This window comes from Ochotona curzoniae, unplaced genomic scaffold (assembly GCF_017591425.1).
Source record: "Ochotona curzoniae isolate NIBS_2020 unplaced genomic scaffold, NIBS_Ocur_1.0 scaffold_3223, whole genome shotgun sequence".
NCBI classification, from domain to species: Eukaryota; Metazoa; Chordata; class Mammalia; order Lagomorpha; family Ochotonidae; genus Ochotona; species Ochotona curzoniae.
The window spans coordinates 5,869,675-6,011,015 of record NW_024467108.1 but is presented as its reverse complement, the minus strand read 5'-3'; the positions used below and the strand labels follow the sequence as shown (position 1 = coordinate 6,011,015).

General features: G+C 54.2%; 2 protein-coding genes across 2 annotated transcripts; both read left to right on the top strand.

Moving 5' to 3' along the window:
• Window positions 1–45,310: 45,310 nt before the first annotated feature.
• LOC121145311 (guanylate cyclase D-like) lies at window positions 45,311–70,122 on the top strand. The gene is made up of 18 exons (XM_040964041.1): window positions 45,311–46,019; window positions 46,873–47,144; window positions 48,956–49,310; window positions 50,864–50,948; window positions 51,558–51,651; window positions 51,731–51,859; window positions 52,701–52,781; window positions 54,797–54,973; window positions 55,197–55,353; window positions 55,532–55,681; window positions 56,783–56,931; window positions 59,580–59,743; window positions 60,133–60,325; window positions 65,278–65,452; window positions 66,219–66,317; window positions 66,833–66,927; window positions 68,024–68,109; window positions 70,014–70,122. The coding sequence occupies exons 1-18, from the start codon at window positions 45,311–45,313 to the stop codon at window positions 70,120–70,122; spliced, it is 3,279 nt and encodes a 1,092-aa protein (XP_040819975.1).
• An 11,674-nt stretch (window positions 70,123–81,796) lies between these two features.
• LRRC32 (leucine rich repeat containing 32) lies at window positions 81,797–92,385 on the top strand. The gene is made up of 3 exons (XM_040964347.1): window positions 81,797–81,818; window positions 85,527–85,617; window positions 88,918–92,385. The coding sequence occupies exons 2-3, from the start codon at window positions 85,531–85,533 to the stop codon at window positions 90,841–90,843; spliced, it is 2,013 nt and encodes a 670-aa protein (XP_040820281.1). The 5' UTR covers window positions 81,797–81,818; window positions 85,527–85,530; the 3' UTR covers window positions 90,844–92,385.
• Window positions 92,386–141,341: the final 48,956 nt, after the last annotated feature.

Sequence of the window (141,341 nt, the reverse complement as noted above, 5' to 3'; positions counted from 1 at the left end):
TTCCTGAAGGCCTTACACCCTCTCCAATACACATACCCATATGTCCTTATTTCCTTCTCTATCCCATGTCTCTCTCTCAGCCTTTCTGTCCTCGCTGGTCACCCAGATCCTTCCCTACTCCACCCACAGCCCGTCTTCCCACAAGCCATCGGACTGTGCCCAGCCATCATGCTCTACATGCCCAGAGTCCTGGACATGGCATGCCTTTCATTACCAACTACGACTCTGCCCCAGAAAGAGCACCCTGTGTAACCATAAGTGTACAAGGTCATTGTGAGCTAAGGAAGTCTGACTCCTGTGTCAACTGGCCTCTCTCTCCAGCACCTTCCTTATGGGTGCACCATCATCCCAAAGCTTCCTAACCAGTCTCGCATGTCTTTGAAGGTCAGTGAACTCAGGGAACCTTTTTATCGGGCCTGGGGCAGGTTATCGCATTATTGCATTATTGTGTGCAAAGGGCTGTGTGCTTTATTACCTTCTGTCCCAGGACAAACACAACTCCAGAATTTTCCCCTATGGGAGGTCATGCTCAGAAAACATCAGGAAATTTACACAAACAAGTTCTACCAAAATGTTTGCAGAGGTTTTTTTTTTTTTTTTTTTTTTTTTGAGACCGCCCAATAGTGAGAGATTCATGCGATGCCACCAGCTGGGACAGAAGATCGCCAGATATCAGAAACAAAGTTTGTACTTGCTTCTGTCAAATGCATCCTGCTTTGTTCTTCCCTGATAGGAGCAGCGATGGCGGTCACGGGCCCTGCAGGTTGATTTCACATCTCACTAGCACATCACGATGGGAACTGGAAAGCTTCTGTTTTAATCTCTCAGGTTAAAGCAAAAGGACTGAAGAACACTCCTCCAGCTTCACCCATCCCTACCGCCACCAGGAATTATTTAACTGAGTGTTTTCTGGGTTCCAATGCTGGGGTTTCCATTTCTCACCTACATCCATTCCCTCCAGGGAACCATATCTGGGCCTGTGCCACTGCCAAGTCATGGCCCCACCAGCCAGCGCCAGAGGCCCTTATCCTGCTGCTCCTGCTTGGTCTCCTTGGTCCCTGGCCTATTCTGGTCTTCTCTGCCGCCCTTCCCCCACACCCTCACTATCTCCAGTTGTGGCCTGGATGGCCACCTGGCCACTCAGCTCTGCACCTGGAGTCTGCTCCCATCCCAAATAGTCCCTCCATCCTTCCCAAGTCCTCTTGACGGTGAAAGGCGCTACCGCCCACCACTATGTATTAACCAGTGAGTCCAAGACTCACCCAAGACTCCTCATGACCAGGGTCAGTTCATCCATCCCCAAGCTTCTTGAGTCCTCCTGCCAGAGTCCCCACCCAGCACCCCATACTAGCTCAGGTGCCAGCATGCCCTCCTCTGCATTACAGATAGGAACTTCCTGCATCTGCCCTGTCTGTGGCTCCTAGCTTCTGGATCCAACTCAGTGCAGCAAGAAGAGGGTTTCTTCTAAAATGCAGGTGGAGTGGGGACAGAGCTCTGGCCTAGCAGTTAACTGGTACTGGGCTTGCTTCCCAGCTGTGGTTCCTGCCCCCACTTTCCTGCTAGTACAGACCCTGGGGGGCAGCAGGTGATGGCTCAAGTCCTTGGGTTCTTGCCACCCATGTGTGAGACCTGGATCAAGTTCCTAGCTCCTGGGACCTGGCTGGCTCAGCCTGACTGTTGATGGCATCTGGTGAGTGAACCAGCAGGGCAAGGTCTGGCTGGCATGCTGGCTCTGTCTCTTCCTTTCACTTTGCCTCTCAATTACATACATTAAAAAAATAATAATAAAGTGCATTTCTGCTCCTGTCTCTAGTTCAGAATCTCCCCATAATCTGCGATTTTTGGATGAGACTGCACTTTATTATCACAGAGTGGTCCGTGCCCACCTCCCTGCATCGCATCACCCTGGACACACACAGCAGCTTTAAGGTCCTTGGAGGAGGGACCCTCCCCCGAGCCTTTGCACTGTTCTGGCTCACCAGAACTCTGACTAAAGTCCCCTGCTTCCTCCAGCTCTGGCTAAGCAGGTGGCTATCAGTACGCAGGCAGCTATCCAGGAGCCCTCCCCTCCCTGCTCCACCTCCCACTGAGTGTGGGCTCTGGAATGCCCTGCACCCTCAAGGTGCTTTTCTTCACCCTGGCTCCTAACTGGCTCCCTGCCCCTTCTCTTCCTCCAGATATGCCCCTCCCTCCCTCTGAACCTGGAGACTGTTGTTCCTGTTCCCCACCCTGTTGCCATGACCCGTGCCTGAAGCTCAGAAACTGGTACATAGCAGATCCTTGCTGAGTGGACCTACAGAACACTGGAACCATAGAGGGAACTGCACCATGGGGCAGGATGGGGACTGGGTGTCCAGCAAGTTGACTGTGACAGCATTGTAGTGTATATGGCTTGTGGAAACACAACAGGGGCACTCACAGCGTGGTGTGGCCTGAGGGCAGAGAGGTCCCTGCTGGGAGCTCCCTGCTTACCAGTTTTATTTTTTTATGAAGTGCTGATAAGAGACCCCTCCCTGCCCAGCCTGGGAGTCATGGGCAATGAAATGGAGACAGCTGACCATGTGCACACACACACATCACTCTGTCTGCCATAGGGCTACGGGTGTGGTGTACAACTTGTCTTGGAACCAATACTAGGGGCAAAAACCCTTGGAGTGGAGGAGGAGGAGGAGTGGGAGTGGCATTCTCCACCATCAGGACAGGCCAAAATAAGCCTGGACTGGGCAGATGGGGAGAAACTGAGAGGGACTCAGAGAGTTCCACAGCCGGCTGGTATGAAGCCATAGCTGGAATCTCTGAGCTTCGTGCCTGGCTCTACCTTGCATGCCCCCTGCCCTCATGCTGGATTCCCTGGAGACATGTGCTTTGTTCTGGAGCAGGCACACTGCTTGGGATTCCTGAGAACACTGAAGGAGGAGCAGATCCATCCAACAGATGGTTCCAGATGGTTCCTCTCCAAGTCCATCAGCCACACAGAGTCCTAGCTAATGATTCCTCACATGACCACGGCAAGGTTGGGTCCACCAAACAATTCCTGCATCTCTGTGTTCGCTGAAGGGCAGACACTCACATCAGACCCTGGGTTGAGGCATGGGGAGGTAGCTCGCCAAAGGTCCCTCAGCTCATAGAAAAGGAGGTAAGGACTTGAACCCCACCAGCCCCAGCATCTCCTTGGCCTCAAGCTCTGAGAAGCAGGTGCTTCAGGGAGGCTGATGGGAAGAGAACATGGGGAGGTACTCAACTCTCATGCCACACAAACCAGGGTTAGATTCCTGGCTCTGACACTCCCTGGCACTGCCTATGCTTTAAAATGTAAGGTGGTTTCTCTCACCCACACACATTATCTGTTTAGAGCTCACTATGCTCAGAAACCACCATCTCTCACAGTAAAAATAATAGAGCTAGGGGACGGCACCCTGGCTCAACAGCCTAATTCTTCATTTTCAAACACAGGCACCTCATTTGGGCGCTATTTTGTGCCTTGGCTGCTCTACTTCTAATTCAGCTCCCTTCTTATGGCCTGGGAAAGCAGTAGAGGATGGATCAAAGTCTTGGAGCCCTGCACCTGTGTGGGAGACTCAGAAGAAACTCCTGGAACCTGGTTCCTGATCAGCTCAGCTCCAATCATTGAAGACATTTGGGAAGTAAACCAGCAGATGGAAGATCTTACCTTCTCTAGCTTTCCTTCTCTCTGTAAAACTGTCTTTCAAATAAAAATAAATTTAAAAACATTTTTTTTAAAATGATGGAGACAGGTACTCGACAGACCGTGCAGCGTAGTGGAAGTGGCTCATTTCACACAGCTGCTTGCAGAGCTGAGACTGAGGTAAGAGGCCAGGGAAGCTCCTGCTGCGGGCCAGGCCCTGGATGGCCCCAACCCCATGAGTGCTCATTCATGGTGAGTGGACACTCAGAGAGAGGCAATGCTCTGGCTGAGGTTGCATGGCTTGTGCATGCCTGTGATACCTGCACACCCCTGAACTCTCACACCCTCTGCTGAGAGGCCAGCTGTGCCAGGTCCCAGGGTTGGGTCACCCTGGACACCATTCTCCACCACCCCCTACAGTGGGCTCTGCCCCAAGAAACATATCTGAGCTCAGGGTGGGATTCTGTATGCCTCCAGTTAGAGGTCTAGGAGCTGGAGGTTGCGGTTTGTCAGAAGGGGAGGAAGGAAGATGGTCCAAGCCTGTGGGAGCAGCAGGGAGACTGGGTGCTGAAGGCAGAGGGAGGGAGTAGAAGGTGAGTGGTGCAAGGCCAGGGCTCGCTTATGTAAGGATGTGTGCCCAGGGGCCCTGCCAGACAGCAAATAGTTATCAGCCTCAGGCTTCGTGCCATCAGAACCCACATCCTGGGAGAATTTCACAATGGATTGCTGCTGCCGCCCATGACCAGCCACCAGGTCAGTGAGCTGCCTCGGGCAGCACAGGCTGGACCCTGAAACACCAGTCTCTTGCCCAAACTGGACGCACAGAGTTGGGCAGGGAGCAGCCTGGCTGTACAGGGAGAAAGAGGCCTGGGCGTGTGGCCTAGCTTCTGTGCTGTAGGTCCACAGGGCCAGTCACTAGGCTTAGTTAATAACTGTGGCTCTCAACAGGCGGGTTACAGGTCTTGTCTCAGCTCATCTTCCCAATTCCATGTGGGAGGTTCTACTATGGCCATTCCATTTCACAGAAAGGAGGACTGAGGCACAGAGACCTTGTTCGATTCACAGAGCCAGGGAATGGTAGAGCTAGGACTGGGATCTGCACCTGTGCTCCACTCCCTGGGGCTCAGCAGGAGGCACCTGTGGTCAGAAGCACAGCATAGGCAGCTGACCTGGCCCTGGACAGACAGGTGGGTGAAGCCTCCTCTGCTCTCCAGGACAGGGTCCAGCCTCACTCTGCTCAGCCCAGGTCATGCCAGGGGCACTTGGGAGAACTCTGGTGACCTGAGAGGCTGGGAGCTCATGTCCCCTGCTCATGGGTTGAGGCAATGTGCAGGGCAAGAGGTCAAGGCCCTCAGGTAGGTGAGTCGGATCACAGAGGCTGAGCTAGCAAAGGCCGAGCTCACAGTGCAATCCAGGCAAACCCTTGACCCCCCAGTTTAAGCCTTAGTAAATGTAACAGTGTGAAGCAGTTATGGTGCAGTTTTCCCATTGCAGCACTCTCTGCTCTAAGTTATTACCCTGATACACGGCTTCTCTCTGCAGAGGAAGGTGGACACCTCCTTCCAAGCCAGGGGAAGACTGTGGTAGTTTTCACGGCTGGCTTTCTGGATGACCTACTTGGGCACCTGGTAATGGGCGTGGGGTCCAGCCAGGACACACGTGAGCTGCACTAGTGGCTGTGCAAATACTGTCACACTCTTACTGGGCTGGTCTTCTTCTTCTTCTTCTTCTTTTTAAGATTTATTTAATGATTTATTTAAGATTTATTGGAGGAGGAGAGAGAAAGGAAGATCTTCCATCCAATGATTCACTCCCCAAGTGGCCACAACAACCGGTGCTAAGCCAATCCGACGCCAGGAGCCAAGAACTTCTCTCCAGGTCTCCCACATGGGTGCAGGGTCCCAAAGCTTTGGGACATCCTCGACTGCTTTCCCAGGCCACAAGCAGAGAGCTGTATGGGAAGTGGAGTTGCTGGGATTAGAACCAGTGCCCATATGGGATCCCGGTGTGTTCAAGGCAAGGACTTTAACCACTACTCTATCGCGCCAGTCCCCTACCTGGCTGTTCTTAACCTCCTGACCACCTTCTGCTTGAGCACCCTGGCAGTTCAGTGTGAGTGCCTGAAAGCCTTGTGCCCATCTGGCAAAGCCACCATGCACCTGGCCATGGTGTACTGCCATGCTGCCATGCTGTCATAGCCTGACCAGCTTAACATGGACTTCTCCAGGACAGGATTACCAGGGTGAGCCAGATGGCCAGCCATGGTGTGACCACAGCCGTGGCTCCCATATGGACAGGGACTATGTCCCCTCTTTAAACTTCTGTTTCTCATGGTGCCCACCCTACAGTGTTACAGTCAAAGTGAAATTAAAGTGTGAAGCCCCAGGCCTAGGGGAAACATTCAGACCATGTCAGAGCCCCTTGAGAGAGGGATGGAAACCATGAGAATACTTGGGCAGGCAAGAGAGATGCGACCTTCTGGGCTAGAAAGCCAAATTTGATGTATTTTATAGTTGAGTTACCCACCCTTCCCAGCCTTTAATCTGTTCAAGTGCTAACCCCAGTAACTCAGAGTGTGACTATATTTGCAGACAGGGTCTTCCTAGAGGTCACTAGGTTACGATGGTGTCAATAGGATGGTCCTAATCCAGTGTGTCTGTTGCTCTTCTGAGAAATCTGGACACAGAGGCACACAGAGGCCCGGGGATGTGAGAACACAGGACAACTGTCCACATGCCAGGGAGAGGTTTCAAGAAACCAATCCTGGTGACTTTAAAAAAAAAGTAGTTATGTTTATTTATTGCAACAGGCAGAGTGGGATTTACAGGGAGGACTAGAGAGAGACCTCCCATGTTCTGGTTTATTCCACAAACAGCTGCAACAGCTAGGAATGGTCCCTCCTGTAGCTGGGAGCCAAGAACTTCCTCTGGGTCTCCCACCTAGACAGCAGTACCCAAGCCCTTGAGCCATCACCTGCTGCCTCACAGGGTGCACAAAAGGAAGCTGGATCAGGAAGGGAGCAGGGAATTGGAGCCCAGACACTCGGATGTGGGGTGCCAGCATCGCCAGTAGTGGTTTTGCTCAAATGCCCAGCCTCCAGAAACGAGTATCTGATTTCAGATACTTGGTGTACAGGGGCTTGGCTATGTCAGCTCTGGCTAACAAATACACACATGCGATGCGCAGAAAGGGCCTTCCACTCTGCCTTCTGTGTAGCAGGTTAATGACATTATGCCTGAGAGAACACACACAGTAGGCCCTTAAGAAATGTGACCTTTGCCTCCTGTCCCAGCCTGGGCAGGGCAAGGGGAGGCAGGGAAGCTGATATTCCTGAGTCATCCTGTCTCAGCATGAATTCGAAACACCTGGCCCTCGGTCCCTCCCTCCTCTTTCCACAGATTTCCACCCTGCTCTAGCCTTCAACAAGCAAATCTGGTCCACAGGAACCTTGGCCTCCACCTGTCCTGAGCAGTTGAACAGCCTGGCATAGTTTCAGGGATCGGAGAGAAAAATGCAGGAGTGGCTGGGGGTGTTTTGGGGCTGGAGGGCCTGGGCCGTGTGGGTGGTGGTGCTTTCTCTAGTATGTGTCTTATCTGATGCTCTTAACAACCCTCTTCACACAGAGATAAACTGAGGCCTGGTAGGGTGAAAGGAACCCTGCTCAGCCCTCTGCAGACACAGGCCTAGGTGCTTCCCACTCCTCCCAGGCATGCTGGGCCAGGCAGGGACTGTGTGAGCCACCGAGATCAGGTAGTGAGAGGCTGGATAGAAGGGCAGGCTCCCTCCACCCGCCAGCCACCTCAGACCCTCCATACATGGCACCTATTGTGAGAGTTTCATAGCTCACTAACGGTTGCTAAATCCAATTCCTGGAGAGCTTGGAAGCACTTGTGAGTGGGAGAGACGTCTGGCACTTGCAAGGGGCCCAAGGCTGCTTGCCACTACCTCCCTCTTCCAGCGCCTGGCAGCTCTCAGACAGGAAAGGTAGAAGACCAGAAGGCCTGGAACTTAGCCCTGGCCCTGTCCCCTGGACTTGTCTGACCCCTCCTGCCTGCAGCTCCCAGCTCAACGAACATGGTTGGACTTGTTTTACACTACCTGTTGCCACCCATACATACGCGGGCCATGATATTTTCCAGCATGGTCTCTCTACTACACTTACCCTGCAGGACGCCAATCATGTAGCAGGTACGGTGTGTTGTCATCTGCTCTGCCTCCTGCAGCGCAGCCAGCACCTGGCACATAGGTGCTCAGGGAGTCTTTGTGGAAGAGTGGGCGGGAACCTGAGGATCTTTGGTGGTCATCCCTTTGGAGATGTTGCCCTCAGTCAGGGACAATTCTGCCTTCCAGAAGCTTCTACCCTGTACATGAGCTAGACAGACACAATGATAGTACCTCCTGTAGTGTCATGGAGTGGGGACTCACTTGGGCTGGGGAAGCCAGGGCAGGTGGCATCTGCTTCAGAAGGCCAGGCAAACCTTTCTGAGAGGACACAGCTGAAAGGTGAAAGGTGGGGGAAAGCTGGAGGGACCAGGGAGGGGCAGCCCATCAGGAGAGGCCAGCGGTGCAAAGACACAGGGGCGTTGCTCACCACAGAGTCTGTTTGAGATGTCAATGAGTACATGATTGAGAAATGGATATGGAGTGGGGCTCCGCAGGGAACACTGGGTGGACAGGAATTCAGCTGGTAGCAATGTGTCACCATTTCCCAAAGGCCTCCCACCCACCAGGAGCAGGGGCTACCTGGGACTTCAGCTGTTGGCCAGGGGGTTGCAGGGGCTCCCAGGTGGGCACGCTCTCCCCTCCAAGCCAGTATCCCTGTATCTGCCTCTCTCTGTCTTTGTACTCTCCTGGGACATTCAGGGCTTGAGGTCAGAGCTGGCCATTTCAGAGAGCCTGTGCTGCCCCAGGTAGCTCACTGACCCCGACGACTGGTTATGGCCTGCAGTGGCACTCCATTGTAAAATTGCTCCCGGAAGATGAGTCCGAATTGCACAAAACCTGAGGCTAAAGACTGTGGGGCAGACAGCCATGTGCTTCTGGCTCTCGGTGGTCAGTCCCTGGTGCCTTGTGGGGGTCTCCCTCCTGTGACTAGACAGGACAGGTAGGACATGGGGCCTCCTGGGCCCAGGAAGGGCCTCTGAGTGGCTGTCTGCCAGCTTCTTCTGTCTTCTTGAGTTTCTGTAACACTCCTGCCAAGTGGGCAACTGTCTCCCCTACCCCCACTGAGTGGTGGCAAAAACACAGATGCAGAATGATCTTCTGGCAGCTCCTACTCTCCTCCTGCTTGGAGCCTAGAGAAGGCTCCTCTGGCTCAGAGCCTCTCACCTGCTGTGCCACCTGTCTACCCACGTGATGAGGGAATGGCCAGGGTCGCTGGCAGCCCCTCCTAGAGCCCCTCCAGAAATGGCCCTGGCCACATGAACGAGGGAAACTAGGGCTCCAGGTGGGGACTTGAGCCTGGGGTCACCAGTGTCGCTTGTCATCCAAGACCTCTGTGCGGGCCTCACAGCAGCTGGAGGAGCTACGCAGCGCGAGGGTGGAGATGGGGCTCCTCCTAGCCTTCTTCACATTACCCTGTGGCTGGCCTAGCAGTGGGCAGGGCCTTCTGGGAGCCCCAACAGGCACCATGACCTTGGATAGGGCTTTTCCCTTTGGGACTTGGATGCATGATTCGAGATGGCAGTGGCAGCGAGACAAGATCTGTAAGCCAGATGCAGTCATCATGGCTGAGTCAAGGCCTGGCTGGATCAGACCTAAATGGCTCCGGATGCTCTCCCCTGGCTCCTCCCAAGGTCCTTCCTGGGATGTCTGAGTTGCTCCAGCCGGACCCACCCTACATTTGTAGCATTTAGGAAATAAGTTTCTAGCAGCCAGAGACAGGGCCAGCGTGGTCAGCTGCTTTCTAGTGTGAAGAGGAGAAATTCTTTCTCCTATGTGTGACCTTGGCAGGGGCTCCTAGCCTTCCTACACTTGAATTTCCACATTCAGGTCCTGGTCATAGCCGTAGTATCCCACTGCAGAGAGGATCTTGGGGGCAGGTGATAAGGAGCCTGGAGTTGAATCCCCAGGGATCAGGGAGGACATGAGGCCAGGGAGGACACGAAGCAGTAGAGTAGAGCTTCCCAGTGCACAGCTAACATCCCTGAGGGGCTTCCAGAACCCAGCCCCACTGTCAGGGGCACTGGTATGCTGCCCAGATCTCACGACCTCCTCATCTATGGCCATCCCATAACCAGAGATGGGTTCCCAGGGGGCTGTAAAGCCCCAAAGTGTGAAGCTAGTCCCTGCACATCCCAAGGTCCCCTGGGTGCTGGCTGAGGCCTTCCTGGGGTCACGGACCCATGCGTGCCACTGTGCAGCCCATACTGTTCTCAGGAACATTTCGCAATCAACCTTGCCAGCTTCAATCTCTGCCTGAACCCAAGCTATAACAGTTGTCTGTGACAGGTGCCAGTGGGAGGGGGCATGGGAGCCAGTGAGGAGGCCATCATTGCCACTGAGCAAAGACAAGCCAGGGGCGTAAGGCTGGAGGTAGCCTAGGGGAGGGACTGGGTCTAACAGGGATCTTGGGAGCCGCTCAGGCTCCTACCTGGGGCAACTGCACAAAGGGAATCACTTAAAGGGTGTGCTGAAGGTATCCAGGCCAGGAGCCATTTCAGGTAGAGGTCCAGGAGGCAAGAGTGGACATTCATGTACTGGAGTGGGGCTGGCTGGGAGCTGTGTGTCTGGGTTAACTGGCATCTTGCACCCTACATGGCATTTACTCATCCCTATCTGGTGCAGGGCACGGTTTCCACTCATCAGGAGGGTTCAGTGTCCCGCAGATCATTGCTGGGTGAGATGTTAATTCCTTGGTTCCTGGTTCCACAGTGGGAGTGGCACACAAGGGGCTTTGAGTAGCAACTGCTCCCCAAGTGATGAGTTCAAATCATGATGTGCTGCTGGCTCCTCGGGAATCCCAAGGACCTGTTAGGCAGATACTAGGACCCCCTCTGGAAAAGAGGAAATCAGGGCTCTGTAAGGTAACAGCGAGTTGGCAGGACTCACACAGCTCCCGGCATTGCAGCAGAAGGGCTGTCCATGTCAGAGTGCCCAGAGTCCTGCCTTCACCTTTCCATCCAGCTCCCTGCATATGCACCTGAAGGCAGCGGGGGAGGGCTGGAGCGCCTAGGTCCCCGGCACCCACAAGGGAGACCCCAATACAGTTCCTGATTTCTGGCTTCAGTCTGACCTAGCCCTGACTGTTGCACACTGGAGAAGTGAAATAGCAGATGAGAAACATGTGTGTGTGTGTGTGTGTGTGTGTGTAGCTATTGCTCTGCTTTTCAGGTAAGAAACCAGACAGCTCCTAAACAGCAGAGCTGGGGTTAAGCCAGGGCTACCCAGCTCTGCCTGGGAGCCTCCGAATCCAGAATTCTTATCTGTCTAATCAGAATTCCTTCCCCTCACTCCTCAGTCACTTCCTCTGGTGAATTCCAAAGCCTCTCTGATCAGGAGCCAGCGCCTCCTTTCAAGAAGCTGTGCTGGGAAAGACCAGCCCCGCAGGGGTGGGGTTGGGTGGGATAAGCCTGGCAGGAACTTCCAGGCCTGGAGATTCCCCAGCCCCTAGTTTGAAGCCCAGACATGATGGAAGAGTTCTGGGGTGGCAGTGACCTCACCAGTGGATGGCAAGCAGGCTGCCTTGCAAGAATGTGCAGCTCGTTCCAGCCCTGGCCCTTTGCAGCTCGCTGTTCGCTCCTCTGCACACATTTTCACTTTATCCTGACAGCGCTACAGTCCCCCTATCCACAGTTTCAGTGACCCATCACCAAGCTCAGTCTGAGATTCCAAATAGAAAATTCAGATAGAAATCATTCATGGAGCAGGTGTTTGGCACAGCAGATTCAGCTGTAGCTTGGGAAGCCTGCATCCCACTGCAGAGTGCCTGGGTTTTGATTCCACTTCAGATTTCATCTTCCTGCTAAAGCACCTGGGAGGAGGCTCAAGTACTTGGGGAAGTCTTTGCTATCTGTTATGGTATACCAGATGGAGTTCCTGGCTCCTAACTTTGATCTGGGCCAGACCTGGCTATATTTGCAAGCATTTGGGGAGTGAGCCAGCATATAGGAGAGCTCTGTATTTCTGCCTTACAAATAAAATAAAATACAGTCTAGAAAGAAACAAAGAACTCATACATTTTAAGCCACTTGCCACTCTGAGTAACATGCTAAACTGCACTGATGCTTTCTGCTCTGCCCAGGGTGTGAGTCACCCCTTTGATCAACTTTGCTGCCCTGTTAACTAACTTCCCATGAATCACTGAATAGTCTTCCCGGTGATTAGGTACATTGCCATGGTATCATTGTGCTGGGACCTCAGACGCCTGTTGGGGGTCCCATGGACTAGGGGCAGATAATTGTATGTGGAGAGCATGCCGCAGTTGCCACTGAGTTCAGCCTGACCCTGGTCCAGGCTAATGACGGAGTTGAGTACAAAGCAGGTGGTGATAATCCAGTGAGACAAACTGGGGAGTAGGAAGGGACTGTTCTGGGCACCCCTGTGTTCCTTCTGGGCTGGCTTAGGGGATGCCAAGGGGCTGTTGAGGCGGGGAACCCTGCAGGGATGCTTTGGGCTGGGGTCACAAGCCAAAGGTGATACACTGCAGGTTGTGGCAGCCACCCATCTGGCACAGGAGGCAGGACTCGGGTCCTGCAGCTGTCTTACCTCTGCCATCTTCTGCTTCACTGTGGCTCTGGGGGGCACTCGGTTTTCCCCAGAATGTTCTGGCTGTTTTTTCTGCTGTGAGCCAGGACACCCAGCACTGGCTTTCTCCTGGGTTTCACTCAGGGAATGTATACAGAGCACTGCAGGGCCAGAGCCAAGGGTTCAGCCCTGCCTGCAGCACCCAGCATGCTGGTAGTCTAGTGGCTTGGCCAGAGAACCTGGCTGCTTCTCCCTTCTAACCGTCAGCCCCAGGAAGTGGCGGGGAGGGGGGCAGGGGCAATTCTCGAAAACAGGTTCTTGCTGCTCTTCCCTCTCCTGTCACAGTCCTGTCTTCACGGCCACGGGGCTGTGGTCCTCGGAAAAGAAAACTGAGACCATCCAGGCCTGCTGAGGTCTTGGGCACACCTTCAGGTGGGCGGCACAAGCATTGCCCACTCATTTCCTAACTGATTAAGTGCCCAATAGGGAACATCTTATCTGTAGGTTCCCATCTAACCAGGAGAGGTGAGGGAATGCTTAAAAGCCCAAGATCCTTCCTCAAACCTTTGGTGCCTCTCTCTCCCGCCCTTTTCGAGAGGCACCCCACCTCCTGGCTTTCTCTCTGGAGGTGCTTTCCTTTTCCTTCCCCTTCCCTGCTCACCTGGTTCCTTCACAAATAAACTTTTATGTCTGCAAAAGATTCCTGGCTTTTTATTTCTATAATAAGCTGAGGAAAGAACCCACAGGGCTTTTCTGGTAACAAATACAACTTCCCTGAGGCATCTGTGGAACAAGAATCAGGGGCAAGAGAGAGACTGGGCTTTTGTGAGCACCCACTGTATGCCAAGCCTTGCACGCGATGCCCACCATTCCAGATGGAAAGGCTGAAAAAAGGAACAAAGCCAGGGAATGATGGTGATGATGATGATGATACTACCCCAAAAGGGAGACCCTCGTTAGGGGGAATCCTTATTGAAAACCTGCTACTCCTTCTGGCTCAAACCACATGACAGTGCCATGTCCTCTCTCTGTTTCCTTGGGAGCCATACGAGGAAGAGGAAGAAGTTGTTATTTTCATTTTAAAGCAGAGGAAATTGAGGCTGAGAGGAATCAGGTGACTTGTTAAGGGCTCCCAGCACACTGGTAGCGGGTTCAGACCTTGAACTCAGAATACTTGCAAAGGTCCTTCGATTTCTGGCCTTGGGCCATGGCCCACTTCAGCCTCTGGACTGTGCCCTCCTTTTCCATGACTCGTGATGACTCAGGACATGGGGAGATGCTGGCTGGTGGTTGGGAATGCTGGGCCAGAATAGGCTGTGCTGCAAAGTGCCAGGTGGCCTTGGCCAGCTCTCTCCATCTACACCTATTGTGTCCACCTCAGCGTACCTGGAAAGCTCCTGCTAATTGTGCCTCATCTGTTCTTTTGGGGTGGCCCTGGGATCTGAGGGGGACTTAGAGACCATCCATTGACTGTGGGCACAGGACCTGGCCTGTGTGGCTGGCCTGGAGGCTGGGGCAGCACAAGGGCACCATGTGGGCAGGCACCAGGCTGTCTCTAGGGTGGTGCAGGCATTCTCCCGGCAATGCTCTGCATCCTCCCTGCCCCAGTTTCAGACAGGCCTACCGGGGAACTCAGGGGGCCCATGGTCTAAATGCTTCTTAACTGAGACCTGTGGCCTCTTGACCTTCTGGATCTCCTGAAAGGTTAGGGGTTGCAGCTTGCTGGGGCTTCCCCTGGTTGGCAGTAGCCATCAGTCGCACAGGACAGAGCCCCATGGAACCTGAGATGGCCATGTTGGCCCCTCTCAGCTCAATGTCCCTTGTGAGTTGAGCACCAGCTCCTCCCAGGAAGGGAAGGGAGCGATTCCCAGCCCCAGGGAGAGGAGCTAGGCAGCCATAACAACATCATCCAAGTTGACCTTCTTGGTGAAGTTCAGGTGACTCAACCCAGGGGAGGAGTTGTGGGCCTTGTCCTGGTATCTGGTCAACCAGCTACAGAAGTAGTAACAATTTGGCCTACCATGTGCCAAATAAGAGGCTTAGCTCTGCATTCATTATCATGCTCAATTCCCATGACAGCTCTGGGAGTTACTATTCTAGCTCACATCTGACAGCTGAGAAAATGCAATCTTCGCAGCATTGTGAAATATATCTGGTTTATACATCAGAAAAGTAGTGGAGTGAGGATGTGATTCCAGGCAACGAATGTGGGCTCCTAACCAGCGCCCTGCATGGCTGCCGCTCAGCCCACCAGCTCTGCCACAGCAGACAGATGGCAGCAGAGAACAGACTGCGCTTAGGACAGTACAAGGTAGGCCTAATAAGGGGACCATCTGTAAAGGTGAAAGGGGGGGAAGCTGGAAAGGGGAAACCCCTCCACAGGTCCTGCCTGTTACTTGACTTAAGAACCCAGACCCATGTGACCTAGAGCCCAACGTGGTCAAGCGAGCCCCATCTACACAAACAAGGGTTGTGCCATAGCGAGAACCAGGAAAAGTACCCCAGGTGCTCCCTGCTTCCTGCCTGTGAGTTCCTCTGGGCTTGATCTAACCATAGCCAATGGGCACAGGAACTTGCTGGTGCCACCCTCTCAGCATGGGGCAGAATGGGGGAAGGGAGGGACGGAGGAAGCCACTCTACCCACCCTCCACCCATGCCTCATACCATCCACCTTCCTGCCTATCTCGCCTGGTGTGGGCCAGGCCAAGCCTCCATTACTGCAGGGATGTTGTTCTAGCATAATAGACACACGTGTTCCCTATTAAGCCTTCCTCCTTGAGGAGCAGGTGCGGGTGCTGGAGACCAGGAAGTACGTGGTCTAGCTCTACCTTCAAATTGTACAAAACCCTGTTTCTTTTTCTCTCTGCCTCTCAAATAAACAAATAAATCTTTTTTAAAAGAAAAATTTCCTGAAATTGCCATTTTTAAAATATGTATTTTATTTATTTGAAAAGCAGTGTTACACACAGGTCTATCTACTGGTCCACTCCCCAAGTGGCTGCAATGTCCAGAGCAGAGCTGGCCTGCAGCCAGGAGCTTCTGGGTCTCCCACATGGGTGCAGGGACCCAAGCACTTTGACCATCCTCTGCTGTTTTCCCAGGCCACAAGCAGGGAGCTGGATGTGAAGTGCCAGGGCTTGAACCAGTGCCCGTATGGAATGCCACCTGCTATGCCACAGTGCTGGTGCAGAAAATACTGATTTGATCAACTGTGTTTTTTTTCCCTAAAAAATTCAATTTATTTGAAAAGCAGAAAGAGAGCAAATACTTCTATTCACTGTTTTACTCACCTAGTTGATTGCAATAGCCAGGGCTGGACCAGGCTGAAGCCAGGAGTCAGGAATTCAATTGAAGTTTCCTACACGTGTGCAAGGGCCCAATCACTTAGCCATTATCTGCTGCTTCTAGAGGTGAGTGTGTTAGCAAGGACCTAGACACTTGGATTTGGGATATGGGTATCCCACTGGGTTACTAAACTTCTGTGCCAGATGCTCACCCTGGCCGATGATTCTTGAGACATTCCTATTTTGGGGTACAGAAGCAGTAGTTGTGGGGAGGAAGGGCCTGCTTGGACCTCAGTGACTTTGTCTTATCAAATTCATTATCTGCCATGCAGAAACAAAGCCGAGGGCATGTGGGAGCCAGTCTCAGCCTTTGAATCTCCAGGGCTCCTATGATGCACAGGGAGTGGGCAAAGCTCAGCTGTGCCTCCCTCTGGGAGCTAGAACTTCCAGTTCCTGGGTTGTGGGGGCCTGGGGAGAAGCCACAGCTGGGCACTCCTGCCCGCTAGGCCTGTGCCACCCCCCAGAGCTTTAGCCAGGCCCTGTGGAATGTGCCTGTACTTCTGTTTTCCTTGAGGACCCTGACTTTGCTCCCTCCCATCCCCACATGTGATCACGACCCGCTCCCCAAGAGGTTGCTTTGTTGCTGAGCCTGAATCCATCTGAGAACTCAGACTTGCTGTGAGCTAATGAGGATGCTGAACGGAGGGCACCAGGCCTGGCAGGAGCCATGAGAATGCACAAGGAGTTACGAGCTGAAGGAGGTCTGCTTCTCGTTCCTCCTGCATGTCCAATGACTCTTAGCTCTCAGCCTGCCTGCTGCCCAGCAGTGCTGGTTCCCCACACAGGGACATGCTGTCAGTCCCAGACCCTTTCATCTGGCAGAGAAGGGGACACTGGCCTTGGACCCTCCACCTCTAGTCATTTGTGCTTGCCCAGAAGGTGGACTTTCAGAAGACTCTATCCAGTTCCAGGCATTTGGATTTGGATTCTGTGATGTGTGGAGACTCTGTAATGCTCACAAAGCTCTAAAGCCCCTGACAGCCAGAGCTAAGAGTAAGTCTGGAGAGATGCTGGCAACAGGCTGGTGGGGGGTGGGGTAGAGGAGGGCATTGCAGCAGTGGAAGTGATTGCCATCACGGCCGGAGGTGACTGGGAAGGTGTCCTTGCACCCTGTGCTTCTGCCCGCCTCCAGACCTTAGATACAGCCCGGGCTGACTGGGCAAAGAAAAGTCCTGAGCTGCCAGTAGGGACCTGGAGGCAGCCAGAGCTCGGTCCACCAGTAGAAGGTAAACCTACAGGTATAGTATGTGCCCGCAAGGGCAGCCCATGTCCTATCTGCCATGAACAGTTGCCGTTCTGCTCTGGTGGGGAGAGCTGAAGGCTGGAGGGGGGATATCCTGCACTCTCCATCCCCAGCTGAATTGGTAGCAGGTCATTCCTCAGATGTTACACTCCTGGCTGGCTGTGTAGCCATGGGTTTGGCCTCCAGTGTGTGAACACACGTGTACATATTGGAGGAATCCAGTAGGGTAAGACTGAATGAAGGGTCATTAGGTGCCTGGGAGATCTCTGTCCCTCTGCCTCTCAGATGCAAGTAGGAAGCAAGGCATTGTTTTTGCATAATACACGTTTTCCATGAACTTTCTTAAGACCCCTGTTGTACAAGAGCTTCCATGGTTTCATATGTCACAGTCAAGGAAGGAAGACCCCCTAATGGCTGTTAGCAGTAGAGTGGCCATGCCTTCCTAGCCAGAGTGCTATGAGCCATTGCTCTAGGCAGTATCCAAGAATGTCACAGACCTACTGTGGAGCAATAACGAAGGGCAGCTCAGACCTCACGCCATGCAATTCTGTATCTGTAAAGGTCTGTCACGAGAGAACCCAGCAGTGATATGATTCATACTATAGTGCAAAGAGCTGACAATGTCTGCACGTTAAAGGCAGAGCCTGGAAAGGTCACAAGTCACTCTGTTGGGTGGAGGGGACGTGGGAGGAATTGCAGGCACTGTGACTTCTTAGCGAGATCCTCCTTTGGGAAGCACCAACTTCTGTGTCTCTGTGCACCTGCATGATCACCTTGGCTCAGGGCCAGGGGAGCCCTATTAGAAGGACGGAAATTCTTTCTCGACAGAAGTTACAAACAGACTTTTGTGGCTTTCCTGACAATGCATCTGCACCCCAGAGGCCCCCCGCCATCCCAGCAGAGTGAGCGTCCCTGGAGAAAGGGGTAGTGGCCCAGGGCTCTCGGGAGTTGCCGGCGTCTTGGGCTCTGGCATTCAGGGCCCAGGCTTTGAGGTATGGGGGCAGGAGGGAGCAAGACTGTGGGACATATGGCTACCCTTTGAAAGATATGGGCAGGGAGGCAAAGCCCCCAAGGAGGGGAGAGCTCTGTGCCAGGGGAGGGAGTGTGCTTACCATGCAATTACAGTGTTTTGTGAACTGAAAATAAAAGTGTTTGGACTCTGGGACCTACCCAGAGGAGCAAGGAGGGCTGCAGTCTTACCTGTAAGAACCTGGTGGTGCCAAGCTACCCCACCATCACCCATGGTCTTGGGCCAAACGAGCAGGACTGCCAGGCAAGGTGGCCAGATGCTGTGCAGAGAATCCAGAGAGGCCAATGGTGGCCTTGCAGAAGGCCTGCCTCACCTGCTGGGTCACAGGGAGCTGTGATAGTGACAAGGGTTGATGGGACATAGGTGCCAACCCACTGGCAGGAAAGGGTGGCTGGGGACAGGCAGTGAACTCTCTTCCTACAAGATAGGTTGCCAGATTGGAGACCTAGGCCAAATTCATCTGTACATTAGGGGAAAAAATACATGTAGACAGGGTGCCTGAAGGCTATTTTGCTGCTTGTGATCACATATGAGTTGGAAATTGCTATGTAGAAGGAAAAAGAATGATGTTAAAGGGCCCGATGCGGTAGTCTAACAACTAAATTCTTCATCCTGCATGTGCTGAGATCTCATACTGGCACTGCTTCATTTGCCATGCAGCTCCCTGCTTGTGGCCTGGAGAAACAGTCAAGGATGGCCCAAGGACTTGGGACCCTGCACCTATGTGGGAGACTCAAAGGGGGCTCCTGTCTTCAGATCAGCTAAGCTCCGGCCGTTGCAGCCACTTGGGGATTGAAACAGCAGATAGAATATCTTTCTCTGTTATATCCTTCTCTCTGTATATCTGAGTTTCCAATAAAAATAAATAAATCTGTTTTTTTAAAGATTTATTTTTATTATTTTTTTATTGGAAAGGCAGATATACAGAGAGGAGAGACAGAGGAAGATCTTCCGTCCGATGATTCACTCCCCAAGTGAGCGCAACGGCCGATGCTATGCCAATCTGAAGCCAGGAGACTCTTCCGGGTCTCCCACGCAGGTGCAGGGTCCCAAGGCTTTGGGCCGTCCTCGACTGCTTTCCCGGGCCACAGGCAGGGAGCTGGAAGGGAAGCGGGGCTGCCGGGATTAGAACCGGCACCCATATGGGATCCCGGGAGTGCAAGGCGAGGACCTTAACCACTTGTGCCACCGCGCCAGGCCCAATAAATCTGTTTTTAAAAAAGAATTATGTTAAAGCACTAATAATAACACAGGGAGGTACTCGTATTTGCCACTTTGTAGGAAGAAATTAGTGTCTGAGAGATAGAAGGAATTCTCATCAACCAATAAGAAAAGTTGATGACCCAATAGAGAACTGGGCAAAGAGTTTGAATAGTGAAGTGATGTAAGAAGCCACAGGGTTAGTATCATGGCATAGTGGGTTATGTACTGCCTGTGCACACCAGCATCCCGTGTGAATGTTGCTTCAAGTCCTAGGTGTTTCATTTTCCATCTAACTCCCTGCTAATGCACCCGGGAAAACCAGTGAGAATGGCTTAAGGGCTTGGGTCCTTTTCACTCATGTGGAAGACCCCAGTGGAGTTTCAAATTCCTTGGTCCTATTCCAACAGTTGCAGCTGTTTGGGGAGTGAATCCACAGATGGATAGATAGGTGCATACATACGTAGATCTCTCTCTCTTTCTGTCCCTTTCTATATATAATTTTATCTTTCAAATAAATAAAATAAATCTTGAAAGAAAGATATAAAAAAATTTGTATAGGTAAAGATGTTCTCCTTGGCCTTCAGGGAACTGAAAGCTTAAAAACAAGCATTAGTTTTTGCATATAGGATGGAACATACTGAAAAATACCAACGACACCCAGTGGTGAGAGGCTTTCTGGCCGTGAATGTTGGGGCAGCTTTTGTGAAGGTCGTAGACTGACCTTGCCAGATTTCAGCACAGGCATTTCTCCATGATTCTCCTCTCGGCAGCTATCCCAAAGAAACACCTGCATTTCTGCACCAGGAGGAAAGGACTGCCAAGTGAAAGTGACTCTGTTCGAGGTAGCGAAATGTACACAAATGGGGTGGCTAAAGACTCTGGGAATCCTGTGATGCATCCTGTGAGCTTGGACTTGGAGTGTGGTCCATGAGAGGGAGGCCCCAGCCTGTGCTTCCCTGGATTATTCAACACTCCAAGTGACCCAGAGTCTGTAGTGAAGGCCAGAGAACTAACAGGCCTGGAAGGGTAAAAGCAGCTGAGGGAAGACCACTGGGCAGATGCCTGGGTGGGGAGTAGGGCAGGGACTGTGGTTCAGCAGGTGCCAGGAGCCCAGATGGATCCAGATTAGCCAGGGTCAGCACTGCAGGCATGGCCTGGGCCCAAACAAGACCCCAGGTTCTCAGCTAGAGACCCCAGTTAGAAGCCCAGCAACAGGGCAGGGCTGAGTCATCTCAAAGTGACAGGTGGCATCCACGGCATCCTCTCCCTGCCTGGGTGCTCATGGTCAGTACCCCCTGACCTGCTGGAAGGCAGGTGGAAGTTACTTTTCTACTAGACAGACTGAACCCAGACGGTTTAAGTGCTCAGAGCCGGCCAAACTTGAAAGCAGAGGAGATGACATCATGTAATGTGTGCCTGCTGACCAAGGGTGGGGAGAGAGGCATTTGGGAAGCGGGTCAGATTAGGAACAAACAAAGTAATTATGCTTCCTGGGCATAGCCGGCTCAGGGAGTGGGCTCTGGGACCCCTCTGTGATGCCGGGCGTTGGCTTAGCTCCTCGGCCTGCCCCCTTGCCTGTTGGGTTCTGATTGCACTTTTCAGCTTAACTCTGAGGACTTTCCTGGGGAGCTATTCTGATTTTCACAGCCCCCAGGCCTCCCTTCAGCATATTGTATGGTCAGGCCTGCCTCCACCATCAGACTGAGTTGTGGACAGCAAAGGCCATTTGCTTGTCATAATAGGCTTAGCACACAATAGGTGCTCAGCATATTGTTGAATGACTGCATGGATGCAAGTGATGTGCCCTTGGTCCTGTGGCTTCCTCATTGGTGGTGGTGGGGAGAGGGCATGGATGAGCTGGACTCATCTCCAAAGACCCCACTCAACCTCACCCTCCCGCAGAGCCTGGGGCTATCTGGCTCTATCCTTTGGTCCTGGGAGAAAAAGTGGAGCGGAGAGCTTGGGCTACAGTCGCCCGCCTGCCCCCACTTGCCCACGCAGGCCTTGGCTAATCCTGCTGTTTCCTCTTGCTGGACAGGCTCAGGTCTGGCTTCCCCCACACCCTTATGCTTGTGGGATCCTGACAGCTTCCACAGGGATGTGGTCACCAAGGTCAGCAGGCATCAACCCAGCCCCATCTGCCCAAGGCCTTGTCCCACCCCTGAGGGAAACCCAGTTCCTCTTCCCTCCAACTCTCTCTTAAGTTAGGTTGCTCTGAGCCTGGGTCCGTTTTTCCTCCCCCTGTCTCCTTGTCTTCGTGCTTATGCCTTTCTCTCTCGCTTTGTTTTCTGTCTCCAGACTCCTGTCTGGGACTCCGCTTCCCATCCCCTAGTCTAGCTCAGCTCTTCCATGGTTCCAGCCAAGCCCGACTCCCTGCTCCCGTGCTCCCTCTCCAACCCCCTAGTTGTAGCTGCTCCAGGACAGAACTGGGGTAGGAGGTGGAGGGAGGCATGATGATCAGGGGCTGGGGAGTCAATACACTGATGGGGAGGAGGGGTGAGCAGATCCTAGCCACTGACACCGCACGTGCCACAGGCCTCAGTAGCTAAGGTAACTTGCAAGGTTGCTGGGAGATTGGCAGTAAGTAAGGAATGGCAAAATGAATGGCCAGGCCTCAACAAATACTAGCCCTTATTTAAATGATAGCAACTAGAGTGCACAAAATCCAGGACTCGAGGATCCTTTGGAACATAAAGGGCAGGAACAGCTATTCCTGTTTGAGCCCTAGCTGCTCAAGGAGCACTGAAGAGCGGCCTGGCATGCTTTACCAAAGAAGCCCTGGGTCCACAGCAGCTAGAGGAGAGGTGCCTGGAGGTACTCTTGGCAGGTTCTGACCTAAGTGACTGGGGTGGCTGCTGTGGAACCAGAGATCCAAACCCTGGGAAGCCATGGTCCGGAGCAGGCCTAGGGGCAGGACAGGGAGCCAGCCCTGCCAGCAGCAGGTGGGGGCAGGTTGGGATGGGGGAAAGACAAGGCTGTTTTCATGATTCCAGGCCTCACCTCCTACCTTGGCAGAGAGCCTGGGTACACCTGCACCTGGCCAAGGGGCATGCTAGGCAGTTAGCCCTGCCCTTTCCCAAGTCCAGCTATGTTTATGTCATCTGTGCCTTGGTGCCAGCTGTCCTCGTCCCTTGGGCTGTGTGGCCCAGACTTCCCCTGTCCATCTCGCTGCCATCCTTTCACTTGCTAAGAGCTCCCTAGGCTCCCTTGGCTTGCCAAGCCTCCATTTACCAGCTTTTACAGAGGACACTGTCTGTGGATCTTGCAAATATTTAATGAATAAACCTTATACGGAAGCATCCAGCAGCCTTAGATGGGCACGTCCATTCCCTCCCTGAGTTCACACATGTTTTTCCTCCAATCAAAACCATGTCCCGCTTCCCTCCTCAGGTTATAATTGGCATGCGGACTTCAGTAGCCTGGAGAACCCTGGAGGACCTGGCTGTTTCCACCCCTCGATACTGACCTATCACAATGCCCACAGAGAGGAGTGGCCCAACCCTGACCTTCAAGGGGCCACACCACAAGCCTGGGCGCATGGGAGGCATTCTCTATGTGTCTGTCACCCACAGGATAGCCCCTCGGTGAACATCCACTATGTGTCGACTTCTGCCGGTGCCACTTAGATGACATCAGTGGACAGGAGTCCCGCGATCTGTCCTTGCTGAGCTTGCCTTCTAGCACAGGGAGCCTGCAACAAATGCAGACTCAGGGAGTGACAAGTGCTATGAATAAAAATAGAACAATGGCCTGGGGAGGGTTGGGAAGAGGGGGGTTACAAGCTACTCTCAGGTGGTCAGTGGGCACCTCCTTGGAAGAGGTCATGTAGATGAGAGAGGAGTATGCTCTTGGCTAAGGAACAGTCAGGGCAAAGGCTGTAAGGTGGAGTCAAGCTGTGCCGACAGGGTGTGGCAGCAGGCACGGCAGGTCTAAGGGCATGGTGAGAAATCTAAGCAGCCTCCTGAGAAGAGGCCGGATTAGATTTGTTTCCCTGTTCTGTGGGTTCCCATCCCAGCTCCCTGGCCTGGGTGTCTGCATTCCTGGGCCACTTCTTTCACCATGCAGCCTCCCTCGCCTCTGGAAAAAGCAGATTAATGATACGTGTCTCCCAGAGCCTTGGCAGAAATTCCTGTCTGCTTTCAGGCCTAAGAATAGCCGTTCTTCTGAGCAGTTGGTCTGCTTCAGTCTCCTGCACCGGGGGCTGCATTTCTCACGCCTCCGGGCTGCAGGGAGGCTGGGAGCAAAGCGCTCCACTCACAGCCAACGTCTTGAGCCGTGCCAACTTTCTCCCTGTGCTGAGCTCTTTCACGCCTACTTAACAAACGTTATTTTAAATGGTATGCCCTTTCAAGAAGTCCCTTTAAAATAACCTTCCCTCTGTTATGAAAATAATACATGTTCATCTTAGCTGTTTGGTGGAGTATGCGAAACTCTGTATGTGACATAAAGAGGGCTATTTTCAATCTTTTCTGTAGTATTTCTTTCCAAAAATATGTGTGTTCACATATAAACCAAAAAAAAAAAAAAAACAACTACACCAAAAAAAACAAACAAAAAATCAAAACAAACGAACAAACAAAAAATGAGTTATTAAGTTTTCTCTCTTTCTTCCACAGTTCTTTGACCCCATGCCCGTGCTGTAGCAGGCTGCTGAGAACTGCACCTACCAGCCACTGACAGGGCTCTGACAACACGGGTGCCACACACTTGGCTCAGGAGATTCGAGTATAAGGAATGATCTTGGCAAAAGTGCCAAACTTAGGATGCTAGGCAGCACCAAAAATGTTCTGGTGGGGAGAAAAGAGACAAGGAGGAGTTGGAGGGATGCTTAAGGAACTGTGAGCCACAAAGCAGCCCTGTAGTGCCTGTGGCCCCCAGCCATGTCCTGGAAAGAGGGCATGTGCGGCTCCTGGAGAACCTGTGCCCAGCTTCTCGGCAGAGCCTGGGATAGGAGCAGGGGGCATTCACAGGCAGCCTAGGCCCCCCGCTGATGTCCTGGGAGTGGTGGGCAGTGAGCCTAGGAGACAGCACCCAGGCATAAGAGCTCCCCAGTGGCTATGGTTCACATCTTGATCCATCTGCTGCTCCCTGCTTCCTGTGGCTGCTGAAGCCAGTGACCTCAAACTCAGGGGCTGCAAGCAACCAAGGGATTCTCTGGCTGCTGGGTGGGGGAGAGGGAAGGGGAGATGTAGTGCGGGGGTGGATGTGTGGTGGAGACTGGGAAGGAGGGCACCCATTGAGTGGAGAAGCAGGGCATGCCAGATCCTGCTCTCTCTGCAGACCCTGGGTCCCTGCCTCAGGTGCTCCAGTGCCATACAGCTTTCTCAGTCCCACCTCTGTGGTCCTCTGTGTCTCCCACTCCTCTGCCCTGGCTCACAGACCCCCTCAGGATTGCCTGGAGGAGCCACAAGCTGCTCCTCTTCTCAGGGTCCTTGTCTTAATCACACGTTGGGCCTGTAGATCTTAATTTCACACCGTATAAGGCAACATTCTCAGATCTCTGCAAATCAGGAAGGCATTGTTTTCTGCAGACCACAGGGACCTGGCTGTCACCAAGACGGCTGGCTGGACCTTAAAGGCTATGTGACAGGAACCGGCCTGGCTGGACACTGATCAGTGTGAACTGACAGCCAGGGTGTGGATAAGCTGGTGGGGGTGGGGTGGTGGGGACCTGGGGAATGCCTTGACACTTGAGGTGACACTTGAGGACCTGCTTGTAGGAACAGGGAGAAGGAAGGTGAAATTGTTTCCATTTTCTCACAATGGCGGTTCCAGGAGAAATGAAATTCACTTAGAAAATGAAGCTGCCACGTGTTTGGTGCATCTGAGTGGCTGCAGTAGGAACCTGTGACCCACACCCCTGGGCATGCATGCCCCCCCAGATGGCTTCTCATCTGTAAATAGTATTTTGTACGCCTATTTTTTAGCTTAATAAAACATGGCGTGTATCTTTCCACTCCATTAGACATTCTCCACTCCACTGCTTCTGTGACCAGTTCCTGCCTTTAACATTTCTTGATGAACTATAACAGAGTATAGTAGCATCATCTTGCATTTTTACAGAATTGTGTCAATCGCCAGAAAATATGTTTTTCACTTTGAACATGATGAGAAATCCATATATGATGAAGAGTATAAACTATAACATAGCTCAAACATTTAAAATCGGAATCCATGAAAGGCTGCAGTAGGATTTTCTTTGCTGAATGGCCCTTCTATGGGTTCTTTTCTTTTTTTAGACTTTTAAATTTTTTATTGGAAAGGCAGATTTCCAAGACAGGAGATACCAAAAGTCTTCCATCCGCTGGTCCATTCCACAAGTGGCCACGATGGCCAGAGCTGAGCTGATTCGAAGCCAGGAGCCAGGAGCTTCTCCCAGGTTTCCCACATGGGTGCAGAGTCCCAAAGGTTTGGGCCATCCTCCGCTGCTTTCCCAGGCCACAAGCAGAGAACTGGGTTGGAAGTGAAGCAGCTGGGACATGAACCTGTGCCCATATGGGATCCAAGTGTTTGAAGGAGAGGATTAGCCAATTGAGCCACTGCATCGGTCCGCTCCAGGGGTTCTTCTCCCAGTGTAGGTGCTCCCATCAGAAGCCTGGAGCCCCCCTTGCCTCCTCCTTCTGTCTCACCTCAACCTCCAGAACCGGTCAACCCTGCCACTGCACCCAGCCACTTCTCAATCCACCTAGCTCTTGGCTATTCTGCCAAGGCTGCCCTCCCATGGGTTCCCCACAGAGCACATCCTGAGACAAGCTCCTGGGCCACGTGGTTGGCTCTAGGGGCTGATCAGGTCACAGGGAGAGAGGAGGAAAAGCAGCAAAGGATAAGTAGAAACAAAACTGCCCGCTGGGGACTCCCAAGCCAGCTCCCAGGCAAGCAGAGAGAGGCCAGTGCTGGAGGAGCTGTGGATGGCATGATGGGGTCCGGAAATCAGAATTGATGCTCGTCACTGGCCTCATGGACACCTGCAGGGCTTTATGAGGAAGGCGTGACCCTGCTGGAAGACAGCCAACACTGGAAAAGGAACAAGCGAGTGCCCCGTGCATATCATGAGATCAACTGAGCGAGCAGTTGTCTGCAGCCCATGACCTGCCCCAGCAACTCGTGACTCGCCTCGCTCACGGGACTCTGCTCCCTCTTTGCCAGGGCAGACTCCCTTGGTGCTCTTGAAGATGCCGATTTCTTTGCATGCTGATGGGTAAGGAGTTCTGATCCTGAGGCACAGACATGCTTCAGACAGTAGTTCTGCTTTCCGGAGCTGTGGCATAGTGAGGAAGGCCACTATCTACCATGCTGGCATCCCATACGGGCACCTGTTTGCGTTCCACAAGCTCCACTTCTGATCCAGCTCCCTGCTAATGCCCCTTGGAAAAGCAGCAGACGGTGGCTCAAGGTCTTGGGCACCTGCACCCGCATGGGAAACCTAGAAGATGCTCTCCTGTCTCCTGGTTCCTGGCTTTTGCCTGCCCCAGCACTGGTCACTGTGAACACCTGGAGAGTGAACCAGATGAAAGATCTCTGTCTCTTTCTCTGTACGTTTGACTTTTAAAATAGCAAAAAAAAAAAAAAAAAAAAAAAACTGATTTCTGCCATCAGAGGGCTCCCAGGCAGGGGTGGGTGGGTGGGGTGGGTGGGGTGAAGTGTTGGTGGTTAAGTCGGGAGGCAGAGGTCAGTGCTGTGAGAAAGGAAAGCATGAAGGCCCAGTAGGCCTGGGGACTCAAGAGAGACTTGCTGGAGGAGGTGAAAAGGGTAGAAGTTTGCTAGGCAAGTACAGTAGGGAGAGGAAGGGGAATGGGGCATTTCTATGACTTCACTTAGGGAGCACCTGCCCCACATATCAGCCCCCCATTGGGTACTAGATGTGTGAACATGAGAGATCTTGGTGCAGAGGCGGCTGAACAATGTGCCTGAGTCACACAGCTTGCCAGGGCAGAACAAGAACTGGAGCTCTCCAAGGACAAATCTTTTCCCCCTTACTGGGCTTGACCCTGGATGACAGAGACAGGCAGCTGGCAGGGAGCAGCGCAGCACCCTCCTTGAGTGTTTCCATGCAGATTTGCAACTGCAACAGGCCAGCCCTCGGCCCCTGGCTCCTCAGCTGGATTTGCCTCTGGTTGCCATGACCTGCACCTTCTGTCCCTCTCAGACTGAAGGTCTATCTGCATGTCTGCCCAGGAAGGCCCAGGCAGCTCTCCGGCCAGCTGCACTGGGGGCAATTTTGCTGAAAAACAGCACAAGTAAACCTTAACTGCTGAGATGGGGTGAAGCCGGTGTGAGTCAGCTAGCTGCTGTGTCACCTGCAGGCTGACAGGGGAAGGGGAGTAAGACCAGAGGCTCAGAGGCCGTGGTGAATGGCCCTCCTGTGGCTGGGCCTTGTAAGTCACACAGACTCACACTGGCTGCTGCTCAAGGCCGTTGCTGGCACCTGCTCAGGATCAAGGGTAAGGACCCAGACTCCACTTCCTGGTTGGGTGCAGCAAGGTTCCCAAAGACCAGATGATGGGTGGGTGTTGGGGCTTAGGATGCTGATTGGGATACCTGTGTCTGACAAAGCAGAGCCTGGGTTTCAAGGCAGCCTCTGGCTCCGATCCTGGCCTTTTAATGTGAGTAGTCCTTGGGAAACAGAAGTGATGGCTTACACGATTGGGTTTCTGTTATGGGGGACACTTGGATTGAGTTCTGGGCTCCTGGCTGTGATCCTGGCCCAACCCTGACTACTGAAGGCAAGTGGAGAGTGAACCAGCAGGTGGAAGATCTGTCTGCCTATCTCTCTATTGCTCAAGCATATAATGAAGTAAAGCAGCTTAAAAAAAACAAAAGCACATGGAATGGGAGTTACTCCCGTGGCTATTTTTGGGAAAACATCTCCTGCACCCAACTTGCACTTGGGTTTTCACTTCAGAGTGTCTTTGGATGAACAGAAGTTCTGAACTTCACCAGGGTCAAACTCCTTGCACTTTCCCTTTGTTTGCATTTTAAAATCTCTGGCTTAACCAGTTTCTCCCTGGCTTAAGTTCTTAAAACAATGTTATATCCTCTCCTAAAATGAACAAAGAAGTGGGCTCAGGAAACGCTGGCAGCCTGAGTCCATGATGTAAGGTGCGAGTCGCATTTTATTCTTTCCAAGGCAGGGGGCAGGAAGGGGCCAGCACCCCCGAATTGTTCTCTCTCCATTGGTCATGCAGCTGTCCTTGATCGGGCTTCCTTGTGTGTAGGGGCTAGTTCTGAGGTCTCCATTCTGTCACTCCATTCGTTTCCTACCCCAGTCATGACCATGCTCTATCAACTCCAACAGCTTTGTGGTAACACTCATAAAAAGCAACAGGCACACCTCATCAGTGTCTTGCCCCTTTGCACATTTGTTTAAAACAAGTCAAAATTAACAAAGTTCTGCTAGAATTGATTGGAATAATCTGGAGTCTCTATATTACTTATTCAGTTCTGAGAACAGAGCATTTTAAAATCTGTGAACCTGGGGCCAGTGCAATAGCTCAATTGACTAATACTGTATTGGCATTCACTATGGGTACTTGGTGTCGCAGCTGCTCTACTTCCCATCCAGCTCCCTGCTTGTGGCCTGGGAAAGCAGCAGAGGATGGTCCAAAGCCTTGGGACTCTGCACCCATGTGGGAGATCCAGAAGAGGCTCCTGGCTCAGTTTCAGCCATGGTGGACATTTAGAGAATAAACCAGTAGATGAAGGATATTTGTCTCTCCTTCTCTCTGTAACTCTACCTTTCCAATAAAAAAATAAAAATAAATCTTTTTAAAAAATCTGTGTGTCTAAAATGACTCCCATTTTGATTTATGATTCAGTAATTTATTTGGGAGTTAGGAGAGTGAGTGCCCTCTTGCTGGTTTACCCCTCAAAATGCCCCAGTGACGAGGCTGGCCCAGGTAGAAGCCCAAGACCAGGAGCTTAATTTAGGGCTCCAACGTCGGGGAGATGCGGGAGTGGGCAGAGCTCCAATCTCTTGAACTTCATCCAACCTCACTGTCCCCTCCAAGGCACTGCAGCAGCAGGAAGCTGGAGGCAGAAGTTGAAAGTGGGAACTGATGTGGGCATCTTGTGTGTGTGTGTGTGTGTGTGTGTGTGTGTGTGTGTGTGTGTGTGAGAGAGAAAGATCTTCCGTCCGATGATTCACTCCCCAAGTGAGCCTGAAGCCAGGATCCAGGAATTTCTCCCACATGGGTGCAAAGTCCCAAGGACTTGGGCAGTCCTCCACTGCTTTCCCAGGCCACATGCAGGGAGCTGGATGGGAAGTGGAGCTACTGGGATTAGAACCGGTGCCCATTTGGGATCCCAGCACGTTCAAGGCAAGGACTTTAGCCACTAGGCCATACCACTGGGCCCTGATGTGGGCATCTTAACTCATCTCTTAACTGCTAGGCTAAATACTCACTCCCTGTTTTTGAAAGGTGTTCTGTGATGCCTTTAAAAAATTAATAAAATTTAAAAGTTTTCTCTACCAAAGGGTTTGTCTGTTGCTAAATTTGTTTCATGGTGCTTTTTAATTTTTTCAGTATTGCAAGCACAGTTCTTAAAAATTATATTTTGGGAGCCGGCATGTGGCCAGTTCAAGTCTTGGCTCTTCCACTTCTGATCCAGCTCCCTGATAGGGTGCTTGGAAAAAGCAGTGAGAGATGGCTCAAGTGCTTGGGCTGCCCACTTGCCAGGCCTGCCACCCATGTGGGTGACCTGCAAGAAGCCCCTGGCTCTGGCTTTGGCTTGGCTCAGAGCTGGCTGTTGTAGCCATGTGAAGAGTGAACCAGAAGGTGGAAGTTTCTGTCTATCCCTCTCTCTGTAACTCTTTCAAATAAATAAATCTTCAAAAACAGTATTTTTGAACTTTGCTTCTAGCATGTACAAATGCAACTGCTTTGTGTGTGTTTATCTTACATTCACCCATCTTGCTAAGCTCTATTACTTTTATTATTTTGACCTGTGTGTAGATTCCGCGTAGATGATAGCACCGTGTACAAACAATGGGTTTTTGTTTACCCTTAAGTAACTGAACATTTTCATTTTTTCATCCTTATTTTATTGTGCTGTTGAGAAGTCCAGGACTGGAACTCAATAGAAGTCGTGGCAATAGGAATGCTTGTCTTGTTTGGGGTTTTAAAGTGGGTTGTTAAACTCCCCATTGAAGATGGCGCCTGCTGGTGAGGTTTCTATCCGTATTCCCTATTGACGTCAGGGAAGCTGATGTTTCTTCCAAGTTTGCTGAGAGATTTCAGAACCCATGAATGAACACTGACCTCCATCAAGTCTCCTTTCTTCCATCTATGGGGCTCTGCTTTTGAACGCTGGTGGGAGATTAAGTTCTGCTGAGAGGGACCAAAAAACCTGAAATCCCAGTGGGTAAAGAGTAAGAGGTTTGCATCTTTCTCACAGACGAACATACAGGAGGCTGCTCAGGGCTAGCTTAGCAGCTGCTCAGGCAGCTGCTCAGTGCCACAGGCTCCTTCTGGTGTGTTTACTGCCACTGTACAAGTGGGCTCACCGTATTGATGCATGATGGCACCACTGCTGGCACAACACGGGCTGTGGAGAGCCGAGCAAGTGCCGGTCAGGGCGCAAGACTCCTGGAGGCTGGTACCTGAGATTTAGCTTACATCTTTTTAAAATATGCGAATCAATTGTATTTATTTGAAAGCAGGGAGATGGGGCTTCCACCTGTTGGTTCACTCCCCAAGTGCCCGCAACAACCAAGGCTGAGCCAGGCTGAAGCCAGGAACCCAGAACTCCATCTGGGTCTTCCACATAGGTGAGAACCAACACCTGTTACCTCCCAAACTGTGCTTTAGCTGAGAGCTGGGGTGGAGGGCAGAACTGGGACTCAAAGCCAGACACAGATATGGGGTGCTATCCCTTGGCTTGTATCCCATTTGGGGGTCCTACATAAGCGTTCATGCATTTGATGAACTGCCAGCTTCCCTCTACCACGTGGGCTTTGATTTTGGTATAGAAGAGTTCCACAAAGTAGGAATTCTTCATTTTTCATGAAGGTCTGGAGTTGCTTATATGAAAAATCTTTTATCTTGGAAGATTTATTGGGGCAGACTGAAAAAATATTTTTAAAACAATTTTAGATTTACAGAGAGCTGCAAGTACATACACATCATTTGCTTTTTCCCAAACAAGGATTTTCATGTTTTCTACAAACAAGGATGCTCTACTACCTTACGACACTGAGGCTGTTGAAGCCAGGATGAGGACACAGATTCAGGGGCCAGGGTTGTGATGCAGCAGTTAAACTGCCACTTGGATGCCCACACCCCGTAGCCCAGCACTGGTTCCAGTCTTAGCTACTCCGCTTCCAATCCAGCTCCCTGCTAATGCTCCTGAGAACCAGCAGGGGTGGTCCAACTACTTGGATCCCTGTCACGTGGGAGATCTTGGTGCTAATGAACAGGTGAACATGCAGGAGGCCGCAGGAGGCTGTCGACTTCGACCTGACCTAGCCCAGGCTGTGGCGGCCATTTGGGAGTAGATCAGTGGATGGAAGATCTCTCTCTTGGCTGTGTTCTCATCACAGCCACTGGGTGCCACATGACTCCAGCTGGCGCTGCGGTCCTGATGTCATTCTGACTGACTTGGCCCAGCTTCTCCACAGGAAAAGGGCTACTGGGAAAGACCATGAGCAAGTATTTTGTGGGAAGGTGGTTAGCACAAGTATCTTGCTCCTCACGGCATGCTTCCCTTGCCCTGTCCTCACTCACAGTTTGGACTCAGTCAGCTACAGTCTGTTAGCATCGGTGCTGGTGGAATGCATGGGGAACCTGGATGTGGCTCTGACTTCTGGGTCTTGCCCACAGTCCTCTCTGCTTTCAGAGCTGCATTTTATTTGCCTTCTGACACAGCACTTCTGTTCCAGCTGGCACTTTCCCTGCCCTCCCAGTTTCCCTTCTCCCAGGGGTCCCAACCACTTTCAGAGGTCAGCGGTCCACACAAGTCACAGCTCCCGGGCCACGGCCCCCAGGTCTTCTCCACTGGAAATAGGACCAAAGCACACCCACCTGCCATGCCACCAGCTCCCCTGCCACTGCCAGCTTGGGCCCAGCACTTCAGGTCCTACCACACTCAGAGTTGCCCTCATAATGCGCAAAGCTGGCTTGCATTACCTCAAAAACGCTTGCTTATTTGAGCAGATAGGACAGGCCTCCGCTGTGGAGGTGTCCTCGCTCTCTTGCCTGAGTTCCAAGACCCTGTGACACACCACCCTCTCCCTTGCAGTCCCAGGGCCTGGCATGCGGCAAGCAGATGGAGAGAGACGTTATGTTGAGCTGCTCACCAGGGCTCAATCTTGCTCAAGTGATCCTGATTTCAGATGTTCAAGTCATAATGCTGCAAGGGTCTTGATTCTTCAAGTGCCACTGAGAAAAGACAGCTTCTGGAGTTATCTGCGGAAACGACATAGTCCACACTCCTCATCGCAACCTCAGGACTGATGCCTGCGGGCCATGTTGCAGCATCTGGGTTCAGCTCTGGATCCGTACTCCAGCTCCCTGTTAATGCAGAGCCCACAGGATGACAGTGGCGATGGCGCAAGTGGCTGAGTCTCCCTGCTGCTACGTGGGAGACTTGAATTGTGTTCTGGGAGTCTGGCTCCAGTCCCTGCTCAGCCCCCACTACAGTGGACATTGGAAGAGTACCTGAGCAGGTCCACCTGTCTGTCTCACTTCCTGTCTCTCAAATACATACAACAAATTGGATAAAGGAAACAAAACCCGGAACCTCAAAGGCAGACTGTGAGACTTCTGGTTAGAGATCCTTCCCTAAAATGCACTTCGTGTTCCTGTGTCTTTACAGGCAGTTTGCCATGAGAGTCTGAGCGTTCTTGATTATTTGGTTATTACCAGTTATCACGACACGGAACCCTGGAGCTGCATGGCTGCAGACTAAGCAGCATGGCAACTTACAGTCTCAGGTTCAAGGCTACTGATCTGCTTGGCTGACCTGCCTACAGTGGGACCTGTAGCCCTGGGCTCTGTGGATCCCCGGCAGAGGCCAGCCAGGGTGAGACCTAGCATTTCTTGCTCCTCTGTCCAGGGGTCTGCTGGGCCCTCTCCCTTCCGTCTGTCTCTCCTCTCACTGCTGTCCCCAGCAAGGCTTTCTGCCACACCCCTTTTGCCTCCCACTACCTCTATCACTTTTATGCCCAGCCTGACTGTGCCATGGATTTGTGGGGCCTCCGTTTTCTCAGCAGGCAAGTGGGGAGAGGTTGAAAGAGGTGGCTTCCACGGGCCCCTCCTACCTCAGGCCCTGGCGGACATTCTCTCACTGGCCACTTGTCAGGCTGCTCCTGGCCTGACCGTGCTGACTTTCTCCTCCGCTTCTCTCCACCTTTATCCTCTGTGACTTCACTTCCCCCTCTGAACATCTACTTCTTGTTTTGTCTTCTTGAGTTTTCCTTCTCTGAATTTCTTCTCTCTCCTGCCCCTTTTCTGTCCTGGCTGTTTCAGAGTCTTGCGTCTCAGTGTCCCAGCCTTTCTCTCAGGTTCCGCACCTGCCCGTCATCCTGTCACAATTCTATTTAGAGTCCTCTTTGCCCTCTCATTCCATCCCCACCTGAGCACGGCCCCCTGCTCCCTCTCTGATGCTGCTTCTCGGACAGTCCTGGATACCAATGTCCCGCCGTGCCACCCGCGGCCCTGTCCTTCTTTGGAGTCCCCCTCCCCTTTTGTGTGCTGGCAGAGGACTGGGAGCTGGTGCCCTTGGCTCCTTCCAGAGCCAGGCTGTGTCCTGTTATGGAAACAGCTGCTGTGAGGCTGGCTCCAGGAAGCACGCTGGGCCCAGCTGGCTGCCTCTGGCTCACAGAAGGCTCGCAAAGGCAGAGGCGGGGTCAGATGGCTCCAACCGGGAGAGCCAGCACCCACTTCATCTGCAGCTTGCCCCCACTCCACGCACAGCCTGCCCCACATGAGCACACACTCACACACGCACTCATGCACTCACATAGACACTTGCATACACACACATACAGACACATGTCACTCATGCACTTTCATGCACACACTCACATCTACAACTCGTGCACATACTAGCATGCACACACATGCACTCACATACACACGCGTGTGCAGCTCACATACATGGACATGAGCACACTCGCACACATGTACACATCATATGCAACTTCCATGCACATGTGCCTTAGCATGAGCGCTGGCAGGCAACTCTCACTGGGAACTGCTGTGGACACCCAGGCTCACCTAAAGATTCCTTCCTCTCTAGGATCTACTCCAGACTTGACTGCAAGCTTCCACCCGGCTAGACCCTTGAATGTACCCCATGTGGATGCAGAGCAAGACCCCAGAGGGAGTGGGAATTCTTACCCATCTGTGGATTAGGAGCTGGCTTAATCCCCATCCAACTCATCAACTTCACCCCAAACTCGTTAGAATCTGGGTCTGCCAGGTGCACTGTCACCCCAGACAAACCTCCCAGCTGTCCCAGGAGGCAGGCACAGGTGCTGTCCCTTTCAACAGGCGAGGGCACTTAGGCAATCCAGCCCATACCTTCCCTGCCCTTATTGTCCTCTTTATCCAAAGACAACCCAAGTTTGAAGATGGAAGTGAGGGAGGCTGCAGAAGCAGCTGCTGACCGCTGGTGCAGCAAAAGGCAGCCAGAATAACACCTGTCAGGGCTGGTGTTCCAGCAGGGGCGTGCCGCAGTCAAGGTATGCTCTTTGACCCCATCCCAGAGTCAGCTCCCTGCCTCCAATCCTGTTTCTGTGCCCTTGTAAGTTCTGTGCCAGGCCTGTGCTCTGGGGGTCCTGGGGCCATGCCCCACCATTGGGTACTGCCTCATCTGCATCTTCACAGTTTCTATGGCATGGGCAGGGAATCTCAGCGAGGACAAATGTGAGGACGCCAGATGCTCCCAGCCCTGGCAGTGGGTGGCACAGGGGTCAGCCTGCTTGGGGCGAGTGTGGATACAGGCAGGTGGCCTTGGGTGGCAGCCCAGGCGGACACCTGCAGCAGCCTTGCAGGTGTGGCTACTATAGGTGGGAAGAAAGAGGATGACCTTTGCTACCAACTTGGGCTCGCTGCCGTCTCCAGGCTAGATGGGGATACCAAAGTTCGCTGTTGTTTTGAGCTCCAAACTGGCCCCTCCCACGGCTCAGTGCAGGAGCTGGTCTCAGGGAGACCATGGTTAGCTTCCTTGGAAGTGGGCTGGCCTTGCTCAGGGTGCCACTCACAGGGCTCAGGAGTGACACAGTGATCACCAGAGTGAAGCCCATGTCTTCAGCACCAGCCACGCTGGCACGTTCACCCCATGGGGCCCTTGCTCCTGCTCTCCCTGCTTTCCCACGTGCCTCTGGAGCCCAGGCTGTAAGTGGGCATTTGCTTCCGACTCCGGAGGCCAAGGAGTTCATCCAGCTCCTCATCTCCCATCCTTCCTTCTCCCAAACTTCCTCATTCCTCTGGGACCACTTTTATGCTGAAAGCATTTCATCCCTTTCACAGGAATCCTCTTAGGGTCCCCAGCACCCCTGTTTTCTCCCTAGATGGTCTGGCACACGATGCCAAGGCTGTCCCCCAGCATCCAGGCACTCCCTGGAGTGCATCACTGCATCTAGGACAGGTCACAGGTTCCTGGGGAAGACAATGTTCTTTGAAGACTGGTGGAGCTGGGGTCTATCCCGAAGCCTGTGCCTCTTACGTCTCACTCCTGCTTCCCATGGACCCTCACTTGATAATCTGTGTCCCCAGCCTTTCATCTGTCAGGCCCAGGTCACTACAGGTGGTCCATCCTGTTGGAAGGAGGCTTTTTAATAACCCGATTAATGGAGCCTTGGTGCCCTCTTCTGGACAGAGGCTAAAATATCAACCTGAGACTACATCAGTACAACATTGCACTATTTCAAGTGGGCATTTATTCATCTCATCCTTATGCTCATCCACCTACTAATCCAGTATCCACTCAAATATCCATCCCCAATCAACTTTAAATGCAACAATATGTCCATCCATCCATCCACCTGTCATTCCATTCGTCTGTCCATCCACCTGTCTATCATCCACCATCCAGCCACTTCTCTGTCCATTTAAGCAGTCAACTACACATCCATCTATTCATCTACTCATTCTTCTTCACACACATTCATCCTTCCATCCACCCACTCATCCATCCATCCATCCATCCATCCATCCACCCACCCACCCATTCACCCACCCTGCATCCATCCATCCATCCTTCCTTCCATCCGTCCCAATTTCACCACTCTCATAGCATCCACAGATGCTCCTGTAGGCCTTGTGGGGATCTCAGTGACAGAGAAGGCCTGTTGTTGTCTACAGCACCTGGGACAGGTGTGCACCTGGGTTTCTGAAGCACTATTCACGGAGGTGGCTGACTGGGAAGGCGCAGGGTGGGCTTGTCCTGCGAGTGGACAGTATGGGGCAGGGACCTGGGAGGGTGGTCCAGGGAAGCAGGTGCCTCCCCTACAGGACGGGCAATGAGTGGCTCAGCAGTGAGGAGTGTGAGTGACACATCAATGGCACAGGGAGCACCTGCTGGGTCTGGGAGGTGCCGCTCGAGCTTGTATAGCTCCTGCTTGGCCCGGAGTTCCATTCCTTAGAGACAGGTGGAGTGGTCTTCAACATCCCAGAGAAGGTAGAGGCTCAGGCTGGAGAGGACCCAAGCAGGGCAGTGCTGTCTTCTGGTGACTCTCAGTGGAGCATCCAGCTGCCTTTCTCTCCGCCTGGGTCCAAGACGCCCTTACACACACACTTGCCTTGGGCAGGTGCCCCAGCTATGGCAGACAGACCTCCAGCCAGGCTGTGCAGACTCAAGGGAGAAGTAGACGCCGAGCCTCCCTGTTTGAGGTGATCTCATATAGCCAGCTAACCAGAGCATCACTCCATGTCCTGCTATCTCTCTGAGATTTCAGATGTAATGCATGAGCTTCAGAGTGCCTGGCAGACACCTCGCACAAACTGTGTCTTGAGCAAAAGGTTTGCCTGCTCCGGGCCTCAGTTTCCTCATTCTGCAAAGTGGAGCAACAACAGGAACTTTCTGAAAGTGCAGATTGAGTCATAATCACTCTGTAATCCATCCCAAGACTTGCCCCTACCTTGAGAATGAAATCCCCTCTCCCGAGCCTGGGCCTGGGGCCCCCTTTCTGTCACCCCTGCAAACCTCCCAGTCTCACCTTTTGCCATGTCTGCAGCCACAAGCAGCTTGTCCTTCACTCTTGCCAGCTTTTTTCACGCCCCCATGCCTCCTGCACTGGCTTCTGCTGGTGCACCCCTCCCTGGACACCTTCCTCTCCTATCCACCTGAGGGACAGCTGTGGACTGTCGAGACAGTCAGGTGACACCTCCTCCCTGAAGTCATCCTTGCTTCTACCCCAGGACTCAACCCTCTCTCCTGGGCTCCAGGTATGCCTTGTGTGGTTGCCCCAGGACCCTGGAAGATGCCATAGCCCCTAGGATACCCAAGGTTCCTGCAGACATCAATGCAGTATTGGCATGCACCCTGCACACCTCCTCAAAAGCGTCTCTTCTGTGTAGCACACTGTCAATGCCATGTAGACAACTGGTGCTCTGAGCTGCTTCCAGAGTGGTGGGGACAAGGGAGTGAGTGTTTGCACTGGCTTAGTACACATGCATGTCTTTCCCTGAGTGTTTTCAACTCCATTCTGAGTGGGATCCATGGCTTAGACCCTGTGCATGTGGTGAGCCCTGCATTGTCTCCTGGCATGGCTGTCACCACCACAGGACTTTGTGCAGCAGACCCCAGATGGCGGTCAGCACGCGGGCCTGGGGTCTGATAGCAGCTGGGCTCATGGGGAAGACCAGGATCAGAGTTAGCTGGGCCCTGGCTGTGGACACTGTGGGGGCAGGGGAGGGAACAGCAGGGGAGACTGTTGGGGGTGTCTGCCCTGGTGCCCACTGTGAGGGGAGTCCCTCAGGTCTTTGTGTGCCCGCTGAGGGAGGTACCAAGGAAGGAGAATGGGCAGGCTCCAGACACAGGGCATCTCCCAGACTCCCCCGGGTGACTCGGGCCCAGGCACCTGTGAGCACTGACATGGAGCCTCCATCTGCACCTGCACGGACCTTCCCCTCTCCCCCAGAGAAGCTCTCCTCTGGGAAGCTTGTCTCCCTCCAGAGTGCAGAGGGTCTCACTGGCCCTGGCCTCAAGCAGGGGCAAAAGTGGTTCCAGGGCCTTCCATTGGCCGGATCACATTCACTGGTCACCTTCAGGTGGTGTCAGCAAAGTCAGCTTCCTGGATTCTAGCTGCCTTTGCCCAGTGAGGAACCTGAGTGGCCAGTCAGAGGTGGCAGGGGGCTTGGGGTTGGGTCTCTGTTCCTGAAACCCTGGCAGGAATGTTCCATGTCACAGGGCTGGCCCCTAAATGCAAGATTATTTTTTGAAAGAAGCTATTCTTTGGACTTGCAGGGATAAGGGGATGCTTTCTCAGGTCAGAACTTTAGGGGGTACACTGATTGTCCACCCTAGACAGGAGGAGAAAGAGCCCAGGTCCCTTCTTTACTTTGCCTCCTGGGCAGCCGGAGTCAGGGGACAGTCAGCAGCTTTCGCTTGGCCTCAGCAAGGTGCATAAGGGGGCCACTCACAGGGTTGCGGATACACACGCCCACACTGTGTCCCATCAGAAGATGGCAGTAGCTCAAGGAACCCTGGGCACTGCGACAGCCAACAGGACCAGCCACCCAGGGGTGTTCAACAGGCCAGTGTGGCCATGGCAGGCAGCATGGAGGCGGCGCGTGGACCCAGGAGCATGGGCGTCCATTCAGCCCAGCAGGCTGCCACATAGCTGTATTCAACCAGCCAGCTGCATTCCCCTGGTCCTCAACCCCTGCTCAGCCATACATTGGTCTTCCAGCCGGCAGCCTGGTGACAGGGAGACTGCACCGCAGAAGCCACACTCCTGCTCACAGAGCCTCCAGCTCTGCTTGCTGGCTCACAGTGGTTTGATCATAACAATCGGTCTTGATCCCACACAACTTCTGTGTCACCGTGGTGTCCCCTGCCACGTTGCCTCTGACCAAAGGCAGTTTCCCCACAGAGGAGCTCCCTGGCACCCCCTCGTGGCCATCAACAGAAGCATCAGGCTTGACAGCTTTCCAGGTTGCCATGTGCAGGCAGAGCCAGTAAAGACAGGAGCCATGGCTCATTGGCTAAATCCTCACCTTGGAGTGCTGGGATCCCTTACGGCTGCCAGTTCGTGTCCTGACTGCTCCAGTTCCCATTTAACTGCCTGCTTATGGCCTGAAAAAGCAGTAGAGGATCAGCTCAGTTGTAGCTGTTGCAGCCATTTGGGGAGTAAACCAGCAGATGGTAGATATTTCTGTCTCTCCTCTCCATAAATCTGCCTTTCTAATAATAATTTCGAAAAGACAAGAGGGGTCTCTTTCTCTGTTACCTCACAAGCTGACTGGGAGAATGTTTGCCACCTGCATCGGCAATCTTGGACTTGGAAAGCTGGCGCACCTGGTTGCCTCCAGAGAACCCAGGACATTTTTTTCTGGAGAGTTCGAGAAAGCAAGCCCAGCACAGCCTTTTGGGCTCCTCGTGGCTCTGAGTCAGAGAGGAGGGCTCTCAAGTTAAGTCCCAGTGATGGATCCAGTGGTCACAAGGAAAGCTGGTTGCTGGGCGACAGTGGGGTCAGGGAGGGCTGTGGCCAGACCCCAGAATGTCGCCTGGGGAGTCCCTTAGGACACCCCTGTCCAGTGCTCCTGGGCTGCGGTGAAGGGGACCAACTAATAAAGATGAAACTTTGAGGGTCTGAAGGGGGGAAGAGACTGGAGAGTTGATAGGGACAGCTCTGGTGACTGACTTGGTTTGCTGATCAGCGATGGGTATGGGAGCCACGGTGGCATGTCCTCATGTGATGTCCACTGCCTCTTCCGTGTCTACTTTCTCACAGACTAGCAGTGGTACCTAACAGAGGTGTCAAGTGTCAAGTGTCAAGTGTCGGAAGGTCTGAGTCGCCCTGTTAATACAGCACCTTACAGGGCTGCCTCTGTTCCCAGTCTCACTGGATGATGGGCAAGAGCAACTGGGAGAGGCAGGGATGGCCTGAGACAGCTCCCTTTTACCACCCAGGTGAACACTCCACTGTCCCTGCTACGCTGTGATCCAGCAAGCTGACTGTAGGGGACAACATCGGTAGTCTTCTAGGTCTATTGGCATCAGGTGGAGCTTGGCACAAAAGAGTCCTGGTGGAGTAAAGGGAGCCACGAGAGAGATGGGGTGTTTATTGCCACTACTGCTTTCCACAGAACTTTAGTCAAGGTCACAGCTCCTTCCAGGGCAGCCTCCTTCATGTCTCTGTCCTCCCCGGTTCAACCCTTTGGGCAGAGGACAGGCCACACTCTACTGCTATGCACCCCGGGCTTAGGGCAGCACCTCCTGCGTCCTGGGAGTCTATGGACGATACTTCCTTGTCAACAAATGATCTTATTTTCCCCTGCCACCTGCTTGCTGCTGGGTTCCTGACCTGTACAATTTGGCTTGGCTCTGAACAGCTCCCTTCCTGGCATCACTCAAGGGCGCTGAGCCCTTCGTCTCACACCATGTCATCTGCATTGGCTCCTAGTAAGTGCTCAGTGATGGCGATGAGGGTCATGATGATTTATGGGGTCTGTGACCTTCTGAAATTCCCACACTTTCTTGCATCCTGCTCTCATGTGGAAACACATAACACACAGGAAAACCCGGAGAGCAGAGAGGCTATGCAATGTGCCCAAGGTCCCGCACAGTTCCCTCAGGATTGCTGTACCAACCGCAGTTTAGCCACATTCAGATGACACCTGCTGGCTCCCTCCATGCCAAGCAGTCCCCCGCGGTCACTCACAGCCCCATGTCTGAGAGTTTAGGTTCCTGCTGGAGCAACCAATCATCTTGTTGTCTGTGCTACACCCAGAGCAGCGAATCCTGCAGGTACTCATCCACTGTGCATCCTTCAGGGGAAAGGAACTCAGCTTCCCAGGACGAGACTTCAGGATGAAGAACAGGGTACTGCCTGTAGCCTGGGGATGTGGGAGGGAGATGCCAGAGTCGGGGGTGAAGGGCAAGTAGGAGGCTGGCTCTTTGGCAGGGAGGCCAAGGTTCTACTTCCAGCCCTGACTGGGATCCCTAAGGGAGGCCACTCCACTCTCCTAGCCTCTCCAGGCTGCCCATTGCCTTCACTGCTGCAGGGGAGTAACAGACAGTCTGAGTGGCCCCCTGGGCCCTGCGTCTTGTGTTCATGCCCCCTCCCCACTGCCCCCAAGAGATGGAGAACTTGGCACTTGTGTCCTGCCAGCAGCACAAGGCAAAGGGGAAGATGCTCCTCAAGGCGGCCCTAAGCCCCATGGGCCTCTGTCCAGCTGGCAGCCTTTCTGTGCTGTTGGTTTTGAAGAAGCAAGGCTACCCTGGCTCCTGCAGCCAATGCCCTGGGGGTGAGGTGGGAGGAGCTCCATCTTTGGGTAAGCCTCCAGATGAGACCCTGCCCTATTAGATCAGCAGAGGGCTGGGCATCCAGCACAGTTGTTAGGGTGCTGTCTGGGACACTTGCATCATATAAAGGAGTCTCTGGGTTCAAACCCTGGATCTGCTCCCAATACAACCCACAAGGCAGCAGATGACGGATCAAGTAATTAGGCCCCTGCCACCCACGTGGATAGCTGCCTGGCCCAGGCCCAACTGTTGTAGACATCTGGGAATGAGCTGGAAGCAGGAGTGGGAGTCAGTCTGTCTCTCTCTCTCCCTTCTAAAAGATCAACCCTGGCAGAAGTCTCAGCTCAGCCATGGCCTGACTTCTTATCTTCAGAGATTGTGAGATAAGAAAGGGGCATTGCTTTCAGTCACTACATTTGCAGCAGTTAGCTACATGTCATGGAAAGCTAACACAATGCACAGGCTTTAAAATGCTGGACCAGAAAGGAAAGGATTAGCATACTGAAGAATCAGGCAGACGTGGCAATATTCCATGCCTACACTAGTCGCTGGTCTTAACGCTGCTTTTTTAAATTATGAAAGTTTTCAAATAGACATAAAAATAGGGACCCGCATATACCACAGCCTAGATTGAGACAGGTATTTTTTTAAGATTTATTTATTTTTTATTGGTAAGTCAGATATATATAGAGAGGAGGAGAGACAGAGAAATATCTTCTATCCAATGATTCATTGCCCAAGTGACCGCAAAGGTTGGTGCTGAGCCAATCCAAAGCCAGGAGCCAGGAACTCTTCCAGGTCTCCCACACGGGAGCTGGATGGGAAGTGGGGCTGCCGGGATTAGAACCGGTTGCCATATAGGATCCCAGAGCATTCAAGGCGAGTACTTTAGCCACTAGGCCACCGCACCAGCCCCAAGATAGGTATGTTTTCTCACACCTTGCCCCCCCCTTCTGCACGAATCTCAAGCAAATTTGACCTGCCAATCCCTGTACAAACTTCAATATGCATGATTTAAAAATAGCTGATTCCTTCACACTCATGGTCATGATCACACCAAACACTCAAACACAACTGTGTCTCCAAAGGCAAGGCTCCTCAATTATCCAAAGAATGTGTGAACATGAATGCCTTTCTTGAGCAACAGGGCACTGTTCATCCCAGAGCCCTGTGCTAGTGTTTCGCTACTACAGTGACATACCAAGGCAGGCTGACTCCACGAGGAAGAGAGGCTGATTTGGATTCATGGCTCTTGAGGCTCACACCGATTGGCTTGACAGCTGGCAATTACACTTGCTGACAGTCCTGAGGCAACACAGAGCATCACATGGCCAAAGACAACGGAGGGGGTTGTCCGTCTGTCTTGGTCCCTGTAAAGCTCCCAGGTACCAATTAACGGGGCTTTACTCTAACGATCTGATTCAACCCAACCACCTCCCAAAGGCCCCAGCTGTCAACATCATCATTAGATTAAGTCTCTTCTCTCTTAATGCCATTGACACTAAACTCTGGGGATTGAACTCTTGACTTCCTGGGCAACAGATGCTCACATCAAAGCAAACCTTAACAACGTCCCCTTCTGTGGACAAAAGAAAAATGTGGCTTTGCCTGGGGGCTTACTATCAGAAAAAAAATCAAATCATGGCACAGGCAAGATCCCATTCAGAAATTATGCATAACAATCAGAGGCCAGAAACAGGTCAGATCTAGCCAGAGTATGCCAGCAGTGGAATAGTGGGAGCTTAGGATGAGGAGGGGTTGCCAATGTGCTGGCACTGGAGACAATTTGGAGATTGGCAGCAGATGTCAGAGAAGAAGAGGTGGCAATGTTGGATCCCCAAACACAGTGTCCCTCCTAGAAGGAAGGCAAGCACCACGGAAACAAAGCCCTTTGTTCCTGGCATGTGTGGATGTTGCTCCAATGTGTGGAACAGGTGGGGAAGACAGGGAGGAGATGAACAGGAAGAGGATGCTGGATGAGACCTGCTGTTTGCACACGTGGACCATGAAAAAAGCAAAGCAAAACACCCACTTTACAAGGGTGTTGTCAAGGGTGGGTGAAGCAGGAGTGTAGGATCCCCAGCATGCGGCCGACACTAAGAGTCCTTCATGCATTTCCCTGGGTAGGAGCAAGCAGGGGGACTTGTAGCTTGCATGTCCGTTGGCCGAGGCCTCTAAATCTACATGGCATCCAGTTGAGAGGGAAGGTCAGGGACATTCTACTTAGGTTTTCCAGCCCCTGAGGAGTCATGATAAGTGTGCCTGGGTCCCAGTCAGCCTTGCTACTTTCTAGCTCTGTGCCTTGGTTCAGATGCCCTGACTTCCCTGGGTCATACTTCATGGATAAATGATAAGAATGTTGATACCATGTGAACAGCGGTCAACACCGAGGCTTGCACAAGGCAGAGCCTCAGCAAGGCTGCCTTCTTCAGTGCTCGTCCAAGCCTGTGCCTCCTGGGAGTCCCAGCCTGATCTGGAGCTGTCCAGAGTGCTGAAGATGCCCTTGCCAGCCCTTCTCCTTTGTGCTCCCTTTCCTCCTGTGGTTCCCCAAAGCCTTTGGATATGAGCAGATCCAATTTTCCAAGTGGCTTCTTCATGCCCCACAGGGGGCACGGAGGGAATGAACCATATAGGAGGCCCTACCTAGGCAGAAGTCTCAGCAAGCTGGCAGGCAGCAGGCATGGTGAGAGAGGCTGCAGAGAGACAGGAAAGGAACCTGCCTGGAGAGACTGGCATCCCAGGACCCTGGTGTAGGAATCCTGCAAGCCTCAGGAGGCAGTGGATCAGCCCCAGAGTGCAGCATGGCAGGTGGGTCTAGGGGTCTGACCATGGGTGACTCGGATGCAGAAGCGACCCTCAGCCTGGCAGAGGTATCCCTTCATCTACTGGTAAAGCTGATGACCTCATTCTTTTTGTGGCCTAGATAGCATACAGGGTGATACTTTAGCCTGCTGGGCCTGGAGGGGGAGGTCCTGGAAACTTATTCTCTTGGGGAGGAGTTGTAAGAGGGTGCATGGCCATCTGCAAAGACAAAAATGATCCACTTCCTGATTTTTATTGAAACACTGAATATCAGGGTTCTTCCTGTACATTTGGGGAAATGGAGGTCCAGCAAGGGTTGAAGACTCCTGGCTGCACATCAATGACAGAACCTGGAGCAGATCTGGTTCTGATTGTAGCCCCAGATTGGCCTGCTAAGGACTGGAGCCCTCCCCATTGGCCCTTCTGCTGCTGCCACACCAGCCGTTAGCTCATCCTTCAGCTTGGGACCTGCCTCCCTGCTGGCCCGGCAGATTCTTAAGGATGAGAGTGGATCCTACTCTTCCTGGGCATCCACAGTGGCCAGCCCTGGCTGCATCAGTGGCATGGGGAGAAAAGTGGCTGAGTCCAGGGGTGGGGAATGAGCAATTACAGAGAGGAAAGCAGAGACCAAGAGGGGCTGTGAGGCGCCCGGGAGGGGCTGGGGTAAGGAGAGGAAAGGTTAGCATCCAGATGGCCTGCCCTGGAGGAAGAGCTGCACCAAACCTGCTTCCTAACACTGTCCCTGTGTTTCCTCTTCCATTCTGTGGGCTGAGAAAGGGGGTGAGTAGGGGGATCAGGTGGAGCCATACAGGTGTGTGCCACTCTTTCGTCACAGCTCACGATGGGTGCAATGCTCACACCTGCCCTGTGCTTCGCTCCCCAGGCCCATGGAGTCCCAGTGTCCCAGAGCTGCAGGGGGCTCCTGCACTGAAGGTTGGGACCGGATGCTCCTGCTCTGCCAGAACTACCGGGGCTCCACTCCCCATATTGCAAGGAAGGTTTCTGTCCTGCCATTGGTGTCTGTGGTGCTTTGGGGTATCCTTGTAGGGGCTGGTCCCTTCCCCTGTCCAGCCTGGGGGACAGAAACCTTCACCTTGGGAGTGCTGGGTCCTTGGGACTGTGACCCCATCTTTGCCCAGGCCCTGCCTGGAGTGGCTGCCCAGCTGGCTGTGGACAGAGCCCACCAAGACCCCTCGCTGCTGCTGGGCTTACACCTGGCTCCGGTGGTACTCCCCACAGGCTGTGACACTCCCCGTGCCCTGACCACATTCCTGACCCACAGGAATTCTGCAGCTGCCTTTGTGGGTCCTGCCAATCCTGAGTACTGCCCAGCGGCAGCCCTGCTGGCCCAAGGCTGGGGCAAAACTCTCTTTTCCTGGGCATGTGGGCCCCCAGAGAGAGCCCACCCTGCCCACCTGGTGCCCACCCTGCCTCCTGCTGCCCACGTGCTGCTGCATATCCTGAGATACTTCAGTTGGGCTCGTTTGGCCATTGTGTCATCCCACCAGGACATCTGGGTGGCCACTGCCCGGCAGCTGGCCACAACCTTCAGGACACATGGGCTGCCCGTGGAGCTGGTGACTGCTCTGGGACCTGGGGACCAGGGGACCATGGAAGTTGTGGAGCAGCTCAGGGGTGTGCACGGCCTGAAAGGTAAGTGCACTCGGAGCCCTCCTCCTTGGGCACCCAGACTCCACATGCTGCCACAGGGAGCTTCCTTGGTGTCGGGCACGGGACTGAGCTCTTGACAGTGGCTCTGGGTGTAACCTCACAGCAGCCCTGTGACACAACCCTGCTCCACTTTGCAGCTCTAAGAAGGAACCTACTTGGGTGCTGCTTCACACCAGGGGTTGTGGCCCATTCAGGTTAGGAAATGGAGTCAGTGAATGCAAACTACCATGAGAGAGAAAGAGAGAGAGAGAGACTAAAGAAGAGAGAAACAGATCAGGCTCTCCTGCATGGGGCCATGGCTTCGGTGGGGCTCAACACTACCTGTGCTGGGTGGGTGTGGCTTACCAGCCATTCCTGAGTTTCCCTGTGGGCCAGAGCCTCCTAGTGACCAAATCCAGAACAGCGCTCCCAACTCTACATATGGTGAGCAGGGAAGAGCAGGTGGTTCATTTCCATCTGGTTCTAGAGGATCTCTCTCTGAGGGTCCTCCCCAGAAGAGGTGGCCCATGGCTCTGTTCCTGGCTCACACTAGGGGCTCCAGCCTCTGATCTCCATGCAAGGAAGGACCAGTCCTTGGACCCCATGCTGGAGACCCCCAGATTTTCTGGGTGCTTTATTTTTCTGGACTTTTCTGGGGTGACCCAGCCACATCCAGACCCTTTCTGGCTATGGTTCCAGTGCTGGTCAGTTTCCTCAGTCCCCTTCTTCCCAGTTCCCTGGGGAGGAAACTGCCCACTGTTACCTAGAGCAGTTTCTTAAGCTGAAGCCCAGGCCCAGGGAGCACAAGTGGGGCTGGGGTGGGGCTTGGGGCTCATCCTGCCACCCCTGTCCACAGTCGTGGTGCTGTGCATGCATTCGGCGCTACTGGGAGGTGCGGAGCAGAGCGTGCTGCTTGGTCACATGGGGGATGCAGGCCTGGCCGACGGCAGGCTGGTCTTTCTGCCCTACGACACGCTGCTCTTTGCCCTGCCCCACCGCAACCGCTCCTACACGGCCCTCACAGCCCATGGGCCCCTGCGAAAGGCCTACGATGCCGTGCTCACCGTAACTCTGGAATCTGGCTCCACAGAAGAGGCCCTCGCTGCTGCGCACCTAGAGCCGGAGCAGGTAGGGCCACCAGACTTTCACCTGCCAGTCAGCTCCCCTCCTACCCTGGCCCTAGCGAGCCCCACCTGGCCATCCAGTCCAATCTCTGCTGTGGGTACAGACCTTGGTTCACCCTCTTTTTAAAGGAAAAAGCTATTTGAAGAGAGAGGGAGAAAGGGAGAAGTAGAATGAGAGTCAGATCTTTTATCTGTTAGTTCTTCCCCAGCAGCGGCAATGGCCAGAGCAGGGCAGGCTAAAGCCAGGAGCTTCTTCTGAGATGCAGGGCCCAAATGTGTGGGCCATCCTCCACTGCTTTCCCAGGTGCATTAGCAAGGAGCTGGACAGGAAGTGGAGCAGCCAGGTCTAGAATCTGTCTTCACCTGCTGCATGTCAGCCCTGGCTGGTCCCTGTGTAACCAAGGCCCCGGGGATAGTCTCACTCTTGCTCTCACTTTCTCACTTTTGCTCTCTCATGCTTGTGTCGGTGCCCATGTTGCAGTGTTGCTCTCTCTGCCACTCTCCCTTCCCACACCCCCTACCTTGGCTGCTCTCCTTGTGTCCTACCTTGCGTCTCTCCCACTTCTGTCTTCCTTCGCGCAGCTCTCTCCATCCTTGCAGCTCCCTTTCTGACTCAGCTGCTCTTCCACTGATAGACATTCCTAGCAATGTGTCTCTGGCAGATCAGAAAGAGGAAGTGCTGGGAGCGGGAGAAAGCAAGGGATGACAAGAAAGCCAGGGATTGGGGCATGCGCCTGTGGCTGTGGCTTTGCCTTGTAGGAGCCAGCTGCCCCTGAGTGCCCCCTAGAGTGGTTGCATATTGGTGACAAGAAGACAGCAGTGTTTGGAGTGCTGATGGGGTGTAATGCTGATGGGGTTTATGCTGGCTGCCATGCCTCTGACAAGTGTGAGTTGAGTCTCACTTCTGTGTCACCATGGCAGGCATCAGAGACCCAGTGATGAGCACGAGACCTGGCATTCTGTGAGAGGAAGAGAGAGATAGAGACAGCAGCCGAGCAACCAGGAAGCAGATCAAAGTAGTAATGGGGCTGCCCAGGAAATGAAAGATAATTACGTGATGAAGTGGTCAGAAGCCAATAGTGGGAGACAAGAGATGGCCAGTGCAGAGAAGCCTACTTGGAGGAAGCAGCCAAGCAAGGGTCTGTGGGCAGAGAGAGTGGCCAAAACAGAAGCAGGAAGTGCAGGAGGGTCTGGGACAGAGGGAGCTGGGGGAGAGGCAGGGCTGCCATTGTGGGTGATGGTGAGTGGTGCCCAAGCATCTGAGGCCTTGCAGGCCAGGCCAAGGACACTGCACCTCTGCTATGTGAAACGAAAAGCTGTTGGTGATTTCTGGTTTGCTTTTTAAAAAAATCACTGGCTGATTTTGGGGGAAAGGCAGGAGGATTCTAGGAGTCCTTCATGAGGCTCCTGTGCGGTCCAGGTGAGGGGGAGGAAAGCTCAGAGCCAGATGGCAGGTGTGCAGGTGGCACAAGGTCCCCCACACTGGGGATCTTGTTCTTGCAGAAAGCCATAGTGATGAGCTGCAGGTGAGGAAGTGAGGAGTAGGGGACCAGCAGCTTGAAGAAGGGGGCAGGTACAAAGACCACTTTCTCAAGTGGGAGAGAAATGGCAGGCAGAGTGGAGCTGCTAAGTAAGACTCACGTGGGACCTGCTGAAAGATCTGAGGTGCCTGTGGGATGTCACAGTGGGTGGTGGCTACGCAGACTGTGAGGGTGCTGGATGGGGGCACTGGGGGATTCCTGGAGGAGGGAGAACCACTTCTAACATGGGTCTCCTGACTGCGGGTCAGGGGCTGAGGGCCCTTCTCTTCTTCAGGTGTCACCACTCTTCGGAGCCATCTACGATGCTGTTGTCCTCCTAATCCACGCCTTGAACCGCTCTCAGGGCCGTGAGCCACGACTCTTAGGGGCTCACTTAGGGGATTACACAGGAGCTCTGGATGTGGCTGGCTTCAGCCAGAGAATCCGGACAGACAAGAAGGGCCAGAGGCTGGTCCAGTACATCATCCTGGACACAGATGGTCAGGGGAGCCAGCTGGTCCCAACCCACATCCTGGACACAGGCAAATGGGAGGTGCAGTCCCTGGGCAGGACCATACACTTTCCAGGAGGGGCCCCTCCATCCCGTGACTCCAGCTGCTGGTTTGACCCCAATATGCTATGCATGAGAGGTAATTCAACAATCTTCCATCCATCCATCTTTCATCTGTGAATCTTCACCCACTTATCTACCTATCTACCATCCATTTATCCATCCATCTGTCCATTTGTCCATCTGTCCGTCCATCCATCCACCCATTCATCCATCCATCTATCCATCCACCCATCCATCCATCTACTCATCTATCTACCCATCCAACATACATCATCCACTTATCCTCTATGCATCCACTACGCATCTATTACCCTTCATCAGTCTGTCCACCTATCATCCATCCAACCATCCATTTATCCACCCACCTGTACATTCATCCACCATACACAACCAGCAATACACCATCATTCATTTATCCATCCATCATCCACCTATCAATCCATCCATCCATTTATCCATCCATCCATCCATCCATCCATCCATCCATCCATCCATCCATCCATCTGTCCAGCATTCTCTTTGTGCAAAGCTTTATGTGAGCAGCAGGAGCAGACTCTTCACTGAGATGACTAAGCTGAGGACTGGGAAGCACCAAGAAAGATTAGCAAGGCCTCCCTAGATGGGCCGGCAGAGCATGTTCCAGTCTCTCAGAGCCCTTTGCCTGCACCGTAGCCATGTGTCTAGCTTACCGTTCTTGTGGCACTGAGGAGAACTGGAGCTCAGAAGAGGGCAGTGTCTTCTCTGGGTCCCACTGGGAGATGATGGCTGGTGCATCATGACTCCATGGACAGGGTCTCTTTTCCTTGTGATCTCTGAGAGTCATAGCCACTCCTGTCCTTTCTCCCCATACAGGGGCACTCCCAATAGAATGACACTGACATGCCAATGCACAGAGAGGCACACATGTGCTCACACACATGCATATAAACAGATCTCTTGCACTCCCCAAGGCAGCTTTGATGGCCAGCTCTGGTTCAGCTATGCTTGCTTATGTGCCCCCAACCTCTTCATCCCCACCTAGCCTTTGTCTGCTCTCCCCACCCAACTCCCCCAGCACTTTATTATTCCCTCTCACTGCCCACTCCACCACCCAATCTGGCAGGACAAAACCTCCTTATCTTGTGGGACAGGTTCTGCAGTCTGGCTGGGACCCCTTTGTGGGCTTTGCCACCCCTGGGCAGACCAGATGATGCTCTCCTCCTGGAAGCCCTCAGGAGCTTTCACCCAGGTCTGCTTGGCCCCACTGCTCAGGTTAGGAATTTGCATTATGTGCAATTTGTGAGTAGCCTGGGGCAGAGCAGCGTGCAAGAAGCAGGATGCCACCTGTCAAGGATGCATTCCTTCATTTTCCTCCAGCACCTGCTGTGCCCACACCTGTGTCAGGTGCCCAGGACACCAGCTCTGTGTCCAGCTACTCTCTGTCTCATGGAAGCGACAGAGAAGAGGCAGTGGTAGGACCAGAGCCCATGGGCCTCGGGCCTGTGACTGGGGTGGGGACATGGACAGCAAAGCTGGGACTCCATGCCTATGCCTGAGAATCCACCCACCCCAGGGAGCATCAGAGTGGAAGCTACTGGGGAGCCCAGGGAAGACTGGAAAGGCTTCTACATACCCCTGCTCCCCCAACAGGTGCACACACCCTGGGCAGTCTCCCCACTCTGGTGCTGGTCTGTGTCCTGCTGCTGGCCACCGGGGTCCTTGCTTACCTCATCAGGTAAGACTCCGTAAACACCTGTCCTATCCTGCTGTGCCCCATTCTCCCCCCCCCCCCGCAACAACAACAACAACATCTTCTTTCCTCCTTTCCTTCCCATGTGTTCAACCCTGGCACTCTTGAGCAGGGTCTTTCTCGGGCTCTTCACCCAGACTTCAGGGCGATCCAACAGCCAGGACTTGTCAGGGCCCTGAATACCTCCCCTGAGACTGGGAGAACAAGTCCTTGACCTTGGACAAGATTCCCTGCTGCATTCAGACCACTGCTGTATTCAATGAAGGAATCGGCCTGTGCCACATCCAGCTTCTCCCTGGAGTCTAGATCATCCTGGATTCCAGAATCCAGGCTCTTCCTGGGCCTCAGCCCCCAGACTCTGGCTATCCCACTTGGGGACTGGTGAGCACATCCGTGCCCAGGGGTTTCAGATCTTATCTCTGGAAAGATGAGGCTTAGAAATACTCCCTTCCCTCCTCCCCAATGTATCTGGGAGAGATGAAAACAGGGAGAGGGAAGAGGAGGGCTCTGGGTCAGGACTGGTCCAAGACTGAGACAAGGTACAGAGGTCATGTTCATAGCACCTGCCCAGCCCTTGCTTTCTCTTGTCTCCAGATGGGGTATCCAGCGGCTGGCAAAGGGGCCTCACCAGATCCTGCTTCCTGCCCAGGAATTCACCTTTCTCCATCAGCCACCACCGGGCAGGCAGGTGAGTGGGCAGAGCAGGCCATGGTGGGCCTGGGGGCCATGACAGGATCTAAGGTCCTGACTGCACGTGTGTCCTCTAGAGGTCTCACATGGACAGTGAGAGTGAATCAAGAAGCATGGCAGATGGTGACAGCCTGAGATCGGCACCCCACGGATCAGCAGGGAACCTACTGGTCCCCCAGGAGCCCACCAATGTGGCCCTGTACCAGGTAAGGGCCTCTGCCATCCTGTGCCCAGGCTGGGGAATGATAGTGAGTGTGTGAGAAGCCAGAGGAGCCCAGAGCCTCTTGTCTAGCTGCATGCCTCAGCCCTGGTACACAGTGAGAAGCGGGAAGCCTGCATATAAAAACAGTGACTTCTGTGGGATTCCTCAGCGAGTGTCTGGCATGGCTTGGGCAGTCAGAGATCAGAGGAGCAAACCCCAAAGTTGCCGAGACTCTGTGACTGCCCAAGGTGTGAGAGGGTGTCACACTGACTACCCAGGGTGTAGGGATGTCAAGCTCACTGCTTCACCGATGCCCCCTGCAGTTCTCAACTCTGGGTCCCTCATGGGTGTCAAGGGCTGGGGCAATCTCAGCCAATGAGGAGGGAGACATGGCGGGGCAGGCCAGACAAGCCCTGAACCTGGCCTGAGACCTCCTCCTGTGCCACCACCACCACACTGCCCTCAAGTCCTTGAGTCACAGAGCACCTCCTCCTGGAGGGGCTTGGAGTGCCTGAAAGCTGGGTACCCTACTTCTCTGAAGCTGGCTGCCCCCACCTCTCTGAAGGCTGGATACTCCTACCTCACAGGCATTCTCAACTCAGCAATTTGAGAACAGGCGGCCCAGAGAACCCATGTCACCAGCCTCAGGTCCCACATGAGGAAGTGGAGGAGTTGGGACCATCACTCAGTCAGCCAGGGGCATCCAGGCCTAGGTTGGCTTAAAGCATGCGGAAGCAACGCAGCATGGGGCCGATGCTGAGGCCGAGGAGACAGGTGTCCTCCAGGGTCCTGCAGCTGGGTCTGGAGCAGCAGCCACTGACCCCTTGCTGCTATTCTTTGAACAGGGAGAATGGGTCTGGTTGAAGATGTTGGAAGTAGACACAACCTCTGAGCTGCGCCCCCGCACCCTCAGCCTCCTGAGAAAGGTAGGGCTGCAGAGGGCAGAGGTGGAGGGGGAAGGGAATGGGCAGGCTGGAGGTGCTGCTTTGGGAATCAGTTCCCCTGTTAGTGCCACCTTAGGGTATACCTGGCACCAACTAGGAGCTTATCCCACACCTGCCATCCCTTGGCTCATCTGTCCCCTTCCTCACTGTCTGTTGGGCACCACTTGTATTCTGGGTAGTGCTGTGGGTGATGACAAGATCCAAAGTTCCCTCCCTTAGGGAGCCTCCAGTCCTCAACTGCTTTTCCAGGCCACGAACAGGGAGCTGGATAGGAAGTGGGGCTGCTGGGACACGAACCGGTGCCCATATGGGATCTCAGCATATGTAAGGCAAGGACTTTAGCCACTAGGCTACTGTGCTGGGTCCTCCTCCAGGCCCTTGTTGTCACTAACCATATGAGCGCTATCACCCCCAGGTTGTCTAGGCTGGGGGTGGAGCAATTCCGACTCCATGGGCCACTCAGCGGACTTTAACACAAAGGTATGGATAGCTACTGTGGAATGTTCTGAGGATGGCAGGAAGTACGTGAAATAGCCTAGAACAATTCCTGGCCATGTGTGCCTTCAGCAAGTGGTGAGTTTTATTATGTTTTCTTTTTTCACTGTTCGGGATAAAGTTCAGATAGATTAAAAGACCAGAGTAAAGTTGGGCATTTCCTCATGGGCATAGTTTTACAACCAAAGTGAGTAAACATTTCTTAAAAGTAAAAGGGCCTAGATGTGGTCACATGAACTTGGAAATGGCTTGCGGGTAGTCATGGTGCTTCTCAGAACCTTGAGTATGCCATATTGGCTACCTATCACTAAGGAACAGTCTACCCCAGAAGGTTAGGGATTAAAACAATCATTTGACACCATAACATTTTACAAATGGTGGGTAAGAAATACGAGCTGGGCTCAGCCAGGCAGTTCTGTTGTGTTTAGCATCAAAAGGGGACCACATTGTAGAATCCAGCAGGGCAAGAAGGGGCTCATCAACTTCGGCCCACAAGCCCCACCAGATCTACTGCTTGCTCTCAGAAACCATGCTTTATCAAAACCTGGCCATGTTCGTTGCCATATATATCACCAAGACTTCCATGCTACAGTGGCAGAGACTGTGATATGTTTTGTCTAAACTTCAAATAGTTACTGTCTGAACCCTTGCAGAAAACTTTGCTGGTGCCCCTCTGTGCAATCTCAGGGCCTCTCCTGGTGGAGACTCGGGTAGAAGGCCCACTTACCTGGCTGGCCAGGGCTCCCACAGAGAACATTGCTAGAGCCAGGAAATGGAAGCTGTTGGTGTCCTAACACCTGAACCCAGAGGCGTGCAAGGCCACCTGCCCTGAACACTGTTGGTTGCCGTAGCCCAGAACCTGTGCAGAGTCAAAAGAACAGGACATAGTGCCACCTCCTAAGGACAGGAGGGCCAGAGAGCGTGGGGCCATTCCCCACCCACACATACGCTAAATATGCAACACTCTAAAGGATGCTACACATAGGTTCCCCCCTCAGCCTACCCATCATCTGTGTGTAGAGGACTGTGCCACCACGGGTTCCATTTCTCCTGCCTTGGGGACCACGGATGTCCCAAGTCAGCTTTAAGTTTTGTGACTTGCTGGAAAGCCATGCGAGGGCTGATTTCTTCTTATGCTTGGCACCTTCTGCTTTTTTTCTCTGCCTCAGCTCCTTAATTTTGGGGAGAAAATTTATGATTTTCAGATCCACGATGGCACATACAATGGAAAACCATCCTAAGCACCCGTTCTTTGGAGTCGTTTGCAGCTCATTCACTTACTCACCCACAGTGCTCCCACTCTCTATTCACTCATTTACTTCTTTCTCACTTTCCCATTCATCTACCCATCTACTCATTCAGCCACCCATCCTTCCATCCATCCATCCACCCATTCAGAATTTCTGATGCCTCTCTGTGCTCAGCTCTGTGCCGGAGGCTTACACATGCGCTGTGCTTGGTCTAGCCGTGGGGCCTGCTAAGGTACCCCCTTGCCCTGGCAGATGCAGGAGCTGAGACATGAGAATGTTGCTGCCTGTCTGGGCTTGCTCGTGACCTCTGGAGTCAGTGCTGTGGTGCTGGAACACTGTGCCAGGGGCAGCCTGGAGGACCTGTTGCAGAACAAGACCCTGCGGTTGGACTGGACCTTCAAGGCCTCCCTGCTGCTGGATTTGATCCGTGTGAGAACCTACCTGGGCCTGGAGATGGGGTGGAGGGGTGGGGCAGAAGAGTGGAGAGGCTCACATTTCACACAGCTGGGTTCTTTCCACTTGGTCTGAGAACTATCTGAAGGGTGTGGCAAAGGAAAGGTGAAACAGGAGGGCTTTCTGAGGCACATGGTCAGCCTGAGAGGACCAGACCAGGTGTCCAGCCCCCATTTGTCCCTCATCTTGTCCACCGCAGGGCATGCAGTACCTGCACCATCGACACTTCCCTCATGGCCGCCTCAAGTCCAGAAACTGTGTGGTGGATGGGCGTTTTGTGCTCAAGGTCACTGATCATGGCTATGCAGAGCTCCTGGACGCTCAACAGGCTCCGCAACCCCAGCCAGCCCCAGAAGGTCAGCTCCAGTGTGGACAGGAGCCACCAGTACCTTTGGAGGCCCCTGCTGAAGCCTCTTCCTCCCTGAAGCATCTCTAGTTGCCTAGGAACAAGGGAGAACAGGAGACCCCTGCCTCCTTACAGGGGATGGGGAGGGTGGCAAGTGACAGCCGTGTGGCCCTGCCCTGTGCTTGCAGAGCTGCTGTGGACAGCTCCTGAGCTGCTGCGGAGGCCTGGGGGCCCTGGACGGGGCACCCTCCAAGGGGACGTCTTCAGCATGGGCATCATCCTGCACGAGGTCCTGACTCAGGGCCCACCCTACCGCTCCTTGGGGATCTCGGCAGCAGGTACCATGTCCTGTGTCCTCCTCACGCTAGCCTGTCCCTGGCTGGGGTCTCCCAGCAGCAAGGGACCCCTGTATCCAGCAGACAGCAACCACAGAGACACGCATACCTAAGTTTGACCATGAGAACTGGGTCTCCTTGGCTTCAGCCGGGCCACCAACTGCCAGAGTTGAAGATGCTGGCTTGTGGGTGGAAGCCTCAGCTCCTTCCTCTGCCACATCTGTAGAAACTCCTGCCCTCCATACGCAGCCCAGACTTGTGTGTGATGCCTCTACCTAGCTGCATCCCTCACTCACTATCAGACTTGAGACAAATACCCAGGCCTCCAACAGAACACGTACCTCGTACCCATGATGTGGCTGTTTCATCTCAGGGTTTGGGCCACCTGTCCAGGTGAGCTCCTTCCAGAACACTTCCGTATGCAGACAGTCCTTGGGTTTCTGGGACAGTCATTTCCATTTGCTCCTGTAGACAGCTCCACTCCTCTGACTGCAGTACAGAGGCCCAACCCCAAAAATGTTCCCTCCCACCCTGTTCTCCTTCAGGGCTCCCCTGACCTCAGATTGTTCTCTGATTGTCCACCTGCTGCCTCTACTCAGCCTTGGGTACCTGATCTAACAGCACAGGGCAGTAATAGTGACAGAGCAGGGCTTACCACGTCTCCCACCCGTGCGGATTCTGTTATAGTTGGTGCAGAATCAGAGCATCTGACCATCAAGTGTGCAGCAGGTGCCTGGTAGTACCTAATGTCCAATATCTCTTCCCTTACCACCTGTCTCAAAACGGAAGCCTCCTAGGCTTACTTCCCAGATGGGGAGACATAGGCTCAGAGAGCTCACTGTCCTCCCCACCGTGTCACAGACAAGCAGGATTCAAACTTATCTCTCTGGGCTCCCAAGCTGAGATCCCTTGCCCTGGCTACAGCCGGGGCAGAGCCAGGAAAGCAGCCATCCTGTGCCCTCTGGCCAGACTCACCTGTGCAGGAGGGAGCTGAAGAGCAACCTGCACTCAGCCTACCCAGCCTCCCCTCTCTCAGTGTGGAGACCAGCACCTGCCAAGAGCCCCTTGGAGAACTCAGGCACCACCATGAAGTGTTTGTTGCAGAAATCATCAGGAAGGTGGCAAGTCCTCCTCCCCTGTGCCGGCCACTGGTGTCCCCCGAGCAGGGCTGGCCCGAGTGCATCCAGCTGATGAAGCAGTGCTTGGAGGAGGCCCCAGAGGACAGGCCAAGCCTGGATCAGATCCACAGCGAGGTTGGTGTTCCTAGGACCTTTGCTTCTCTTTGCCCCAGGCTGGTCTCATGTCCTCTCTGGGACCTGGACTGGCCAGGCAGGGTGGCTGTGCCTGAGGCAGGGAGGGGAAGAAGTGAAAGGCCCTGGGGCCCCAGGCCTATGGGACCAACAGCAGGTGGCAGGGCTGAGGCAAGTCCATACAGGTCTGCAACTGCAGGGGTGTGCGGGCATGAATGAGCTTGCTGGCTGCTCCCCCAGGGTGTATGCCATAAACCCAAAGGTGGCATCTTCCCAGCCTCTGCTTCCTGCCCTCCCCCTCTCCGCCCCCAGCCACCATAGGGAGTTGCACAGAGATGCGACAGGTAAGAGAATGCCAAGATTGGTGAAAGGAGTTGCAAGCAGCAGGGCAAGGACCTTGACAAGTCTGTCCCGGCTTCAGCTCTGGTGCCCCAACATACAGATGAGAAATCCAGACCTTGGTAAGAATGGTGCTGGGCAGTCACCGTGAGGGAGCATGGCAGAGCCAAGATGAGCAGCCAGACACCTGTCAGGGGTTGCAGAGGGTCAGGAGGGTAAGGCGGGGAGAAGGCACCTACCTGAGGGAGGGCTGACCTTGAGGACAGACACTCGTGTAGAACATGGTGGTAAAGAATGCTGAGGGGGAGCTGAATGGAGCACGACACCCCCCTTCACTCTTTGGGGAGGTGAAAGGTCAGGCCAGCTGCACTCACACCTGCACTGTCTTAGCCCGGGGAACCCTGACTCACCCAGTAGATGGGCATGGCCAAGTGACAGAACGGGAAAACACCAGGAGTTCTCGGTGAGATTGAGGGAGGGAGGCATGGGAGAAAGAACACTGGCGTCAAGGGCAAAGACCTGAGTTACACTCACTTCACTCTGCTCTAGGAGTACTAGCCACTGCAATTAGACAAGAAAGTGAGTACTGGAACAAAAGAAGACAATGATTGCTTTTACAGAGTCCGTGGTTGTGCACCTGCACTTCCTTTGGGAACCATGGAAAAAAAACTTTCCAAATGATAAATAGTTGGTGACAAAAATTAACATCTGAAATACCTCAGTTTGATTTCAATTCTGCTACTATGTGCTCCTTAGCAGGTTACTTTACCTCTCTGTTTAAAAAAAAGGGGGGCGGGATTGATTCTAATGTTTGAAAGACAGAGTTGCAGAGAGAAGAGAGAGAGAGAGAAGAGTCCAGCTGCTGATTCACTCTCCTAATGGCTGTATCAGCTTGGCTGGGCCAGGCAAAAGCCAGGAGTCAGGAGCCAGGAACTTTGTCCAGGCCACGCACATGGGTGCAGGGGTCCAAGGACCTGGGCCATTCTCCACTGCTTCAACAGGAGCATTAGCAGGGAGCTGGATTGGAAGTAGAGCAGTTAGGATTCGAACAGGTGCCCATATGAGAGGCCAGTATTGCAGGCGGAGGTTTAACCTATTATGCCACAATGTCAGCCCTTTACCTCAGAGATCCTCTGTGTTTCTACCGACAGAGGTGGCCTTGTGGTAGGCTCCATATACTTGCTGGGTTCTCAAGGTCAATAGCTCTCCTGCCCACCCTCACTGGCTCCTGAACTTTATATCTCTGCTGAAACGGGCAATGCCAAATAGATGTCCCTCAGGGTCAGCTACCACCCCCTACCATGCAGATTCTGGCAGAAAGGAGTGGCCTTGACAGAGGCTGGGTGTGGGCGCGTGCGCGCGCACACACACACACACACACACACACACACACACACACACACTCAAGTTCCTGAAACTAGACTACAAGGACCCCTTCACTGGCCATTATTGCCTTGCTTCTCCTATGGGCTGCAGCCGGAGCAGGGGCAGAACACCCTGGGAAGGCTGCAGTGCATCTCCCTAGGAAATCTGCTGATGGGCTTGCTATAAGGATGCCCTGGGGGTGCAGTTTTTGACCCCCACATAAGTGTCCTCAGGCAAACACCCAAGAGAGACCTTCTCTGCACTCTGCTGTCAGCCACCGTGCTGCTTTAGAGCGTCTGGCTTAGTGCCCTGCTGTGCTGTGTCCACATGGGTCACATAGTCTGTTTTCCCTTCTGCATTGTTGGAAAGTTGGATCAGAACGGCGACACAATCCCAGCACACCTTTTGCATGTAGACCTCACTCCTGAAGTAGAGTATGAAGAACACTCTGCTTTAATCCCAATTGTTACTTTGCTTTGGGATATTGCTTTTGTTTTTCTCTAGTTCTTAAAAAAGAAAAGAAAAGAAAAGAAAACATTTTTGAAACAAGAGAAAAAATAGGCAGAAAAAGGGTATATAATTCATTTGCCACCCATCCATTCTTCTGCTCACTCAAGCATGTCTCTCTCTCTCTCTCTATCTCTATCTCTCTGTCATCTGTTCATCTACCTTGGAGGAGAACAAAGGCTGTCTATCCCACAGCAGCATTTGGGAAGCAATGCAATAGGGTTGCATGCTTGTTCACAGCATTGCTGTGCTGAACACTGGGCCCTTGGCAAAGCCCTCTCCCAGTCTGATGACTCATCAAAGCCACCATACCCCTTACTCATGTGCTCGTCCATGCAGGGACCACATCTGGTTCTCTCCCGTGACCCAGGCGCCCTGCTGAGAGCCAGGTGCACCACTGCTGGCTGGTGGGTGACTCAGTGCTTCTGTTGCATCTTCAGTTCAAAAGCCTCACCCGAGGCAAGAAGAGTGGCACGGCGGACTGCCTGCTGCAGATGCTGGAGAAATACTCACGGGACCTGGAGGGCCTGGTCCTGGAGCGCACCCAGGAGCTGCAGCTGGAGCGCCAGCGGACAGAGCGGCTGCTCGCACAGATGCTGCCTCCGTGAGTACCCACCCCCCTCCACACACACACACATGGCACCAGCAAGGGCCCCAGGAAGTCCTAGTCCTGTTAACACACTCATTCATGCTCTCTTATCCAGCATGCGCCTCTAGAGCTGTGTGTTAGCCACTGTGCTGGACACAAAAGTGTTAACTTTCTGCTTGCTATATTGTTGGGAACAGGAGAGCACAATACACACCCCCTCACCCAAATGGAAGCACGATCTGCAGAGAGGGACAGGCCCCTGCTGCAGGGCAGCCAGCACACCCTTAGGCGCATCCCATGCCCTCACACATACAACCCAGAATTTCCTCCCAAATATTCCACGTCTTCTCTGATCTCCAAGCTGTAACAGCAAAGCAAAGCAAAGCAACCTCCCATTCCTGCAGGTCTGTGGCCAGAGCCCTGAAGATGGGGCAGACCGTGGAGCCGGAGTATTTTGACCAGGTTACCATCTATTTCAGCGATATTGTGGGTTTCACTACCATCGCAGCTCTGAGTGAGCCCATGGAGGTGGTGGCCTTGCTCAACGACCTCTACACACTGTTCGATGCCATTCTAGGCAACCACAATGTGTACAAGGTGAGGACAAGAGGGGGCTGCTCACCCCGCTCTCTGCTGCGGCGTCTGCATTTATGTGTGTGCTTCAGCCAGCTAATACTGTATAACAGACAATCCCCAGACCAGCAGTGTTCAACAAGCTGCTCATCAACCAAAAGATCAACTGGACTCACACCTGTGGGTGAGGGCAGGAGGGCAGTGTCGTTCATCTTGCCCTCACCCGTCAGGAGCCCCAGCTGGGAGAGCTCCATCCTGGTCCCTAGAGCCTCCCATCCTCCAGCAGACAGAGCTGAGATGGTCCTCACAGTGTGGCAGATTCTGAGAGCACAGCTGCACGAAGGCTTCTGGAGACACAACCTGTTCTCCCTGGTCGACTCCAGAGGTGGGAAGTAGACCCCTCCGCTGCTGGGCGAGAGCAGCTTCCAGCCACTTTGCATACCGACTGGGCACAGGGGTTGTTGCACATGGTTGGCCATGGCGTTTAGTTGACCACCACCCAGCCCTTTAACATTCTCATGGGCAGGCCCTGGGATGCCTGAGCAGACAGCTAGGCTGGCTTTGGGCCCTGTTCCCCAGGGGTTGTCAGCCTGCGGCCCACACAGTGGAAGAGAGATGGGGGAGGGGAGGGGAGGAGAGGGGAGGGGAGGAGAAGGAAGGGGAGGGAGAGGGAGGCAAGAGAGGTCCAGGGGGCTCCGATGCAGCCAGGAGTAGACATGTGGAATAAAAAGCAGAAAGGCATCCCAGAAGCATCTGCAGATCTCCTGAGCTTGGAGTGCAGGTGCCCCCTATTCTGCCTCAGGAGCTGGGGGCCTCTGCACAGCTCTCAATGTGGTGGAAAAGGGGACGGCAGGCCCACAAAACACAGCCGTGCTCTGGCTCCACAGGCCTGGGCTTCACAAGGCTGCAGAGAGCCAGGCCCTTGTTGGGGGAGCAAATTTCAGAGGTCAGAAGGAAGTCCTAGAGGAGTGTGGTAGGCAGTCTTCTGGCAAGAACCACCATCAGCACTTAGTGAGCACCTATTGTATACTGTATGAGGTGTTCTGTATGTGCTAACCCATTTCACCAGCAGAGCAAGCTGTAGGGTAGACACTGGTGCCTACCTGTTGTGACCGGGGAAAATGGGGCAGCTGAGGTTTAGCAGCTTGCTGCTGACAGTTCCAGTGGATACAGCGTTGGCATTCTGGTCCTAAGGCTTCTCTCCAAGGAGATTTCACTTCCTGGACATCCTAAGGAGAGAGCCACAGATTCCTTGTGGCCTGCGAGCCCTCCAGAAGCTGGCCAGGGCATCTTCCTAGCAGCAGCTCCACCACTGGTCCTGGATGTGCCTCAGTGCTCTTCCACCGCCTGGAGGGCGGTCTGTATCGTCCTCCCCTATAGGTGCTCTGACCACTGCCCCATAGGCGTCCATCAGAGACCCAAGCCAGGCTCCCTGCCAAGGCAGCCTCCCTCCTGGACCCTGCCCCCACACTGTCTCATGCCCATCATCTGAGTTTCCCTTCTGTTCCAGAGCTGCCCTGCCCCCCCCGTCCCCCCCAACCCCCCCGCAGATTCCTCATCTCGCCTGCCCCTAAGAGTGCACAGCTTTGATGTGCCCTGAGTCACCCGGTCGGTCGTGTCTCTTTGCTTGGCTCCGCACTCTGATTCACGCCTCTGATGTGCTCTGAACTCTGGCCAGCAGGTCTGCGGCTGGGCCCGCACACCCTCCAGACAGGGGCTGGGGTACCAGGAGGGGCTCCAGCACTCTCTCACCACTCCAGCCCTGCCCGTAACACTTCCCGCTACAGGATCGAGTTACAGCTCTCTCACTAATCCACTTGGCCGGCAGCCAAGCAATCAGGGTCGGGTCTGCCATCATCCTGCCCCAGGCTGTGGTGCTTGCTGAGCCAGCAGGTGTATGGATGAGACCAGGGCAGGGAACGGGGACTGGCGGCGAGGGGGGGGGGGGCGGTGAGAGGGGAAGAGGGGGAGGAAGGGAGGATTAGCTAGCACCCTCAGGCTGATGGGGATCTTGCCTTGGACTGAAGTCTCCCATCCCGACTTTGGATCCACACCCTCATTTATAAAACAGGAACAAAAAGGTTAGGATTGATCTGCTGATGAAGCAATGTGACAAGAAGAGCATTCACTCACTCATTCCTTCATTCACCAGTGCAGTGTCAAGCATCTGCCCCCAGCACACAGAGGGAGAGTAACAGGCAAACGTGTGCACAGGGCTAACCTGGCCTAGGTATCATCAGATACCTCAGCGGCCGGCCCTCTCCACATCCCTCAAAGGGGAGCATCATTACCCTGGCTGTACAGGTGAGGACATAGGCTGAGAGAGTGTCAGGGACTCACCCCGGTCACACAGCACAGCAGAGGTGGCATGAGGTTCACCTCAAAATACTCTTGCCTCTCCCTGTCTGTGCCAGGAGCCACATCTGTGGTCAAGAAGCCTTTCCCAGCAGCCAAGCACGCCTCTTCCAACAGGTGCCTCTGGGCAGGTGGCTCCCAGTGGGTTGGGCCTGCGGCCTGCCCTCTCTCCTGTCTCTAGGGGTGAAAGTGGTGATAAATTACGCTGTGCTCAGTCTACAAGGCAGGTTTAGCAGCTAAAAGAATATGGCCAGCTGGGGACCAGGTGACACCCATCTGAGGCAGAGCTTGGTCCCTGGGGCAGATGCCCTGTGCCCGAATTGCCCCTGACCAGCCAGCAGGAATCTCTTGAGTGAGGCCCCAACCCTGACACCCAGGCTGACCCCACTGCTGGATGGTAATGGAACCACTCACCAGTGAGAGAAGGAGAGGATCACGCCATGGCACCAAGAGCGGTACGAGGTGTGGAAAGTGGAGCTGGGTGGAGCAATAACGTAGATGTGTGCTAGCCACGCTGTGGGTGGCTAGATGACTTGGCCTCTCTAGCCTACTTCTCATTTGTAAAATGCAGTAGTATTACCCATACCCCAGATTTTTTTTTTTTAAGATTTATGTCAGGGCCCGGCACAGTGGCCTAGTGGTTAAAGTCCTTGCCTTGCATGCACCAGGGTCCCATACGGGTGCCGGTTCATATTCTGGCTGTTCCACTTTCCTTCCTTCTCTCTGCTTGTGGCCTGGGAAGGCAGTAGAGGATGGCTTCAGAGCCGGGGACTCTGTACCCACATTGGGGTCCTGAAAGAAGCTCTTGGCTCCTGGCTTTGGATAGGTACAGCTCCAGCCATTGCAGTCACCTGGGGAGTGAACCAGTGGATGGAGGCGTTTTCTCTCTGTCTCTCCTCTCTGTACATCTGCCTTTCCAATAAAAATAAATAAATCTTAAAAAAAGGATGTATGTAAGACAGGTACAGTGTAGCACTGTATCAGGCTAATCCTCTGCCTGTGGTACTGGCATCCAATATGGCCACAAGTTCGAGACCTAGCTGTTCCACTTTCAATCTGGCTTCCTGCTAATTGCCTGAGGAAGCAGTGGGCAATGGCCTAAGTGTTTGTGTCCCTGAATCCATGTGGGAAACCAGGAAAGAACGTCAAGCTCTCAGCTTTGAACTGGTCCAGCTCCTGCAACTGTGGCCATTTGTGGAGCGAGTCAACAGATGGAAGATCTCTCTGTACGTCTCTCCTTCTATCTCTATAAATCAATCTTAAATAAAGTCAGAGTTCCAGAGAAGGAGGGAGCAACAGGAGGCATCCATCTGTTAGTTAACTATCCAAATACCCGGAACAGCCAGGACTGGGCCAGGACAAAGCCCAGGAGCCAGGGCTTTCATCTGGGTCTCTCACATGAGCACAGAGGCACAAACATTTGGGCCATCCTCTACTGCTTTTCCTAGGCCACTAGCAGGGAGCTGAATGGAAGTAGAGCATCTGGGACTTGAACCAGCACCCACATGGGGATGGTGGTGTCATAGAAGGTGGCTTCAACCAATATACCACAGCACCAGCTCCTCAGAATTCTTGTGAAGTTCTAATAGGTTTCTATTTGCGAGAGGTTTGGGAACAGCATGTAACATACAGCAAGTGCTATGGGGGTATTCAGGGAGTCCCTGGTCCCCTTCCAACATTGTCAGGGCAAACAGTGCAGGGCACAGGGGAAAGCCAGGCCTGGCACATCTTCCTTCCAGGGGTGTGGAGTGAATGGGCTGTCTCCCTGTGGTGAGGGGCAGCTCTGCCCCTTCCTCCTGCCAGCAAGCAGATCTTCGGTGGGGAGCAGCAGGCAGGGGGTGGGGCATAGGTTCCAAAGATGGCCGCTGGGGAGTGCTTTCCAGGCAGCAGGACCAGCAATAGAGGCCGATGGAGGGGCAGGCACTGATGTCTTTTCAAAGAGTGAAAGAGATTCCCATTTGGCTCCAGCCCACCAGGAACAGCTGTTAGGGAATAAGGGGAAACTATAGATAGGAGGGCCGTGATGGCCAGGTTGTGGGCTGTAAACTTTCAAGCCATTGGCACAGGGCAAAACCATTTAAGGATCCAAAGCAGAATGTGATGTGATAAGGGCCAGATCACTTCCTGTGGGGAGTGGAGGCCAACCCAGGTGAGGGAAAGATTCAGCAAGGCAAGGTAGGCCAGAGGGGCCGTCCAGAATGAGAAGCATAGTGTTAGAGCGCCCCCTATAGGCTAGGAAACATCATTATAGTTCTCGTCCACCATATTCTAATGAAGCGCTTGGCCACAGGGCGAACATCTACTTATTCTTCAGCCTACAGGACAGGTTTGGGATGGAGATCTCACCTTGGCCTTGGCTGGCCTGGCCTGTGGCAGGGGAGAAGGCCGTGCATCATTCACAGCTGTGTTCCCAGCAACCAGAACAGAGCTTTTGGAACACAGACGGTGCTTGGGAGAGATTTCTGGATTAACTTTGAGAGGTAGATCTGCAGCCAGCAAGTGCAAAGTGATCTGAAACGTGCAGAGCTGGCAGAGGCGGAGGGCAGGTCTCAGAGGAAGCCCATGAAGGGCAGGGGGCCAGGCTGCAGAGGATGCTGGAGCATGCCGACTGTGGCTTACAGGTGGAGACCATCGGAGACGCCTACATGGTGGTGTCGGGGCTGCCTCAGCGCAACGGAAGCCGGCACGCAGCCGAGATCGCCAACATGGCCCTGGACATCCTCAGCTCTGCGGGCGACTTCCACATGAGGCACGCGCCTGGTGTGCCTGTGTACATCAGGGCTGGCCTGCACTCAGGTAGAGCCAAGGCCGGGGGTGCAGGAGTGGGGTGCAGAGTACCAAGCTCAGATGCATCCCAGCCATCTTGGGGGGCACTCAGGGACAGACCCTGCACACTTTGGGAATTCTGAGCTTTTAAGCCCTGTTAGAACAGTTGTATGCTTTTTTGTCCTTCTGTTATTTGAAGGCTCTGATGTGTCATCAAAGAATTTGCCATGCCAGATTTACTTCTCTGTATCTCTGTACCTGTCAAGGGCTTTTGGGCCCAGGTCATGGAGCTGACAGATGATCTAATGCAAGAAGCAGGGCAGAACTGTCCCACAGGCATGCTCACAGCCAACAACTGCTGAGACAACCCTGGGAGAGACCCCAGGCCCTAACATGCCCTCCCCAGCCCCCACTCCTTCCTCCTTGCCTGATTCCCCTCACCTGTGGGATAAAGCACTGCCCATCCCCACAGCTCCCCAGCCCTCTCCAATCTAACCTCGCCCGCCTCCCTCGAGGCCCTCCTTCATGCCTGTACATCCAACGCTGATTTCTCTGCATTCTCCACACCCTAGCCTGGAGCTGGGGATAGTGGACACTGCAGACAGCCCTCAGCCCTCCCTGGAGCCCAGCAGTACAGAGTTGCATGGTGGCAGATGTGGGAGTAGGCAGGAGTGGGGAAGGCAGGGAGCAGGCAAGGGGCAGGTGTGGGGCAGTCAGGGGGTGGGCGGGGACTGCCAAGGCACCCCCGTCTTGACCAGGACTCGGGTAAGCGCATGGATGCACATTTGGGTTGCAGGGCCCTGTGTGGCAGGGGTCGTTGGTCTCACCATGCCTCGGTACTGCCTCTTTGGGGACACAGTCAACACTGCCTCCCGGATGGAGACCACGGGACTGCGTGAGTAGGGTGGGGACTGGGAGTCTTCCTCAGGGTCCCCAGGGTGGCCTGTTACCATACTCGAGGGCGAGGACAGTCAGCGGGAGGGGATGCTGTCCATCGCAGCCTGCCTTCACTCACCACGAGGTCTGTGTGATGATCTCACAAGGGAGGATTAGCAGAGCAGGGAGTGACTCAGGGTGGGGGAGGCCTGGGTCCCCGCCCCAGCCCCACAGCTGGCAGCTACGTGCTCTGCATCCGCATCTTCACCATGAGACACAACCTTGAGGCTGAGGTTTTTCTCCTGGCCCTGTGCCACTCTGGTCCTGCCAGGGCAGTCCCAACCCTGCCACGGTGGGGGCACCTCAGAGTCCCTGGACCCTTGTTGGCAGTGGGAGCTCCTCAGAGAGGCTGCCTGAGAGTGCTGCGGGCATCACAGCCTGGGGTACCAAGGGTTGAACAAGCCACTGATTAGACCAAACACCAAGCATGCTGCCACCAGGTGGCGACCTGGACTTCCCCCATTCTTTTCCCAGCCTATAGAATCCACATCAGCCTCAGCGCTGCTCAAACCCTGCTCAGCCTGGATGAGGGCTATCAGGTCGACCTCAGGGGCCCGACCGAGCTGAAGGTGAGTGGGCGTCGTGGTCCCCCCCAGGGGTTAGGCCTCATACGACTGCTCAAGCTACTTGGGGCTGGGGAGGCAGATGTCAGGCTACCCTCACACAGTCACTGCCTGTCCCTAAGGAGCGGAAATATCGCTTCTGTGGATCGTCTGTGTTACCCACAGAGGCATGACACACAATGACACTAGCTATGACTGCCATGGGATGGGAGAAATCCCATTAGTGAGTCAGTGGCCTGTCCAAGGCCCACACACAGCTCGGGACACAGCCTGCCACTCCAAAGCTTGGCTCTTCTCCGTAGCCTTATTGAGCTCCTCTTCATTTTTTTCAGAACTCCAGCTCAGACACCACCTCTCCCTGCCAGAATGTTCCACTTTCTCTATGTACCCACCTGTCCCTTGCCCTGGCACCTGCCCTGGGGTTAAATCTGAGCACCTTAAGGGTTCAGAAAGGTCTAGAATATCTGAATTTTGAGATTCAATAGAGACATGGGACAATACTTCTGGGAGTGATTTTCCCCCTCACCACATCTCCTCCTAGTCCCCCAGTTCCTCCCCCAGGGCCAGGCCTGCCCGGGAGTCCAGGGCAGACTGCTTTAAACGCCCACATCTGTGACAGGGAACTCCATGGGACTCAGAGCATCCTACTGGGGGTATGTGAGCAAGAGGGAGCCACCCACAGGAAGCCCAGCAGTGTGAGGACAAGCTGGGCTCAGACACAGCAGGAACAGTTTGTTTGGGAGCCAGGGATGGAGGACTTTGATGGCAGAGCGGCATGGCAGGGGCCCCTAAGAGATGCCCCTCACGCGCCCTTTTCACCTAATCGCCAGGGATCGGCAGGTCTCTCCTGGTGAGGCCAGAGCACAGACTCAGAGGAGAGGCCGACCCCTTTGGTTACTGATTCCATCCTCAGGGTCTGTGTGAGAGAGCAGGGACGCAGGGGCACAGAGAGAGAGAAAGCAAGTTGTCCCAAGGCACACAGCCAGCAGGGAGCTGGCCCAGTGGAGCTGGAACTTGATCTTGCAGAGTCTGGGCTATCTCCCCATTCTCCTCCCTGGCTTCTCCCTGGGGTCCTCACAGTGCTGCCTCCTCTGTCTCCCAGGGGAAGGGTGTGCAAGAGACCTACTGGCTGACCGGCAAGGCTGGCTTCACCAGGCCTCTCCCTGCCCTTCTGGACATCCAGCCTGGGTGAGTTAAAGCCACATACCTGTACACGTTTGCTTTGCATTTGCTGTGGTTGCTTTCCCGGGGACGGAAGCATCACCTCCCCAGTGCTCGACACACCTTCCTGTACCATTCGCAGCATTGCTGGATGCCCCTTCAGTGACCCAATCTGGGCATGACCCACAGGCTCCTGCCATGTGTCAGCCTTTCTCTTCTTTCAGCCCCAGGGCCTTTGCCCATGCTTCACCCTGCACAGGAAACACACTCACCTTTCTGGGGCTCAGGTCTCAGTTCTCCCGCTACCTCTGTCTGGAGGTGTCTCTTGTCATACTTTCTTCTTTTTTAAACACATGGTTCTTTATTTGAAAGCTAGAGTTTCACAAAGGGAAAGGCAGAGAGATCTTCATCTCCTGGCTTCCTTGCCAAGTAACCACAACTGCCATGGCTGCAGGCCAAAGCCAGAAGCCAGGAGCTCCCTTGAGTCTTCCACATGGGTTCAGGGGCCCAAGCAAATGGGCCATTTTCTGGTGCTTTTCCCAGACCATTAGCAGGGAGCTGGACTGGAAGTGAAGCAACTGGTGGCCATGATCCCGTGCCCATATAGGATGTCAATGTTGCAGGTGGTGGCTTTGCCAGCCATGCCCCACACCATGCCCCACACCAGTGCCTTGTCACACTTTCCAGTGGAGGCCTACATCACATGCCAGTCCATCCTCCAGCGTGCTGGCCTCCCACACTCCAGGAAAGTCTCGTCAGCTCCTGGATGGTGCATGTGGTGCTGGTCTGCCCATCAGTGCCCAGCACCAAAGGAACATGAGCACCAGTGTCCTCCCGCCATATCCCCTGCAGGTACCCCTGGGAAGCCCAGCTCCCTGCCCTGCCAGAGCCATCCTTTCCTGGGCCTGGGGACTTGCAGAGTCTGGCAGCCACGTGTCCTCTGAGCTCCCTCAGCTGATGATATTTTCACTCCTGGGGCAGAAACCTTAGAAAGTGCCAGAAATGTTTTCATCTGCTTGGCTCAGGGAGGGAGGAGAGCTGACATCAATTATGGTGAGCATCCTCCCAAGGCCGCAGGCAGGCAGGGAACAACTTTTGCAGTCACATCCTGCACAAGAGCTTATAGGGCCTGTGTGCATGAGTGCGGGAACACACATGCGCAGATGCACACTGCGCATGCACACACACTACACCAGCCGTGGTGTGAGGATGCCAACGCACAGGCCTTCCCTTGCTTGGGTGAGCGGGTACAGCAATCAGACACAGTGTCTCTGCAAGAGGGGCTAGGGGAACAGCTGGGTGTGAACTTGACCTGGAGCTGCAGTTAGCTCATTTCAACTTGGATTGTATGTTAGAGCCTGACTTGCCTAAAAAGCCACATTCTCTGAAACTGCTTTGGTGCTTCTCTTAGTTCCCTCTTGGCACTGCTATACCTGATGTGGCTGTCAGTCTTGATGGGGTTCAGGGGAGCTGGTGGAGGTCAGGGGAGGCAACCAAAGCCCTCACACCCCACACATCAGGCTGATGCTGCACTAAGTAGCCCTTTGGGCCTTCAATCCCAGCTTCCTCCTCTGGTTGGCTCTCCAGGTTCCATGCACCTGCAGGCAGCAGAAGAGAATGGGAAAGTGAGACCAGTTGGGGGGCTCTGGGTGCCTCACCCCAGAGCATCCCAAGGTCATGTACTATGTAAGAGGACAGACAGAGACTAGCCCCTGTCTCCTGGGATTCTGGGACTCAGAATCGCACATGCCAAAGATCAACAGCTAGCAGTCTGAGGTCCCTCAAGGTCGAAGTGCAGAAGTGGTGCTAGGCCCTGCAACTGCCTGTGATGGGAAGGGAGAGAAGCTGCCTGGCAGCAGCCTGGGCTCGCGGTGTTGACGGCTGTGCTTCTGGGTGATTGCTTTTGACTCCTGTTTCTCCTTGCTCTGCAGGGACCCCTGGCAGCAATTCATAAACCAAGAAATCAGGGCAGCCTTTGCCAAAGCCCACCAAGGCACTGCTGGGACCCAGAGCTCAGGGAAGGCACTGACCACACCCTGAGGAGAGACATCAAGTGGGCCAGGGGCTTGCACCTGCTCAGAGATCCCTGGGCTGGACACACCTCCATCATCCCTGCTCCACTTCCTGCAGAGGATTCATCCCTGAGCTCCCTGGTAACCGACTAGGTACTCATTAGCAAGTGCCAGGGAGAGGTGAGGAATTGATGTGCTGCTGGAGGAGTCCTGAGAGTGAACTTGCCCCCTTGACACAGAAACAATAAAATAGAAGTGATACCTGCCTTTTGCATAGCATTCACTCTGGGTGACTGACTCGGGGCTTCTCTGTCCTCAGGGGAGCACATTATGTCTGCCAGTGAAAATCACTGTCCCCACTCCTCAGCTGGGAGCCCCAGGCTTGGAGGGAGGGAGGAGGTGTCCTGCCTCAGGTGGCATATAGAGGTGGCACCAGTCATGGGTAAGAACAAACTGGTACATGGAACTGGAGGCACATGAGGGCTCTGGATTCAGCTAGGCAACCTACTCATGTAATCGCACTTTTTAAAAAAATTTACTTATTTTATTTGAAAAGTAGATTTACAGAGGGAAGGAGAGACAGAGAGAGAGAGAGAGATCTTTTATCTGCTGGTACACTCCCCAAATAGCCACAATGGTTAGAGCTGAGCCAATCTGAAGCCAGGAGCCAGGCACCAGGAGCTTCTTCCGGGTCTCCCACATGGGTGTAAGGTCCCAAAGAGTTTAGCTATCCTCTGCTGCTTTCTCAGCTCATAAACAGGAAACTGGATCAGAAGTACAGCAGCTGGGACTAGAACCGATGCCTATGTGGGATGCTGGTGCCCCACTCCTCATAGTCTATAATGCCACCTTGCTGTCCCCACAGCACTTCTTTCAGCCTTGTTCTTTGGCTTTCTATTGGGCTCTGATGGTGCAGGCATTTAACCCAGCAGTTCAGACACCAGTTAAGAAGTTGGAAACCACAGTGGAGAACCTGGTCTCCATTCCCAGCACTGCCTCTGGAGTCCGGCTTCCTGCTAACACAGCCCCTGTTGGCTCGGGTAATTGTGTTTTGTGCCATCCATGTGGATGGCATCCTGGCACTTGTTTTTTTTTTTGTTTTGTTTTGTTTTTTTTTTGTTTTTTTTTTTTTTCCCAACACAGCCCCACTGTTGCTGACATTTAGAGGGGGAATCGCCTGTTGGGAGCTCTCCATTGTTTCTCAATGTCTCCACCTCTCAAATAAATACAATGTTTAAAAAATGATGATGATGATGAAATGGACCAGGAGCGGACACAAAGAGTTGCTAATAGAGGACTTGGTCCAGAGAAAGCACTCTGAGTGCCCTGCCTCCTTCGGCTCTCCACCCCAGCCTGCCTAAGCCCCAAGGGTCTGTGAGTGTGCTGGGAGCCCAGAATCTCAGGATGGAGGAGGAAGAAGGGAATTTCTTGGCTCTGAGGAAAATGAGACCACTGCCTTAGAGGAAACACAAATGAAAAGGAACCCCGCAAGCAAAACATTAAACCCCTCCAGCATCAGAGCTGCTCACCAAATCCCCACAGGCGGCTCTAGGGCAGGTGGGCCAGGTATGTGCAGGTATGCGTACACACACACAGGAAATACATTTTCTGACTGAGGGGAAAGGGCCGGGCCGAGGGGCAGGCTAAATCCCTAAACCAGCTCGGCCTTCTTCAGAGGACCACTTGGAGGCAGGAGCTGACATCACGGCTTTGACTTGGTGGAGGTCTCTGAGGGAATGCTCCATACAAGGACCGCGCATCTGCTGGGGCCAGGATGCCTCTGTGTGTGTCTGTGTAAGAAGCAGATTGTAGAGGTGTGGGTGCTGTGTGGGCACTTAGCTCTGGGAGGTGTCAGCCTGCCTCCACCTGCACAACTTTGGGCCCTGCCTGCTTAAGCCCTGGTTCCCTCAAAAGCGAAATGGGAGCAGTACCTCTGACCTCACAAGGTGTCACGAGACTCAAACAAGACTGTAATTGCAGGCCAGCCATGGAACACACGGCAGGTGTACATGGTATGAGTGTGTGTGTGTTGGGCGGGGGGACACTGCCACAGCAGACAGAGGAGACTCACATGGCCCTGGTGCCCCGGTGCGTGTGCGTGTGTCACAGCCACAGGAGCAGCGGAGACACACATGGCCCTGCCTGTGTCATCCACCTCAGTCTCTTGGTTTCTTCATCCGCATCACGAGCTCGTGTGGCCCTCTGGGGGTCTGGCTGTGGCAGGCCAGGAGCACCCACAGACATGTGTATGGGCAGATAGAGACCCACCCAGCATAGGTACAGGCCCAGAACGCAGACTTCTCAGCAGAAGGCAGCTTGCCTCCCATGTAGGAGGCGGGGCGCTGAGTGTTCCTGTCCCCCATTCCCAGAGCCACACACAGAAACCTCAGTCACAAGGTAGTGGAATTAGGAGGCAAGGCTTTTGGGGTGATCAGGTCCCAAGGGTAGGGTCTCGGACATGAGATCAGTGCCCTCCACAGAACAGGCAGCCAGTGGGCTTTCACAGCCTGTGGAGGCACCTATCCCCAAGGGGCCCACCACAACCCCAGAGACACTGGCATGCACAGGACCCTCAGCTCACAAGTCACGGCCAGCCTGTGGGCTCTGCACCTGCTCTGCGTGCATGTCCGCCAGGTCCGTGTGTGCCTTGACCTGTCTGTATGCTCATAGCTCTAGCTGTGCATGTTCTGTGTGTGTTTGGGTGCCTGTGCTTACAGCCTGTGTCCATACATGTAATGTGTGTCTAGGTCCCAGTCTGTTGGTATAGGTCTTTCACAGTGGGGGAGGGGACATCAGTACAGAGCTTCTGGGCTGGGGTGGGAGTTGCGTGCCTCCCCTCAGCCATGCTCTCCCTGTGAGCCAGAGATTACTGGCCCAGTTTCCAGGAGAGCACAGATGCTGGGGAATCAAGTACCTGGCCCGTGCAGCTAACCTAGCTCTTGGGGAGGCAGGTGCCATGTATCTTTCTCTTCTGCAGAATGGGAGTAAGGGTGGCACCATGGGTGGGTTGTCCTCAGAGCTGGGCCAGCACTTGCATGGGCCTCAGTGCATGGACCCCGGTGGGACCCAGGTGGGATGCCAGGTGGGAATTCTGGAGGGTGACTTTCACAGCCACCAAACACCAGTGCTGCTCCACACGGTCCCCACACATCCCCCTGCCAGTCTGGGGGTGCAGGAGCATGTTCCTATCCTTGAGGTTGGTTCCCAGAACAGTGGGACATTCTGGCCCTCTGAGGAGATGATATTCTTGCCAGAGTGGACAGATATGCAGGCTGCAGAAGTCTGGATTCGCTTGCCTCCTGGTTCTGCACCTGGGTCCAGTTTGGGATGGAATCCTTGTAAAACATTTCAGCCTGGCATTTGAGATCTGTCTGCACCTGCCACTTCACCCTCATGATGCACAGCTCTGCTCTTGCCACCTTCTCCACCTTATCCCTTTTTGACACTTGCTAAACGCCTGCAAATCCTCAACCCCCACCCCCATCCAAACCACATCCACCAAAACCCTTTCCCAGCACTCTGCATGGTGAGCAGCTGCCAGGCCTCACCCGCTGGCAGCAGAACCCCCTCCACACCCAATCCCCCAGCTCACTCTTTCAGCTCAATGCCCAGGAACAGGCATGTGCCAGGAGGCTAAGATGCCACAAGGACGAGCCAATGAGCTAGGTGCCCAAGGTCTCACCACTCCCCCCTCCCACGATGCCAGATCTGCTCTGCTGGACCCTGCACTGGGACAGGCTGGTGTCACCCTCAGCTGGAGCCGCTTCTTCCCTGCTGACCCACCCCTGAACCAGCCTGGATGCTCTTCCAGATTTCTGTTTCCCACCCCTTCCTACCAACTCTCCCTTCCTCTCTAGCCCTTTGCTCCTCTGTCTCTTCCTCCAGGAAGCCTTCCCCCAAACCCTCCTTCTCAGCGTGTGCTGACCCCTCTGACCCCTCAGCTGCTGGGCCACCCTCTCCCTGCAGCCCTAGGGGCTTCCAGAGGGCAAGATCAGCAAAGGTCAGCAGAGAACTAACACAGGGCAAAGGGGCAGGAGAAGTGGGGGGAGCTGCTGAGGCGACAGGTGAGTCCCCGTGCATGGAAGTCAGAGCTGCTCAAAACTCAGCCAGAGTGGGATTTGAGTCCAATGGGCCGTGTTGATGTGGGCAGAGCAGGAGGGCGGGGCCACACAGACTGAGCGCTGGGTGCCATCCTCTCCAAGTAGCCCCCGGGTTGGGGAGGTGGCCTGGGGCTAAGGATGCCCATGTCTGTGTTCCTTCACAATGACCACTTTCCAGGCTCTGCCCTGTGCCTCTTTGTACACATCCCTCCTGTTGGAGGAGGCTCCAGCTGCCATCAATCCCTTTCAAGTAGCGAGAAGCTCTGCAGAAATCCACTAGGGGGCAGGCAGATCATTCCAGAAAGAACCAAAAGCCCAGACACGGAGTCTGCAGGCAGCTCGGGGGGAGGGGGGAGGGCAGGAGGGGACTCCTCGTATCTCCCCCACTGCCCAGCCCCTTTCCACTTCCACTCCCACCTTGGCCAAACTGTGCCACCCAATTACTAAGACATCCACTTGCAGCTGAGGGAATCCTCACTAGAAAGAGTATCCCTAGCAACATTCATTTGATAACCCCTGAGGACCCAGAATTAGGGCCACTTGCTGGCTGAGTACCCTTCCCCCATCCCCGGTTCCCTGACCCCACGTGTCAGGGACACAGCCTGGGGAGCAGCACCAGCGTCATCCCTGCACATGTGGCCTGGATGAAACCTGCCACGGGGACCATCCCCACCCTCCCTTGTGTGTCTGCACCATGGTCCAGCCAGAAAGCCAGACTGGACCTCCTGGGGCAGCAGCAAGAAATGGAGCCATGGGAAAGGGCTCAGCATGCAGCACCCAGCTCTCCTAACTCCTGCCCAGAGTACCACCCACCTTTCCCTGGCCTTGCTTGCCCCACCCCTGTTACCCCAAGCCCACCTGCACCCAGTCTCACTTCCTGCTTTACTGGCAGCCACTCAAACAGCAGCACCAAGATGGATGAAGGTCCCTGGGGACATTTGAGAGGGCTGACCTCTGGTTTCTCCAGAGCCCAGGCCCCTGGCACATTGTCTCAGGTGCATCCTCCTGTGGCAGCCATAAGACTGGCCCAATTGCACTGCGAGGAGGGAGCACCCTTGGACGGGATGCCTGCCTGTTACCCTGGGCACAGTCATGCAAGGCAATATATTCTTTCAAGATGAAGCTATTAAGACTCAATCTAAGGTCACTCGGCAAACCAGTGGCCCTCACCTCCAAGCCTCTGCCCTCCATCTCTGTCACCCTGGTTGTCTAACAGGCCCTAGCCACCTGCTAAGAGGTTCATGGTCACCTACTGCAGGTGGGACTGGGGACTAGAGCCACAGGGGGAAGTGTGGGGGAAGGAGGAAGACAAGCAAGACTAGCAGGTAGCACTGAGTGGAGGGTAAAGGAACCCAGTGGGGCAGATGCCAGAGTGGACAGAGGCCAGGACCTGCACGTGGGGTCTCAGGGAGCCTGAAAGAACAAGAAACCCCAGGAAGCCATTCCAGGGTAGCTTCAAGTCTCCCCTGGGGCTGGACAGGCCATAAAGGCATGCTTACTCCTGTAGCCACACCTGCCCCTTTCTCGGTTCCCAGTCCTGGAGTGCAGGGGCCAAAGGGCTCAGTGGTGTCCGTGAGAGCCCCCCAGGTCATTCCTGCAGCCCCCACTTCCAGAGATGGGAAGACAGAGGGGTAGGAAGAGGGAAGTGAGGGGAAGGGGAGGCAGAGGAGTGACGTGGTTGGGAGGGATAGCATGGGGGATGGGTGTGGGTGTAGTAGCGCATTTGGTCCCCAAGCCTGGTGACAGAGGGGAAAAAAAAAAAAAAAACAGCAGTGACCATCAAAAGAGTTTAGGCAGGGGGCATGGCCTGGATGTCTGTTTTGTAGCAGATCTGTGTGACTGTCACACAGAGGGGGATTTGTGAGTAAAAGAATGGGAAAGGGAGGTCCAGGTCAGACAGCTGTCCTGGGACAGGGCAAGGGAAAAAATGCTAAGGCCAGTGAAGAGGAAGCCCAGGAGCCTCCACTTCTCAAGATCAGAGAGTAGGGGATGGCATTGTAGCATAGCATGCTAATCCTCTGCCTGTGGCCACCAGCGTCCCATATGGGTGCCGATCTGAGTTCCAACTACTCCACTTCTGGTTCAGCTCCTTGCTTGTGGCCTGGGAAAGCAGCAGAGGATGGCTCAAATTCTTGGCCCCTTGCACCCACATGGGACACCAGGAAGAAGCGCTGGACTCCTGGCTTTGGATCAGCTCAGCTCTGGATGTGGTGATCACCGGGAATAAACCAGCAAATGGAGCCTCCATCCCCTAGTTGGGTCTGACCTTGAAGTTCCCGGGAGGCCCTGTGCCTGTCTGCTAGGGTTAGGCCAGTCTGTAATTGTGTCCTCCCCTCTCCTTTCCTTCCCTCCTCTTCTCCCACCCCATGACTGGGACTCAGCCCATGTGGCAAACACTAGGCCCATGCCCGGGTGGTTTTTGGGAAAGCCACTTATCTACAACGTTCTCCTGAGGGGGTTCATGCCCACGTGTGTGCCCGTACGTGCACACCCACCTGCAGATTGGGCTGATCAGTGCACTGGGTGGTATGTATGCCAGGTCTACCAGCTGTGAGCTGCTTGCATGCCAGATGTGGCAGGTGCACAGTCGAGCCTTGTCTTCATTCCAGCTGCTGTTGGCAACACGTTCTGCATGTGCAGTGCACACCTGAGAGTCGGAATGCTATAGTGTGTGTGTGTGTGTGTGTGTGTGTGTGTGTGTGTGTGTGTGTGTGTGTACATCCGTGTGTAGAGACTGCATGGGAGTGTTTGTGGTTTGTGTGTCTGGCTGTCAATACGATGCTTGCTTGTATCTGTAAGTTGTGGTCCAGGGTGTCTTAGGCTGTTCCACAAGGTGTCTAGGAAGGTGAGGGGAGGGAGCATTAGGGAAGAACTCTCTCTAAAACCTGGCCACTTCCTCCCTCTGCTCTGCCTTCCTTAGGCCCCCCTCACCCCACTTGAGCGAGAAGAGAGAATACGACCCTCCACACAGAGCTGACAGACGGCAGGCTTGTCCCCTTGCTTTAGTCAATGACAAAAGATATCGATGCTGGTGATCCCATAAGCTTACATTGCCCAGCTGTGTCATGGTTGTCTCGGTTTGGGTATACACATGGTGACTTTCAGATAATGGCAATACCAGCCAGCAGCATCATTCTCGGATTGAAAGCCACACGTGGCTCTAACTGTTCTTTCAGCGAATGCATGCTGTGTCATGAGACAATAGGAATGTTAACTGGGTCTCCTCCCACAGGACGCGTCCACAACACGGTCCCCTTGCTGCTCAACGTTCCCTGGACGACCTCACGGGGGCAGGGAGGAGAAGGGGGTCTGCCAGCGATGCAGGACCACTCCTAACCCAACTGACCAGACTCTCCTCCTGGACAGGGGCCCAGCAATCTATCCTGAAGGTCCTTAGGCTCCTGCCACTTTTGGTGCAGGTTGAGAAGAGGCAGGGAGGGACCAAGGAAAGTGGCTATGGACCAAGAGTGCTCCGGACTCCTAGGAGGATGGCTCCACCCTCTGCCACCCTTTTCAGAGCAGGGGTCTTTGAGCTGCCCCAAGGTGGGTGTCCCCTAGGTGCCAGGGAACCTGTTACTGGAAGCTCTGACCACTGGGAGACAAACAGGATTCACCAGGAGCTGGGCATCACGCCGAAGTTGGGAAGGCAGCTCCAGGGTACTATGGGAGGCACAGGGCATCCCCCGGGGATCCCAGCCCTGCCCCATCCCTCCCACAGAGGCAATTACAGCTGGGCTACACCCCTGCCCTGGTGCCCTGAGCTGACAGTGCCAGCTAACTCCCTAACTGGGCTGGACCAAGGCTGTGGCCTCCATTCCCATGGTCCCCTGCAGTGACCCACATGGAAGGAACCTCACAGTCATGGCACTGACCCAGCCCTAGACTGCTGCTGCGTCCCACAACCCAGGCCTCACTGCAGGACCCTCCCACCCACAGAGGACATTTCCCCTCCACACGAATACTCAGGGCTGCTCTTGCAGCTGTGCTGTGCTGCTGGCAGCCTCACTGCTCTGTGCCGCCACCTGCAACCCTCAGAGCTGCGCCAGGGCTCCTGGGGTGGCAGCCACATCCCCTGGGGCGGGCCTTGATGCACCTGCTGTGAGCTGGGAGAGGGGGCTTCTTGGGGTCACCCACCAGGCCCAGGGCCCAGACAGTGAAAGCCCGGCTCAGTCACTAAGGGCACAGCAGGCTTGACTCCCAAATGGTTAAATTGGGGCACAGGGAGCCATGCGTGGCTGGAAGGGGCCTAGCCATGGGTTCCCAGCAGCCCAGGCACACCATAAGCTGCGGTTTCACGCTTGACGGCTCGGCACAGAGTCAAGCTGCGGAGACGCTTCCAATCCTGTTCTGCCTTGCTTGCTAGCTCTTCTTACCCCCTCCTCCCTGGGGGCCCCTGAGAGCCTCCCCAGCCCTGCACCCCAGTCCCCACTGATGAGACTCCAAACCAGGAGCCACCTGTGTGGCAGCAGTGGTAATGGAGGGGCGAATGGGCACTAGCACCTTGGGCCCTGGCCTTTTAGTGCCCACTGAGGGCTGGAAACAGCTGGACAGGGCTCTGGCCACAACCCTGCAGCCTGGAAGCTAGAGGTGTCCTTAGAGAGTGCCCATAGCACCCTGTCCTCTCCACTGTAACCCAGGCAAGTCAGAGGGTCTCCTGAGCCCCTACCCCCACTCCTCCCATGATGGGGACTACGGCCAATTCCTCCCTTGATGTGAATCAAATAGGGCCATTGGCCAGGGCCTGTTCCCTCAGTCCTCCACATTGCCATGCCCCATGCCAGCCCTTGAGGGGCCAGGGACACCCAGCCGTCCCTTCATGCCTTTTGCTGCCCAAGCCACATGTTGATTCTCGATCCGCCTACGCCCCACAGCTGACACCAGCCACAGCTGCCATCCCTCCCCCTGCCCCTCCAGGAGGTTGCTTAGGGGAGCTGTGAACCAAGTGTGTGTCCCCCCAGGGGGCAGAGGAGGCTGACAGGGGAAGATCTGGGGAACCCTGGGTTCTGCTCCACAGGGCAGAGCCCCCACCAAGGCTGTCGGGGGAACTCCCTGACCCCCAAGAGCCCACGTGGGTGCCCGGCAAGAGGCAGGTCTGGCTGGGGGGCAGGAGGCCTGGCTCCACATGCTGTGTGACTTGGCCACTTATGCAACCTCCCTGAACCTTGGCTCTGTCCTGGCCCACAGCGGGTATTCAGCACCAAACAATGGAAACTGCACTGTGGGGAGGGGGCTGTCCATGGTGTGAGGGGCCTTCCCTCTTGGGTTTTGTAGTTAGAGAGGGACGGACAGCAAAGCTTCAAGGGGGTGCAGCATCAAGTCCACCATCCCCAGGGTGCCCCCAGTGCCTTTCACAACCCCTAGCTAGCTCCTGGGTGGGACTGTTCAGTTTATAACTGGGGTTAAGGTAGGATCCTCCCCAGGTGGGGAATCTAGGGGGGTAGATGGGAGGGGGGAGCCCAGGGCCTACCCTAGCTCCTCTCTCCAAATGCAAGTTCTGAAAACACAGGGGAAGACATGCCTCCTGCCTTCTCCAATGGGTACACAAGACATGGAAACCTCGCCCACAAAATGCTGGGCTAGGAAGCCAGTTTCAGTTAGCCCTGATGGTCTGGGAAAAAAAAAAGTCGCCCCCCTTGCGCTGGCTGCCAGGCCACTGCAGCCCTGCCCATGGTTCCCCCACACCCTGCCTGCTTGCAGACTCCAGCTCAGCCTCCCAGCCCTGACCGTCAAGGCCACCGACTCCAATGGTCATCCCCTGGGGTCTCTTGGCAAGTCTGGAAGCTTCGGCAGGACAAGTGACGGAGTTTTTTCTGCCAGTTACCTGGGGCCTGGTAGGACAGAGGGATTGGGGGGGGGGCCAGGCCCTCTGCCAGGGGAACACTTATATATCACCATATCTCATCTTCATGCCAAGCCAGGCCATCAGGGCTGGTTTTGGTTTTTATAGATCAACACACTGAAGTCAGAATGACTGAGTAACCTGCCAAAAGTCACATGGCATCTATGTGATGGAGGAGGGGCTGCCGAGAAGTTCCCGGATCCAGCACAGGTCCCAGGAGGCAAAAGGGGTGGGGGCAGGGGGGCTCGCTTGACTGCCCACACATCTCCAAATCATGCAGAGCCCCATCCAAGGTGGAACCCCAAGGACTCACCATAGCCACAGCCTCTGGGTGCAGGCCCCAGCCTGGATCTCCTCCCTGGCGGGACGCTTAGCATCCATTGGATCATGGGGTAGACCAGCCAGGGCCTGGGAAAGCACAGATCTGAGGCCTGGAGGACTGGAGGGTGTGTTGGGAGGTGGGAAGCAGGAGGCTTGGATCCTCCTCCCTAACCCTGTAGGGGTCCCTAGCAGCACACCACCCGCCACCTCAGGGCAGCCGGGGGCCACTCCTTAGAGAGCCTTGCCAGGTCTCCTCCAAGACCAGGTTAGACCCCAGGGCTCTCCGGCTGGCGCATGCCTGCACAGGTTGGTTTGCTCTGGGGAGTGGAGGAGAGCAAGAAGAGGGTCTTGGGAAGCCAATGGTGATGACCAGCTTCAGCCCGATTTGCCAGCAGTCCTTGGGGGGAGGGGGGGTGTCACTGTCAGGCCAGGAAAGTGGAGGACCTAGCCCACTCTCAGGGCTGGTGGTTGTTGGGAAGGAGGGATACTGTCCCCTTTGTCCCAAGATCTGGAGGGCGGTATGACCCCCATCCTGAACTGCCACCCAGCAGAGCACAGTAGTGGGGGGCTACCTGGGAGAAGGCTGCCTTCAGTCCCCAGCAAGGCCACCCTCCATCAGGGACTACACCCCACGGCTCAGAGCTGCTTGACTTCGGGGAGAACTGCCAATGAGCCCTGCTCCTTCCGCCCCACTCGTCTGCTGTCTCACACGCTCGGTTTTGATGGATGGATTCACCCTGTCCCTCACACAGCCACAGCTCAGCCACCTGACAGCAGCGGATGCTGACCCAGTCCAGGAGCGGAGGGAGGAGGATTCCAGAGTTCAGTCCAGCGAGCCGAGTGACCGCCGGGCCGCGCGGCGCCCTGCGTGCGGGACACCCCTCCGCGGCCGCCCCGATGGTCCGTGCGGGTCACTTCCTTCCTCGGCCCGCCCGCTGGCCCTCCAGCTTGCCCCGGGCGGCGCCGACAGCTGGGAAACGGGGGCCAGGCCGGATTTCCTTCGCGGACCAGCGGTCGGTGGAGCCACCCGGGCCAAGGGACCCTCGGGGGGCCTGGGGCGCTCGGCACCTGCGGTTGCCCGCGCCGCCCTCGCTGCCTCGGCGCGTGCTGGCGACTCGAGCTGCGCGCCGGCCTCCCGGCCCTGCCCGCGAGGGTGGAGACGCCTCGGTCCCCACCCCCACGCCGCCCCGACGCCGCGTCCCGGGAGGGCTGCAGGGCGCTAGGACCGCGCGGCGGCGCCGAGGGGGCGGGGGCGGGCCGGCGCTCGCGAGCTTTAAATGGGCGCCGGGCGGGCCCCCTCGCGGGTCGGCTCCCGTGGGGCAGCGGAGCGGCCGTGCGCCTCGTCGGGCCGGGACCCGGGGCCTGGCGCCGGGCGGGACCGGGGCGCCGGGCGGGACCGGGGCAGGTGTGCGCACGATGCGCCGGGGCGGCCAGCCAGCGGAGCGCCGGACGCGCTGAACCCAGGTAAGAACTGCCCGGGGTCCCCCGAGGAGCGCTGTCCCGCGTGGGTCGCAGCCGGGGACGGGGCTTGCTCCTCGGGGCGCACGCCGAGCGGAGCGGGGCAGGACCCTCCCTTGTCCTTTTCCACCGGAACGCCTGGAAGGTTGTTTCTCTCATCCCAAGCTGAGGTCGGTGGTATGCCCATTTGACAGCTGGGCAGACCGAGGCTGAAGGCTCCGGGGGGGCTGCCCTGGGAACACCCCGCTGGTCGAAAGCACACCCCGATTTGAATTGAGGTCTCCCGCAGCCTCTGCGCTCGAGGCCGGCTGGGCTCATTCGCATGGCTCCTGCGCATCTCTGCCATCTGTGCCGAGGTGGGGCGGTCCTACTGCGGGACCAGGGCTTGGGGCACCCCTTCCTTGAGGGTTCAGGAGTGGGAGGGACCCCGCCTTCCGCCACCCCAGAAGCCTGGAATTCCGCCGTGGCTGCCGCATTCCTCTGGGTTAAGGTCTAATTCCCCGTGGGGCGCACGTGTCTCTGGAGCAGGCTGGCCTCGCTGATTCACTGCCCAGAGCAGCAGGCCTCCTGGGACCCCCGCCCCACCCCTCCCGCGGGCCCGGAGAGCCTCAGCAGCGGGTACCTGTGTGTGTGTGTGCTTCTGTGTGTGCGTGTGCGTGTGTGTGTGTGTGTGTGGAGGGCCTTGGCCGGGTCAGATGAGGAACCAGGCAGAGGGACGGGATTCTGCCACAGGGCCTCTTCTTCGGGCTGCCTGCGTGGCTTAGGATAAGTCACCTCTTTCCAGCTCCTGTTCTCCTGCGCCATAGGGGTGCAGGGTTCTCCCGGGGGGACTGGAGAAAACAGCCTGGGGGGCCAGGGGTTGTGAAGACCTGGGCAAACCCAAGGCAGCTCCAGAACGCTTATGGAGCCTGCAGCCCTTAGAGGCAGCCCACCTTGCCCAGCCTCCCTCTCCTGGGTTGGGAGATGGGAGCAGTGGCTTCCCTGGTTGGGTGGCTTTGGATGGTAAAGGTCACATGCTGGGAAGAGTGTCTGACACCCTTATCTAGGGAGGTGGGCTCCGGTCCCACCCCTCAGCCTCTTTCTCCCGGATATCCTTTGCCACGGCTCTGAGTCAGTCCTCAGCTGTCCCTTTCCTTTCCTTTCTGGGTCTCCCTCCTCAACACACCTCACCCCGGGGTGCTCACCCCTTGTGGTCATCATCCACTCATCATTATCATCACCACCAGTACCTCCGTGGCCACTCTCCATCTGTCATCGCTGTGGCTGGGGTAGCCGGCAGGGCCTGAGTGGTGGGGTTTACCCATGAGCCTGGGCTCAAGTGACCCAGACCCCTCGGGGACCACTCATTGTGGGGGTCCCTGTGAGCTGCGAGAACAGGCCCACCTAGGGGTGGGGATGGACAGAGAGGGAGGAGGTGGTGGCCCCTGAGCGCTGAACCCCAGCCCTGCCCTATGCTCTGAGTGGGTTCTGCCTTGCTCTGCCTCCCAGACACTGCCACTGTAAGCAGCACCTGCCCAGTTGGCCCCGGTCCCCTTAGGATCAGAAATGAGTGATCAGGAACTGAAGGCTGCAAGGGGTGGAGGGAGAGCATTCCAGGTCCTGGGGAACAGCAGGGCAAGGTGCAGAGGCAGGAGCGGATCTGGCTGTGTCTGGGATTTGCTGGAAGGGAAACAGTGACAGAGAGATGACCCTCCCTGAAAATCTCCCGGCAGCGGAGGCGTGCCACTCTGGCTGCTTCCAATAAGGGGTTGGTGGACATAACCAGACTGCCAGGGCCTGGGAGGCAGCTGTGCTCAGTGATGGGGGAGGGAGCTGGGCAGACTTGGGGTCAGACCTGCTGATGGCAAAGAGGGATGTAGCACAGAGGGGAGGGAGGGTTGAGGACCTCTGTCACCATGTCACTGAGACTGTCAGTTCTTGGCTGGTCCTGGACTCTGGGTCTCAGAGGAGTGGGCGCTGGGAACACGTGGCAATGTACCCAACGGAAACTCAGAGGGCCCCAGGATGTGGCCCACACCTAGGGACCCAAAGAGGCTCCTCTAAGGAAGTGACTCCAAAGCAGAGGGAGACGATGGTGAGGGAGAGGAGGCTGGGGAGAACAGGCAGGCAGAGGAGCTTGCCGTGCAGCGTGCTGTGTAAGAGCAGCCCAGGGTCTCCGAGCACGCAGAGGGGTGTGGCCATGAGGGGCAGCTAAGGTTGCAGCTTAGGGTGGTGCTCGTGAGTTCAAGCAGGAGAGAACCCTGGAGCCACATTCACTTGGAGCCAAGTTCACCACTTAGTGGTTGATCACAGTCACATCCCTCCCAAACCCTCTCACAAAATCCCAATTCAGCATGTGTTTGTGGAGCACTTACTAGGTGAGGCTGATAATGTCGCTGCCAGAGGAGTCAGACTGGCTTGGCCTACTGCTGGTTATCTGTATGACCTTGGGCAGGTTGCTTTAAGTCCCCAAACTACCCAACCCTGAACCTCATTTTTCCCTTCTGTGAAATGGGAGTAGTGATAACAGAACTCAGTCATCCAGCCATTGTGAGTGAATGTCCAGTGTAGAGAGGAGCGCCCAGGGCATGGGGACTCCCAGGTGACTCTCGAGTAGCACACATCTCATTCGCACCTCAACTGAGCTTGCTGTGGGTGTTGCTGACCTCAGAGAAGGAAGCTGAGGCGCTGAGCGGTGCAGCGGTGGCTGGCGCACAGCCATGGGGCAGGTCCAGAGGAGGGGTCAGATGGAGCAGATCTGAGTCCAGTGCTCGTTCCAGGAGGGCTTCGGGAGTTCTTCTTTGGCAACCCTCCCCATACAGATTTTGGTCACTGCCGGGCGCGTGTGTGTGTGTGTGTGTGTGTGTGTGTGTTCATGCACATATGCCTCAGTCCCAGTACATAGCTGGAGATGAGGCTTTCCATACAGGACTGACTAAATGAGATGGATGGATTGGCTTGTGCACCCCTGGTGCTCAGCTAGGGTCCTCACTGAGGGAGTGAGCCCCCCCCCCAGCCCCTCAGCAGCACTGGGATCCACCCTGCAGGGGGAGGACTCTGTTATCCCCTCATTTCCCCCCACCCACTCTGGCTGCCTTGACAGGAAGGGCCAGCCCCTTAGACCCGAGTGTGGCCACCTCCCTGCCCTGCTGCACAGCCCATGGCTTCAGTGAAAGTGCAGGGCCCCGTGCGCTGCTGGGGAAACCAGCAGTAGTGCTGCTGGGGCAGGGCTGTCCTCCTGGCAGACTTCCTGCCCAGGGAACAATGGCAAGGGCTGGAGACTTGGAGAATCAAAAGAAACGGGCAGAATAACATGGGGAGGGAGGGGCCAGGGCCCAGAGGGACAGAGCTGCACGTGGGGCCTGAGGGGCTGGCACGGGAGACCTGCTTGTGACCCTGGGGTGAAAGCTGAATCAGAGCCTGTCTCCCTGCCTCCTGTATGGCCCGGGGCAGCCCACAGGGTCTCTGTGTCTCCTGTGCACCCTCTCCTCACTCTTGAAAACCCACATGTGACCAAGCCACACCCTGCTCCAGAACTCACTTCTCCTAGGTATGGCCCAAATCCCCGGGACCCGAGGTCAGAATCACTGTGAGCAGCCACTGTGGTCCCTGCTTCACTCCCAGCTGGGACCCAGGGTCCGAGGCCAGCTGCAGGCAGGGTGGGACAGTGCGGGTAACTGTGGCAAGGAGCTAAAAGACTAACCGAGCCCCTTTTCCTCCCTGTCCCCCACACAGAGCCATGAGCCCCCAGATCCTGCTGCTGCTGACCGTGCTCACCCCAGGCCTGGCCACCTCCCAGCAGCGACTCAAGATGCCCTGTAAGATGGTAAGCTCTGCCCCAGCAGGGAAAAGGCCACCTGAGGTCCCTGTCACCCTGGGTCCCCCGACCCCAGCCCCAGAGGCCGGAGCTTAGATGCATTGCAAGAGGAGAGCGAGTGTAGCCTGGCTGCATTTAGCAAGCACCTGCTAGAATGCTGCAGGTGTTTGTGCCCACCAGTGCTGCCAGGTTAACACCATGGTCCCCAAACTCTGAAGGAGGAAGCTGAACCTCAGGTTAGATGCCTCCAAGGTCACTCAGCTGGGCACAGTAGGGTCCCTAAGCTTTCTCTGCAGGGCGGTTGGTCTAGCTGGGAGAATGAAGGGCAAACCAGCTGGGAGGGGCTGCTCCGGACTGATCCCTCCTGGGGAAAAATCCTGTTCCTTAGCTGAGTAACTTGACTTGGGCCTGCCTGCTCGGATGCTGCTCACCTGTGACCGCTTAGGTTAAATGTTGCTTCCTCCAGGAAGCCCCCCTGGCCCTTCTCAGGGAATGTTTTCTCCCCTGTGCTTCTGCAGTCCCCCAGCTGCCCTCCTCACCCACTCCAAGCACATACCTGAGCTGCTGGGGATGGTTGATGGTACCTGAGGACCAGATGTGAGTCACATTTGCTTGTTCCTGCCCCAAGCCAAGAAGAATCCCAAAGTTGCCGTGAGCCTGGAATGGCAGGGGAGGAGGAGCACATCCAGGTCCACGGGCAAGGCTGGCAGTTGGGGAAGTCAAGGCGGGCATGGATGGGCGGAGAGCACAGGCCCTGCAGCAGCGCTCACTGGACACAGGACGGTGGTGAGGCTTGCGTGTACCCACTCACGGCATCACCCTTGCTGCTCCTCAGAGGCCCTCAGGGAGTCTCAGATACCAGATGCCAGCAAACACAGACTCATCCTCTGCCTTGGGGAGGCCCTGCTCAGAGAGGTGCTGGCAGAGGGCCGGTGGGCTGAGCTGTGGCATCTGGGATTGTAAGACAGCAGAAAACACACAGAAGGGTCTGAGCAGAGTTCCCAGGGAGGAGGGGACAGAGTCAAGATTTGAACCTGGCCAGCCGTTGTGCTGCCCACGGCTTGGCGCCTCCTTTCCAGCCTGTCTCCCAGATGCAGGTGACATGGGTGACATGTCCTGCCCCCTGCTGAGAAGGAAGCAGCTAGAATGCTGACGTGTCCTGGCAGCCCAAAGAACCAGCCAGTGCCCTGGGCTCTGCTGTGGACAGTTCCCCTGGCTGCCTTCCCACCAAACCAGCTGAGGCTGGGAGCTGAGGGCGGGGCGGGGCTCTGGCCTTCAGGTTCCATCCCAGCAGGCCTGAGGGACCAGCAAGTCTCTGGCCCTGGAAGGAAGTAGTCGTGGGTCCTTCAGTGCTTCCGTCCTTCTGGCTCCAGTGCTCAGGAGCTGGGGCCCTGGAGATACTGGGTGTGTAGGTAACCTCCCTGGCTGCTCTATGGGCAGTGCCTGGGGGAGTTTGCAGGTGCTGACCAGCTGGGAGGCCCTGGCGGTGAAACCCACTTCACCTGCCCCTTGGGGAAAGGAAATTGCCTGCACGAGTTCCAAGGTCAGGCTTTGGCAGCCTCAGCCTCCACTGAAGCCTTAGAGCAGTGACGTGGAGTTGAGGTCAGCCTGGCACAGAACTGGTGTCTGGCAACAGGGGTGGTCACTGCATCTCTGGTACAGACTCTTCTCTAAGTCAGGGTGTCCCTGGGGGCTGAGGGTGGTGACGAGGAATCTCTGCCTGATGGTCCCAGTGAGGGGTTGGAGAGAAGGAGCGTGGATGGACAAGGTGGCTGGGCTGGGAGTCCAACTGCAGGGGTCTCCCTGAGTCTCTGTGAAGTCACCCCTCCTGGAGAGAGCAGGCCCCATCCACATGCTGGATGGCGCCACACACAGATGCCCGGGGGTAGGCAGCAGCATCCTTTGCCTGTATCCTGTGGGCCAAGTCCAAGGCAGCCACATCAGCCAAGCCAGTTCTGTTCAAGGTGATCTCACCATCTAGCAGGTTCCCTACCACTACCGCAGTCACAGGGCAGGAAGATAAAGCTGTGAGAGGAGAAGCAGTCAGGAAGGGCTCCCTGGTGGAGAAGACTCTGCAGCTCAGCTTGATGAGTGTATGACTCAGGTCTGGTGGTTGTGGCCTAACCAGCATAGGAAAGAGGCCCAGAGGTGGCAGTGGGAGGATGTGATGGGCAGTGGTCAAATGGGGGCAGGTGGATGGGGGAGGATGAGTGGGGAGGGTACAGGTCCATAAGGACCACAGATAGCCTTCAATGCCCGTTGAGGGTCTTGGATGTTGCCCTGGAGGGTTTCAGGAGCACAGCAGGCTCAGAGTGGAACTTCAGCTGTTTGTACACATTTAACAGGTAGAGGGTGAGCGGGGTGTGGAGACGGAGCAGGAGCAGGCGAGACAGGCTGCAGCAGGCTGACCCTCTCTGCTGGGCCCCGGGGAGCTGGAAGAAAGCCCTACCTTTGCACAAAGCATCTAGTCCCAGGAAGATGAGAGGGTTTTGGTTGTTACCTGGGGATGAGTATCTGTCAGCTCTCACGGGCTGGGGTCTCTGGGGTCCTCTCTGAGCGATCGGATCAGATGGGTCGGCTGTCTGGCTGTGGCAGTAGAAGGAAGATATGGGAGTGGGAGCTGGGGCAGGTGGAACCGTTCGCTTACTGTGGCACCAAAGTGGCAATGTGACGCCATGAAGATCACAGGCAAATTCACAATCATGTACCAAAGAATGTGGGTTGGCCCCCTGGTCATCTTTCCCTGTTCCCTGCCCATCCTTCCACCTCCAGGGGCCGCCTCTGCAGAGCTGGTTCCAGGCCTCTACTCCACAGGCTGGTAACTCGCTGTGGGATCCCAAGGAAGGAGACCGAGAGAACTGATGACCAGAGTGCAGATTTAATTACTCCTCTGGAAATGACTTCCAGCACCATTGCCAACCTCATGTCAGCCATGGGACCATGAGGACCCACAGAAGGGACCCAGATGTGCCACTAAGAACCCGGGATCCCTGCGTGCTGTCACTACTTTCTGTGTCACTCTGGGTGATGCGTGGCTGTGTCCTGTAACCTGGGCTTGTCATTGGGGGTTTTTCTCTGTCACTTTGGCCTTACCTCTGTCCATCATCTCTGCATCCATCCACTCATCAGACCCTTCCTGAGGCTCACCCTGTGCCCAGCACGGTGCCAGGGGCCAGAGCCAGAAGCAGGGACTGGGTCGTGGTAAAGGAGAGTCCAGCAGGTAGCCAGCATTGCACAGGAGCGGCATAATCACCCCTGGAGACACAGGTCCCGCTGCGCCCATTAACATCAGCTGCCCTCCCTCCGCAGGTGGCCAATGAGGCCTTGTGCCAGAACCTGGGTCTGCTGCAGGTGCCTGCCCTGGTGAAGTCCGACATCCAGGCCCTCGACCTGTCTGCAAACCAGCTGCAGAGTGTCCTGGTCGCGCCCCTGGGCCTCTACAAGGAACTCCGCCGTCTGGACCTGAGCGCCAACGAGATCAGCTTCCTGCAGCCAGGCGTCTTCCAGGCCCTTCCCCAGCTGGAGCACCTCAACCTGGCTCACAACCGCCTGGCGGCAGGTACCACACTCAACACCACCGGGAGCCTGAGTCCCCTGCCGCTCGTGACCTCCCTCGACCTGTCTGGGAACAGCTTGTACAGCGACCTGCTGGAGCAGCTGCTGGGTGAGGCGCCGCGCCTGCGTAGCCTCTCGCTAGCCGAGAACAGCCTCACGCACCTGGGCCGCCACACCTTCCGAGGGCTGCCGGCACTGGAGCACCTGGACCTGCACAGCAACGTGCTGATGGACATCGAGGATGGTGCCTTCGAGGCCCTGCCCCGCCTGACCCACCTCAACCTCTCCAGGAATTCCCTCACCTGCATCTCCGACTTCAGCCTGCAGCAGCTGCGGGTGCTGGACCTGAGCTGTAACAGCATCGAGGTCTTCCAGACAGCGGCCACTCAGCCCCCGGCCGAGTACCAGCTCGCCTGGCTGGACCTGCGCGAAAACAGGCTGCTCCAGCTCCCTGACCTGGCCGCGCTCCCCAGACTCATCTACCTGAACATGTCCAACAACCTCATCCGGTTCCCGGCAAGCTCGCCCCAAGGTGGTGAGGACGGTGACGGCCCAGGCCCTGTAACAGTACCTTCCCGGCCCCTGGAAGCTCCCAGCAGCAGTGGCAGCTGGAACACTAGCAGCCAGCCCCTCTCCCAGCTCCTGAATTTGGATCTGAGCTACAATGAGATCGAGCTGGTGCCCCTCTCCTTCCTGGAGCACCTGACTTCCCTACGCTTCCTTAACCTCAGCCGCAACTGCCTGCAGGCTTTCGAGGCACAGCACACGGGTGCCCTGCCCTGCCTGGTGCTCCTGGACCTCAGTCACAACGCACTGCAGGCACTGCACCTGGGCACCAAGGCCTTGGGCTCCCTGCGGACGCTGCTGCTGCAGGATAATGCCCTGCGGGACCTGTCCCCACACACCTTTGCTGGCTTGGCCAGCTTGCAGAGGCTCAACCTGCAAGGTAACCGGGTCAGCCCTTGCGGGGGAACAGGGGAGCCCACACCCCCGGGCTGCGTAGGCTTCTCTGGCCTCTCCTCCCTACGCGTGCTGAACCTGGTGGATAACGGAATGGAGGTGCTCAGGGCGGGGGCCTTCCTGCGCACTCCGCTCAAGGAGCTGGACCTGTCTGGCAACCCTGGGCTGGAGGTGGCCACGGGGGCCCTGGCGGGCCTCGAGGCTTCCTTGGAGGTCCTGGCACTTCAGGGCAATGAGCTGGCCGTCCTACAGGTGGACCTGCCCTGCTTCAGCTGCCTCAAGCGGCTGAATCTGGCCGGGAACCGTCTCAGCCACCTGCCTGCCTGGACACAAGCCGTTTCGCTGGAGGTGCTGGACCTGAGGAATAACAGCTTCAGCCTCCTGCCAGGCAGTGCCATGGGTGGCCTGGAGACCAGCCTGCGGCGCCTCTACCTGCAGGGCAACCCACTCAGCTGCTGTGGCAATGGCTGGCTGGCTGCACAGCTACACCGAGGGCGCGTGGACGTTGACGCCACACGGGGCCTCACCTGCCGCTTTGGCTCCCAGGAGGAAGTGTCCCTGAGCCACGTGCGTCCCGAGGACTGCGAGAAAGGAGGGCTCAAGAATGTCAACCTCATCCTCCTCCTCACCTTCACACTGGTTTCCGCCGTCCTGCTCACCACGCTGGCCACCTGCTGCTGCATGCGTAGGCAGAAGTTTCACCAACAATACAAAGCCTAGGGAAGCCTGAGAACCTTCCAGACCAATGGGTAGGGGAGCCCAGGGGCCCAGGGGGTGACTGACTTCAGGTCCCAAAGGGAGGCTGACGTGCAAGGACCCTGACATCTGACCCCCACCCCGAGCTCCTTTCCATAGGACCCATTGTGTCAGCCCATGATCCACATAGGATTCAGCATGGCACGCCAGAAGATGGGTGGTCAGGGGTGACAGAATAAAGCTGACCCCTCAGATCTACACATCTTCAGCGAACACCCGTGTCCTCCCACACTCTGCTCCAGGCACTGAGGACATCAGGAAAACATGTCTGTGTCCTCCAGGCTCCTCTGGGAGGGGGACACTGCCGTGCGACCACGGCTCTGCTGCATTCCCCCACTGCCACCATGCCCTGCCACCCCAGGCTGGTGCTGTGCCCAGACAAGGGAGCCAGGAGGGTATGCATGACATGTTTCCTGGCAGACTGTTTGTCACATCTGCTGATAATGACTGTTAGCCTCTGGCAAATGCAGAACTGGAGCCTGGGAGTTGGTCCTGGATCCAGGGCTGGGAGGCCAGGAGCTGTGGTAGCTCCCACAGGATCTGCTTAACAGCTGGCAGCCCCCTGGGCTTGGCCAAGCCCCCTGGTCATTCTCTTCCTGCTGTCACCCCCACCCCATACACTCTCCAGGTGCACACCCCATCCCCAAGGCCCGTGGGTTCCCTTGCTGCATCCTGGCCCTGCTCTGGCTGCTGGCTGCCACTGTTTCATGCCCACCTTGGAAGCCTGGGTGCAGGGCCCAGCCTTGGGCCTGCCAGCCTCAGGGACAGAGGTGTTTATCCTCATCTCATGGAAGAGGAAACTCGGGCTCCCAAGATCCCCCCACTGTATTCCCCCAGCTGAGCCCCGGGGAGCTGAGCCTCGGGTCCCTCTTTCTGTCCCTGCAACCCATACTAGGTTGCTGCAAGGGCCGGAGGCTGCTGAGGGCACAGAAAGTGGCCCATGGTACCCCGACAGGGCCCAAGCACCTGTGCTGTCCATGCCCTGTCTTCCTTCACTGCCTCAGTTTCCCCTCTCCCTCCCTTGCAGGCTGGTGTGGGTTCTTCTTCCTCTTCTTGCCCTGGCCTAACATCCTTTCCTGTCCCTCCACTGAGCTTCATGCGGGGATTGGTACTCATCAGTCCGAATTCCCCACTGCACAGAACGGAAAACTGAGGCTTCACAAGGGTGGGAGTGGTTCTGTTGCTAACCCTGCAGGGTTTATTTTTCCCTCTAGACAAAGCCCATGCAGATAATCCCAGGCCTCCCTGCTGGGGAATCAGGGGCCATCTGTGAAGAAGGGGAGCACTAGGCCCAGCCATCCCATGTGGTGTCCATCCTCTTCCTCAAGCCCCTGCCTGGCCCAAGCTGGGACCCTGACAGGTGCTCAGTGATGGGTGAGGAAATAAAAATGCCACCTCTGCGCCCCATTGTACAGATGGGAGAACTGAGGTCTCTGCCATGGGTAGAGCCTGATGTCCTGCCCCAGCCTGGGTCCTGATGAGGAGACCACAGTCATGGGCACTATTGCACACAACACTATGTCAGGTTCAGAGAGAAGGCGCCTGTATCTGACCTTGAAAACACTACATGGTGCTGCTGTCTGTCTCCCCCCGGGGGCCGGGCCACAACCCCGCCTGTGGGACCCGCTCTTTGTGTCATGAGTCTGAATGTATTAAAAAGTGATTTTTGGAGAACCTGTGGTCTGCCAACCCCTCCCCCGTGCATGGAAACCCTGCCTGTCTCGACTTCCCTTATCTCTCAGATCCCATGGCCTGGACCTTGGGGACCTCCACCACCATCACTGGCCTGCCACCCTGCTGCCCTCACACTGACCCACCCTTTCCTAGCCCCCTATTCTGGGAAAGCCATGGCTCCCACGTGTCCCCATCTGCTGCTGCCACCCTTCCCTTCAGGCCATGACTGGCCCCTCTCCTCCATTCTCAGAGGCACACTGTACCCTCCTGGGGTCCTCTGCCTCTCCCTGCCCTCATACAGTCACATCTTCCTCCCAGACTCTAGCAGGCCTCAAGTCCTGCCCACTTACCAAAAGCCTGGCATGATCCCGAAGCCACATGCCCTTTGCTCTGTAGTTCCCTGCAGTTTCCAGGCAGCTTCCCTCAGCAGTGTCCCCAAGTGCCCAGGCCCCTTATCCTCCATGACCCCATGCACACACACAGTCCCCTTTCCTACAGGCTACCATTTCCAGCTATGTGTGCTGTCTTCGTTCTGTCCCACAGAGGATGATAGCAGAGGCCTGAACCCTGGGAAGCAAGCAGGCCTGCCAGGGTCTCGCCGTGTGGCCAGCCCATCACTCTCCTCCTGAGTGCCCAAGCCCAAGGTTGCGGGCCTGCTGTGAAGGGAGCAGGCAGTGGAGTTGCAGAGCCTGGCTAAGTGTGCAACAAGAGCCTGGTACCTGCTCAGGCCCAGACCTGCTTCCCTGACCTTGACCTCCCCAATTACAGCTCCTATTCACAGCCTGTGCCTCATGCTCTTGTGACACGGGGTCAGCGTGGGCAGTTGCACAGACTGACTCCCGCAGGCCCCAAATCTCTGGACTATCCCGGAGCCCACTTGGACCCTGGCCTCTTTTCCTGGCAAACAGGGGAGTTTGCTCACCTAGCCAAGACCCCCAGCCAGGCAGAAATTCCTGTTTTCAGGCAAACAAGGACACAGCTGCCAACTAGGTCATGGGAGCATCCAGCTGCCTGAGCTCACAGCAAGCTCCAGAGGAGTGGGGAGGCCACTGTGGGCTTCAGTCACCAATGGTGAGGGGGCAACTGGGCATGCTGGGCAATAGGCCCATGGCTGCAACATCTGCTCTCTCTGTGCCAGTCTTGAGCAGCTCATGCTGCCTGAGCTCCATCCTTGTTGCCTTTCTGTATGCTCTGAGTTGATCTTGACCCAGCCCTTAGGGTGCGCGGTTATGTAAAGACTTTCCTTGTCTCAGTCCTCAGTTCAGAGAAATGGACTTTGAAGCTGATGCACTTTTTTTTTTTTTTTTTTTTAATTTGAGAGACAAAGTTAGAGAAAAAAGAGGTTCTCCAACTGCTGGTTTACTCCCCAGGTGTCTCAATAATCAGAGTTAGGCTGATCTGAAGCTGGGTGCCAGGAACTTCTGGGTCTCCCATATGGGTGCAGGAACCCAAGCACTTAGACCATCCTCTGCTGCTTTCTCCAGGCCATAAGCAGGGAGCTGGATCAGAAGTGGAGCAGCTGGGACTCGAACCAGTGCTCATGTGAGATGCCAGCACTTTAGGCCATGGTTTTGCCATAGTATTGGTCCCCAGAGCTGAGACTTGAACCCAGGTCTGTCCCTCTGGAGCCAGCACTGCCTCCCAACGTCTCTCTACATGCTGACCTGAAGTGTCTCACCTCCTTGGACTGCCTGCAAACCCCACTCCTCCAGCCTCTTCCCACAGCGCCTCCTAGGGAAGGGTAAGGGAGAGAGCCTTCTGGATTTCCCTCCAGCTGCTCACAGTGGTCAGTGCCCCCCTTGGCCACAGCTCTGGAGGGGTTGCCTGATCTGGTACCAGGCCAAGAGCTCTTAGATGGGGAGGAGATGGTGCGGGGCAGAGGGCAGTGAACAGGTGTGAGAGTGGGGGTTGTCCTACTCAGAGCCTGTGTGTCCCCAGGGCCTGTAGCCAACTCAGGTGGCCACAGATCATGCCAGAAAACAGGGTACTGTGGCTTCCCGGACAGACTCAGGGGATACAGAGCTCCAGGGCCGTGAGGGGAAGCAGTAACCACAGGGGTGACAAAGAACCCAGTCTGACCACCCTCCCCTCCCCGCAAGTCACCCTGGGCCAGTAGGACCACAGCTCATCTTCCTCCTACCCCATCCTTCTCTCCTTCCTTGGTTTGGTCCTCTCCCCACCTTTTACTCCATTCCCTATCACTGGAAACAGAGTTAAGGAGGAGGGCTGGAGGGGCAGGGCCTGAGCTGTTTATAGAAACTGCTGCAGCTCCATCCATCAGCTCTGTTTGGAGCTGGAAACCAAGCATAATAAATACCTTGGCTGCACCCCAGCTGTGCTTTCCCTGAACTTGGCCATCTGAACTCCAAGTCTCTCTGGCCAGCTGGTTCTCAGGACCCAGCTCCAAACCACCCCACCCCCACCTCCCACCACGATGCCTGGAGGGAGCTGCCTCAGGGACCAGAAGCTAGGGGCTGGATCACCACTCTGTGGCTCCTTCTCCAGGCCACCATCTCCCCACCCATCAAATGGGGCCATGGTTGCTCTAGACACACTTCCCTCACCTGAGTCAGAGGGCTGGGGGCTTGGACTCCAAGCCCTGAGCCTTATACAGTGCATTGGAGCCCCTGCATGGTGCCCCTGCCTGGGAGCAAGGAGGGAGGCGGTGGCACGAGCAGGAAATGGTCAGTATCAGGAGGGAGGTGCAAAAGCAGAGAGCAACCATCCTGGCCAGAGGAGTGAGGGGACACTGTGGGGACGCTGGATCTGACCAACCTGGAAGGGACCCCCTTGCAAGCAGAGCAAATCTGGCAGCAGGAAGAAGATGTCAGGGTGCCTGGGATAGACACGGCTGCCAGCCACCCACCGTAGCCACCTTCCATTCAGAACTTGCAGCCCTCCGGAATCTTCCCTCCTCCTCCCAGGAACATTCCCAAGCTGTGGATGCATTCCCAGAATCCTGCCTCACCCCCAACATCCCCACGATCACCACCAAGAAAAGCCACCCTAGAAAGTGGAGCACTCAGACCAGGACTCGCTGGTGCCAATAGCACATGTTTCTGGAGTGAATAAGGGAACAAATGGAGAAATGAATGAAAGAGTGAGTCAATGAGAAAATCAGTGAGTCAGTTATTCAGCGGAGTCCTCTGCCCCAGGGCAGTCCTTCTGGCCCACCCCCAAGCATGCCTTTGGGGCACTAACATCTTATTAAGGGAACAGACCTGAAACACAAACACAGTGCAGTGGTGAGTTGGGATGCCAGTAGTGTAAGGAAGGAACAGAAAGAAAAATCCAGAAATGCATGAATGAACACTCTCACTAGCCTCTCCTCCCACACTCCTGTGCATGAAAGCAGCCCCTGGGGGGAGTGCCTGAGGCCCTGGAGAAAGATGGTGAGGTACAGGGTGGAGGAGGACAAGGGCAAGCTGGAGAGGGATCCCAGGAGGCGCCCTGGGGGTGCCAGGTAAGAGTCCAATTCCCAAGGCCCCTGCTGGGTAGTGATTTGGGGTGGTTCTCATAATTGTCCCTTCTTACCCTCAGGTCCTCACATTGCCCTGGCTGCCTTTTACCTTCTTATCAGCTATCTCCAAGCTGCAGTGTCGGACAGGACAGGACAGCTCGTCTAGGGTTAAGATGCCCTCTTCCCATGTTACAGTACCTCGATTGCGGACCTGGCTGTAGCTTCCAGCTGAAGGTTCCGGCTCACACAAGCCAAGAGACTGTGGGTGATGACGCAAGTGGTTTGGCCTTGATGGAGGTCCCAGATCCAGGATGGGCCTGGCCTAGTCTTGACCTCTGTGGGCCTTTTGGCAGAGTAAACCAGCAGATGGAAGATATCTGTCTGTCCCTCTCTTCCTCTGCCTCCCAAATAATAAACATTGCAAATAAAAGGTAGCTGGCCACTGTATACAAATGCATACATGTTTGCGCTAGCAACCCTTTTCTATAGTGCAGTTGGCTTTAATGCTGCAGAGAAATCTCCCCAGTGACTCATCTGACAGCAGATAGCCTCCCTGCAGTTACTGGGGCTTGACGAAGCTCACTTTGGTACCTTTTCTTGCAGCTGTGCGTATGCTACACTAAAGTCCTCTGTCATGCACCTGTTCTTGCCAGAGCGGGGCAAACACCTAAAAATGAGCTTTCCGATCTAGCCAGCTCTGCTGCTTTATTTAAGGCCTCTTGACATGTGTAGTTTTAATAAGGTCTACTTTCTGCATCTCCCGTGTGCACAAGCGCCCTCCCCTGCTCTCCCCAGGGGCTTTGCTCCTGCTAGGGAGAGACCCCTTGCTGCTGTTGAGTGCCACACCTGCCTTCTGCTGGCCCGGAGCAGCCTCAGATTTGTTTCTTAGCCATCTGGACGAGTCTGTCCACGAGTTGCTCACTTTTGTCCTTTGCCCATTTTTCTATGGACTTGGCGATTCCTGGTCAGTTTACAAAAATTTGTGTACAGCTAATATTGTACTTTGCAGCACATTTGCATAGCCAGTGCTTTACTCCCTTCTGCGTGTGGAGGTGTCTGTTAGCCTGCCATGTCCTGGGGACCTCCATTTGCTTTTGTGGTTCATATGGGCTCCTAAATTCTCTTATAATTTTTGTTAGAGTTTTTACATTTTAAAAAATATTTATTTTAATTTTTATTGGAGAGGCAGTTACACAGAGGAGAGACAGAGTGATCTCCCATCCTCTGGTTCACTCCACAGATGGTCTCAACAGTCGGAGCTGAGCTGATCCAAAGCCAGGAGCCAGGAGCTTCTTCCTGGCCTCCCATGTGGGTACAGGGTCCCAAGGCCTTGAGCATTCTTTACTGCCTTCTCCAAAGCTTTAACAGGGAGTTGGATTGGAAGTGGAGTGGCCCAGACTAGAACTGGCACACTCTGATAAGAGATACCTGTGTGGTAGCCTAGCCCACTGTCCTGCAACGCTGGCTTTTTAAAAATATTTAAGTTATTAAGTAACATGAAATTATTGCAATTATTAAGTTACAGAATTGTTAAGTTGTACTTGCCTTCATTGTGCCATCATCATGTATTTAATAATTAAAAGTTCATTCTGTGAACTACTAGATTATGGTAGATCTTGGCATCTATTTCTGGATTTCCCAGTTTCTCTGATCCATTTCACTGACCCCATACGATGTCACACTGATTATTGTTTTTTAAAATGTACTTATTGGGCCCGGTGCGATGGCGCAGTGGTTAAGGTCCCTTGCCTTGCACGCCCGGGATCCCATATGGGCACTGGTTCTAATCCCGGCAGCCCTGCTTCCCATCCAGCTCCCTGCTTGTGGCCCAGGAAAGCAGTCAAGGACAGCCCAAAGCTTTGGGACCCTGCACTCACGTGGGAGACCCTGAAGAGGCTTCTGGCTTCGGATTGGCTCAGCTCCAGCCGTTGTGGCCGCTTGGGGAGTGAATCATCAGATAGAAGATCTTTCTCTGTCTCTCCTCTCTGTATATCCCCCTTTCCAATAAAACTAAAATCTTTTTAAAAAATGTACTTACTTATTTCAAAAGTCAGAGTCACAGACTTACATCCACTGTGTTCACTTCCCAGATGACCACAATGGCAAGGGCTAAGTTAGATTGAAACCCAAAACTTCATCCATGTCTCCCACATGAGTCCAGGGACACAAGCGCTTGGGCCCTCTTCCACCTTTTTTCCAGACTATTAGCAAAAAGTTGGATCAGAAGTGGAGCAGCCAGGACTCTAACTGGTGGCCCTAAGGGATGCTAGCACCACAGGTGGTGGCTTTACACACTATGTCATGACTCTGACCCTGTACTGACAGGTTTTAGAGTTTGTTCTCAAACCTGCAAGGCAAGTCCCCTTGCACTGTTACTACTTTCCATGCCTTTCTGGGCTATTTTGGGGACATTCATTCTTCCATGTTAGCCCCAAGGTCATCACACTGTGTTTTAAGTCGTTGGCCTGGGCAGTGAGTATTTCCATGACGCTGGATTTCCACCCGGGCGCATGGGCAGCTTCCCACGTGTCCCGACCATGCGTTCTCACCTTCCACATGGCCTGGCTTTCTCAAGATGAGCCCATGTCTGTCTCCTTCATTTATTCCTGAATGTTGGACTATTTTATCAATATTATAGGTGGGTTCCCCTCTTACACACAACCATTTCAACATGTGTATTATGCAAAATGAGAAAAAAATATCCGTGCCTATATATTTTTAGCTTATATCCAACACATCTTAATTCAAGTAGTTTTGCTTGCCTGGCATTTGTTTTTGTTACTTTGCTAGAGGCCCTGGATGCATTACTTCGATGTTTCCCCAGCTCCCACTCACCAAGGACCCCTGTGCCTCCAGACTGGCTGCAGAAACCCCACTTCCCTCAGAGAGCCTCTCCCTCCCCCTTCCCTGCTTTCCTCAACTGGTCTACCCCCATCTGCATGCAGAAGCAATGTGAAGGTGGCCATGGAGGACTCAGGGTCCCCATTGCTTGGTTCCACAGAATGCATCTGTTCCACTTGAACTAGAATTCTGTTCTCTTGGAGTCCAGAATGAAAAGCTTATTGAGCCAGATTTAACTTCAGACATGCTTTTTACTTGGCCCACACAGCAGTTTATAACATTTTTGATTCATTGCCAAAATTAAAAATGAGCAGGGTTGTCTTATATGGAAAATATATATAAATATCTGGATTTCTGAATTTCATTTTTTTCAGTCCAGGAAGATCCAAGGACTCACACTCTCAGACCACAGAAAATGTGTGGCAGGAGCTACAACACCGCGCCCAGCTGGCACCCAGCCTGGAGCCCTGAAGGACAGTGGCTCATTCTGTCCTCTTCCCCAACCTCGGGCTCCACCCCGGCACCCAAGGGCCTAGCGCCAGGCAGGGACTCAGGAGAGTCTCATTCTTTTTCTTTAGTTTCACATACAGTAAGGATTCTGAGCTTGACTGTGCTTTGCACCTGTCGGAAGGCTGATGCAACCTGTGAGCCACTCTCAGAATACGATTTTTAAGTTTTTTTTGTTTTTTTGCTCTAATGTGTTCCCAATTCCAGCTTCCTGCTAATGCACACTCTGGGAGGCAGCAGGTGATGGCTCAAGCAGGTGTGCCCTATACTTGGAAGCGCTAGATAAAGCTCCAAGTTCCTGGCATTGGCCCAGCCTCAGCAGGTGGGGGATTTGTGGAGTGAACCAGCAGTCGGAAGAACCCCTTACCTCTGTGTTTCAAATAGATAAAACATTTTTGTAAAAATTTATATGTTTTTATTTAGAATGAGGGCTGAGCTGATCTGAAGCTAGGAGCCTGAAACTTCCTCTGGATCGCTCACATGGCTGCAGGGACCCAAGGCTTTGGGCCATCCTCTGTCACTTTCACAGGCCATAAACAAAGAGCTGCATCAAAAATGGAAAAGCCAGGACACAAATCAGCACCAATATGGAAGGCTGGCACCACTGGACAGAGGATTAGCTTGCTATTATCATGCTGGTCCCATAGATAAACATTTTAAAAATACATATGATCACAAAGGAAGGTAATTCGATTAAATCTAATTATCAAAATGTTAAAACATATATTGGTGTTTACAGGAACATGGCTTTTTAACATCACACCACGTGGCATGGTGTCATATCAGTGTGCTCACTATGATAATTCTAAAGCTCTGATAAAGCTTGTGAGACCTGCAGCAGCTGTCAGGCCAGGGAACAGCTGCAATGTCTGTTGTCTCCAGGCCTGCTCAAATCACAGGTAATGCTAACAGAGACCTCAGAGATTCGTGGCCTGCTTCCCCAAAGGAATGAACAGCTTCCATTTCCATGACAGGTTGAGGGTGAAAAGTCCAGGGTATCATTTTTGTGTCAGCCAAGTTCACAGGCCACAAGAATTCTACTTACAGGACCCTCAGAGTCACCCCAAACCCCACACCCTACTCTGGGGTCCTGTGCAGGGTGTTCCGGCTCAGGGGCGGGCTGGATTCAAGCGAGGTCAGTGCTTCTGGACAATTCTGGATGCTGTATCTAAGAATCTTAAAAATGTGCATCTGCTTTGGGTCAGCCATTCTGTTTCCTGGAGCTTATCCTAAGGATATACAGTGGTGACTTAAAAAAAAAAAAAAAAACTCAGAGTATGAAGCTACTTATCATGGCCAAGGACATACTCAGGTTTTATGGAGTCTGGAGTTCATACAACTTAGGGAGCCCTTGGACACAAATACAAGATTAGGGATTTAAAATTCAGAGCATTTGGAAAGGTCCTATGTGAAGACCCCCTTATGGGTTTCACAGAAATTCATCCCAAACATGACATGGATCTGATGCCCTGGTTGCCTTTGGGAGTGCTTGGCTCCCATGCCTGGCTCTGGCCCCTGGCTCCAGCTTCCTGCCAGTGAAGCTCCTCAGAGGCAGCAGCTGGTGGCTCAAGCAGTTGGGTCCCTGCCATCAATGTGGGAGACCTGGACAGAGGTCCTGGCTCCCAGCCCCGACTGTTACAGGCATTTAGAGTGTGAACACGCACATGGGAACCCTCTCTCTGCCTCTCAACTAAAAAGTAATTTAAAAAGAACAAAAATTAATGAATGAAAGATTTATTCATTGACATGGAAAAAATAAGTCAAATTCTAGTGAAAACAAAACAGTTATACAATGATACACACAATAAGATCCCCTTTCAGTTGCAGGCAACTGGATACAAAATGGACTTTTCCTGGCTCAGAACTGCTGGGTGCCCAGATCCTTGTCTCACACAGCCCAACAGTCATGGGGCCGGTTGAGATGCCATGTCAAAGCAGACCTTGACGGCAGAGGAGTCCTTGAGGTTGGGAGGACGCAGAGCCTGGCACACTTCTCCTCAAGAAATGTCGGAAAATGTGGGTAGGGGCAGCGGTGCCTGGTGGCAGCACACAGAGCAGGGAGGGGCCATGGTGGGAGCAACCTGGGCATGAACAATGGAGAAGTCCTTCTGTGGGCCCACCTGGCCACAGGGTGATGCTACAGGCTATGAGGAATCCTGAACCTACCCAAGAGGTTCTAACCCACCCAGGGCGAGAAAGACCCCTCAGTGGGAGCAGAGGGGTGGGTACAGGGGGGCAACCAGACTGTATTGTGTTACCCAAGCCCAGGAAACACCTGCAGGAAACCCAGCCGGAGCGCTGCACACAGCCTGCAAGGTGCCCATCCTTGAGAACAAGGGCCCGAGGGGGCATCTGCTGCTCCCAGGTGGCCAACACCAAGGGCAGACCCTGCACCTGCCATGGCCTATCCCAACGCCTGCTCAGCCTTGACCTTGACCTCAAAGATGCAGGCAAGAGACAGAGGAAGCACAGAGAGCCACAGGGCAAGAGAGAAGCTGGCTGTGAGACAGGAGCCTCAAACTTGTTGAGGTGTCATTTGCATGTGGGAGAAGTCGTTTAGTCAGTTCAGAATTTGGAAAACATGCAATTGTACCATTGTTACCACTGTCACTATATATGAAAAAAATCTCCTTCTAATTAAGAAGTCCCCCTGCCCTTTATGGTCCAGGCCAGCCCATGAAATCTAGGCTCTCTCAGAGCCGAATGTGGATGTGCAGGATGTGTCTCAAGGGAGCAACATCCCACTGAGCGGAGGGACTGACTTGTCCCATCAGTCCCAGCATTCAGGTGAAAGCCCCTGAACATTTCCACTTTGAGGCAATGAGGCAGGAAGCTGCTAGAAGCATTCACACACGGGTGCATGCATGAACACAAGGTTTTCTTTCTCTTTGGTAAATACTCCAAAGTGGGAGTGCTGGGTCACGTGGTACACGTATGTTGCACTGTTGAAGACACTGACAAACTATTCAAGTTTCAATTCCCAACACCCATGTGTAAGAGTCCTAGCTGCTCCACACCTTCAAGTGTGGTCATTATTTTTTAAATCCATTTAATGAGAGTAGAATAGAGGGATAAATTTTCACTTTTTAAAATTTTTTAAAGATTTATTGACTTTTTTATTTGAAAGGCATTACAGAGAGAAGGGGAGAGAGAGAGAGAAAGAGAATCTTCCATCCATTCATTCACTCCCCGAATAGCTGCAGCTGCTGGAACTGTCCAATCAGAAGCCAGAAGCCAGAAGCCAGCTGCTTCCTCCATGTCTCCCGTATCGGTGCAGGGACCCCAGGGCTTGAGCCATTCTTCATTGCTTTCCTAGGCCATAAGCAGGGAGCTGACTCAGAAGTGGAACAGAGAGGACTTGAACTGGTGCCCATATGGGGTGCCAGCACCGCAGGTGAAGGATTAGTCTGATATGCCACCATCCCAGCCCCTAAACTTTCATGTTTTTTAAATAGAATTTTTTTTTTGGAGGTATCTAAGCTCACAGTGGCATGAGCAGAATACAGAGTTTCTGTATGCTCCCTGTCCCACACAGGCAGAGCCTCCTGCATCTCCTTTTCATCGGCATCACATCATCATCATTTTCGTCATGGCCACAGTCCCCTCAGGGTTCGCTGTTGGTGCTGTGTGTTCTAGAGGTTTTGACCAACAAAAGGACCTGCACCGGCTGTTGCAGCATCACTCAGAACAGTAGCACTGCTCTAGCACGCGCCAAACTCGCTCTTCCCCGCCCCTCCCATACCGTGGCCACTATCGTATCTTCTTACTGTGATCAGAGTCTTGCCTTTCCCAGAGGTCTCTTGCTGCTGGAACTCAACTACTCACCTACTTGAAGAGCACTTCAATTTTCCACTTCGAGGCCATTATATAGAACCGTTTTATGAACATGCAGCCTTTTCAGAGAGGCTTCTCTCACAAAGTGAGACGGGTCTGTTGGTTTCTTCTTGACAGTTCACTCCCTTATAGTGCTTCATCATCTGGCATGGTCCGTGGACACCGCGATTTATTCGCCGACTCGCCTGCTAAAGGGCTTCTTGACGACCTTCAAGTCTCGGCAATTGTGAGCAACGTGCTCTCCTCACCTGCGCACAGGTCCTCTGTGCGGACCTAAGGTTTGGTAGGGTGAGTACCAAGGAGTGTGCTTGCAGGATGGACTGGAGTGTGCTCTGTCAATTGGCTTCCAAGTGGCTGTGCCACCTTGCCGTTCCCACAGCAAAGCACACTATTGCGGGCAGCTGCTGCTGTCAGTGTTTGGTCACTGAAGGTGCAGCACTTGTTTGAATTTACAAATCCCTAACGACGTATGACGCTGAACGTCTTTTCACAGGGTTGTCATCTGTTTATCTTCTCGGGTGAAGTGTCTGTTCCATCTCTGCTGATTTTAAAAATTGAACTGGGGCAACAAGGTGTCACCACAGATTAAGCGTGTGACACTAGCATCCCATGTGAGCACCAGTACAAATCCCAGTGCTCTGCTTCCAATTCCGCTCCCTGCTGTTGCACCTGGGAAAGCAGCAAAGATGGCCAACCTGCACCCATGTGCCTCAGCCTGGTCCAATCCTGGCCATTGCAGCCATTTTGGGTGTGAACAAGCAGGTGGAAGATGTCATTCTCTCTCCTTTCTCTCTCTCCATCCTTCTGTATCTCTGCCTTTCAAACACATAGATCTAGTTGTTCTTTTTTGTTGTGGAATTGTGACTATCCTACAAGCATTTTTGGAAAACAGTCCTTTGTCAGAAATGTCTTCTGCAGACATTTTGTCCCAAAGACTGAAGCCTTGGTTTGGATTTTATGTATATATATATTGTTTCAAAAGTAAAAAAAAAATATATATATATACTTTTATATATAGATATGTTCTGGTCTTCTGTGATCAGAGTCTTGCCTTTCCCAGAGGTATCTTGCTGCTGGAACTCACTACTCATATATATATATATATATATATATTTTTTTTTACTTTTGAAACAATATAGAGGTTGCAGGAGAGTTAGAAGTGTAGGAGAAGTCCCATTCATCCACATTCCCTTCTTGCTAGCAATTGCTAACATTTTGCTTTGTTACTCTCCATCTATCTGTATTTGCATATTTTCCTGAACCATTTGAAAGTGAGCATACGTCATTACTCCAAGTAGCCCAGCCCAGCGCGTACTTTCCGGGAGAAAGGCATTCCCTTACACAGTCACCGCACAGCCAAGAAATCCAAGAGCTGAAGCATTGGCAGGCCATGAGGCACCTAGACATTTTCACAGGAAATGTCTGCCCTTCAAAAGCTTTGTATGCATTTCCAAAATCTCCTCGGACCAAAACAATCTTATCTTTTAATTGTTTTTCCGTGAGCTTTTAGAAGTCCCCTAACGGTATGGTTCAGTCCCTAGGCCAGATCCGAAGTTGACTGTGTCTAAGGGTCAGTCTTCCCAGTGGTCTCCCCTCTGATGCAGCCATGGATGGGGTGTTGAAATGGGTTGCCATCTGCTTGAGTCTATTTTTTTAAAAACAGATTTATTTTATCTCTTTGAAAGGCAGAAAGAGAGGGAGAAGACACGGTTGGAGCTAGGGCTGGGGCCAGGCCAAAGACAGGTGCCTAGAACTCCATGTGGGTCCCCCACATTGGCAACAAGGGCCCAATTACTTGGGTGATTCTCTGCTGCTTTGCTTCTAAGACATATCAGAAGCGAAGCAGCTGGGACTTAAACTGGTGCTCTGAAATGGTATGGGGTGCTGGCTCTGCAGGCTGTGGCTTGACCCACAGTGCCGTAACATTGGCCCTTCTCACAGACTTCACCCCACCAACAACCAATTCTTTCGTTCTCCCCACCAACAACCAATTCTTTCCCTAGTGCATCTCAGCCGGATGTCCTACAAGTCTGGCCACTGCTTTAAATATATATATATGTTACTGCTTTAAAAATATAATATATATTATATATACATATATAATTTTTTTGAAAGGCAGAGTTACAGAGATGAGAGACAGAGAGATGGGTTTTCTATCAGCTGGTCCACTCCCCCAATGGCTGCAATAGCTAGAATTGGGCTGATCTGAAGCCAGGAGCTTCTTTCAAGTCTCCCATATAGGTGCAGGTGGCCAAGGACTTGAACCATTCTCTGTTACCTTACTGGGTCATAAGCTGGGATCTGGATTGGAAATAGAGCAGCTGGCACTAGAATTGTTACTGCAAGCAGAGACTTACCTTGCTTTGCCATGGTGTCAGTCCCTATCTAGACACTGCTGACCCTGTGCACCTGGAGACCGCATCAAACCCCAAGGCTTGACCCTCACTTCTGAAACAGCCTCCACACCAGATGCTCTCTGTAAGCTGCGGGTACTGACCAACTGGTTTAACTCTAGATGCAATTGATCTGCTGGAATGACTCACAGATTTCTGCAAAACATTTGACTTCTGCTTATCCACTGACCATAAAGGATATTACAAATGATCAAAGTTAAATAGAGCAGCGTGGTGGAGCTCCCAGCTCATGGGAGCAGTTGCAGAGCCCTGCCTGGGATCCTGCAAGTGTCCAGCCCTCCAGCTGCTCACCATACCCAGCCCTTGGGGTCTCTATGGAAGATTCATAGCAAGTATGAGGGGTTCCATCCTCCACCATTGGGAACCATCCATCATTGGCCCTCCTCCCCTCTCCGGAGGCTGGAGGGTGGGATTGAAAGTCCCAGGGCTCTAAATCCCAATCCAGATTCCATCTAAGGTCCAAGCCACCAGTTGCCTCATCAGCATACAAAAGACACACTTCACTCCAGACAGGCCAAGTGCTTTGGGAACTGTGTGCCAGGAACTAGGGGCAGAGACCAAATAGCTATCCCTTATTATAGCACAATATCACGCCCCAGAAATGAGGCTGCGTCTTTCTCCGGAAACCGCAGCAGGAAGCACTTCATCCTGGCCATTCTATTTTATTTTTAAAAGATAACAGAACACATAACTCCTCATGAGTAGCTGACACATTCCCCACTCCCAACACCCCACCTATTCCAGGTATCCCTATACAGGGGGTGAGGGGAGAGGAAAGCTTGGGGAAAGAAGAGGCAGAAAAGAAATGATGGTCAGACAAAGAAAGCTGGTCCATGGTTTTGTCCCCCTGAGTCTAGGGTTTTCTGTTTCTAAAATTTATTTGAGTGGCAGAGGAAGAAAGAGAAACAGAGAGAGGGGTAAGAGAGAGAACCATCCTCTGGTTCACTCCTCAAATATCTGCAGCAGCCAGAGGAGGGAACCAGAAGCTGGAAACTCCATGTGGATCTCCCATGGGAGTAGCAAGCATCACCATGGCTTCCTAGGGTGCACCATCAGCAAGAGACTGGAGTCAGGAGCGGAGTCAGACCTGGCATCCAAGGACTCCACTGTAAGATGTGGGCCTCCCACGTGGTGCCGTCAGTGCTGGGCTGAATGTCCACCCTGGATCTGTCTTTTAACATGCATTGGCACTGGGGGGTGAAAGGTGGGGTTGAAATGAAGACACGTACCTGAAAAATAAGAGGAGGAAAAGATTTCAGATGATTTTTAAAATATATATATTATTATTACCTTCCTCAACTTAAGCATCTTGGGGAGAACTCACTGCCTGAGAAGCATTTAGCTGAGATGCCACCACCTCCTGGCCCTGCCCTCTGGTCCCACCCTGAGCCCAGAGCTTGGCCTTAATGCTCCAAAGAAGAGAAGATCCCAGGCGAATGACAGAAAATGAAATGATGTGATCTTTGTCTTTGGAATTTCCCGTGCCGGGGATCATTTATAATGTCTACCACATACTTCTAAGATTCGAGGCTGCTGAACTTTTGTGTTTTCTATGCAGCTAACTCACATACAGACCGTGAGGTGGCAGAGAGAAGGGGCAGGGGGTGACTTATATGTCACTACAGACATCATGGAAAGTCTCAGTGTGGCACCTTCAGAAGGAAGGAAGGGCTTCCACGCAGGGCCTTAAGGGGGAAAGCACCTGCGAGTAGGTGGTGCCCAGGCAAGGAGCTCCCTCTGCAACATCGCTCATCTGTCTGCATCTGCACAGCCTGCTGTGAGGGTGTGAGCCTGACCCTGGGCACAGACTAAATTGTAGGAGGTAGTGTGGCCTGGGGAGCCTTAGAAGGGGAAGGAGCAAGGAAGGAGAGGCAGCAGGTGATGGCTCAGTGCTTAAGGCTCTGCCCTTGCAGCAGGTAAGGTTGTTGCCCGGTGTTCCATCCCAGCATGAGCCACAAGCTTGGGCATCGGGCACAGGCTCTCTGGCATTGTGAGAGTGTGCCTGGAAGTCCAAGGGTCCTAACCCGGTGGGAGCTGGAGCCAGCTGGTTCATTTTCACTTCCAGCTCTGCAGGGGGGAGATTCTGGGAAGTGTCCTGCAGGCTTTCCCCTGTCAGCCCAGCAGGGACGGTTGAAATATACCCTGGCAATGACCTTCTCTCCTGCCCTGTGGCCCTCATTCCTGGCTCCTGCAAATGCAAGCACTGAGTCCTTGTCCCATACACGGATTTTGGAGGACCCAAAAAAGAAGATGGCCATGATACCAGTGGGGAGGTGCACCCTGCCAAGGAGTGCCCAGAGGTGATCGCTACAAAGGCTGTACCTGTAGATGCCAGCACAGACTGACAGGCGCAGTTGGAGAGAAGCATGTCTGATTTAGGCTGCACTCACACACTTAAATGGCTATTTCCAGAAGACAGCCCTGGCCACTGCAGGGAGGGGACGATGTGGTATCTGAGGGTAGCATAGAGGCCCAGTCTGGGGTGCAGATAGCGAGGGCTGGGCAGGTTGGAGGGGAGCACAGCCGGAGCCTGGGGAAGCCCAGAGGATGGGGCAGGGGGCTGTGATGGCACAGGGCCTGGGCAGCTGGCATGGGGGGCATCCATCAGCAGCTGGGAGCTCAGAGTGCAGCAGCAGCAGATGGCCTGCCTGGCCAGAGGGTCAGGAGGTCTACCAAAAGCTCCAATCTCTCACTCCTGTTCACTGATCACCCACCACAGTCACACACTGCCCAAGCTTCAAGGAAGACAATGCCTCTGTGAAAGTCAGCCCAGAAGGCACAGACAGAAGGAGAATGACATCAGCCTGGACAGAGACCTGGGCTGAGCAGCCACAGCCCGCACAGTGGTAGGTGCTCAGAGCACCTCCCCATCCCTGGAGCTGGAAGGATCACAGCTGCTGATGTGCCTGTTACACAGCGGGCAGGCAATGCCTGCCTGCCTTCCTCTGGTCTCCCCGACATTCTTTCCTCAAGTGCAAGAGTCCTTCCCCCGGCACACATGGGCCATCACACAGCACCTCCCATCCTGTGGGCTGGTGTGGCTGCAGTTCAGTGCCCTGATATGCCAGGGGTTGTAGGTCTGGGCGAGAGTCCATCCTTACCCCATGTCTTAGGTTAGTCCCTTTCACAGCCCATGAAAAGGCATTCAGCAGGAGCAACCATTTAGCCTAACAGTGAAGAACCCCCTCGATCCCACATCCAAGCATCAGGGTTCTACTCCCAGCTCTGACTCCTGGTAACAGCTTCCTGCTAAGTTGCACCCTGGGAGGCAGCAAATAATGGCTCAAGTCCTTGGGTCCCTGTCACCTAGGCAAGATCCTGGAAAAAATTTAAGATTCTGGTTTCTGCCTGGCTTTTATGGACATAGGGGGAATGACCCAGAGATGGGCAGGCTCTATCTGGAAGGAAGGAAGGAAGGAAGGAAGGAAGGAAGGAAGGAAGGAAGGAAGGAAGGAAGGAAGGAAGGAAGAAAGGAAAATAAGTGTCAATATTTTGGATAAACGACACATCTTTGTTGTCTGCAAAGCCTCAGCATCCCTCCCTCTGGTTGCTCCAAAACTTTCCTTCAGAATGGAGCAGCTTCACAGCATGGAGCTGATGAATGATTGGCGATGAACTCAGAGCTTTTGCAAGTTGACATGAGGAGATGCCAAAGGGCTGGCAGGTATTGGAGGTGTGTCTTGCTCACATCTGTGTCCCTCATATGAAGTGCAATGCACTGTTTCTTGTGGGACAGCACATGCGTGTGCAGCAGATTCCTTGAGCTCCCATGGAAACTGCAAGCATTGTGTGTGTGAGAGAGAGAGAGACAGAAGCAGAGAAGAGAGAGACAGAGAGAGTGTGAGTGGACAGTATTTGGAGGCATGGCTGCATTCGGTACCCCCAACGACCATGCCTGGGAAGGCCAGCAGTGTGCCCTCCGTGACTGGGGTCTCTCCTCTGTCTGCATGTGAGTAGTCAAGGTCTTGGTAACAGCTGCTGCTAGCTGGCACCATGGCCTGGCAAGAATAGTTGTTTGGCCAAAACAGGAAGCTGCCTGTGGGGAAGTGTGGCCATCCCTTAATGAATCCCTTAATAAGAGAGAACCCTCCCCGCAAAACTTAGGGATGTCTAACAGTTCCGATTCTGTGACAACTTCCCCAAGAAGGGAGCCTGAGTCCTCCTTCATGTACTTATTTCATGCAGCCCTGTCCCCACAGTTGTACTGGGAGGACCTGCAGGTGGAATTCATACCTAGGGAGGACATGGAAGTTCCAAGCCAAGATTGGAGCTCACACACTCTGCTTTGGAGCCAGCCAAGCCAGGCCTGGCAGCTCCCAGGAAGCCTCACATGATCAGTGAGTCACAGTCGTGCAGGCTGGAAGCTCTGGCACCACTAGGAGGCCAGGGGCCATGACAGCTCTGAGAAACAGATTGCTTCTTACATGAGGGAACAAGGCAGGCACTGGAGGGCAGCCTGCAGTTTTCTCAGATTTCCTGAGACACCCTCATTTTTTCCAAAGCAGGTTGGGACATAGCCCCTGGCCTCTTGGAGGTTGCTCTGGCCATCCAGAGTGATGCCTGCCTGGCTGGTCCAGTCCATGTGGGCCCCGTGTGGAGGATGGAGGCTCAACCGTGGTGTGTGCCCATATTGATCGCTGACCCAACGCCTGTTTCTCTTCTGCCTTCATAGAACCCCAGTTCTGTAGGGTACTCTGCCCATATCACCCCCACACTCGTCAGTTAGCACTGGATGCCAATCAGCTTGTGGCATCCGACCAAAGAAAACAGGCTCAGGTTGCCTGGCCCAGGTGTGAGGTTGGTGCTGTGTTGGCGAGCCCTTGAAGTGGGGAATCCAGTGGGGATTGAATCACCTGGCTGGGATTTCTTGGCCTACTTGTGCAGGGAATTGCTGTTTTTGTGAGTCCCAGGAGTGGCGGATCCAGTGGGACTCGGATGGCCTTGGCCCGGGTCCTTGGACTTGCCTGCAAGAATATGCCCTTCTCAGTGAAAAAGGTGAAGCAGAGGACACAAACCCTGATGCACATGGAGAATATAGCAGCCCATTTGGTATCGTAGCAGGAGAACAGAGCAAACTGGACAACTACCTCAGCCAAATGATAGCAGCAAAAATCTGGATGAATGGAGACTTGAGGTTGACTGGGTCAGCCAATGCACATTGGAAGGGCTGCATCATCTTTAGATTGGTGAAATTGACAGCATTTCAAAACTATCCAAACCACTTGAGCAGAATCCTTAGAACAAGCACACTCCGAGACTCTGGGTTGATATTGAGTGGCAATTCCCCCATTCCTGGGTACTGGGACATTTATCTGTTCCCTTCCCCCAGAAACAAGAAGAAGAAATAGCAAATTTGGAAATAATAATTTCACCCACTTATCCCTAACCCTTGATCCTTCCCCCCAATCAACCATGCAATTATCATGAGAGAATAAACAAAGAAAAGGGAAGGAAAATATATTAGCTCGAAAGAAAGAAAGAAAGAAAGAAAGAAAGAAAGAAAGAAAGAAAGAAAGAAAGAAAGAAAGAAAGAAAGAAAGAAAGAAAGAAAGAAAGAAAGAAAGAAGGAAGGAGGGAGGGAAGAAGGAAGGAGGGAGGGAAGAAGGAAGGAAGAAAAGAAATCACAACCTGGCTCAAGAGCAAAGTCTTGTCTGGCTCTCTCCTGAACATTTGCATGTAAGTGAGGGGTCCCTGCTGCCCCCCCGACAGCCACCTTTCATCCCAGAGGACAGCAACAGGGCCCTGGGGCCACAAAGAGAACAAAATTTAGGGCGGGAAGTGCTGCTAGCTCTGAACTCATAACCTTGGACTTGGCGGTGATGTGAGTCGTACCTCTCCTTGCTCACAATCGTGCTGGAGACACTTCTGGGTCCAGTCCCCTTGCACTCCAGTGCAGCAAGGAGATTCTAAGCCTGCTCCCTCCCTACCCCATCCCTCAGCACACCCTGCCAGAGCTGATCATTGGGTCAGGGCTTGCTGGAAGTTTTGCATTTTCTCTTCTGGAGCCACAGACAGCCCTTCCCTACCCCTGCCTGCCTTGGGCCTGGACCCAGCCACCTCGCTAACATTGCTGCTGCAAGACAAATGCCACAGGGAAACAGCTGGGATCACAACGCTCCAGCCTTGGATGCTCCCTCTGTGCAGCCCCTGGACTGTCCCCATGCTCTTGACTCCAGGGACCTCAGCCTTTTGCAGCCCTGGAATCATAGTTTTCACAACCTACATGCCCTTGGATATGATCTGGTAAAATCTCCTTGAAGTACAAAAATGGGAACTAAGGTCCAGACAGGGGCAAGGGACCTGCACCAGGGTCCCACAAAGCTGGAACTGGAGCCAACGGCTCTTGGCCCAGCACTCTTCTGTTACCCCATCAAGTGTTCAGAAAAACCACACCAAGTCTGCCCGGCATCTCCACCTGACCTGCGCCTGCACCTGTGTCAAGGTGGACCCAGACTGTGTGTACTTTCCTCTCGCTGATGACTTGTTATCTGGCCACTGCCAGAGGCCAGCTCCAGCCAAGTTCGGAGCTCGGGAAGGGTGCATGGAATCGACGATAAAGAGATGTGGACACTGTCACTTGGTGCCCTCGCGCAACAGCTCTAGAAATTGTCCTTTTTTATTTACTCAGACACATCACAAGCTTCTGCACAAACAACTAATTGTTCTGTTTTTACTTCAAGACTAAGGGGGCATGTACAGACATTCGGTCATTCTGTCTGCACTTCAGGGCTAAGCAGGTGCCCCTAAAGATAATTCTGCAAAATACTGTATTCTTATTCTTCAAAGCAAGCCATTATTCATTCTTCAGTAGTAACCATGGAGCAACAGCCAGGACTCCAGGGCCAAGGCACATGCGATTACCTGCTAATCAGTAATACATTCCTACCACATTTCTATTTCTGCCATTTACCCATCATTTAATGGGAAAAATATGTCACAAGAAAAAAACATAAAAATCCAAGACAAAAGTTTCAAATGTTAAATTCTCCCTATAGCTATAGGCTCTACAACCCCATAAAGAACCAATAATTAAAAACACATTTCTTTAATAAAAGTATCCTTAATTCCTCTAGCTAAAAATTATGAAAGTGGCTAGGACAGTAACATTTTCTATGCTCCAAAGAAACTGCAACGACAGGCTAGCCTTTGAGATCACAGTAACTATATTTATTGCCATAACAGTCTCAGCTCTTACTCCCATCACTTGCATTAATATTTGGGAGGTGTGCTACATGTCTGGGCCAGATTCCAAGGCAATGGTTAAGCACCAATAAGGTGTCCAGAGATGGCATGGACTTAATTGTGCTTCTGTGTGTAAACTGTCAAAGGCCCACTCACCAGGACATTATCAATAACATGAACTCTCAAGCTCACATCAGTTGCAAAACCATCTCACAGGGCAAACAACAATGCCTCAACAGATTATAGAATTCTTAGTGGGGTGCTTGAGTGCCCATGCAAACAGGGGGTGAAACCACATCAAGGTGGTCAGAGAGACATCTGCGTGGCCCTGCCAAACAGGGGAGCTGTTCTCTTCACACCTTCGTGTCATCCACACCTACTGCATGGACCCCAACAGCTCACAGCTCTGAGCAGGTAAGGAATAGGGACCTAAGAGTAGGAGACTTCCCTGCCCTGAGCAGGTGTCAATGTGTCTCCACTCAAGCACTCAACCCGGGGCCAGTGCTGCAGTACAGCCGGCTAAGCTGTACACAAATGCTGGCATCCCACATGGGCACCAGTTCAAGTTCTGAGGCAGTGGAAGATGCCCTAAGTCCATGGGCTCCTGCCACCCAAGTGGGAGATCCAGATGAGCCTTTTGGCTTTGGCCTGAGCCTGCCCTGGCCGTGGCGACCTGTTGGGGAATGAACCAATGATTGGAAGATCTCTCTGTCTCTTCTTGTCTCTCTGTGGCTCTGCCTTCCAAATAAATAAATCAATCAAAAAAAAAAAAAAAGAAAGAAAGAAAGAAAAAAAGAACTAGACCAGGGCTAGACCCTGCTAAGGTCACAGAGGCAGAGCTTAGCACATTCTCCTCTCTGAACACCGCCAAGAAAAGCCATGAACTTGGAATCCAGTGCTGTGATTCCAGGAGCTCCACTTCCAGGAATCAATCCTAGGGAGGATGGATGCAGAAAGTGAGCAAAGACAAACCTGCCGGAACTGATTTATAATAGCAAAAATCTGCAAGCAATTTAGCGGCCTCACTGTAGCAGAAAGGCTAAATAGAACATATATTTTAATCTAATATATTTTAATAAAATATTGGATAGATATTAAAATCATGCCTTCAAAGGATTGTTACCTGTGTGGGAAAGTGTTAAGTCAAAACTAACAGCATAAAAAACCATCCATGTAATATAATCATAACTGGGAAATAAATATACTGCAATGCTGAAAATGGTAGGCTTAGGGTGGAACGATGAAAGGTTTTCTGATGTTTTTTCCTTGTGCTTTCCAAACTTTGTGCTACAAATGTCTCTCCATTTTACAGCCTGAGAAAAATCAGACAAGGAGAAAAAAAATAAAGATCCATCCTAGTTGCCAGTATGGGAACACAAGCTTGGTTGAGTGGGTTAGTTCCTGTCAGGCTGTCTCCTTATTTGCTCGTCTGTTCCTCTCTTCCCTCGGGAGAATTCTCCCCAGAGTTTTGTCGGTGCCAGGTCCTGTGCCAGAGACCAGGAACCCTCAAGAGAATCGAACCTAAGCACCTGAAAGAATATTTCACCTTGTTCATACACAAAAAGACACCAATGACAACTCAGCCACAGTTTCTCATCTCTCAGGTTGGCAAACACTCAGATGTTGAAGAGCATGCTAGGTCATCGAGACTGTGGGAAAGCAGGCTCTCTCACGCACTGTCTGTTGGGAATACAGATGATGCAAGCCCTATATGGAGGGAAATTCAGCCACGTTGCCTATGTGTGTGCTTTTTGACTTGCTGCTCCCACTTCCAGGAATCTATCTCCAAGATTAACTGGCAACAGTAAGACAAGATGTGTGTGGAAAGCTGTGCATGAGAGCATCGTTGGTTACAACAGTATGACTGGAGGCCAGCGAGCAGCAGCTGAGACACCTGCAGCCATCTTGGAGTGCCTGGCTTCCATTCCCAGCACCTGCCCCTAGCTTCCAGGAGGTGGTTGTGGTGGTGGCTCAGCCATGAACCCAGGTAGGAGCTCTGGGTTGAGTTTCTGATTCCTGCCTTTGGCCTTGGCCCAGCCCTTGCTGCTGGGAGCGCTTGGGAAGTGAACCAACCTCCCCATATCCCCACTCTTTCTCTACCTCTCAAATGAAAAAAAGGAAAAACAAAGTAACAGCTAGAAATGACACAGATGCCCATCAGTAGGATTAACTGACCACCCAATAGATGAATCAGCTCCCTGCCAATGGTCTGGGAAAGCAACATATGATGGCCCGAGTGCCTGGGCCTCTGTACCCGCATGGGAGACCCAGATGGAACTCCAGGCTCCTGGCTTGGGCCTGGCTCAGCTCCAGCTGTTGTAGCCATTCTAGGAATGAACCAGCAAGTGGAAAATCTCTCTGTCTCTCTCTCTCTCACTCTATGTGTATGTGTGTTCCCCTTTCTCTGTAAGTCTACCTTCCAAATGAATTATTTTTTTTTAAATAAGGGGCTTCAGGTATATCAGTTTAAGCCACTCTTTAAAAAATGTTTCAGAGCCCAGCATGGTAGCTTAGTGGCTAAAGCCCTCACCTGAACACTCCAGGATCCCATATATGCGCCTGTTCTAATCCTGGCTGCTCCACCTCCCATACAGCTCCCTGCTTGTGGCCTGGGAAAGCAGTCGAGGACGGCCCAACGTCTTAGGATCCTGTACTTACATGGGAGACCCAGAAGAAGCTCCTGGCTCCTAGCTTCAGATCAACTCAGCTCCAGTCATTGTGGCCACTTGGGTAGTGAAAAGCAAATGGAAGGTCTTTCTCTCTTTCCCCTTCTCTGTGTAAATCTGACTTTCCAATTAAAAAAAATCTAAAAGAGAGAACAGAAGTCCTAGACTTCTGGTATACCAAGCCTTTAAAAATAAATAAATAAATAAATAAATAAATAAATATCCCAAAATTTGCTTGGGGTTTGAATTACTGTCCAGGGAATACACTTGGATTTGGGTTGTAGCTGTTCCTGAGTGGTGAGGGCTGGAGCGAGGTGAGGAAGAAGCAGCCCCAGAGCCCTGGCAGGGTTTTATTGGGCAGTGGCACCATGGGCTCCATGCTTCAGTGCTGTCACCAGGCAACCAAACAAAGGATGGACAGGATCCAGGGGCCTGGGTGTGTACCAGGGAGAAGTGGGTGGAGGTCCTTGAGACAGGTTAGGAGGCCTGGACTGGGGAGTAGCCTGGGATGGGGGTCAGGAGACAGAAGGGAACCCAGGGAGGCCAGCTTCTGCTCTGGGTAGTGTGGGGGGTGTTGTTATAATTCAGATAGGGTAGGTTTTTCCAGCCAGAGCCTGGGCTATGACCAGGGCCTGCAGCTGCCCATGGAACCCAGGAAGCGTCTCTGCCCCAGCAGGCCCAGCTTTAGGGCCAGAAGTTGGAGCCTCAGTTGGGGGATCTCTAAACGCACTCTCAGACAGATCGTGTGTCTAGCCTGTGCGTGCATCCTTCTTGCTCATGAAGCTCTCCCCTGGCCCTGCCGTCAATCCAGTCGTGTGATGTTGATGGCATTTCCCTTCAGAAAAAGGAAATGAGGTTAGCGAGTGTCTTACCCAGAAAGGAAGGGGTGCTGGGCCCCTCTGCTCTGCAGCTTGTGCTCCCCACCAAAGAGCATGCTTGGCCCACCCACCAGGGGCTGAGAGCAGAAATGTCACAATTCACGCAAGCCATGCTAGCACAGCTGCCCAGACTTTCGAGCAGGCCCGACACAGTCAGCATGTCCCCTGATGTCTGTGACATGCACCCTGGCCACATAGCAGGCTGGAAGTCCCAGGAAGCTCTGGGTCTCGGGAAACATCAGCAAGACCCTAGAGAGAGTGCCTCTGCATTCGGGTGGAGGCCGAGGCTGAGAGCAGAGAGGCTCTGTCATGACCACAGAGCAGGTGGGAGCGGACCCTGGGCTCTGGTCATGTGATGTCTAGGGGCCAGGTAGTCCAGAAAGCCTGCTAGACTCCAGGCCTTCAGAATGCCCTGCTCCTGCTCTGTGTGACTGTCCCTAGAAAGTCCACGTCCAGTCAGAGATGCTAAATGTCTGTAGGCAATGAGGCCACTCCTTTATCCTCAGCTGCTGGCCACCTAAACGATCCTTAAAGTGCTATTAGGCACACCACATGGGATAAAAATTGTCCAATGCCATTGCTATACATGCTTGAGCTTTAAAAAAAAATGATAGCTTTAGTAAGTTTGTAAGTCAGCAAATTGGTCATCAAGATATTGGTCAATCAGTATGTTGGTCATGAAAGAAATGCAGTTTTTAGGGACTTGACCTTGAGCCCTAATAGATCCACACCCCCTTTTAACAGAACACCCCCCCCCCCCGCCCTCCACAACCACCATGAATTGCAAGCTCCTGGACTGGGGCCAATTTATCTCTCGACCCCTAAAGTTCAGCCCAGTGCCTGGCTCTCAGATGGGGTCAGACCTGGGTTGGCCAATTGCTAAGTGAGCTACAGCTGTGCAATTCTCTTGTCAGCTCCACACGGCCTAGGTGGTTGGAGGGACTCATGGGAGGACGGGTTCGACCTGGTGGCCCTGCTCACTCCTGACCCAGTGAGCTCACAAGGTGGGAAAAACCCTCACCTTTGCTCTTCTTGCAAAAGTCAACTCGGGTCCTTATCATACTTTCCATTGTGCCCCCCACAGGATGGTGCGTCTGGTTCGCCCTCCCACACACTCAGGGACCGGAGGTTTGCAGGTGAAGCTGAGCTAGGTGCTGGCGTCCCTGCACCTGTGCGGGATTTCTCAGGAACGAGCACAGGCCTCGTGTGTGTATGCAGGGCTGTGCTGGTGAGCTGGTGCATGTGCAGGCTGGGATGTGTGGGAGTGTGTGTCTGCAAGTGTGTGCCCCAGCTTGGCCATGTACATGTGTGCTACTGCTGGGTGCGTACAGATACTTGCAGACCTCTACTGGCTTTGGTCCGTCTGAATAGCATTTTATGGCCCTGTTACAGACACGTAAGTATGTGTGAGCATCTGTGTGTTTCAAGTTTTTACCAGGCAAGAACATAGAGTTCCTATGCTGTGTGTCCACAGAAGTGTGTGGTGATCAGCTGCGTGTGAGAATGTGTGTGTGTGCGCATATTAGCACTCTAGCATAAATCCATGTTAATTCATGTAAATATGAGGGACATGCATGCCCATTTGTATGAGATGTGATACATGCTATACATCCTTCTTAAAGGTTTTTATATTTTTATTTTAGTTGAAAGGCAGAGCTAGAGTTGTTTTGTTTTGTTTTGTTTTGTTTTTATATGCTAGTCCACCCCAGCTGGAGGCAGGCAGGCCAATACCAGGAGCCAGGAATTCCATCTGAGACCCCCACGTGGAAGGTAGGGACTCAGGCCCTTGAGCTGGGACCTGCTGCCTCCAGTGCACATCAGCAGAAGTTGGGACTCAAACCCGAACACAGGCATTCCAAGAGGGGATGCAGGTGTCTCAAGCAAGTATCTGGATTCCTGCTACAAATGTCCCTCCCTAAGGTATAGAAATAGGGCTAGATGTGGCGCGTCAGCGTGTGCCTGTGTGTGAGCACCGTGCTGCGGCAGGAGCTGCGCGTGCGCACATGCAGACACGCCCCTGCGGCCCTTGGCTTTCCTTGCCTCGCGGGGAATTACAGAGCTTCTGAATGCACACCCGGGCGGGCAGCTCTTCCAGGAACACGCTTTCCTGGACCCACAGCGTTAGAACACCAGGGCCCCATGAAAGTGAAGTGGGTGGGCCCGCTCTCCACTGACATCCAGGCACTTCAGTCCAGGCTGGTGGCAGGGGAGGGGGCTGCCCGGGCCTCAGCCCCCACCTTCCCCACCATGTGTCCTGCCTGGGAGCAGCACTGCCACCTCTGGTCTCTAGTCCATTCCTCATGGTCTTTCATAGACTTCTTATTTATTGAATGTTTGTAGTGGAGCCAAAATAGAACCTTCCAAGAATCCCTACATGGAATGCAGGCGAGTGAACAGGATGTGGACTGAGGTGTGCTAGCTTCAGGCCAGGCCTCAGGAGGGCTGAGGGATGGGATGGGGAAGGGCTCCTTCAGCCTGGCTTTCCCCAGGGGCCTGTTCCGTTTACATTCCAGCTTGCAGTTTCGAAAACACATCCCTGTCCTTAATCTCGCCTAATCCTGCCGGCCTGGCTTCCAGGCTGTTTGGGGAGGCTGGCTGCTATGATGTCAGTGAGTCGGCCCTGGCTCCATCCCTGCCACCCCCTCCCTCTACCAGCTGCCTTTTGCAGCCTAGGTACCTGGGAGACCCCTCAGATCCCCTGTGAGAGGACGGCCGGACACACAGTGAGCAGCCTGAAGGCATGGGCTGTGTGCAGGCTGCTGTCCCAAGTTCACAGATGAAGACAGTGAGGGCCAGGCTGGAGCTGTCTGTCTGGGTCCCAGGTCATTCTGGGAACGTGGGGATAGCAGAGAGGGCCCTCCTGACCTCGGTTCCCACCCTCATCTTCAGCAGGCTTTTCCTATTCTTCCGGCCTTTGGCCAGGCCGTGGTAAACCCCACACGTGGTTCTGTGGTTGCCCACATAGGCCTAAACATAGCCACCGGGAACACAGGGGCTCCCCCTTGGTGATTGGCAAAAGGCCCATCCCCCAGGCAGCCACACACCCGCTTTGCCCCCTAGGGAAAACCCGGGTGGCTATGCCCAGCTTGCCATGAGTCTAACTTCCCTATTTATAAATCTGATCTGTCAGTCCAGTGCAATGGCTCAATGGCCAAATGCTCACCTTGCAAGTGCCAGATCCCATATGGACGTTGATTCATGTCCTGGGTGCTCCACTTCCCACCCAGCTCCCTGCTTGTAGCCGGGGAACGCAGTAGAGGACGGCCCAAAGCTTTGGGACCCTGCGCCCACATGGGAGATCCAAAAGAAGCCCCTGGCTTCTGGCTTTGGATTGGTTCAGCTCTGGCTAGAGTGAACCAGTAAATGGAAGATCATTCTTTCTCTGTGTAAACTGATCTGTTTTTCCAAAGAAAATTAAAAAGTCTTAAAAAAAAAAAAAGTCTGAGCTATCAAGGCTGTAAGCCCATTGGACAGATGGGGGAAGTTGAGGCTCAGAGGGATGGAGGGCTCTATCCAAAGTTAAGAAGCCGTCCTCCTTTGCTCTGTCAGGCTTTCCTCACCTTGGGCCTGAGGACAGGAGGCACAGGGATAAGAGCAGGGTCTTTAACAGTCACACCATCCAGGCTCCAATCTTAGCCTCCCTGGTGATTCTTGTGGCCTTGTGCAATCCCTACAGAAGAGGGGCCACATGGCCTTATGTATCCCCAGACACAATCTCACATTAGAATCCTGTCACCCCTTGTCCCTGGCCCCTGGACTTGGAGCCTAGGCTGCCTTTTTGTCTGCCGCAGTAGGCAGAATTTCACCCCTTGAACAAGAAGGCTTGAGCCTGGTCTGTCGAGAAAGAGGGCCTACGATTGTGGGGGCTTACACAGTGTAAACAAAACAGCATCCGTGTCTCTAGCTGCAGAGTCTCCACGTGGCTGGTCCCCCAACACCAGGGCCATAGCCTCTGCCTTACTCCAGCCAGGTCCACGCTCTGCTTACATGCCTCAGCACCAGTTGCAGGCAGACCCCCAGAATCCCAGCCATGCTGAGCCAGAGCTCACCACCCTCCATTACAAATCCCTGTATGGAGTGGCTGTGCGCTTAGTAAATGGATGTGCGGCGATGAGACAGGCACAGGACAAAGACGTCATCACAGTTTCTGACCTGGCAGCGGGAGCAAGGGCAGGGCTCCAGGCCCCACCACTGAGACAAGACAAAGTGGGCTAGAAGCGAAGTGGATGATCTGGTAAGATCTGGCCAGGGGTGACTGGGGGCCAGGTAGAGGGAGGAGGAGGGCAGGAGTGAGGCCCAGGAAGAGGGTGGGCAACTGCAGCTGTATGCACGGTAGCCTCAGCCACACCTGAGTGTCTGGACCAGTGGGCCCTATCTAGACAGATAAAGTCTCTACCAGGCTCCAGGCCACAGCCTCCTTTATCAGCCACACTTGGAATGTAAACTCTGCTGCTGGGAAGGACAAGAAAGACACAAAGCAGACTCCACCCAAGCACCGTCTGCATTCTCTTCCCCTCTAGTCACCCTGGGGGCTGAGGGGCCTCCAGCAACCCTTTCTCTTTTCCTTCCCTTTTTTTCCCCCCAAGTCAGTTACATAACATAAACACGCATAGACAGAGAGAGAGAGATCTTCCATCCACTGATTCACTCCGCCAGTGTATGCAATGGTCAGAGTTGGGTTGGTCTGAAGCCAGGAGCTTCTTCCTAGTCTCCCACATAGGTGCAGGGGTCTTGGACCATCTTCTGCTGCTTTCCCAAGTACAGTAGCAGGGAGCTAGATTGGAAGGGGAGTAAAGCTGAGACTTGAACCAATCCTTGCTGGCATTGCAGGTGGCAGTTTTACCCACTACACTACAGTGCCAGCACTCCAGCCATCTTTTCTATTAATGTATGGTGGCTGCTATGCCCTATGTATGAGCAGCACAGTCAGTGTCCATCAGGCCAGAAAAATATGAGCAAGAGCCACAGGGCACTGGGCACTCGTCCTCACCCAGCAGAGCCTAGGAAACACAGCCCTGCGGGGTTCACTGGCAGCTTGTCCAAGGAAGCCACAGTGAGGGTAACATGTAGCATGGACTGAGCGCCCACCCACAGGCCAGGTGTGGCTGTGCGTGGTGCCCTGGCAGTCACTCAGGGAAAGCCCACACAACCCTTAGCCTTGTGCTTATGGACAAGAAGGCAGCAGGAGGCAAAGGCAGTTGCACAAGTTCTCAAGCTGAGAATTTTGGTGCTGGAATTCCAGCCCACCACCGCCATGGAGACCTGGGACCAGCAGGTCAACTCAGAGAACAAGGATCAGCCTGGCTGAGCTGGGAGTACTTTAAGGAGACAGTGGGGAAGAGGTGGCACAAAGGGCTAATCTATTTGCCCATCCTATCCAGAGCTCCCGTGAGGTCCAGGTGAGGCCCCTGCTGCCCCCGGTAGGTGACTGGGGTAGTGTCCACAACAGGCACAGACCCAGGCAGCATCAGGCCTGAGCTGAAGTCCTGAGTCTGCTGGATCCACAGAGCCATGCCTTGCAGTTTCCACGCCCCTACCCTGCGGTAGTCAGCCCTGAGACTATCTGAGCTGTGCAGACACAGTGCAGAGATGCATGCAACAGGCCTGAGTGGCTGTGACAGGGCCTAGCTGGGGTTGTCGCCCTGGGGGAGGAGGCAATGAGTAATTACCCCGAACAGAGGATTCTTTCCAGGACCAACACCACAGCACAGCTGGTTCAGTTGCTCCCTGTGGCACCAACATCCTATATGGGCACCAGTTGGCGTCCTGGCTATTCTACTTCTGATTCAGCTCCCTCTTATGGCCTGGGAAAACAGGAGGGCCTTGAGACCCTGCAACCACATGGGAGACCTGGAACCACATGGGAGACCTGGAAGATACTCTTGGCTCCTGGTTTCTAGCTGGCCCAGCACTAGCTGTTGCAGTCATTTGAGGAATGAACCCATGAATGGAAGATCTCTCTTTGTGACTTTGTCTCTTTCCCACTCTCCCTGATAGTACCGGGGAGCCAAGGAAGGGGTTCAAGAGGAGAAGGGGCCTGGCCAGGTTTCCAGAGAGCATTCAGACAGGCAGGTGCAAAAAAAAAGGAGGGGGTGGGGGTGTGGAGTGGGGAAGGTTCTCTCAAAGAGGAAGCAGTTGTTTTGGGAGAGGTTTCCCCAGGACCCAACTGGTCTGGGTGCAGAGTGGGTGGCAGTGCCCACCACCTCAAATACCGGAGGTTGAGAGAGGCCGTGCAGTAGGTTATTTTGAGGGTATAAGAGGGTGGTTGCATCCGGGGCCCAGGGCCACAAAGGCCAGGTGAGGCCAGCTCCAGAGTGGGCATCAGAAGGGCAAAGGGGTGGAAGACAGGGTGGAAGAGGCTGGTGAAGGGGTGGGCTGGGTAAGGAGACCAGGACAAGAAACGGGATGCCCAGCATGTGCTCCCAGTAGCCCTCTCTCCAAGGTCTGAGAAGGAGGCACAGGGGACATGGGCGACAGAAACCTGGAGAGCAGGGCAGGCCACCACCCCCATGTTAGTGCTGGTAGACTGGCCTGGCCAAGGCAGAGGCTGTTCCAGACACTTCCACTCCTTTCAGGCCTTTACTGTGTGCTGTGTTTTATTGCCTGGTGCCAGGCATCCCCCAACGCTGGGCCCCAGCCCTATCTAACCCGGAGACAGCATGAGGCTGCAAGGGTCGTTAAGCACACCCAGATGGCTTCTGTGCATGTTTGGAAAAGTGAGCAGATTCCAGCTGCCCAGGCCCTGCGCAGCCGGCCCCCCACCCAACCCCACCTAGGACAGTGCCACCGCCACTGCACAGCCCCGCCCCACCCCTGGTCCTCAGATCCAGGGCTTCTCTCTCCCACTTGCTGGGTGCTGGAAGTGCTGCAGTTAAGCCCTGTGCTCCTGGCAAGCAGGGTGGAGCCTGGAATTCAGAAAAGAGGCAGCTGGCTGCCCAGAGATAAGGACCTTGCAGGCGTGCTGGACCCCGCAGCCCTGGACAGCAGGGGGAATGGGAGAGCCAGTGCCATGGGGAAGCAGGACCAGAGCCCTCAGAGGGAGAAAGCAGCCTGCTCCACCAGCTCCTGGGCTCTTAGGGCAGGAGACACCTGCAGCTCCTTCAGGACTCACTGCATCCTAGGGCTCCCTAGACACAAGCCATTGCTGGTACTGCGACAGCCCCTCCCTGGTTGCCTACCTGCATGTGGCGCTGAGGCCCTGCCTGGACCCTGCAGGTTTGGGGCAATCCAGCCTCACTGGCCCTCCAGTCTCTCTCCTTTCAGTCCTTCACACCATCTTGCTTGCTTTCTTGAACACACTGGCAATCCTAGCCACAGGGCCTTTGCATTTGTGGTTTCTTTGACATGCCCTGAAACTCAGCCGCTTAACCATGTCCACTTTAGTGCTTCTTTATCCTTTCAACTTTTCAAAATAAAGATTTTATTGATATTGTATAACTCAGCTATTTAAAGTGTACGAGGCGATGATATTTAGTTTGTAGAGTTGGGGAACCATCGCTAATACCAATTTTTAAACTATTTGCCTCACTCAATGCACATATACACACACCCAAACATCACATATTCACTAGCAGTCACTTGTGTCAGTTAAGCAACCACTAATCTAATGCCTTGCCCTAATCTAATTTGATTGTCCACTCTGGATATTTCATGACGTGGAATCACACGACCTGTGATACTAATTCTCATTTAGCCTAATGCCTTTTTTTTTTTTTAAGAAAAGATTTGTTTCTTGTTGTTTGTAAGACAGGGTTACAGGAAGGATGGAGAGAGACCTTCCATTTACTGGTTCATGCCTCAAATGGCCAGAGTTGAGCTTCTTCTGGGTCTCTTACGTGGGTGTACAGTCCCAAGGCTTGGAGCCATCTGCCACTTCTTTCCTAGGCTGCCTGGCCTCGTGGCTGCTGTTTCCCCCGTGTCTACCTCAGCTTCCTCCTCAGCACACCAGCCTCGGTGTTCTGGTGAGACTCGCTGGGTGTGGATGTGTGAGTTCCTGTTAATCACCAGCATCCCTTTGGCTTTCATCTCCCTGTCCTGGCTGCCCACAAACCCCTCCTGGCCACCAGCATGCGCTGCATACTTGTTGAATTAATTACTTCGTGGATGAAGGCGCGAGTGCACGCCTGAGGGAGCCTGGCAGACAGGGTTCTAATCCCTCCCTCCCACTGTCTGGCTTGTGAATTCTGCAGGACTCTGTGACATGAGAGCTTTGCTGGCTTGGCTGCTTCTCCTCCCTTTGTGGAATCAGACCCCGCTCTGCATTAGAAATGGGAGGAACCCAGGCTGCAAGCCCCAGAACCTCATGTCCTGGACGCCCCCTCCCTCTTTGCTGAACTCCGTTCCCTCCCCCAGCTGAGCGCCTGCTGGGAGCAGCCTGGAAACCACGACCCGAATGGGCTCCCCGTGCGTGCCCCTGGCTCGGAGCAACTGTGATTCAGAGGCAGCTGATGTCTGACGCTCCTAATTCAGCCCAAATGCTGGAGGTCTGGGCTGCGGCTGCCGGGGGCAGCAGCCGCGTTCCACAGGCGAAAGCGCTCTCGCTTCTCCCCGCACAGGAACGGGCGCTTCCTGCCCCTTACCCCTCCTCCCTCAGCTGCTGGAGATGTCTGGCTCCCTGTGCAAGCTTCTTCCTGCTCACCCCTGTACCGCGACCTGGACCCAGCTCCCTACCAGTGAGCCCCAACCCCCACACACCTCTGGGAACCCCGGAGAGGTGACCCAGGCAGCAGCAGGGAGCCGGCCAGGTTTCCTGCCCCTGTTTCTGAACTCAGTGGCTGCCTGCATAAACCAACGGGCACACCACTCAGAGTGGGACCTATCGGCAGGGACTGAGGGCCAGACCATCCCTGTGGTGCTAAGGGCACGGGGAAGGAGCTGCCCCGAGAAAGCGCCAAGACCAGAGCCTCCTGGTTAGCAGCTTTAGGATGTGAGCTTAGATGGACCTTTGCCTCATAGTTAAGCTGCTGGCTGGGATGTGGCTTTGCTTATCAGGGTGTCTGGATGTGAGTCCTGGCTTTGCACTGGATTCCAACTTCCTGCTAATGCACACCCTGGGAGGCAGTGGGGATGACTCAAGTAACTGGGTCCCTGCCACCCACGGGGGGAGCTCTGGATGGGGCTCTCAGTTCTTGGCTAGAGCCTGGCCCAGTCTGGCCCAGTCTGGCCCAGTCTCGCCTGGTGTGGGCTTCTGGGGAGGGAAGCGGTGGAGGACACCCTTTCCTTCTCTATTATCATGGTCCCTCTGTCTGTGAAATACAAATACTTCTTTAAAAATTGAAAACATTAACTTTAAAGTGAAGCAGATCTGTGCTGGTCCCACATGAGCTCCCCAAGCCGCAACACCCCCATTCCCCATCCAGGGCAGCCAGGACACTGGCACCCGCATCGCTGACTCGGGAGGATGTGATGAAGCCAAGCCCTGGGTACAAGCCACCACAGGAACTTGGGGGTCATTTCTGTCCACGTCATGGGGCAGTTGGCAGTGGACATGACAGGAAACACAGAGAGGACCCTGTGGGCTTCCAGAACCAACCCCACCCCCAATTCCAGGCCTTTGAGCTTGCCAAGAGCGTTGTGTTGCAATAAATGCATTTCTCCTGGGAAAGGCAGATTACAAAGCTAGCAGTTTGGAGAACAACTTGGGGAGTCACTGGTGATTTTTGGGTAATTGTTGGAGATGAGGATGGGGGGCTGAGGGAGGGAAGATTAAATGTGTTTAATTTGGGGGAAAAAAAGCTTTTTAAATTTGAGAGGCAGAAAGAGAGAGAGAGAGAGAGAGTACACGCATGCTTCAATCTGCTGGTTCACTCTGTAAGTGCCTGCAAATGCCAGGAGTGCGTCAGGGCCAAAGTCAGGGGCCAGGAACCTAATCTAGGTCTCCCACATGGTGGCAGGGGTCCAAGAACTTGGGCCATCACCTGTTCCTCCCAGGGTCCCCATCAGTAGGAGGAGGGGGACTCAGGTCACAGCTGGGGATAAACCAAGCCCTCCCATGTGGCACACAGGCATTTTAGCCACATCAGCTTACCTTGGGCTGGGGATATACTGGCTCAGGTCCCAGTCCTGCCTTTGTCTTAAAGATAGTGGATGGGGCTGGTGGGGGCTGGTGGGGGTGTGGAGAGGGGAATGTTGCATGGGGGGCCTGAGGAGATCCTGGGCTTGTCTAGGAAAGAGAGAACCCTAGCGAGAGTAAAGCCAGAGATGGTTTGGACATTAAGATACTAAGATGCCTAGGAGGGTCAGGACTTTGGCCCAGCAACTAAGACCCTGCCTGGGAAATCTATATCGTATATCAGAGATCCTGGGTTCAAGTTCCAGCCCCACTTCCAACCCCTCCCTGATAACGGAGACCCTGGGAGGCAGCAGATGACGGCTCAAGAACTTAGGTCCCTGTGTCCTTCTAGCAGACCCAGAGTGAACTCTGGCTCAGACCTGGCCCAATCCTGGTTGTTGTGGCCATTGGGGGAATAAACCATCAGCTGAAAGAACCCTGCCTGCCTGTCCATTTCTGCGTTTCAAATAAATAAAAATAACATTCAAAATCAAGTTGGAGGGAGGGACTCGTGGAGGCAGGATTCTTGCCCAGCCAGGCTGCCTGCTGGGAAGGCTCACTCCAGGGAGAGGGGTGGGGAGTGATTCAGGTCCTCTGGCCTGTGCTGCTGCCTGCCACTGCGCTTCCTGACATTCACATAGTGTGAGGGGCAGGTTTCTAGATGGTTCGCATCCCCACCCCCAGCCCCTGCAGCCCACAGAAGGGCCAAGGGAAGTGGGGTGTGCCCACGCCTAGGATTATTCAGCCCAGAGAAGCTGATGCGGGAAGCTTACGTCAGTAATCAGAGCAACAATTCCTTAAATGTCAGCAGAGGCGCGGAGCAGGGCCTGCCTCCCTGTGAGGTTGTCACCCTCTGGCTGCACATGAGGAAACCGAGACTTGTGGTGGTATGTGTGTGCGGGTGAGGGGGGGAAGTGACTCCTCTGGGCTGTGCAGTGTAGTGACAGGGGCCAGCCGTCCAGCGCCCACGTGGCTGCAGCTGGGGCTTCCCGTACCAGTGTGTGTGTTTGTGTGTATGCATGTTTGGCTGGGAAGGTTTCCCTCAGACTTACTGGAATGGGGGGACTCTGGGTGCTGGTGCACCTCCAGGTGGGGAGCGAGCTGCAGGGAGGTTGCCTCCCTTCTGGGCTCCTACCCCCTCTTACAGCCTCATTACAAGGGCCAGTTTGCCTGCCGTCCCTGTTGCAGTGGGTTCAGGGACGGCAGATTGACCTGGGGACCCCCTGTCCTGCCAGGAAGCTCTGGCACGCCACAGTCTCGCATGTGAACACTACTCTTCCCCAGCCAGGCAGCTGGGGCCAGGCCATACAATGATCTGTGCTTTGGCCACTCCTGGGTGTGTCCAGATGAGGCCAGAGGGGGACATGATGGCCCCTTGCTACATGGCCGTGACTAACAGATCCCTGGTTTTGGGAGGCATTACAACAGAGCCAGTTGCTATGGTAACCTCCAGGCATACACAGTGGTGGGAGCTGAGCAGTGAGAGAGCAAAGAGAGCAAGGAAGTGGAGGTAGGTCTGAGCCCTGGAGAACAGGAAGGAGGTGCCTGGCTCCTTTCTCTCTCCCTGGGCTGGGGTCTCCTGACAGCTTCAGCAGCCACTGCACCTGCCCCTCTTCCTCCCTGCTGTCCCATCTCAGTGAGGTCACCTGTACCCTGCTGAGGCATGGGGCAGCAGCAAGGATGTCTCCAGACACTGCCCCTGCCCCTATGCCTCACCCCACCAGCATCACACTGCATTAGCTTATCTCCCAAAACTTGTGGGGTCCACCTTTCTCCCTGCCCTTACCTACCCCTGGGGAACCTGGACGGGATCAATGCTCAGCCTCTCATCCTGGCTCCAGGCTCCAGCTTCCTGCACCTCTCCCTAGCTCCTCCATCACTCTCAGCCATGATGCATCACATCCTCCTATGGGGGGTGGGGGAAGCTGCTGCAATCAATTCAATAATGCATATGCTTATGTAAATATTATATATATGTATATATATCCACCATGCAAACAAAGACAAGCACTGACAAAGACAAGCACTGACAAAATAATAAAAAATTAAACAAAAATGTTAGTTTAAAAAAATGAAATTCAAGAGAGAACAGTAAAAAGATACTAAAAACTGATTTGGTCCCTAAATGTCAATAGTGTCTAGGAGTGGTGGTGGGGACCCCAGCACTTCAGCTATCACCTGCTGCCCCCCTGAGGCTGCACTGGCAGGAAGGTGGAGTCAGAAGCTGCAGCGGGGTATCAGGCAGCTCTCCAGCAGTCCTTATGGAGTACCTGCTGTAACGAGGGAAGGGCCACTGGGTATATAGCAGCAAAACTGGCAGACAAAAGTCCTTCCTTTGGGTGCTTGCCCTCTGCCTGGGCAGGAGCGGAGGATCCAGGGCAGGTCACAATGCCATTTTCCCACAGGTGGTTGGAAAACAACTGGAGAATCAGAACAAGCCTCTCCCAAGAGCAGTTGAGCTCCCTCAGGAGCAGCTAGCACTGCGCTGGGACTCCCTGGGCCGTGGGCAAATACAAGATGCGCACATGAGGTTCTGAAGCCATCCTCCTCAGCCATGGAGGGCCAGTCCATGTCCTTGCAGAGTGAGGTGTACAAGGCCACGGTTCTAGCACCATCTTCTGTGCTAAACAGGCATGTGTGAGACCCTTTCTTTCACACCTTCTGGCTTTATTCATTCGTTTCTCAGCTCCATTCTGATTATGAACACTGTCACGGCGGTAGGCATTTTCTCTTTGGAATGAGCCTGAGGACTAGCCTCATGGATCACAGTGGAAAGTGAAGGATAATTCAGGGACTAAGCCAAGCCATGAGTCCCTCCACAGGGGAAGGTCTGACACTCAATCCAGCATCAGTGCTGGGGCTGACCCTAGCCTAGCCTCACATACACATGGCTCCCATGGAGCCTCAGCCTTGGCCTTGGAGGAAGGAGGGGACAGCCCCCTGCTGCCGGCAGGAACCACTTCCACCTCCGAGTGGCCCTATATTTAGCCAGCCACAGTGACCCTGCGCCCTGGCTGTGGCCAGGCTGGAGGGAATCTCCCAGGCAGCTTTGATGGCCAAGTTTTCCCAGGCCCTGCTCCTGAGTCCCCACAGCAGGATCCCCGCTCAGTGGGTAGGGTTGCACAGAGCCCTCCCTCCCCATAGCACCTGTTCTTGGCAAAGCAGTGGGGAGCAGGGAGAGGGCACAGAGAGGGAATGTAGACAGTGGGCCCCACCCTGGGGAGCTCCTCCTAGCTCCTCCTAGCTCCCCTAATCTTCCAGGCAATGGGGCCCGCAGCCCCAAATCCCTCTACTTGGCCTCCTCTCCCACCTGTCCCCCACACTCATCCTAAAGCAAGCTGTGTCCCAACCACAGCAAGTTGCAAATGAACTTCCTATGTACTTAACCTGCCCTCAATCCCCATCCCACCCAGTGGGGGGGGGGGGGTGCCTTCTCAGCCAGCAAAAACCCATATAGGTCTTCCTGCAGCCATGCCACATTCAAGGACTCCTTGTCACTGGCTCATGTTTGCCTACCCAGTAACTTCACTTGCTTCACTATACCTCCATAGGCCTAGGGCTGAGGTTCTAGCCTCACCTCGCTGGATACCAGTCCCCACCCCCCACCCTATCTTCCTGCCTGGGAAGTCAAATCATATTTCAAGATTGCTATGGTGGCCTGGTGTAGTAGTCTAGTGACTAAATCCTTACCTTGCATGCACCAGGACCCCACATGGGTGCCAGTTCATGTCCTGGCTGTTCCACTTCCCTTTCAGCTTCCTGCTTGTGGCCTGTGAAAGCAGTAGAGGATGGCCCAAAGCCTTAGGACCCTGCGCCCTCATGGAAGACCTAGAAGAAGCTCCTGGCTTTGGATTGGCTCAGCTCTGGCTATTGCAGCCACTGTGAGTGAACCAGCAGATGGGAGATTCTTTATCTATCCTTCTCTCCCTGACTTTTCAATAAAAACAAATAAATCTTAAAAAAAAAAAAAAAAAAAGATTGCCATGGGCTCTCCCAGCTGTGTGCACCCTTGAGTAGGGCAGGCAGAAGCCAGAACACCTATGGGAGCTAGTGTTTGCCCTGACCTGGCACCTTGCCCAGACCTTTTCCACATTGCTGGCCTCTGAGGCAGGTGGGGCTCCTTGGGGGATCTCTGGCTGCCACCATGAGATGGGCACTGGGCAAGGCCAGCCTGCACAGCTGAGATACCTCCCCATCCAGTGGCTAAGTTTCTGCTTGTTCTCTGTGGAGTTGCAACCCATGACCCTCAACTGTCCTAGCACCATGACATCCGTTAAGCCCAGCACAGACTGTGCAGAGACCACCAGCATGGCAGTGAGACTGGGGAAGACCCCACAGAGGTGCTCTAGGACCCCTGAAGAATCTCAGGGTGCCTGTCTCCTTCCAGGAGACACCTGAGGCCACATCCAGGGACTTCAGTGTCTAAAGAGAATTGAGAAGGCTGGCTCTCCTGCACTGTGTGTTTTGCTAGGGCTGGGGAATCTTTTTGTCTGCCAGTGACCAGCCACCTGGGTATTTATTCCATCATTTGCACCATTGCAGGCTGTACATAACTAGCAACTTAAAAGCTAGCTGCCGGGCCCGATGGCGTGGCCTAGCGGCTAAAGTCCTCGCCTTGAACGCGCCATGATCCCATATGGGCACAGGTTCTAATCCTGGCAACTCCACTTCCCATCCAGCTCCCTGCTTGTGACCTGGGAAAGCAGTCGAGGACGGCCCAAAGCCTTGGGACCCTGCACCCGTGTGGGATACCTGGAAGAAGTTTCTGGATCCTGGCTTTGAATCAGCATAGCATCAGCCATTGCAGCTGCCTGGGGAGTGAATCATCGGATGGAAGATCTTCCTCTCTGACTCTCCTCTTTTCTATATATCTGACTTTCCAATAAATAAATAAATCTTTTAAAAAATTCTTTTAAAAAAAAGCTAGCTGCCAGGGAGTGGCATGATGGTTCAATTGGCTAATCCTCTACCTGCCAGTGCCAGCACTCATTATGGGTACTGATTTGGGTCTCGGCTGCTCCACTTCCAATCCAGCTTCCTGCTAATACACCTGGGAAAGCAACACTAGATGTCCTAAGTGCTTGGACCTCTGCACTCACATGGGAGACCCAAGAAAAAGCTGCTAGCTTTGACCTGGTCTTTTGCAGTCACTTGGGAAGTAAACCAGCATATGGAAGATCTCTCTCTCTTTTACAACTTCAACTGGCAACAAATAAATTGACCTTTAAAAAGAATTTTTTTTTTGAGCTTCTGTGGAGTTATTGAGTTTCAAGTCCCACCTGCAGTTGCCTAGGCAGGGCTGGGTGTTGCCCACGTCTGGTCAGCAGACAGCTATCTACCACATGTGGAGCATGGCACTAGGCTCTGGGACACAGCACAGAGCCTGCGAGGGAGGCCACCCAGTCCCTGCTGCCACCCAGCTGATGTTCCAGGGGAGTGGGGGAGAAGCAGGCAAATCCACAAACTCCGACTGTCCTAAGAAATCACAGTGCTGCAAAAGGAAATAAAGTGAAGTGGGGTCAGGAAGGAAGGTTCAGAGGGGCGAGTTGGGGGCTGTTTTAAACCCAGGGTCTGGAGAGGCTCAGCAGGGCTCCTGGCCTCTGGGAGAGCTCTGCTTACCTGCAGCCAGGAAACCTTGCAACCACCTGGAGGGAGGTACAGTGCTCTCTCTGACTGAGCCAGCACTTAAGCCATCTGCCCCAGGCCACACAGCCAGAGGCCAGCAGAGCAGGGCAGGGAATGTGACTTGCTTTCACTACCAGATTCAGACTTTGGGGCTACTCCTCAACCCGGGGATCCCAGAGAAGCTGCTGCTGCTTCCTGAGTAATCTGGCCATGAGAGCAGGGCGGCTGCCTGTCCAAGGCCTTCCTTTGCTGTCCTGCCAAGGGAGTCCGGACTCAGCCCCCGGGCTGCTCAGCTCTGGGGCAGGAACAGCCCCCAGCTGCAGCTCCAGATACTCCTGCATGGGCCCCAGAGCAGCTGCAGAACTGTGGGTCTGTGCTCTAGGGCTGTCTTGGCCTTCCCCAGGAACCCTCATTCCCCCTTGCCCAAAGTGGTTAGTTTCCTGAGGAATCTGTCGCCATCTGGGCCCCATGTGTAGCCTGTGGGTCTGTCTGGGCCGGGAGGATTCCAACCCAACCCAGGGTAATTGTTAGCAGAGGTGGGCATGACAAGGCCGGGGGAGGGGAGGGGCAGTCCCAAGGGACTGGGGAATCCAGAAAGGAAGAGATGAGATGAGAGAGAAGCAGAGACAGCAAGACACAGCAGGTGTCCTGGTGGACAGGGACCAAGGCCAAGGTTATGGATGGAGGAGGAGGAGTCAGGTGGGTGACAGCCACAGAGAGCAAGATAGGAACAGGGTCCACAGCCAGGGCATGAAAGGACTCAGCAGAACAGCGAGAGGGGGCACCCAGGAGAAGCAGAGATGGTGGGCTGAAGAAGAGACAAGAGAAGGCAGGGCAGCAGGAGCACCAGGGCCCAGCAGGGAAGAAGCAAGCCTGATGCAAACCCCATCCTGCGCACCCAGGCCTGGGACGCCCTCCCTGCTGGACCCCCCTCCAAGCCCTGGGCCCCTCCCCTCCACGCGGCTCTAGGAAAGCACTTCCAAGCCTGTGTCCGCATCCTTGGCATTAGTCCAGACTCAGTCTCCCTACAACCTCGACCTGCTAAACGCTCCTTTCTCTCCTGGAGCCCCAGCCTAATCCTACATGTCTCCCTGCCAGGCGTGCTGTGGGCAGTTGTGCAGATCTGTAACTCACAGAGGTTAAGTGGGGCTGTGACGCCCCTCACATTTCTGGTGTTGGAATCCTAGTCCCTAAGACAATGGCATGGGGTGGGGAGGGAACTGTGGGGAGGACTTAGGAGGTAGTTCCACAGGGCAATCATGGGCAATCAGCAGCCCATACCACCATGAGAGGACATGTCCTGGAGAAAGTGATCTGCCCTGGCTAGCATCACCGTCTGGGACTTGGCAGCCACTATAGATGCAAGAAACCTGCTCTTCTGGGATCCTTCCGGAAAGCAGTCAGAATGAACTGAGATGACCCGGCAGCATCAATCATTTCCTGTCTGAAAGCCAGAGAGCACGCAGCCAGGCAGGGACACACGCAGAGTCACACAGCCGGTCACAGCCTGGCTCTCCCTCTGCTCTGCCTCGGCCCACCTGGGGAGCCCGGGAAAACCCCACATCCGTGGACATGACAGCCTTGGCCAAGACCAGGGGATCAGTCAGAGTGAGCTCACTGATGCAATCCATGTGTGTTCCCCTACCCCACCCACCCAGTCAGCCCTAGGGCAACCCAGCTGCCTGTGTCAGCCCAGCCTGGGCACCATGCCGGGAGGCTGTGGGAGAGAGTGGCCCCCACTCTTAGCCCCTTACATCTACCAGCAAGGAGAGGGGCTCAAGAAGGAGGCGGCTGCGGTGTATAGAGATAGCAGCCAGGTGCAATGGCACACTGAAGCCCAACAAGTCCCCCACTGGGCAAGGTCACCAGCATTGCACCCATGTTCACACGTGGCCAGTTTTATGCTGTGCTCAGGCCTCAGTCATCGAAGTAGACCCTGATATAGTGTGGCTGAGCAGGTGCAGGTCACGTCTGCCTTTAGCAGCTGGGGGAGGGGACAGAGTCAGCCCAGCTAGTCCAGGTATGCCTGAACCAATCAGAGCCAGGGCTGAGGCTCCTGCAAGGAAACAGAGATTCCTCCTGCAGGCAGCAGCTTCTTCCTGAATGGCTGAGGGCTCCTGATCACCCTTCCCAATGCTCTGCATTAGATGCTGGCCTTGCCTGGACTTCCCCCATTGCTGGGCAAGCCCATGCCTAATAATGCCAGCATCCCTTCCTGGTGGAGCCCCGGCCAACACACTTTCCACAGGGGAGGCCCCATGTACCTGGCCGTTCTGTTTGGCTCTGCTTCCTAAGTGCTTCTCCTTGTGGCAACTGAGCCTTCGGTTTCGGCTGAGATGGTCTGTCTTGCGCAAGTGCCATATTTACTAACCCGGTCACCTCTGGCTGCACATGGAGTTAACTTCCAAATTGTTGCTCTTACAGTTGTGCCTTGACAGCCTGGGATGGACACAGGGATGCAGTTTGTGGAATCTCAGAGGCAGGGGCTGAGACCTGAGTGAGCCACTGCCCTGGCCTGCTTGGTTGGGTTCCACCTTGGTGTTCTGGACTTGTGGCTATTTTTTTCTCAAAGGCTCAGAGCTGCCCATGGGAAGGGCCATTTGGAGGCGCTCTGAGCTGCCCTGAGCCCCAGGACACTACTCCTGACGCTCTTCTCCTGATACTGCGAGGTAGAGCAATGACTGGCCTCGAAAATGAACCCCAAGTGACAGCCCTGGCCGAGTCTATCTCTGAAGAGCCTCACTTTCCTCATCTGAAAATGGGTCTGCCGGGTTCCCCAGCAGGCCACACAGGGCCCTGCACCATACAAACACACACGCACACCCCGCCCTTCCCCTTACCTGCCTGTGTTCCCAACTGGCTGGCAAGTGAGGCCGGTCCTTGCCAGTGCCAATGATAAGGCATGACAGTGCAGAAGACAGGGTCTTGATGGCATCAGCCACCTCCAAACCCCAAGGCTTCTGCCCGATTCACTCCCGACCACCATGTGGTAGGCTGGCGGGGATGCCAATCCAAGCCCCCGAGCAGTGTTGCACAGATCCTGCACCCATCTACAGGCTTCTCCCAAAGCCATGACCTTGAGTGACTTGCCAAGCAGCCCAAGACCAGAAGACAGCATGAGAGAGGTGCAAGGGACCCCTGGCAGAGAGAGAGTTTGCAAGGACAGGGTATACCTGCTTGTCTTTTAGACCCTTTCCAGGGCCACAGACACTACTTCTAGCTCTTTCATGTGGCTCCATCCAGCCCTGCAACCCACTCCACTAGCCACTGCCCCCACCGCCCAGCTCAGCCCTCAGACAGCCACTCTGAGCACACGGCTCATGGTACCACTCACATCCATGCACACAGCCAGAGCTCTCAGGCACTGGCGCTTCTACTTGTTGCACAAGTGAGAAGATCAAGGCTTGGAAAAGGGTGAGGCTTCAGTCCCTGGCCTCCTGCTAGTTGTCCCTGAGCCAGGCAGAGGAGGTCAGCAGGAGGGGTTTGGCATTTGCCTGGCATGGGAGAGGAGGCAGATTTGCAGTGCTCAGGACCTGCTTATAGGCTCTGTAGTGACAGCCACTGATGGCGGGGCACAGAATCCCTGCAAGTAGCCCTGTGACGCCCACTGGCATTCCATCTAAACATCAGTTCCAGTCCTGGCTGCTCCAATTCTAATCCAGCTCCCTGCTAATGAGCCTGGAGAGCAATCTTTTTTTTTTCATTGATGCCGGAGGATGCATGGTTATCAGTAGTTGCTTCTCCCCCAGCTATGGCACTCTGCTCCCTAGAAAGAGACAATCCTCCCCCTGCCCTCAGCCATTGCAGAGGAAGTGTGTCAGGCTCCCAGGGACACAGGGGACAAGGACAAGACTCAGTTTGCATAGAATTTCCAGTTTAAGCAGCTGAGCGGCCCTACAGTGACTCTCACTGAGATGTGTGTGGGCAGGTGGAACGCACAGAGATGAGGCTGAGTGAGGGTGGGCAGGCTGAAGCCAAGGGGCTCAACTCTGCGGGAAGCATGGCCTGGGCACCCCCCTGGGGGTGGCTGCGGGGTGGGAGCAGGCAGGGCCCCAGGAGCATCACCTGCTCAAACTCTGAAAGCCACTCCTCTTGCCTCCTTTCCCATTCTCCTTCCTGGCCTTTCTTATGCCTGATGGAAACACACTGCAAACCTCTGTTCACTCACTTGGCCTACTGTCTCTGCTCTGTGTGGAGGGATCATATCATTTGTTTTTCTGTGGCAGCATGAGGCAGCAGCAAGGCGGGACACAGGGAATCAAGGTACATTCTTATCCTGGTGAACAAAGCCATCCTGCTGAGACAACTACTGGGGCTGCATTTTGTCTGGTGGTGCAGACCCACTCCAATGCCCAGGCTTCAGCCTCAGGGGTCCTGGTTGGCACCCTGGCACTGGCATTTCGCATAAGCCCAGTCCTCGCCCGGGGAGGCTGTGAGGCAGGCTGTACTCAGAGCCAGTGTGCAAATTCTGCAGGTGCCCATGCTTCACTGCCTCCCCACCAGCAAACCTGGGCAAGGCCGGCGAATCTGCCCTGAGTAGGCCCCAAATCCCATGGCTCAGGGTGGGGCTGGGCCGGGCAGACAACAGAACAAAGAGGCTTTGTCCCCAGTCACATCCCCTGGGCATCCTCCCAGACTTTACCTGAGCCAAGCTCAGGTGAGGAGGGACGCTCCCAGGCATGGCTATGGGTGTGCGGGGATAATCGAAGTCACCTGGGAAGTCCTGGCCTGCCAGTTTGTACAGCGGTGGAGACTTCTCACCCCCTGGCTTGCAGGTAAACTGTGGAAGAGGGCAGAGAATGGTCAGGTAAGGAGGGTAGGAGGGACAGACAGGGATGCTTAGAAAGGTCAGGGGAGCAGGGGAGTAACAGGATTAAGTAGGCTCTGAGGGGTTAAATCTCCACCCTGCCACCTCTCAGCTCTGTGCTCCTGGGCAAGAAGTTTCTAAAACTCCTGCCCACACATCTGTAAATTGAGCAAAAAGAAGACCTAGAGCCCAGCATGATAACCTAGTGGCTAAATCCTCACCTTGAATCTGCCAGCATCCCACATGGGCACCAATTGATATTCCAGCTGCTCCACTTCCCATCCAGCTCCCTGCCTGCCTGTGGCCTTTGCCAGGAATAAAGGATGGTACAAAGCCTTTGGTACCCTGCACACACGCAGGAGACCTGGAGGAAGTTCCTGCTTTTGGATCAGCTCAGCTCCGGCTGTTGTGGTCACTTGGGGAGTGAACCAGTGGATAGAAGATCTTTCTCTCTGTCTCTCCTCTCTGTAAATCTGCCTTTCCAATTAAAAAAAAAAGAAGAAGAAGAAGAAGACCTAAATTATGAGGAGTGGCAGGGCAGTGAGCCAGTCAGATGGTCTCTATTTCAGCTTCTCTCCTTCTATCCATTCCCTCTGCCCCCGTCGAGGTCATTGTTTTGGGGGTACATGCCCCACCCCACACCTCACACCCCACACAGAACTAGCAGCTTGCAGCTTCACCTTCTCCCCACAGGACAGGGGGACCTGCCTTCTTTTCAGGGTCCCAGGTCCAGGTTTCTGCTCCCCCAGCAGTAGCTCCCTTCTGAGAACACAGCTGGTGAGGAGATAAGTATCTGCATGGGTTCTCAAACAACCTGGTGCAGATCAGGAAGGCCGGGCTCGCACCTGCACCTCAGGGCCCTCCCGGCACGCTGCTCCAGCAGGTGCTAGGGCATGCTCAGCTGACAGAGGCATAGGCACTCAGACGTAGCACTTTCGCTGGTGGAGTCCTCAAACCCCAGCCCCGTGGCTTGCTCATCGCTAAGGTAGACATCCATCAGGCAACTGGACTCAACTCCTGGCTGACACTGTGAGTCTGTGGCTGTTTTTGCAAATGGGGCTGGGACCAGAGGATTGCTTGCTACAGCTTCTGCACGAGGCATGGGCCTGGGCTTTATCTGTCCACTGCAGGCCACTGGGACCAAGAGCCCCTGGAAGGTGGCATTCATGAAGTACGTGAGGGCATGGAGGGTGCATGACGGAACGAATGAATGAGAGAAAGACCAGACTCCTATTCTTTAGCTGGTGGATAGGAATAATAGACTCCAAGAGCTGCCGTGCCTGCCACACTCATAGGAACTGTACCTGTCCCCGCCCCTGCCAGGGGAGGTCAGGAGAAGGGCTGATAAGGGAAAGAAAAGTGGCTCTGGGCACTGCCAGAGGACAACCTGCCTCAGGCTCCCTCTTTTGGAATAAGGTGGCTGCCAGGAGCCAGGAGGAGCAGGAAGTTGGCCAAGGCCTCATGGCTTGTAGCAACAAGCAGGTGTCGGGCTGGATCTTGTGGCTTTCTGGCCTGCTGCTGGGGTTCTCAATATCTACTCGGGGTTATGATTGCACCACAGTTCTCGTTATCATGCCACAATCTCGCCCTGGTGGATGTGCCCTGTAGGCCTGACCTGTGCCAACATGGGAACAATAAAGCCACTCCTTGCAGTGCCCCCCTTGACCTAGACGTGGAGTCCACGCCCACCTCCTCTTCCTTAAGTCTCTCGGCACCCCAGAGGCAGAAGGCACCCTCTCTGGCTTGGGAGTGAGATGCCACAGGTGTGGTTGTGCCACTTGGTGGCACTCTTCATAGTCACCCAGTCAGACACACACCCATACCCCACGGCCAAGGCAAGATCCTTACCTGGCACCACATGCCACACTCTTTGCCCTCCCCTGAAAGCTGGCACCCCAACCCCTTCCTCCCTCAGTAAGCCTGTTCCCAGTCCAGCTAAGAGCCAGGATCTGGCTGCCTGCTGGAGACCCACTGGGGCCACAGGCCTAAACCCTGCCCTGCAGGAGCTGAGCCCAGCGGGTGTTGCAGCTGGTACTGGCTACAAATCTGGAAGGAGGTGGTAGCCCTGGCTCAAGCCCACCCAGGACGAGAGCAGGGACCAGAGCCCAGCAGGCCCTGAAGGCAATGTGGGAATACTTCACTTCCTCAGAGGTTCCTTCCCCTGGGATCAGACTGCAAGCAGAGGGAGGCATTCGACCCTACTTCTGACACATAGCTCCAACTCTGCCTTCCTCTCCTGTCTCCACACTAAGCGCCTTTACCTGGGCTGCATCTTATCTATGAGAGTACTTGAGTGGAGACAGGCCCCTGGGTTTCAGTGGAACCCACATTTGAGGATTCCCCGTTTCACTGCCCTAGTGTGGGGAAGGTAGGCATGGATTACTGACCTCCATTCCATGGAAGCTGCAGCTGAGGCTCCGAGTGCTCTTGGCTCAAGGTCACACGCTTATCAGTGTCAAGGTTAATGGACCTTAGGGCTCATGACCTTCCCACGCTCCCACTTGTCAGATCGTCTACAATGGCGTGGGCACCAGGGCCACCTGCTGTTACTCTCCATCCCAGGGCCCGGGGCCCCAACCTTTCCCTATGCAGATATCTCATAGGGCCCTCTTGGCTGTCACCGCATGGCCTTGCCTCACTACACATGCACATCTGCAGGTGCTCCAGCCCACCTGATAACCCCTAGGGGTTTGGGAGACCACAGACCAAGTGAGCTCTGTGGTATTAGTGGCAGCTGTGGTCCAGTTGTCAATGCAGAGTCAAGTGGTCAGGGCAGTGACCTCGTCGGGGTTTTCAACCTGGTTCCTTGCAGGCAGGAGAATGCGGAAGCCTGGAGCTGGCTCAGGCTGGAGCAGGAGGTACACGGTTCTGGAAAACAAAGGCCAAGCTGGGGGTGGCTGGGAGGCAGGATGTTACCTTGGAGAAAACTCTCCAGAACTTCAGGTTCATTCATTCATTGATTCACTCCGCAAACTTCCCTGTGCAATCCTCCCAGGCCACACTGAGCTGGCTGTTACAGCGTGGCAAGGGGGTGACAGGTCTCTGTCCTGGAGACTCAGGGACGGGCAGTGCTGCTGTCCAGTCAGGAGCGGGCAGTGCTGCTGCCAGGCTATGGCTCAACTCACAGGGCCAGAAGTGGAAGCTATGGCAATCGTGCGGCCATCTTGAGGGGTGTAGCCAGAGCTCCAGGGCCCGTGTGTATGCAGCGGCTGGATGGAGGTCCTGACGCCAGGGACTTGAGGAAGAACATGGGGCATGATGACATAGGATCCACGGAACTTGAACCCTCAGGGATCAGACCAGGAGTCTCTGGCTGGGCACCAAGCCATGGAAAGTGCCATGGAGGAGATGGGGCAGGGGATGGTTCTGAGCTGCCATAACAGCTCTCCCCGGGCTAGCCCAGGGCTGGATCACATCGAGGGGAGCAGGCTGACAGCAAGGTTGCACAGGAAGCTCCTCCCCAGGCCACTTCCTCAGAGGCTGGAGCCGCGTGGTGGGGACCAGCCGGCCTGAGGCCTTGAGAGCGTGGGGCCTTCCTGCACGGCCACACAGCGGTAGGGAGGAAATCGCTTTATTAGCTCAGGGATGAAAAACAGGAAATGTTCGCTGTGACTCGGGCACCGGCCGGGTTTCACTCATATCTAGTTTCTAGGAAACGGTTAGGCGGCCCCAGACTAGGTTAGCATTTTCTCAGCCCGTTTTTTCTGGAAAAGCCATGCTTTTCTCAGGAAAAAAACAGGTCCTGTAGGCCTGTCAGACTTGGGGAGGCGGGAGGTAGTCGTCACATACAGCCCGCCCTGAGAAGAGGCCTCAGTTTCCTTCCTGCCCACCCCCACTATGACCCCAGTGGGCCCCCAGGAGGCCAAGACTGACAATGGCTCAGCGCCTGAGCACCTGTTTTGTACCCTGGTAGAAGTAAAATGAAAGCCAGCAATAATCCACTGGCAAGGCAGAGCCTATCCAAAAACAATCATGCCGAGGAGCTCAGGGAAGTTACAAAGAGGAAAGAGCACACCAGACAGGAGCTGGCCTTGCAGCGCAGTGCGTTCCACTGCCTCTGGGACGCACACATCCCATGTCGGAGCATGTTCCAGCCCTGCCTCCGAGTGCTGGTGCACCTGTGAAGGCAGTGGAGGACAGCCCAAGTCCTCAGGTCCCTGCCATCCACGTGGAAGACCAGGAAGGAGTTCCTGGCTTCCAGTTTCAGGCTGGTCCAATCCCAATTGTTGCAGATGGAAGATCTCCCTCTGTTGCTCTGCCTTTCAGATAAATATTCTTTTTTCAAACCAGGCAAATATAAACTAACAGAAATATGGTGCAGCCATATTAATATCAGGCAAAACAGACTCGAAGACAGAAACATGACTATAAAGGTTTATAAAATGTGGGCCATTGCAGAATGATTAAAGATTCCATCCTGTTAACCAAGAAGAAAACTGTTTAGTTCCTACATACATAATGGCATGACTTCAAAAAGCCCATACAAAGGGGTTGTTAAAAAGCATGTGGGAAAGTGGAATTAA

Bases quoted from the DNA above. Each gene is read 5' to 3' on its own strand.
- LRRC32 (XM_040964347.1), top strand. From the start codon at position 85,531: ATGAGCCCCCAGATCCTGCTGCTGCTGACCGTGCTCACCCCAGGCCTG. The intron at 85,618-88,917 runs GTAAGCTCTGCC...CTCCCTCCGCAG, and splicing joins TCAAGATGCCCTGTAAGATG to GTGGCCAATGAGGCCTTGTG.
- LOC121145311 (XM_040964041.1), top strand. From the start codon at position 45,311: ATGCTCCTGCTCTGCCAGAACTACCGGGGCTCCACTCCCCATATTGCA. The intron at 47,145-48,955 runs GTAGGGCCACCA...TCTCTTCTTCAG, and splicing joins CGCACCTAGAGCCGGAGCAG to GTGTCACCACTCTTCGGAGC. The intron at 66,318-66,832 runs GTGAGTAGGGTG...TTCTTTTCCCAG, and splicing joins GATGGAGACCACGGGACTGC to CCTATAGAATCCACATCAGC.